This window comes from Strongylocentrotus purpuratus, unplaced genomic scaffold, assembly GCF_000002235.5.
Source record: "Strongylocentrotus purpuratus isolate Spur 01 unplaced genomic scaffold, Spur_5.0 spur5_scaffold_7, whole genome shotgun sequence".
In the NCBI taxonomy this organism is placed as follows: Eukaryota; Metazoa; Echinodermata; class Echinoidea; order Camarodonta; family Strongylocentrotidae; genus Strongylocentrotus; species Strongylocentrotus purpuratus.
Window position 1 is genome coordinate 2,680,259 of NW_022145613.1, and position 112,592 is coordinate 2,792,850.

The 112,592-nt window shown below is 36.5% G+C and overlaps 3 protein-coding genes across 14 annotated transcripts in view; all 3 read right to left on the reverse strand.

Moving 5' to 3' along the window:
• The window catches only part of LOC115919791 (heparan sulfate glucosamine 3-O-sulfotransferase 1-like), a 5,590-nt gene extending 4,971 nt beyond the window's left edge, over positions 1–619 (reverse strand). The window contains exon 1 of the mRNA XM_030973995.1: positions 440–619. The gene's annotated coding sequence lies outside the window, so the exon portion shown is untranslated. The remainder of the gene's footprint in view (positions 1–439) is intronic.
• A 7,825-nt stretch (positions 620–8,444) lies between these two features.
• LOC753465 (heparan sulfate glucosamine 3-O-sulfotransferase 1) lies at positions 8,445–14,171 on the reverse strand. The gene is made up of 2 exons (XM_030973998.1): positions 13,906–14,171; positions 8,445–10,352 (listed from the first exon to the last, which is right to left on the reverse strand). The coding sequence occupies exon 2, from the start codon at positions 10,262–10,264 to the stop codon at positions 9,047–9,049; it is 1,218 nt and encodes a 405-aa protein (XP_030829858.1). The 5' UTR covers positions 10,265–10,352; positions 13,906–14,171; the 3' UTR covers positions 8,445–9,046.
• A 1,921-nt stretch (positions 14,172–16,092) lies between these two features.
• Positions 16,093–87,301, reverse strand: LOC577184. Of its 12 annotated transcripts, XM_011673271.2 has the most exons (77): positions 86,907–87,300; positions 75,042–75,164; positions 71,952–72,683; positions 71,207–71,635; positions 70,285–70,395; positions 69,467–69,604; positions 69,100–69,222; positions 68,532–68,636; positions 68,034–68,153; positions 67,526–67,648; positions 67,205–67,324; positions 66,369–66,569; positions 65,872–66,000; positions 64,263–64,295; positions 63,854–63,910; positions 62,464–62,583; positions 61,530–61,709; positions 60,733–60,903; positions 59,289–59,414; positions 57,951–58,064; positions 57,264–57,415; positions 55,926–56,114; positions 55,416–55,595; positions 54,279–54,753; positions 53,715–53,906; positions 52,928–53,047; positions 52,390–52,595; positions 51,849–51,936; positions 51,145–51,339; positions 50,533–50,640; positions 49,805–50,062; positions 49,300–49,503; positions 48,457–48,638; positions 47,267–47,447; positions 46,470–46,592; positions 45,309–45,437; positions 44,929–45,051; positions 44,526–44,629; positions 44,083–44,227; positions 43,609–43,734; positions 42,989–43,111; positions 42,078–42,200; positions 41,392–41,523; positions 40,789–40,920; positions 40,195–40,314; positions 39,513–39,632; positions 39,109–39,225; positions 38,256–38,501; positions 37,485–37,625; positions 36,760–36,885; positions 36,091–36,219; positions 35,449–35,561; positions 34,685–34,925; positions 34,262–34,390; positions 33,609–33,725; positions 33,210–33,329; positions 32,053–32,175; positions 31,700–31,825; positions 30,999–31,121; positions 30,641–30,766; positions 30,105–30,227; positions 29,584–29,715; positions 29,084–29,215; positions 28,392–28,517; positions 27,558–27,683; positions 26,963–27,090; positions 26,444–26,696; positions 25,789–25,911; positions 25,093–25,220; positions 24,363–24,603; positions 23,424–23,499; positions 22,829–22,869; positions 22,283–22,355; positions 21,606–21,719; positions 20,715–21,192; positions 19,855–20,034; positions 16,093–19,239 (listed from the first exon to the last, which is right to left on the reverse strand). In XM_011673271.2, the coding sequence occupies exons 1-77, from the start codon at positions 86,968–86,970 to the stop codon at positions 19,156–19,158; spliced, it is 12,084 nt and encodes a 4,027-aa protein (XP_011671573.2). In that variant the 5' UTR covers positions 86,971–87,300; the 3' UTR covers positions 16,093–19,155. The 12 variants fall into 12 exon arrangements, with proteins under 12 accessions (XP_011671573.2, XP_011671574.2, XP_030830250.1 ...); XM_011673272.2 differs by lacking the exon at positions 62,464–62,583; XM_030974390.1 differs by lacking the exons at positions 29,584–29,715; positions 30,105–30,227 and having other exon boundaries at positions 86,907–87,301.
• Positions 87,302–112,592: the final 25,291 nt, after the last annotated feature.

The following is a 112,592-nucleotide window of genomic DNA, read 5'->3' on the forward strand; positions in this document are numbered from 1 at the left end:
TTACTTACTTCAAACGTGTATTTTTAGGATCAGGACTATTCATATTTTTGAGAAATGCAAATTTTGGAGCTTAATCTATCTCCTTATTTATTCACCCCGGTAAAATTGATCAATATTGATCTAACCCTAACCCTAACCTAGCATACCCATATATTTGTGTCGAAATGTTGTTCTCGCTCGAGTGGTCTACTGTATATACAAATACGATAACCCTTTACTGAGAAGAAATTTAAAATATTGTGAGGGAGTTCATCCATAACTCAGGTACAATACTGTGCCGGCATGAGCTTTCTAGAAATGTAAGGAATACATACTTTTAAAATGTTAGAAACACATACGCAAACTTTCCAATGAGGCATATCGATGTACGTTGCATGCTTATACATTCATATTAGTCATTACGAATTTATGCTTATAAGTATATCTTCAATCCCCTTACCTGTTGCAATTGCGTAGCTGCTGTTTATGTAGGATTATCTTCTTTGATGAAACGCGTCGAATGAATATTCTCTACAGACTGGATGTTGCATGTGGGTAAGAAATTGAAAACAAACTCTTGTGAATTGGCGTCGCCTGTTCGATTATCCGGGCACCAGCTCCAGTTGTCTCTATCGTTGCTCGAATTGTTGGTGGCGCTCTTCTCTGCTTATTAGGGTGACGTCTGAATTTCTCAAATATCAAATTTGAAGGTTTGTTAAAAGCACATAGCTCCATAGGGTTACGTGTTAGAGCGTAGTTCGAATTAGTGTTAATTTACCACTGAATTTTTGTTTATCTCTAACGTTTTCACCTCCGACATTTTTTTTACCTCTGCCTGGCATCTTTACTCCTGAAATGTTTTGCTTTTGTATCTTTACAGCTGACGTTTTAAATCCGAACTAACAGTTTTGACGCGAATAATAAAGAAAGGTTTGTATTTATATTTTATTTTTCGGGTAAGACCGATGCCCCCCCCCCCCTCCTCCCAACGTTCCAACCCCTTCCACTTCCCTCATAATCACGCTGCGACAGTGCCTGCCAACGCCACTAACCTTTAGTAGTAAGTGTACTACATAATATGTAAAATCTCTCTCTCTCCCCTATCACACCCTTTCTATCTCCTTCTCTCTTTCTCTCTCTCTCTCTCACACACCCTCTCCCTCTTTCTCTCTATCTATCTCTCCCATATCAACCTTTCCCAGTCTCTCTCTCTCTCTCGCTCTCTGTCTCTCTCCTCTTTGTTTCTCCCACTCACACCCTTTCTCTCTCTTTCTCTCTATCTAGTGCTCTCTCTCCCTCTCTCTTTCTTCCCTGTCACCCCTTCCTATTCTATCTCAATCGCTCTCCCTCAACTTATCTCTCCTTTTGCTCTTTTACCAGCCCCCCCCTCTTTTTTGTAGGCCAAGAACAAAGACACTTCCTATAAAGACATACTTTGCTTATGAAATCTTACAACAATCTCATAACACCCCCTATAACAGGATTTCTCAAACTTTTTCTTTGATGGTCCAGATATGATTTCTTTGAAAGCTGTAAGATCAGAAATATAGGATGCCATCACCTGAAGATTCTTATGATCGATCCTATACCTCAACTTAAGTAGAACAATGTACAATATGATTGCTGGAAAGCCGGGCACGACTCAAACATTGCTCAATTTTGTTTCAGACTTAGACAATCTACATATTATTTTTACAGTAATAACACTTGTATACTGAAGATAATGAGGCTTGCTTAAGATATATAACTGATAAAAAAACAAAATTAACAGTTTTGAAAAACAGAACCGCCCAATTTCCTGGAATTTGATGGATTTTTCTTAAAAATTTCAAAAAATGAATGACTCTTACGTGGATTTTTGTTGTATCTGGTTGAATTGTTATGGGCAGACCAACGTCATACGACTTGTCACACAGTACCAGATAATGAACATCAAACTGCAGATTTTGCAAACGACAATTGATACTTCATTAAGAGGAAAAGGGGTAAAACTATACATTTTATCAGCGGCGGTTCCAGGATTTTTTCAAAGGGTGGGGGGGGGGGGGGGTAGACTCTAGCCCTTTTGGATGGGATCCAGAGTCGGAGTACAAAATAATACAGAGAATGTAATTATATATGTACGAATTATTTCATGGGGCCTTTTTTTGCGTTCTAATGGATCCATACAACATGGCAGAGATTGGGGACCTGGCAGTGTCTGAATTTTTGAATTTTTAAAAATTTAGGAAATTCAAAAAAGTCGTCACGAGCGATAGAATCTTGTATTGTTGTTCTTTCGTCCGTAGATTTCCTAGGCACTTGTCGAGGCAACCTATCGGAAATGTAATCCTGTAAGTGTAAATTTAAGTTTCATTTTCTTCCTTTTTTCTTTCTCTCTCTCTCTCTCTCTCTCCCTCTCTCTACCTCCTTTCCTCCACCCTCTATCTTATTCTCTTTTACATTATTCTCTCTTTCTCTGTTTAGGGTTTAAGAGCACTTCTTTCTTCCTTTCTTTTTTTTTGGGGGGGGGGGGGTCCAATTTTTTAGAAAATATTTAACGGCGACTTAGTCTTAGCATTTCCATAATTTTATCGAACGAATTCGTTTTCACTGAGTGACTGCCGTAGCAACAAACAGAGTTGACAAAAGACTTAACGAATATCTTATCATTTCCTCATCGAACATGAGGAACAAGATCAGCTCCATGGACCTCCAAGTTGGCAATGTGTCTGTCTCTCCTACGGTAAGCGCCCGTAACCTTGGGGTCTACTTTGATCAGTCCATGAAAATGGACAGGCATATTTCACAGGTATGTCAGACTGCTTACTTCCAGCTTCATAACATTGCATCCATTAGACCATTGCTTACGAGGATGGCAGCAGAAAGCCTTATCCATTCACTCATTTCCTCTAGACTTGATTTCTGTAACAGTCTTCAAGCTGGCCTTCCTACTGCAACCTTGAACAGACTTCAAGCAGTACAGAATGCAGCAGCACGTTTGCTTACTGGGCTAAGGAAGCATGACCACATCTCTCCTGTCCTGGCTGAGCTACATTGGCTTCCTGTCAAGAGCAGAGTTGAATTCAAGGTCCTGCTGCTCACATTTAAGGCAATTCATGGTCAGACCCCAGGATATGTGTCATCTTTAATCGAGCGGCGTCATCTTCGCCCTGGACTTCACTTATCTGGCCTTACTCTCCAGGTGCACATTACTCATCTCAAGGGATATGGAGACCGGGCATTTTCCTCTATTGCTCCTCGCCTGTGGAATTCCCTCCCATCATCTATTCGTGAAATTGACAATCTGGACCCCTTCAAAGCTTCACTCAAAACTCACATCTTCCTTCAGACATTTAAATGCTAATTTTATTGGAGGAGCTCGCGCCTTTGAATGTTTTTTGAAACAGATATAAGTCTGTTGTCAATTCTGCATGTTGTTATGGCAGGCACCCAGTGAAAACGAATTCGTTTGATAAAATTATGGAAATGCAAGCACTACTTAAACAAACAGAACTTTTCATTCCTCGCTCACTTTTCCTGATTGAGGTGTCTTTATGAAAGGGCAGAACCCCAACTTTCTAGAAATGTGATTTTCTTTTTGAAATTCAGATACCGTCTGCCGAATGAATTTTTGGTTTCCTCTCTTCAAATTCATTTTAATCACTCATGCGTGAAATATGCATCATATGAGTTGCATCAAATGAAAGAGGAGGATATAAGCTTTCCAAATGATGTGTCATTTAGTAATTATAAATGTGACTAAGTTATGATAAAATATCGACAATTCTCGGTTTCGTCTTTTCTGGGACGCACTGTAGTACACCTGATATTGACAAGAAATGGCAATTGGAGTGGGGCGGGAAATGTATCTTTAGTCATGGTACTAGCCAAAGTACAGGAGTTTTGGTATTAATAAATGGTAAGTTAGACATTGAAATTAGTGACACTTGTGCAGACATAAATGGAAGATATGTATTGATTAGATGTAATATACAAGGTCAGAAGATGTTGCTAGGAAATGTTTGTTTTCCTACTGGAAATAACAAAGGGGAGCAAATAAAATGTTTAATGGATTTAAGTGAGTTGTTGTATAGTTAGAAAAAGAGATTTTACTATCAATCAAGAATGTACGTTATAAAGATATCCTTGAACAATTGAAAATTAAGAAACAACAATTAAGAGAATTTTATGACTATATTAATGAAGGTTTGAAAAAACGATCAAGGGCCTCATGGTATGAATGTGGAAAGAAGAATACAGCATTTTTTAAACAGCTCATGGAAAGAAATAGATAGACAAGTGTAATACACAAATTAAACGTAAACGAAAAGATTGTTACTGAGAAAAAAGAAATTGTCGAGGGAATAAAACAGTTTTACAGTCAGTTGTATACAAAAATAGAAGTTGTACAAGATGGATGTTTAGATTTTTACCCTAGTAACTTGCCAAAATTGAACGAGGCCTTAAGGGGTTTAGGTGAAGAAAAGATAGTAGAAATGGAATGTATAGAGATATTAACAAATATGAAATTAAATAAATCACCAGGAAATGATGGCTTAAGTGTAGAGTTTTATCTTAAATTTTGGCCGGTAATTGGAGATCTAGTCCTTGCATCTTTTTATGAAGCTTTTAAACATGGAGAACTTTCAGCCTCTCAGAGACAAGCAGTTATCACCTTGATACATAAAAAAGACAAAGATTCAGACTTTATTAAGAATTACAGACCAATTTCTCTATTAAATGTGGATTATAAAATTGTAACAAAGATACTTTCAAAGAGATTGCAAGAAATTTTACCTAATATTGTAGCTTCTGATCAACTTGGCTATGTTAAGAATACAAACATTGGATAAGCCATAAGAATACATAGTGAAAATGCTTTTTTGATGGCCTTAGATTTTGAAAAAGCATTTGACTCCGTTTCTCAGTTTTTCCTATACAAAGTCTTAACATCATTTGGGTTTGGACCACTGATTGTTTTGTAAATGAGTGAATGTACTTCATACTAATACTGAAAGTTGTGTTATGAATGGATACACATCAACAGTGTGTTTTAAGGTTGAAAGAGGAATTAGACAAGGAGACCCATTTTCTCCATACTTATTTATTTTATGCATTGAAATTTTAGCTCATATGATTAGAAATAATCAATTGGTAAAAGGAATTTGTTTTGGAAATACAGAAATTAAGCAAGTATTGTATGCTGATGATATAACAATCTTCATGAAAGATATGGGTTCAGTTAAGGAAATAGAACATGTTTTAGAAGTTTTTTTTAATAAAATATCAGGAATAAAGTTAAACAAAGAAAAGACATATATTCTGCCCCTAGGCCCACAGGTGTCTAATCATACATTTCCGTTTGGGAAGCTTGTAGATGCTGTTAAATATTAGGTGTTTATTTTTCAGTACATGTAGATATCAAGGAAAAATTAATTATAAGGAAATATTGAGCAAATTAAAAAAACTACTGACGTGGTGGAAACAGCGTGACTTAACTTTAATGGGTAAAATTCAATTGATCAAAGTATATGAATATTCTAAATTGACATATGTAACATCACTAATGCCAGTTCCAGAGTGGGTATCCAAAGAAATGAAAGTAATATGTTTTGATTTCTTGTGGAGAGGTAAAGATAAAATTAAAAGAAGTACAATGATTTTAGACTATCAGCAGGGTGGGCTCAAAATGATGAATTTTAGGTTGTTTGTAAAAGCACAAAGAATAATGTGGATAAAAAGGCTTGTAACAGGAACTCAAGATATCAAATGGAAACAATACTTTAAATATTTAATGAGATCGATAGGAGGTAATTTAATATTTTATTGCAATAATTGGAGAGATACAGTGAAACTCATGTTACCTTCCTTTTATCAGAATCTTCTGAGAGCATGGATAGATATGAAAGAATAAGTTAAAACAGAAGAGAGATACAGAGGGAATTAAATATTGTATAATAATTATTTTATTCAACTAGAAGGTCAAACCTTATTTGAGGAAACTTTGTTTTTAAAAAATATATATCGACTTCATCACATTTGTGATGAAAATTGAGAATTGAAACCTGAAGCTCATTTTATAATGTTAGGTTTGAGCAGAGTGGAAATTGATAAAGTAAACAAAATTTATAAAGTAGCCCCTTATGAATGAAAACAAAATGTTCAACCTTTAAGAAAGTCGATTCACACTGGCTTTAGTTTAGAATTTATTTTTTCAAAAAAAATGTTTAGATTTGAAGATTTAACTGCAAAAATGGTATATAAGAGTCAAATTAAAAAGAATGTAGAAACAAACTCGGCAGGCGGCAATTTAATGTCACTTTATAATATTTCAAGAAAAGAAGTAGAAAAGACATTTGTTCAACCAATGATGTGTACCTTAAGTAGTAAACTGCGAGAATTTCAGTTCAAACTGTTGCATAATATTTTATATACAAATCATCATTTACATAGATTCGGGTTCCATGAAAATGGGTTGTGCTCATTTTGCAAAAAATTTGAAGAAACTTATTAACATGTATTCTTTGAATGTAATAAAATAAAGGAAGTCTGGGGGAAATGTGCAGATAGACTTAATTTACCAATTCTGTAGAAATTATCCTTGAAAGAAATTCATATAGGAATAGATGACACTACTTTAAAAACAGAGCAATTATTGAACCACATTTTGATTTTGATTAAATTTATGATTTTCCACAGTAGAGAGAAGGAAAACCCTCCAAAAGCAAAAGAAATAGAATATAGATTATTGGAACATAGAAATGAAGAGAAAAAACTTTCATTGGAAAGAGACACCCTTTCAATTCATTTAAGGAAATGGGAAGCCTAGGAAAGTTTAGAATGAATGTGTTCTGTTTTTAATTTTCTCAATATACAACTTCCAGACCCTCCTCTCTTCTCTGCCTTTGCTTTATTTTTTCTTCTTTTTTCTTTTTCTTTTGTCTGTTTGTTCGTTCTATGTTGGAGTGTGTTTTGTATACTGTTGTACTTGTTATGGGTTTAAATGTTGTGTGGGGCGGGGGTAGTAGGTGTTTTTTTTTTTAGCTCTTTCTCTTTATATATATATATATATATATATATATATATATATACATATATTTATATATATATATTTTGTCTCCGAAGGAAATTTAAGAGGAAAAAAAAATATTGTGGAAAAGAAATAATTCGAGATTTATAAGCAAACTGGTAGAGAAAATAGTACAACTTTATTTGCGATTTTTCTTTTTTAAATGTTGAAATATAATTTTGTTTGTGTGAACATTTTTCATCTGTAAATGTGTAACTTTAGTTGTAACCTTGTTTGTAAATGTAAAAGTTCATTTGCAAATTTATTTAGACCTATGTGAAAATTATTTTGTTAGTTTGTATACAATGTTATGAATTATGTACAATTTTCTTCATGAGATAAATGAATAAAAACCTATAAAAACAAAAACAATGTCTAAATATTTAATTTCCATTACCTAGCTAAGTTTTTCCCGTTTATTTTAAATTCACTCTTATCATTTAGCCTGCCTGACTTTAAACATATCCGTAATTTTAGTTTTAAAGACATAAATGTCTGTGATGTTTTATATATATAATGTTTTCCCTATGGACGGTTCAATAATTTGTAGTATTATTTGTTACAATTGACCATGATCTTGATTGTAAATATCATATTTTTGTGAAATAAATTAATATCCGCGAAATGTCGATTAATCTTTGTGGTCTATTTTTTTGACAGAAATGATTGATTAACAACTTTTTATTGAAGGGGTATTCATTTGCGAGTTTTGAATTCAGTATCTTACTTGTCTCTCTTGCTCTCTCTCTCTCTCTCTCTCTCCATAGCTCTCCCACTCTTTTTTTTTCTTATTGTCCTTCTCTTCCACTCTCTCTCTCTCTCTCTCTCCCTCTCTCTCTCTCTTTAAGCGGAGACTTTTTTTTTTTTTTGGTAGTCCAAAAAAAAATCGCAAAGACTCAGCCAACCGAAAAGTCGCTCAGTGGGGGGGGGGGGGGGAGGGGGGGGGGAGGGGGGGGGGAGGGGGGGGGGGAGGGGGGGGGGGGGGTAAGCGGAGACTTTTTTTTTTTCTGGTCTCGAAATTTGAAAATTTGACTTTTTTTTTTTGTTGGGGGGGGGTAAGGTCACTTTACGTTAGACGTGGGCATAATTTTTTTTTGGGCATAATTTTTTTTTTTTTTTATTTAAAAAAAAAAAAAAAAAAAAAAAAACCTAAAGGGGGGGGGGGGGGTTTTTTTTTTTTAGTTTGAACCCCCAAACCCCCCCCCCCCTGCGTACGCCCCTGCAGTGATGAATATTCACACAAAATGTACATAACACAACTGTATCAATATTGTGGTAAGATGACATTGTGATACATTTAAGGGTTATGAAATTATGAGCAGTTCTTTAGGGGGTAGTCATTTTGTGTGTTCTATTTACATGTATGTGTAAATGTAGTGTTACCACCTTCAAACAGATTGGCTAATTTAAATCATTTTTCTTTTAGGCAAATTTCAATTAAAAAAAAACACGAAAATGCAAAACAAATAACTGATATATTTTAACTACTTTAGGCGTTTTTGTTAGGGGGGGGGGTAAATTCGCTACTTTTAGTATAGACGGCTTCAAAAACCCATGAAATAAGAATGGATTTAGCTATGACAAACAACCTCTTCAAAATACACTATTACATCATCTTTTAGTGCGCATGTATTATGTGCACAGATGTGCACCAGCTTCTTCTTTTGTTTTAAATCCGCCATTGTGTCCTGTTACAGTGAGACTGCACTACTTGTAGCTACTTGCTCTCTCTATATAGCAAACAATGCATGTTGGTCCCCCATGATCCACTTTTTTCATATGTTAGGTGAGAGCTGATTTGATGAGATAACCACCTGCCACTTACTCCTGGTCAAACTAGTACAGACGGGCTTTAATACCTTATATCGCTCACACAAAGCGAAAGGCGAGTTATAGCAAAATAATAAGATACTAATAATGGTTTACAAGGTGAAACACATATTGTACTTTTTAGTCTTTTCTGAAACCCTACAACTTTCCAATAGTTCCAAATGTTCCAAATTGTAATTGTGTTATTTAGTAAGAATTCGTCCAGCTAAGTTCTCGCTCAAGAACCTTGACAAGTTTCCGATTAAAGGGTCTAAAGTGATCCCTCAGCTTTTCCATTAAGTCATCACTGACCTCTTCGTGCGGCCTCCCCTTGTTACCTGTCATACACATCTCAAAAGGATCTCGAAGGCAGATGAACCCTTTCGTCTCGTTGAAGAAAAATTTATCATCGTCAAAGTAGCGATCAATTCCCAGAAATTCCTCGACTCTTTGGAGACTTGGGAGGGGATCCTGTGTAAACTCCTCCCCGTCCAAGACAAGGATTTGATGTCTAGGATATATGCGGTACCACTGTTTTAGGTATCGAACATATCGACTTGTATCGAGGAGACGATTAGCCGTTTTGAGACTACCATTTGGAAAAAGGACCGACTCACGAAAGGTAGATTTGATCTCATATTGTGGAGTAGAAGAATATTCTTTAACGGGTAACATACCCGTTGTTGCGTTAACAACGAGCATGTGCATATAGTTTGACACTGCACGCTGTATCGGTTCGCGCATGATTATGATAAATTTGATATCAGGCAAAGCCTCTCGAAGTCTCTCTACGATTGGTATCCTGTTGAAATATCCCGCGGTTTTCTCTATTGCGATCTGATCTGGGGTAGAATAAGGCATGACTTTATTGTATTCATCAAATTCTTCTAACTTGTGATGGTTTGCAAATTTTAATTCCCTATCTGGGAAAGTGATAGCCGGGTGGATTTCAAGGTAGGCCTTTAGAGCCGTAGTACCGCTCTTCATGGTTCCTGGAATGATCGCATCGGGTCTGCGTTTCTTGCATCCTCGTGCCCACCGAATATCTTGGCTTAAAAGTATGTTTTCGGGTGGATAGACATTGGTGGCTTTCTTGCAGTAGCATCCATGGTCAATTTGGCCATCCTTACACACGCGTTCCTGTCCAGGTTGAAGGTACATGAGGCTACTGGTTACAGGTGATTTGATCCTGATAGGGGCTGTAGAGACAGCACTGACCGACAAATGCTGCTTAAGAGCACGAATGGCAGTTTCTACATCATGTTCACAAGAGCACTTTGTAGAATTAGCACCAGATGCCATCGTGTAACGCAGTTCCCGTGTAGAGTCAACAGATGTCTGGTACGCTGTGAAAAATCCTAGCATCAGGAGAGCGGTGGTTGCCGCCACTACGACCTCTGATCTTCCTAATAAAGTTCGGGCCATTGTCGAAACAGAAGGATTCAAAAATGTAGAAATGTAACGTCTTTCAGCTATGCGTCTACCTCGACTCTGTCCATTCTGAGAGACTGGGCTGCAGATAGAAGAAATAATATATTAAAGGAGAGTGAGGGGAGACACACAGACGGACAGAAAGACAAAGCGAAGAGACGGTTAACAACTTAAAGATAAAGTTGAGTTCTGGTCATGTGAATTCATTGTGAAAGAAACGGTATGGAATCTATCAGAAAAGATTGATCATCTAGTATATAAGTATTCGTGTGTATTGCAAGGTTCTGGAATCATCAAAATGATAAGAAATTTGGCCAAATTTTTGCAAAGTTACAAGCACTGTACACAGAATGATGTATATGGGACTACACGAGCACATGGCGAAAAAATCCTACCCCCCGATTTTTACGATGTTTCATTTCATATTTAGAATATGAAGGCATTTGAAGAGCCATGCTTTTCAGGGAACATGTTTAATCTGATGTTCTTCCACCCTTGCATAATAACAATGATAACGCTCACAAATTATTTTGTACCTCTTCCCAGTACTCAACCTTCTCTTTAATTACTCATACCCATAGGCGCCGGAAGCGGGGGGGGGGGGGGGGGGGGGGAGGGGGGGGGGGTAGCCCCCAATCGAAAAAAATGGTGGCAAAACGCATCCCCCCCCAAAAAAAAAAAAAAAACCGCCCCCTCCCCCATAAAAAATCAGCAGTAAAGGAATAAAAATGGTTTGTATTTTTTGACCAAAAATAAAATAAAAATTAATAACACCTGAATGGAATTACATAAAAGTTGAATTCCATTCAAAGAAAAGGAAAGAAAAAACTTATTTAATTTCCTAAACATTCCGCATGCCTCTATATTTTCAATGGATGATTTAATAATAACGATAGGCGCATATCGAGGAAATATTGTGGGAGGATGGGGGTGAGAAGACACGAGCCCCTGAACACTGGCGTACTGATGGAGGGGAGGGCAGTTCCCCCAAAATAAAATTCAAACGTGGTTTATTTCTAATTCGATACCAGTGATTTGTTTTGCCTGTAAAATATTCTTTTGTATGCGTTTGTTGGAAAATTACCAATTACAAAATTTACAGTCAAGCAAAACATATGCTTTTTTAGCAGCCTTTGTGTCAGGGGCTTGGGCCCCACACTTTTTTGAAAAAGTATGTTAAAGAGAAAATGAAAGAGAGAAAGAAGTGAGGTATCAAAATATGCTCATCTGACCGTACTTAAATGCGTAATACCCCTAAGCTTAGCTGGGGGCTCCGCCCCCTGGATGCTCATCTGACCGTAATTAAATATCTAAATCCGTTCGGCTTCCGGGGGCTCTGCCCCCTGGATGTCCATCTGAGATTAATTAAATACATAAAACCGTTTGGCTTCCGGGGGCTCTACCCTCTGGACCCCACCAAGGGCCCTAAGCCGGGCCCCTGGATGCTCATCTGACCGTTATTAAATGCCTAAAACCCCTGAGCTTCAAGGGGCTCAACACCCTGGAACTCCTGGCAATGATAGACCTGCCAGTGTCACAAATAGTATCTTAATAAATTATGCTTATCTGACTGTTATGTAACGCCTAAAACCCTTGAGCTTCCGGGGGCTCCGCCCCTGGACCCCACGCCAATTTATGCTTCACTCTACCTGATCGTTAATATTTCACCTTGAAAAAGGTGAGCCCCCTGGAATGTTCGCCCCCCCCCCCCCATCCCAAACTGCTTCCGGCGCGCCTGTTCATACCCCATGTAAATTTGATTTATTTTATGTTTTTCGTACCTCAAGAATGAAAGGTGGACAGGTTGAATTATTAGGGCCTTTGTTGAATACTTTTAGAGATAAGCCTTATTACGTGGCATTCTAAAGAAGCATGAATCGGTTCAAACTAATATTTCACATACATAAGAAATGACAAACTTAGAAAGTAATGAATGATGTAGTTCTTTACTGTAGATATCCAACTTGAAGACAGAAATCGCGGATCGGAACGGTACAAAGAGTGACGGAGAGACGGATTTATAGAAAGATGAGGAGAAATAAGAAGAGAGGGGTGAGGTTTTCAAGAGAGAGAGGGAGGGAGGACATAATGATAAAGGCATACACACACAAAGAATGGATAGATAGTACAGGAGACGACAAAGAGATAAGATATGAGAGGTAAAAGGGAGGACATAAGGAGATCTACATTCGATATGCATTCATGTACATGATAGTGCGAGTGGGTCAGTGCGTGTGGGTCCGTGTGTGAAGGTCCGTACTATCTTGCTTCCTTTATCATCGTTCTTGTTGTTTTGGTTTATTTTGTTATTTAGTGGGGGCAAACCCCGAAAAGGGGTACTTTCAACTTTTATACGAGAACATTAATATGAGATTTCAAGCCGAGGGTGGGGTCACGGGACACGTGTCCCCGACCGCAAAAGCCGTAGTGGAATAGAAACGAGAGAAAAAGAGGGTGCAAGCTAGGTTATGGATTATTATGTGCCCATAATACGCGGGATAAATTGGATTAAAATATGTCTTGTGGGGGTTTAAAATTCGACAGATCATTTTCCTAAAGCTCCCTCGCACAATTTTTCTTCAGACTCTCGTACTCTTTCTTCCCCAATAAGTGATACATTTTTAACTAATAGTGTTTTTTTAATAGTTCAAAGTCATTAAATTAAGTCGTTGCTTTGCTCCCTAATGTAGAAGTTTGTTCTTCAAAAGAAAAAAATGAAAAGAAGAGGGGGAAAAGAAGAGGGGGAGAAGAAGATAATGAAGAAGAAGAAGATAATGAAGAAGAAAGAGAAGAAGAAACTTGTCGGTCAAACTCAAAGAAGTGTTTAAATATTTAAAGACACTATGTCCCTTTAGCAGCCAACATCAAATGCTGTAGAACTTTGCAGGAATTATGAATATGCCATGTATGTCCTATCTGTAAAAATATAAACAGTAGTAGTGTCCTAGTATTCAAATTATGCAAGGAAACCCGTTTACCTTCTATATACTAATTCACTGTCAGAAACTTTTGAGTGATTGACTGACATCGTTTTTTCTTTGATAATAACATACATAAAATGAGCTGTAATAGGTACATGAGCATTTGTCTACATCAATAACCCACTACTTGTAATGGCCCAAATTAAACTGATTGAATCTTTGTGCAGCACAGCCTTTCTAAACGAATCCTTACAGCCCATTTGGTTACGTAATACAAATATAAAAGCAATCACTGCTAGAGCCTGCATGTGTACACCTCTTCTATATAATGGAGTCACTTTCAATACAAAGACGCAAAAATGCATGCAAACTCCAGTGCACAGTGATTTAGCGCACATAGTGTGCATATACATTTGCTACTCTACTCAGTGCAATGGAGTTTTATATCATGGACATGAGAATTGAAGAGGGATATCTATTAATCAATACAGGATGTTTGGTTTGGAATAGATCACGAAAATGCTCTCCTGTAAAGAATATGAACTTAGATATCAAAATGTGATACCAATGGTGTTCAAATGTTAAATATACATACGCAGCTTTTCCAGTGAGGCATGAAGATTTACGTTGATTATATACATTCATCTGTTCATATTAGTCATTAACAACTTCTTGGAATTATTATGCTTATCAGTATATCTTCAATTCCCTTACCTGGTTCAATTGCGTAGCTGCTCTCAATGTAGGATTATCTTCTTAAATAAAACGCGTCGAAAGAATATTCCGTACAGACTAGACATCAAGAATTGAAGGTTTTATAATCGCTCGTTGAAAATGCACTCCTGTTAATTGGCGCTGTTGTCAACTGTTAACTGTTGCTTGAATTATTGGTGGCGCTCTTCTCTGCTTATTAGGGTGACGTCTGAATTTCTTAAATATCAAATTTGAGGGTTTTTGGTCGAAATTTTGTTTAAGACTATCGATGCGGACGCTGCCGTGTTAAAGACACGGAGCTCCATAGGGTTACGTGTTAGAGCGTGGTTCGAATTAGAGTTAATTTACCTCTGACATTTTTACATCTGGCGTATTTTCACCTCAGGCTGGCACAGTTGTTTAACCTCTGCCTGGCATCTTTACAGCCAGGCGCGTACGCAGAGGGGGGGGGGGGGGGGGGGGGGGGGTTAAACCCCCCTTTGGTATTTTTAAGTGTATAAACCCCCCTTAAAAAAGTGTCCTCTTACCCCACCCCCCCCCCCCCCGGTTATTCAGCGGCCGGCTGAGTCGTTGCGATTTTTTGGTGACCCCCCCCCCCAAAAAAAAGTGTCCTCTTACCCCTGGCTCCCCCCCCCCATTGTTCCAGCCCCTTCCACCTCTCGTCAATGGACGACATCATGCACGCGCTACGACTATGCCTACCTACACCATGCAGTAAAGCAGGGGCGGTGATCCGGGGGCGGGGGAGGGGGGACACGTTCCCCTGTAGTTTTTTAGGGGGGACGATCGATTTTGAAAAAGAGCAAACAAAAATGTATAGCAAATACTGACTAAAGAGCGTTTAGACTAATACAAATGCAATTTTTTTTCTCGCTTGGTCGCTTCGCTGATCTCTCGCACAATATCCTTCAAAATGTACAAGTAAATATTGTAGAACGTCTGTATTCCGTTGGTATATTACGTAAGCAAATTCTACAATATTAAGAGTTATAGAAATAGATCAGTGCCTCAAAAATTAATATTCCGCTTGAGTCCTTTAAGGAGTCCCCTAAGTTCGTGTCTGGTTATACATATACTGTCGCCTAAAGGGAAATGGCGTACATCTTTCTAAAAACATTACGTCAATTAAGGTCCTTCATTACATGACTAATTTTCAGCACTTTAATGTTACACTCACATTCTGAAATCCCATCCATACCCAAACTCCCTACTTATTAAAATTGACCTACTAAGCATTTACAACCCTTCGGAATGCACATTAATTACCGCCACAGTAAAAGTGAAGTGTGAAAAAATATATTGCTTGTTTTTATACTATAATTTTGCTAAGGAATGTAATTGTTAATACAACAAAACTTCAAAAACCTGTGAGGGGATAGTCACTTCCGACACCTTTGCCCCTCTCGTTCACCAAGCGCCCTCGTCCCCGCGCATTTCGCCCCCCCCCCCTCCGGTTAAAGAAATCGCCGCCCCTGGGTCCGAGTAAGAGCGTATGAACAACTAGTGATTTTGATTTAAGTCATTTATTTATAGAATATGTATAGCTGCAGGGCCAAACTTACGCCGAATAGAACAGCCCCGTCTGAACATATGGATTATATTCAAATATATTTGCCATTGCTATAATATGTCAAGATTATGGCAAGCAATCGTAAGAAGCTGGGTCAAAGCATAGTCAATGGAGGAGGGAGGGGGAGGGGGAGGGGGAGCGCGATTAAGTAGCAACACTTGTATATTGTGTACATTTGTCCCTTTTTATATTAAAAATGCATGCATTCTCTCTTTCCCCGTGTCCATTTTCTCTGTTTTGCTCTTACTCTCACACACACGCGCACACGCACTCTCTCTCTCACACACACAACCCTCTCTCTCTCTCTCTCCTTCCCTCCCTCCCCCACCCCCTCTCTCTCTCTCTCTCTCTCACACACACACACACACACACCCACACACACACACAAGTCATCCCTCTCTCCCTCTCTTTCCCTCGATCCCTCTTCCCCACCCCTTCTCTCTCTCCCTCCCTCCTCTCCAGATTGATAATTGATAAACAGTACTCCAGTACTATATATGCAGGAAAGTTCTGTTATGATGGACATTCAGGCTATCACATTCACAAAATGATTTACATCCTGCATATTAAAATTATACCATCTGCAGGAGACCAAATATTCATAAGAAACACACAGATTTAATCCCACGTTATTTTATTGATAAATCCGACTTAATTTCATATAAAATCAATGAGGTATTAGTAGGGTAGATTACTACATAGCAATAAAAAAATATCTTGATGTAAAAATAAAAAATGGGTCAAAATACTACTGGTCTGTGCAAAGAGAGTTGACAGATTAATGGAAAAGGTAAAATAACATTGTATTGCCGCTCTTCCACGCAATCAGACCAATGTATATTATGTATAACAATTAAGTATAAAAAAATGACTTTGACCAGAACATGAAAAATATATGTTGCCAAAGCAACTGAAAGCATATCTATGGAATTATGAAGGTACAATACCATTACAAAAAGAATTTTTTTCAATGAAGCAGAAGTCTATTATTATTCATTCAAATTGATATAATACTAAAAAACTATAGCTACATTAGATTTGTATATAATTACATGCATCATTTTTATCACTGAAGAAAAAGTGGTGATAACATTGTTAACAATAATATAATAAATAATATCAATAACAATAACAAAAACATCAACAATGAAAATAATAATAATAACAAGAATAATGAAAATGATATCAACATTTGCAAAAGCAGCAAACAATTTTTGATATATATATATAAATATATGCCCCAAAGAGATTAAATAAAAATTTCTCATATATAAGAGAAAAGTATCAACTATACCATCCAAGTAGCAATGTTGATCTATGTAGAGTGTGTATCATCATTGTCTATAATTTGCATATCCATGGGTATTGGAAGTATTTTTTTTAGAATTCAGATACCTAAAGAATCCCACTACCTTGTTGAATATTAGAACAGTGTATCTTCAAGCAAGGAACGTATCTAGGCTTGAAGCTAATGATGGTAATGCACAACCTCTCAAATCATCCAAGACTGTGAAGGTACTGGGTTTCTAGTGGTATACCCGCCTCCCCTCCTCATCCTCCTCCCCCCCCCCCCCCAAAAAAAAAAATAAAAAAAATAAAAAAAATGGCACAACCGCCATGTAAGGGTAATGAAGTATATTCCACTGTCAAGGGGGCATAACACAGTAATTTTGTTTGCATATCCCAGTCATATCATTAAACTTTCCTTTTAATTGTATTTCAATACCATTTTTAGGCCGTTTTTTGGGTTATTCACATTCAAGGCATTATAATTGATTTGCATAATACAACATTCTCTATCAAGGTGGATATAGTTATTAACATAAACCAGATATCATCAAATCATAAATTTGGTACCAGAATTATAGTGTCACAGAAAAGGTAAATTGTACAACAGACAGTTCCTAAATCTCCATTTTCACATCTCTAGACTATTAAATTCACATGCTTAATTAAGAGACACGTTGGCATATAATACAAGATATTTAAAAAGACCAAATAAAATCCCTATCATCTATAAATAACTTGTTAAAAGTGGACAAGGCATATTTGAGCCTTGCTACTAATCATATACAAATACATTCTTTTATTACATATGACAAATTTGTAGTAAAATTCTTTTTTTACTCGAAAATGAATTAAAATAGTCTAGCAGAAAATTCAAGAACTTGCAAGAGGGTCGTGACCATTTTTAACATGACTATATATCTTTAGTTTGATGATTTAATGAACATTATGCTTCTTTGTTATAATCACACACATGGAGTATCATTTGGTATATTACATAAAAGCATTGTATATTAAATTTAAAAAAGAAGTATATTGGCTTCTCTTGCTACATTCATATTGCATTCACGATGCATACATATCATAAGAACAAAGATGAAGGAAGACATTTTGTAATCGAGTACGGAAGCCAAAGATGACAAATTTAAGGATGTAAAATCTTGTTAATCTCTCTAAAAACATCTGCATATATTATGTTTTAATATGAATGAAATATTGACAGCACAGGAATACCCTGTAAACAAAAATAAAACCTACATATATGTATATATATATACACACACACATACACACACCCTTAATATTCATATACACATTTACACATTTACTCATATACTACACAAGCTACTTCAAAATGTAGTGGATTCAAGATAGGCCTAATAGCAATAATTCAGGCGAAGATATTATTTTTTAAGTGACTGCATCAAGGAAATCCATAGGAAAAGTGAAGGGAGTTAACATTTAGAACAAACAGGAGACAAGTACATTATTAGACTAAGCAAGTTCCTTGGCAGGTAGGGAGGGGTTATAGCCTACTAAATGCTTACATTTTTTTTTAATTCACAAATTTGAAGAGATCTATGCATACTTCAAGAGAGAGAGAGAGAGAGAGAGAGAGAGAGAGAGAGAGACGGGGAGGGGTGAAGAAGGGTAATTTAAAAACTACAATAAAACTGTTTGAGGGAGGTTTATATTCAAAGTTATATGATTTAGACCATTAGGTGATATATGACATCAATTTCAAATTAATTCTTTACATGTTCATTTGCACATTGCAATACAAATACCTCTGCATCATACAATTACAAAAAAATAATAATTTTTTGTTTTGTTTTTTTTTTTTTTTGTTACTGTTAACTGTTTTACTATTACAGTTGAAATATACAAAGGAAATTAAACTAATGCAGTCTTCAAAACAGCTATCATAGCAGCAGTTATTCACCATGACAATAACAATGACACATAAAAAGTACTGATAGAACTTGCTGACACTTTCTGTATAATAGTATTTAAAAAAAATGAAACCACATTTAACATGTAGAGACTCAATAAAGCATATGCTCACTCATTGACCCTGGTCGTAACAGATACAATAAAACACTAATCTTGTGGCACCATAAAAGATAAATAACAACCTACAAGCCAACATTAATCTTCCTTGTAATGCTAATTCCCATGACGATTTCTACTTGGTTCAAAACATTTGGAGTCTAATAATACCCCTAAAGCAGAAAATGTCCTTGGCAAAGGAAAATTTTGTTTATAGTTTGTATGGTAATACTTTGGTATTACATTTCATTTTAACATCATATAAAAATAATATAAATAAAGTATTTGTGGAAGACTTCGGCTGATTCAGCCAGATGGCCACGCAGTCAGAGAGCATGGCTTGTTTAGAAATAATTGTAGGGATCCATAGGGCCTCGAGACTTGTCTCTACCTTTTCCACGGTACGTTTTGAATTCTTCAGTCTCCTCCTGTAATGAAAACATTGAAAGGTTTGAATTATTATAAGGGAGTGTGTTTGCAATGTCAAATGGCACAGTTTGAAGAGAGGTGCTATTACTAAAGATTTCATGACCAAAAAGACACATCTCCATGTGATTTTACAAAACAAGCTTGGTGATGCTGTTGTCTGCTCCCTCAAAAACAAAAGTTAACAGCTTTGGGGGTTCCATAGTGGCCTGATGATCCTATTAGGAACATAATTCATCTAGAACTGACAGCCCAGATGGTTCTAGATATAAAAATGTGCATATATGTAGACAGCTTACCACGAGCCAAGACAGAAAACTATTTAAAGAGTCCATTGGGTGATCAATTCCAATTTTGTTTTTAACCAGTCTAAATCCCATGATATCATGAACAGAAGAAAGGCATCGATCACAGGGCTAACAAATGACTCTGGTCTCTTGGGTCCTACAGTGCAATTATACCACTACAGCATAATCAAAAGCATTTCAATTTTACAGGCATGTCCCTGAAAGTCATTATTTTGGTGGCATTCTTTCCTTCTCCTCTTAAATTAATTTATCATGCATTGTAAACATGCACAGGCATGTCTATAAGTGAAGTAGATAATCTGTACTTACGGAATATGCATTGCTCTCTGTACCATCAGCAACATATGGTCTCTCAAAGCCTGCATTGTGGTATTCAGGATAGAGATTCCTTGGTTGTACAGAAGCACGGGGTATACCACCAGCCATGAAGTTACTTGTGGAAGGAAGTTCTCTGGGGTCGAAAGACGCTTCTGGTCGCTGATCGGCATGCTGGGAGGTGCGATAAAGAGGATGTAAGATATCAATGTAATGTGTGTTACAGTAAAAAGGCAACAATTTTGGGAGTGCTTTCATTAACACACACGTTTTTCATAGTTTCATCATAATCACCATCAAACATTATTATCATTACAGATATTTCAAAAGAGGGACAGTGAGGAACAAGTAAAGGTAATGAGTACACCTCCTCCTTTATCTTGAGACCGTTTTACATAGATGAAATTTATTTTAGAGGTACTATAGTCCCATTTGCAGGCCCACGAAATGAAAAGGTTAAATTCCATCAGCATTTGAAAGATACTAGTTTAGAACTTCCCTCAAAACGAAAGGGTTTGAAAATATCTTTATGTGGAAAAATAACTACCATTAGTTGTAGAATCGACTTTAGGGATTGCAATTCTTTTAGTAAATAGTCTGAATTTCAGACCCTTGTCAGTCAGTCAGTCACTCAATAGTATCTGACAGTGAAGTCCTGAAAGTAAACGGGTTTCCTCACATAATTTGAATACTTGGACACTGCTGATGCTTAAATTTCACAGATAGGACATACGTGACATATGCATACTTCCTGCACAATTCTACAGAATTTGATGTTGGCTGCAAATGGAAAATACACAAGAATGGAGATCATCAAAAACAGAATTCGGGTTAAATTAACTGCAATTGCTCACCATATTCCACATGTTTCTAATGATGCCTGAGAATCTACTATCAATGGTGTCATCATCGTCATCATCCTCCAAGTTAAACATTGGCCTAGCAGGAGGAGCAGAGGGACGCGCTGCACCACCCAACGGTCGAGCTCTGGTGTTCTGGTAGTAGTAGAAGTTGTCCGAGGACTCGCTGGCAAACTCTGCCGGGTCGTTGCGCACCACTGCGCCACGTGATGGCGCCGATGATTGGGCGGGGACGGCGACTGCAGGGGCATAACGACGCCCTCCGTAACCCCAGTTCTCTGCTCCCTCCAAGAGCTCTCGCTTGCGTTGCCGTCGACGACGAGCAGCAAAGACGATGATGCAGCAGAAGCAGAGAACGATGACGAGGAGAACGAAACCAACAACTCCTAAAACGATACCGACAATGACGCCGGTTGAGAGACCAGGAGTTGATTCTAGCTGGCACCTGACTCCTTCATACCCATCCAAGCAACTATCAAGAAGAAAAAACATTTAAACAAAATATTATAAGCAATATGATAATATTTGGCTAGGTTGGAACTTTAATTTAATCATGAACTGAGCAGTCAAGAACATCAAACAAGGTTCCAAAATATCTTCTGAAAATGAGGCATAGATACAAAAATAAGAAACTTAAAAATAGCTGAACCTATTTCTGTTTATGCTGTTTGAGGTCACTAAATCATGTGACTGAACTCATTATTACATGTACTAGCATATCTATTGATTTTAATAATATATGTCAATAGACATAACAATTTCCACAATACTTAATTACCAAAGAAAGGCTGGGTCTGTATGTACAAAATTTAAGCAATGCTACAAAAAAAAAAAAAAAAAACAACTTGTACACTAGTAAATCATTTTTGCATTATATCAACTCACGTGCAGGAGGCAACTCCATTGCTGTCAACTTCGCAAGTGCTGTTGTTTTGGCAATCCAACTCCTCACAGGAAACTGGAATTTCACAAAACGTCCCTGTGTACTGTGCGGGGCATCTAAATGTCAAATAGTGAAATAAAAAATAGTGAGATTAAATGCACCCCTACAGGAATAATAGGCATCTGAATGTTTGCAGTTTCACCAACACAAAATATATTAAATTATCTTCCTATTAAGGCGCTGGCTAGACAGATTTTTCATGTGTTTTCAACAAAATGGGGGAATCTATCACAAAGTCATAAAATTACTGATTTTACTTTGCAACTTCCTCACAACATGTACATAAAAGAATAAAAAAAGAAATTTCCACTTTGTACACTCTGCATTGAAAATTTAGTGACAATTATACATTTGTATTAAATTGTTCTTATTCACGAATGGCACAACATACTGCAACAGAAATGGCCTCAAATTTCCCAGTGAGTTTTGTACTTTCAGCTTTTGTACAATTTGTAATTCAGAGCATTCTGGAGAAAAAAAATGAATATAAAAAGTCACAATAAGGTGATATTAAAGTGCTTTTGATTATGTATTGTAGAGGATGTGGGGGGGGGGGGTGATTCTCAACTAAGTATGCAGTCATCATTAGGCAAAATTAGGATAAGATGATTCTACTTACTCGCAATATGGATCTCCTATTATGTCCACTTGGCATACTCCTTCGTTCTGGCAAGTATAGCCCTCGCAGGCAACTAAAATAGAATATCAAAATATTGATTGCAAACATCAGTTAATCATAATCACTTTGACAAACATGTTTCAAACACAAAAATACTAGATAGAGAGATTCATTAAATAAAGGGTCTATTATTTTCTTACAAAAATGATGTGTGCCTGGCCGATAATTTGATGAAAACTTTCAAATATAATTCCATCAGTACAACTATGATGAAATACCTAACCTAAGTACACCAATGGAAACTGTTGGAAGTCGGTGATCTTTTTTCAGTCACATACTTCTACATAATATCAAGTTAGGACAAAATGTGAGAATTATTCTTATCTTTCTCTCTTTAGCTACATGGTGTATCTATATTGTATTTTGTTTACTTCAAAAGTACTTCAAGAGTATTTCACATATTCAATATCATGTTAACAAGATAGATCTTGAATTTCATTCCGAAACTGGAGCCTCTTGGATGCTCTATATAGGAAACCAACTCACCCTTGTTTTCGCAGACTGGTCCACCAAAGCCAGGCGGACATCTAAGGAGAAAAAAGAGAAATAATCATAACATTAATTATAAATACATTATCGTTAAACAGCAGAGAAATAATTTCACTAAGAAGCAAACATATCACAGATTTATCTCTGATCTCTAACAAAATATTGTTTAAATATGCTGGAAAAAGAGAAAGTGACATCATCAAACTGATTTACCATGCAGATCCTCTTCCTCCATTATTTATATCCTATTTGCCATTTTCTTGAACTTCTGTACAAATTATTAATAGTGCTGCAATAATACAATGACACTGATAGCATTTAATGTCCTTCCTTTAGAAAAGAAGTCTGTATTAAATCATTAACCTAGCAAAGAAAGATATCAGTATCCTTTATATTGCTTACTTCAACCATGGTGACAATATACCAATTTTATGGGATCTCATTACTGAAGGAGAGATGAGGAAGAAGAAATAAAAGAAAAAGAAAAAGAAAAAGGATGAAGAAAAAAAAAGAATATACTGAATGGAGAAAAAGGGGAAGGAGGACAGATGAAACAAAAGAATAAAGAAGTAATATTAGTAATATGACTTACGAACAAGATGTTGTATTTGAAGTGACATCATACAGGCATGCCCCTCCATTTTCACACGGAGATGGCTCACACAGGTCTGGAAAGAAAATTAGAAATAAATATTAAGGAATGTAATTCTTCTGAAAGCATAGCTTGTAAAGAATAGGTTCCTGGGAGTCGTAGACAAATGAGCAGGATAGAATATGTTTACTTTAGAGAGACGTACATAATCTCATGTAAGAGGGTAATAATTTGACAAATAATTGCATACAAGTTCAATCAAATTTGGGACAATTAGAGAAGAAAGAAAATTGAAATAACAACAACAAACAAAACTATCCAAACTAAGAACTCTCTTAAAGGTATTACAAAGTTTTGGAAAATTTTGAAAAATTAATGGGTGGATAGTGATTCTTTACAATTTTGATATATTTGGATGCCCCTGTGGATGTATTGAAAACACCAGAAATTTTAGCCCCTAAAACACTTCAGCTTTCGAGAAAAATTGAATATAAAGATTTACCGGTGCTCCCGGTAAATTAATAATTTTTTTAAATAGCTCCTACGGCCGTACGATGGTAGCTGCGACCATGAAAATCTCAGAGTATGTAGTTGTGGTATATCATTTCCGAACGAGAATAGCTAATCGGTCGATTTTAGTCAATAAACATTTTTTATAGCTTAATTTATATCTTGACCTTGAGAGGGAGCTATTCAACATAAAGTGTTTATTATTTACAATTTCATAACTTTAGAGTCGATTTCGACCGCGAAAATGATCACTGAATATTGTAGGATCGTACATGCTTCCAATATGTTCATTTGAACCAAATTCATGACCCCATACCAAAACTTTGTATTACCTTTAAAGCTCAGCCAACTCTGATTATTATTATTATCAAATAAGTACAAGTACATCGTACCATGCCTATAGCCTAGTAAGAAGGATGGTGTACTTACTCTCATATATAAGTTCTTCTACATAGATGGTATAAACATTCCCTGTCCAGTTACTTGGAGAACCTTGGAATCCATTATCACTAGCGACCTGGGCCCTCATCATGGCTTCCATCTGAGAGGTGCCGTAGATATCGATGATGAAGTCGACGATGATACTTCCTGGGCGGAAGGCTGTGATGTTACATTCGATGAAGGTGTACGGCACATCGACATTCACCCATATATTTATCTGGTACATGAACTGCAACATAGCAAGCAAATATATACAAAACAAATTAGGAATATCATCTCTGTTTGAATAGCAGATATTATGGAGGTAGTATGGAGGTAGTTTATAGTATGAAGGTAGAAGAATACAAGGTATTATAACTTTCTTAGTTTTAACCAGATTTAGCTAAAACTTTGCAAATCTTTTCCTCTTATTGCAGGGTGGGCTTCCCCTTTATAGGCATCAATGAAGCAGTCATACATGTATATCCCAAAGTAAATAGGCAGACTCAAGCTACATCAGAATAGGGCCCTGTTTCATAGAACTTGTTATCAATAACAAAATTCAATAACTGTTATAAGCTACTGAAATCACGGCATTTGATTGGATGAGAGCAAATTTGTCATAGAAATTTAGCATTTGTTATTGATATCAAGTTTTATGAAACAGGGCCAGAAACTACATAAGTACAGAGAGTACAGAGCCTTTTACACATGCCAGGTATTTTCTTTAATCACTCACCACATCACATGTGATGGTAGTCATATTGGTGAATTCAGCTGAGCCTGTGTCTGCTAATTCAGGACGGTAGGTCACTTGATCACCGTTAATGCGATTGTATCGGAAACTTCCAGTCAGTCTTGTAGAATCTGTGAATGAGGCACACAAAAAACACTTTCTTATACTGAATTTACAGCTTGAACCGTGAAAAGATATTTTATTCGAACAAGATCCAATATTAAAATTACAGAGTCAAATAGAATTTGTCTTACTAGCTCAAATCCTAAATCTTGGAAAAGTAATTTTTCTTTCTTCTAAATATAATGCAGGGTTTAACAAAATTAAGGAAATCCAAATAGAAAGTACAATATAGCAAGTGTGATTTCCCAAATAAAACCCTGCACATACATTATCTATAAAGCATGGTTCTTTCATACATGCCAACATTTGAAAATCAGAAATCTGTACAAATTATGCTATTTAAAAAAAAAAGAGGAACAATCCTAACTCTCCTATTCAATACTACAGACAAATTTGTACAGGAAGAGGAACACCTGCATTAAAATGATAATTATCTTCTCCCAAAAAGAGGAATGTTCCTCTTTAATCTGAACAGTTGGCATGTATGTTCTTTACACAAGTTTATATTGTGATTCTACGTTATGTAAATTTCATTTAAAAGCAATTCAATCATGAAAACAAAATGATGTCACGTACACAAACACATTTCCTCGTATAGTCTAGAAGAATTGGCGCAGTAACACTCAAAGCCTGGCTCTAATTCAGTACAACCTTCATTTACTCCTGAACACGATGTTCCTAACATGCACTCCGAAGCATCTATAGAAGAAGAAAACAAATTGATACAATATAATAATTGTCATGAAAAAAGAAACTAAAATGAAATGAGAATAACATTTTTGTTAGTAAAGAAATCTTCTCAATATTTTACATTTCCAATCAAATTAGAAGTACTGTATTTTTAATTGTTCCCTACTGCATATCCCACCAGAATGTATCAAGAGGGTTAAAGAACTTTCAGAACTTTCATGGCAAGGTCCTCAATTACTACACGAAGGGTATAGATACATTTTGTCATGACTACGGTACTTAACAAATATTAATTTTTATAGATCACAGCTTCCTACAACCAAAATTCACGACCGTCTGGTGTTGAATTCAAACTCAAGACAGAATGCATGATTTACGTGCAAGCTACATTTCAGTATGGATCATTGCTGCAAGATTTTAATTAGTATAACCACTAATCTCAATGACTACTAAATCAGTCCTTAGGCTCAATACATTAACTAGCTGGTTCATGTAGGTAATGGGAAGCTTGATCAAATGAGGTTCAGAAGAGTCATCTTACTATCAAAGAAGAGAGATATAAGTTGGACGGTGTTCCCGTTCTCATCAGTCCAAACTAAAGGAGCGCCAGAGAATCCGTTGCTCATGATATCGGATGTAGAATTTGCTACTTCCTCTGTATCCTCCCCATACACGGTGATGACATATGACACGATCGTCTCTGGGTATGTACCCGCAGCAAAGCTGGTGACCTCACAAGAGGACATGGGGTATGGCGTGCTGGCGTTTACCCAACCATTAATCACATTTAGAAACTGAAAACAGAAAAGAGACAATAGAGAAAAAAAATGATCAAAGATAGATCGTAGAGAGCAAAAAAGATATTGGGTTGATGATGTATGAAGAAGTGACATCACAAAGAACTTTCATTTAAAACATCGTCAGACAAGATTTACTTTACGTCCACTAGATTACCATAAGAAAAAAATGTTTTGGTGGTCGGTACACTTAATGTGTTGCCGTAGGACATTTGTAGCTATACTATGATAATGTATTGAAGTTTAAACAGCAAGAATCTTACCGCTGCACAGACTAGGGCTTCCAAGTCCATGTATTCCTCCGACGTTGGATCTGATAGCGAGGCTGTGTACGGTGCGATCCTGCCGTTTACCAGGTTGATGGTGATGGACCCAGTGATGGTGGAGCTAGCTATAGTTCAAACAAACAATAAGGTGTTTACAGGTCATTGGTGGTATCATGAGATGTGCAAGAGTGAGTGAGAGACAGACAGAGAGAGAGAGACAGAGAGAGACAGAGAGACAGAGAGAAAAGACAGATACATGGACAAGGATAATAAGGGGAGGACAGTGAGATCTGAAATTTGAAAGGATGGGGAAGAGTGGTAGAAAAGGAAGATAAAATTGTTTGACAGACTGGAATCAGTTTAGAATGTAAGGTATAATATTCATCATCTGAACAATTCTCACTTTTATTCCTATTGCCAATTCAATTTCTTACAAATTTTTGGCTTCTAGAATGAGTGAAAAATGTGCAGCTCACAGGATAAAAGAGAGACATTTTCAGATAACCAAATATTGAACAAAAGAAACAACAGATAGAAGGATCACATAGAAGAGATATCAAGAGAAAAGATTGTGCAATTGTATCAAACTTACTCAGGCAATAGCCGCTTGTCCTCACGAAGCCTGCAGCACACACACATTGGTAACTTCCATCTGTGTTCACACACTCCTCATTAGCCAAAGTGCACGGATTACTGCCACCGGCACACTCATCAATATCTATATAAGAGAGTATATTAAAGTCATGAGAAATATTGAATTGAATTGAATTGATCTTTATTTCATTCATCATAAAAACATCATAACAAACATAGCGCACAAGTAAAGAGAAACATTTATCAATGTCTGGTGAAAAAAGAAATATGGCCAAGATATTATTAGTGAAAGTTTGTATTAGTTGAAAAAGAAAAATCCATCATTTTAGTCCTAGCTCTAAGATTAACATGAAAGGAAAGAATAATATAACCATATAATATTTCATAATATCACAAAAAGATACAAATTCTGATCATATACATGATCATTACAAGATAAAAGCATTTTTTAATCAAAAAATGCATGGCCCTACTGTCTTTTATAAATGTTAAGGAACACTGCATTTACAAACCTAGCAAAAACAGTTTGATACATGACAATCACGACTTTCAGGAATTTAAATAAATACCTAAATTTAGTGTTGGATATTCATTCTTCATGAAGTAGAATTCCTGTACCCTTTTTGTTATCCAGTTACATAAAAGGGTATGACAGAGAGAGAGAGAGAGAGAGAGAGAGAGAGAGAGAGAGAGAAGGGGTACACATCAAATACAAGACATTTTATCAGTTCAGATTCAAAACGATGTAAAAGCTCATTGTCAATATCAGCGAGTGCCAGGGAGCTGTACACCATGTTAGAATCTAAAGGGGTAACGTTTAACAGAAACTTACCTTGACACAGTGATCCTGGGGGCGAACCCATGTATCCTGTGTTACACGTGCATATGTAGCTGCCGACTGTGTTGTTACACATCGAGTTACTTCCACAATCATTAGCAGTTACACATTCATTGATATCTGTAAGAGAAGATAAAGGGGTTTATGAAGCAAGGAATGGTTAACTAACACAGAAGACTTCACATTTAAAAAAAAATGTAAACAATGTGATATCTGTAAGAGAAGATAAAGGGGTTTATGAAGCAAGGAATGGTTAACTAACACAGAAGACTTCACATTTAAAAAAAAAATGTAAACAATGTGGGGTTTCAGCAATTTTTTTATCTTGTCTTATTGTCTTGCTTTTTACCTGTTATTACAAATTTATTTTGGTTAGTTATTTGAATGTTTATTCACATTTACGAAGATGTAATTTTACTATTTCACTGAATGTAAAAGAATCTCATTCAAGCTTGTACATGTAGTCAAAATAAAGCACTTTGAGACAATCACTGGATTTGTGAAATGTTGTGAGGTGACTCTGTGAAGATCCGAGAAGATTTACAATGATATGTACAAGTAATCAAGAGCACCTAGCTACCCAAAAGTGTCTCAAATCCCATACATAAACTGGCAGTCAAGATTCCAATCGGACAGCAATTTATTCCCTAAGACATGGTTATAATTATCATGACTGATTTTCCTACCTGAGCATGTTCTTTGATCAGCTGCTAGCATATACCCATCTGTACATGAACAGTTGTAGCTACCTGGTGAATTATTACAAGTTCCAACTGACCTGTCGCAGTTATCCGTCATGGCAGTACACTCATCAATATCTGAAGAATGAACAGAAGTATTATTCAATTCAATTGTACAATTTCACTTTATTTGGCATCATAATTTTTGTTACATATCATAAATACATAGTAGGCCAGAACCTCTAAGAAGCAATTTGTGCTTGTACATGAGGCCCCGACCAATAATGTCATAAATAATCCCAACAAATTTACAGTAGAAAGAGAAAGAGAGAGAGGGGGAGGGGGTGAGGGAGAGAAAGAGAGGGGGTGGGGGAGAAAGAGATGGGGTGGGGGAAAGAGAGAGAGGGTGGGGTGGGGGAGAGAGAGAGAGAGAGATTAAGTAAAAGCAAGAGAGAGAGAGTGAGAGAATGAAAGCTCAAACTACAGATGCACGACGTCTTGCTTACCTTGGCAATGGGTATCATTGTACTTGGAGAACCCTCTTGGGCAGGTACAATTAATAAGGCCAGTAGCATTCATACACATCCCACCTCCTGTGCAAGGATCAAGTACAGCATTGCATTCCATTCCAGGAGCGACTATAAGCAGACAATGAGAAATAGGGTTAGAAGGAAATAAAAAATCAGCTATAACAAAACAAAAAACTACCTAAAAACCATGTTTCAACTTACCTTTTCCTTGGGAGATGCTATATTATTACCAGGTAACATTTGATATTTCTGAAGTAGTTACTATGAAGTTATTCCAGCATTCCATCAAGGTATTCTATTTTCAACACATTGATGTGAAGCTACCTTATCATTTGCAACATCTTGATCAGAATTTTTTTTGGGTGGGATTTCAGCAATTTTAATAACATTTGAATGCCAAAAATAGAGTCTTGGCACATCCCCCCGACCAATTTTATTTTCAAATGTTCACACTATATATCAATATATATCAATATATGTGACTGTAATATACACACCATTGCAGGTGAATCCATCAGCATCTAATTCAAAGCCAGGATTGCAGCTGCATCCATAGGACCCGACATTGTTGATACAGTTCTGGGAGCATCGGTCAGTTTGTTGCACACATTCATCAATGTCTGGTGAAAAAAGAAGTATGGCAGAGATATTAGTAGTCAAATTATTTTTTAGTTGAAAAAGAAAAATTCATCATCTCAGTCCTAGGTCTAAGATTAAGAGAATACTTGATACTTTTCCATCTTTCTCAGCGAGTGTTGGATGTCCGCCATACTGCACAGCACTCGCTGTTAAGTTTTGCTTTTTTTGTTTTATGTTGATCATGTAATTCATAATTTTAGACAACATTCCATCCTCCCATAATGAGTATTAATTTTCATACCAATTACGGGAAATTTTTACTAGTTGGCAGCTCTGTTAAAAGTATAACCAGCTGGATACTAATCCTGAGAAAACTGGGGCTGGGTTTATGGAAAATCAGTGTTTTATCAAAGTCAAATCAAATCCAAAGGGTTAAAGTTTAACAGAAACTAACCTTGACACAGTGATCCTGGAGGTGCACCCATGTATCCTGTGTTACACGTGCATATGTAGCTGCCGACTGTGTTGTTACACATCGAGTTACTACCACAATCATTAGCAGTTACACATTCATTGATATCTGTAAGAGAAGATAAAGGGGTCCATGAAGCAAGGAATGGTTAACACAGAAGACTTCACATTTTTTTGCAAAATGTAAACAATGTAGGATTTCAGCAATTTAAAAAACATTTGCGTGCCAAAAATAGAGTCTGGGTCCAACCCGACCCCCCCCCCCCCCACCTACCCCTGACCAATTTTATTTTGAAATGTTCATGCTATATATCAATTATCTGTGATTGTGAAATACTTACCATTGCAGGTGAAACCATCAGCATCTAATTCATAGCCAGGCTTGCAGCTGCATCCGTAGGACCCTACATTGTTGATACAGTTCTGGGAGCATTGATCAGTCTGTTGCACACATTCATCAATGTCTGGTGAAAAAAGAAATATGGCACAGATATTATTAGTGAAAGTTTGTATTAGTTGAAAAAGAAAAATCCATCATTTTAGTCCTAGCTCTAAGATTAACAAGAAAGGAAAGAATAATATAACCATATAATATTTCATAATATCACAAAAAGATACAAATTCTGATCATATACATGATCATTACAAGATATAAGCATTTTTTAATAAAAAAATGCATGGCCCTACTGTCTTTTATAAATGTTAAGGAACACTGCATTTACAAACCTAGCAAAAACAGTTTGATACATGACAATCACGACTTTCAGGAATTTAAATAAATACCTAAATTTAGTGTTGGATATTCATTCTTCATAAAGTAGAATTCCTATACCCTTTTTGTTATCCAGAAACATAAAAGGGTATGACAGAGAGACAGAGAGAGAGAGAGAGAGAGAGAGAAGGCTGGGGTACACATCAAATACAAGACATTTTATCAGTTCAGATTCAAAACGATGTAAAAGCTCATTGTCAATATCAGCGAGTGCCAGGGAGCTGTACACCATGTTAGAATCCAAAGGGTTAAAGTTTAACAGAAACTTACCTTGACACAGTGAGCCTGGAGGTGCACCCATGTACCCCGTGTTACACGTGCATATGTAGCTGCCGACTGTGTTGTTACACATTGAGTTACTACCACAATCATTAGCAGTTACACATTCATTGATATCTGTAAGAGAAGATAAAGGGGTTTATGAAGCAAGGAATGGTTAACACAGAAGACTTCACATTTTTTAAAAAAATGTAAACAATGTGGGATTTCAGCAATTTTAAAAACATTTGAGTGCCAAAATTAGAGTCTGGGTCCGACACTCCCCCCCCCCCCCACCCCCTGACAAATTTCATTTTCAAATGTTCACGCTATATATCAATATTCTGTGATTGTGAAATACTTACCATTGCAGGTGAAACCATCAGCATCTAAGTCATAGCCAGAATTACAGCTGCATCCGTAGGACCCGACATTGTTAATACAGTTCTGGGAGCATTGATCAGTCTGTTGCACACATTCATCAATGTCTGGTGAAAAAAGAAATATTTTCTTTCTCTTTGCAAATCTAACTCAGAGTACATACTGCATATGAATGTATCAAACCCAACATTTAATTTTTCAAGAATTCATTCATGAAAGTTTAAGAACAGCTATCTGATTACTCCATTTTCAAGAAAATATTTTCAAATTTTCTGACTTTCTCTACAAACAAACTTCAAAATTTGCATTCCATATTTATTTTTGGAAAAAATAAATAAATAAATGCTCTTTTTAAAATTCTTATATGTTCTTATATTGTTACATTTAAAAACACAATATGTAAGGATAGAAACTAGAAAATAATAGAAGACAAAACATCACTTTGTGATGTCATAATAGAGTGGCTTAAAAGTTTAACCAGTTAGATACTAATCCTAATAAAACTGAGGCTGGGGTCTATTGAAAATCAGTGTTATATTAAAGTCAAATAAAATCTAAAGGGCATCTACACATTCATCGATATCTGTAAGAGAAGATAAAGGGGTTCATGAAGCAAGGAATGGTTAGCACAGAAGACTTCAGATTTTCTTTCTCTTTTCAAATCCTGCGTATGAATGTATCAAAACCAACATTGTTTTCAAGAATTCATTCATGAAAATTTGAGAGCAGCTATCTGATTACTCCATTTTCAAGAGAATATTTTCAAGTTTTCAACAAATTTTAAAACTTGCATTCTATATTTAATTTGGAAAAAAAATTGCTCTTTTTTCTTTTTCTGATTCTTATATATTTTAAAAGGCTATCACAGACCTGACAAGCTGATGTTCCTGAAGAGAAGAAATTATGAAAATGACTAGAATTACATAACAGAGGAAATGATATAGCAATACTTCACGACTGGTAATGTTCAAAACAACTACCAAAAAAAATACAACCAAATTAAAAAAAAGGTATTTCTTTATAAAGAATGCATAAATTGAATTTCTCATGAGGAAGAAAGGAATGCCATCTAAATATAGTTTTAGTTGATGTTATTCTACGAGGCTGAGTAATGAAAGGATGAGGTGAGATTGAAACCAACCTTGACACATTGGTGAAGTACCAGAGTAACCACTAGCACATGAGCAATTGTAGCTACCAGGTACGTTTATGCAGTCTTCGTTACTTTGACAGGTACTAACCATTTCGCATTCATCATTATCTGTAAAAGCAATTAGGAAAGCAAAGTAATGTTTCCATTGAATACCACATAACATAGATAACTAAATACACATTTTTTGAAATTTTAAAAATTGTGAATGAGGATAAATTATCTTCTTGAAAACTATGTATACATTACCTAGTCTGACTTCAATTAGCACTTTATGTTCCTGTACCAAATATTCCTATATTTTCTATTAGTTATATTACTATGTCACATAAATTTGGGTAAAGCGTTATCAAATTAAATCAAACTAAATCATGTAATGTAGTTACTTACCAGTGCAGGTTATTCCATCACCAGTATAGCCCATGTTACACACACAATTGAAGCTTCCAATGCTGTTTGTACAATTAGAGTCCATGCTACAGATGTTTGCTGAACACTCATCCAAGTCTATACACACACACACACAAGGAGAATAATATAGAATAATATTGTACAGCAACTGATCCCCTGATTCTTGCGATTGATTGCATTGGCCATCACCTACAATTAATCGCAAAAGTCGATCGTACAACAATCGCTAAGCTTTGTGGTACATGGCCCAGTTCGCAATTATATCTTGGTACAAATGACCTTGAACCTGCAGAGATGTTTTGAACATGTAGAGGTCTCTTCCAATAATGATCACTAGCAAAGTGAAGGAGGAGCTTCATTATTAAAGCAAACCCTCCCCATATTTTTTGAAAGAATGCCTTCACGTGTGTACAGTGGAATGTGACATGGTGCAGATACACATTACATAACTTCATTAGCACTTATCCAGTACTTTTCTCAACTGTTTTTAAATACCTAAATGCATATAAGTTAAACCAGAGTGTGTTAAGCACGTTTCTGTAAAGACCTTCAGTGATGTTTCTAGACAGGTTTCACTGTATATCATTTTACACAAACTTATATAAATTATTGTATGATCTGAGCAGACTTACCTGTACATGTGTCGTTGCTGTTATCAGTGAAGGTATATCCTTCAAAGCACTTACAGGAGAAGCTTCCAACAGTGTTGATGCACATTGACATGGTCGGACATATAGTGGTGTTAGCGCATTCATTAGTATCTGCAAACAGAAAGGCAAAAGTGTCATGGTGAAAGCTTCAACAAATATTGACAAAATATGTATAATAATAGTAGACTGGTAAGAAGAGGGAAGAGGAACAAAGAGAAGAAGAGGGAGAGGGGGAGAGAGAGAGAGAGGGAAATTATTATTTATTGTACATATCCCACTTCATCTAAAAATATATCTCTCTAACAGTTCTAGTATAAAGGTATGTCAAGGGCTACAAAGATCACGTCTGGTCTAAAAAAAAAGTTAAGTTTTATCATGGCTGAGATAAAAATGGGTGAAACTTACCAACATCAATTTCTGCCTGGACATAGACCCTGTTATCTGGATCAAGGATGTCATTGTAGGTTCCAGTGAGACCATTATCAAACACCATGGCTAGGTCATTCTCTGTTGCTGTGTTGGTGATAAGAATGTCCACACGAAATATAACCTCAGCGACCATGCCACCTTCTAGCAGTCTCATTGATTGAACAGAAACATCAAGGACATCAGGGAAAGTCGATGAAGCCATGAGAACAGCCATAGTCTGCAAAATAATGCAAAGAAAAAAGGAAATTGAAAATTAATTTTGTAGTGGGAACTTTAACCAATTCTACCTTGTACGGTAACTTAAAAGGAAATAAACAAGACACATTTAAATGATTATTCAGTCAATTAGCCCTTTTGGGTATGTGCAAAAACAGGAATTTCTGTAGAAGGTATCATTTTTAACAGCCCCATGAAAATGCAAACTTTTCTCTTACTCTGCTCCCCCTGCCTTTTCTATTTCAAAGACTGTAGAATGATATAATTAATATGGACTAATAGGGTCCAAAAATGGAACCCTGAGGTACTCTACATTGAATGGGTTTCAAAGAAGAGTTATACCAAACCAGTAGTATACAATTTACAAAATCTTCTGCAGCCCGCGAGGATATCCCTTATTTATACCAGGATACCTGAACATGTGCTAAAAGGATTCATGTCAAATTCAATCAGGAAATCACTAAAATTCTAAGAACCTAAGAAATTATAAACCTCATGGTTTCAGTAAAGTCTCATCAACTCACATCATTAGCAAGTCCTTGACGATTAGTTTCACTGGTCAATTCATCGTAATAGTACTCTACGACCAACCCTTGGATGTCCAGGAATTCTGCTATCAAAAACAGGGTGGTTGCCACTGAAAAAAGAATAAAAAGGATGTTGGACAAATTGATTATGAATACAAAATGAAGGGGAAATATGCATTTATTGAAAAGCATCAAACAGAAATGTACATCAGTAAACAAAGTGTAAGGATTCACACTACTGAAGGATTTACACAATTATGATAAATAAATAAATGATAATATGAATAATTTTTTTTCTTCAGTCACTGCTTATGATGATAGCACACAATATATTGTGACCAGAAAATGCATGTTCAATAAATAGATACATGTATTCAGCAAGTCAGTAGAACCATTCCTGATAATTCCAATCAGATGCCAATCAAAACAAGACGACCCCATACATTGCACATTCTTTGTTGTATCATGTTTTGTTTAATGGCAACAATGAAGGGAAAATGCATTGAAATCCCGCATTGGCATGATAATAGGCAATTTTTTTGCAGTTCTTAAAAAAAAAAAAATATCAATGTAGCCAATTGGAAGAGAAAGCTAAACAATCACACCCCGGCCGTCCTGAGAAATACTGCTAGAACTTACTTGTGCATTGATCACGAACTCGGTAGGTGCTGGACTGACAGGCGCACTCATATCCACCCTCTAGTTCAATGCAGATCTCAAATGCTCGAGAGTTGCACGGGCCGGGAGTCTGTGAGCACTCCAAGACATCTACAACAACAAAGTACATCAATTGTCACAAAGCTAGGCTATAATTACTCATCTACTACTACTACGATGAAAGCGATGAAAGGTGGTATGTCTACATATTATTTAAATAAATTGTGAGAAATGAAAATTAGAACATAATGGTGCCTAGCTATATCAAAGTGCCCCCTTGCTGTACTACATTTAATTTATTTTGCAGAGGTTGAAAAGCTGTCCACCCCCCCCCCCCAGGATGTGAACCCAGGTCCCTGGCTTAGAATGCTGATGCCTTAACCACTAGACCACAGTGGCTGGCAAAATGCCTTTTTAGATCTACATGTACATGTATTCGATGGCACATTTCTGCTATCAATCACTAGTAGAAGTCAAATTACTGACAATGTTGACAATAGATGGTTTACTTTCTTCACAGACTTTCTAGACAAAAAATATTACAACTTTTTAGAACTGAACATCACCTGAAAATTAAGATTATTTTTAGGGGGACTTTGAAATATAGTTATATTGAAAAACATTTATGGCGTTGAACCGTAGAATACAAACCTGTGCACGTTGTCCGGGTCACATGCATGTACCCAGCATTACAGACACAGGTGTAGCTTCCGTTGTTGTTCATGCACACTGAGTTTACATCACAAGCGTCTACTCCCAAAGCACACTCATCCACATCTACAAACAAATAATGATGAAGGGAATATATGTAGATGTAACATAGAATTATCCGGTTGTACACAGACACAAAAAGGTTTCAATATATGATGCTATCTGGTTAAAGCTCTATTTGACTTGAGATGTTTATCTTTCTTGAACGTACACCTATAGGCAGGGGCACATAAAACTGTGTCCTGGACATGCATATTAGAGCTGATTGCTGATTTACTAAATCATAATTTGATTTCACAGAGGCACTGTGCTGTACTGGAATATAGGCTAGGGAGTACGACATAAACAAACGATTGGACGAGTCAAACTAAAAAATTAGATGCATTGATATTGCCTAAATGAAGCCTCATTCAGCCAAAATGCTGTTTTATGTGCCACTTGGTTGATAACTGAACAACAAAATTGAGAATTCTTGAAATTTTCAAGTCCTGTTCTTTTCCTCCTACGTACAATTCTAATGAATGTAAACCTTGCACATTCAGAGTGACAGGTGTACATTACATGCATAGACTAAATTCAACCCTGATAAGTGAATTGAACTGTGTAGAAAGACCGAACCTCTACAACGAAGGCCACTTTCAATCTACCAGTCTGAGAGTACATACCGGCACACTGCCCTGCTGCAGCACGGCCTCCGGTCGCATCAAAATAGCCGTCTATACAGTAGCAGGTGTACGAGCCATCGGTGTCAGTGCAGTTGGAGTTAACGTCACAGTCAATGGTACCACGTTCACACTCATTGATATCTATGGATTGAGAGGAAATAGAAGAGTTGAAAATCCCTGTAATAACTCTTGTCTGATTCTCTTCCTTGATACTTCAAGCTCTCATACAACATCTTCATATCACCAGCATAATCACCTTCATCAAAATCATCATCACCTTTATTATCATCTTAAGCGTCATCCATAATACATCATGCTAAGCAACTTCCTGAAGATGCCCATGCATTCTTGACACAATTAATCATTATCAACATCATCATCACCATCAACATCATCATCCCCATCATCATCATCGCCATCATCATCATCCCAACATCATCATCCTGTTCATCAACATTACAGTTAGCATTATCATCACCATCAACATCACCATCAACATCATCATCCCCATCATCATCATCGCCATCATCATCATCCCAACATCATCATCCTGTTCATCAACATTACAGTTAGCATTATCATCACCATCAACATCATCATCCCCATCATCATCATCGCCATCATCATCATCGCCATCATCATCATCCCAACATCATCATCCTGTTCATCAACATTACAGGTAACATCATCATCACCATCAACATCACCAATCATCACCATTACCATCGCCATAACCATCAGCATCCTGACCAATCAAATTCTTCAACTTACTTGAGCAAGATGTTCCATTTCCCTCATATCCTGCATTGCAGGAGCAATTGTACGAGCCATCTGTGTTGGTGCAGGTGGCTTGAAGGTGGCAGATGGTTGAATCACCCAGGCACTCGTCAACATCCACACAGTCTTCTGTTCCATCACCACGGTAACCGTCAATACAGTCGCAGGTATATGAACCCTCTCGCTCTATGCAGACGCTGTTGGCTACGCAAATGTTGGGGTCATTACACTCCAAGATATCTATGTATGGTGGTGAGGAAAAGATGACATACATATTCAATTTGACTTTAAATCATCCAGTTTTACAAGTTTAAGAACTTGAGTGGAAAATGTCTCTGCCCTCTGCCATATATACAGTGTAAGTAAGAAAATATTAAGAATGATGCCAGTGCTATCTGCCACCACTGTACCTGGCACTATATTCCCTTCATCTTCCCAGACATCCCCTTAAAACCATTATATGAGTGCAACAGGCAGTACTTTTCATCCTTTGTCTACCTCTAAAGACATTTAGCTTGCAAAAATTAGAATATGTACAGCCTTGTTCACACAAACTAAAAGCCATTGTTTAATAAATGGCAAAGGAAGTGAAAATAAGATATTGAAACATGAAACACACAAAGCTTATGTTAATGTTTTTAGGGCATCATCATCAATGTGGATGAGAGTAATACAAACATGTCTGGTAAATGTATATTTTCGCAATAACTCTACAACAATGACAAGGTATTCTACTTCAAACTCACTCATCAAGGCGCTTTAATATAATTATTAAAGAACAATAATTATCCTAATAGCTGTGGATGAATAGGAGGTGTTTGATTCTTGTCTAGGAGTGTGATCTTACCTTGGCAGGTAAAACCGTTACCAGAGAAACCTGCAAGGCAGGTGCAAGTGAATGATCCGGGGGTGTTTGTACAGTTCCCGTTGACATCACATGGCATACCAATGCATTCATCCATATCTGTGAAAGCAAGAGAAAAGTAATCGTAACTGATTTTTATAAAGGCCTTACCAGTCAAAAGGTAACTGACCAAAGCGCTTACATAATCTAATTTTACTCAATTATTTTCTGCTACCATTTCATGAGCATAATGCTGTAACTGCTTATTGTCATTTCTATTTGTAACTTCATTATTTGTCAATTTGTAAAAATAAAAAGACAAATTTCTGAATAGACAATGTATAGTTAATAGTTTAGTTCGATTCCAATATATGAATGAGACTCCAGGCATAGAATTTATTGCTTACCTTTACAACCGCTGACTTGGTCACCAACATAACCAGGCGCACATGAGCAAACGAACGAGCCAACAGTGTCCGTACATACAGAATCCGCCACACAAGGCGACAAGTCACATTCATTATCATCTATAGGAAAGAAGAAACAAGTGGCAGAGAAAGACGAAGATGAAGATAGATGCGGCAGAGGACAGAAGCAAACAGAAAAAAAACCAAGGTACACATGCACAATGTATAAAGAATAGAGAGACAGGATAACAAGTATAAAGAACACAATATGTATTAAATTATGAATACAAATCATAATGCAGGCAAAAAACAAACTTCATAGATATTTCAGAGACCAAACCAACCTAAGATTCGTCTTCATCTCTTCTTCTCCACCCCCCCCCCCCCTCCCTCACTCCGATCCCAGATCTGCCTTGTGACTAAAAATCTTCTTAAAGGTCAATCCCCAGGGAGTGGAAAATGTGCATACATTGTGTTGTGGGTAAGCCTGAATCCGATGACCGGGGTAATAATATGTTCCGCGCCTAGAAACAAAGTATTAGGCGCATTATACATGTGAGCTATTATTATTATTATTATTATTATTAATGAAAAGGTTGGGATGCCAACAATTATCCTCATAGTCTGTATGCAAATTAGTTCAAATGCATTGAAACTAAGCAGCATGGCGGCTTGAACTTACTTGCACAGGTAATTCCATTTCCACTGTATCCTGCATTGCAGATACAGGTGAAGGTGCCAGGTAAGTCATTACAGACAGCGTCAGGTGAACAGTCATTTCCTGTCTCACATTCATTAATATCTGCAAGGAAATGAGAAAAATAATCATAATAATCATAATAATAAAAATAATGAGAATGATAATAATACTACTACTAATAATAATCACAATATTAATGCAAAACGTTTCTAAAGCGCTTATAAAAAATTAAACAATACAAAAACAAGAGATGGGATTGATAGAAGCGAGATAAACACAAAAGCATTAACATCCAATGATTCTCTAAACACAATCACAGCATACACTTTAATATATATCTTAACTTAACCATTATCTTATATATCTTAACTTAACCATTTTTAAATGGAGTGCTTATTAAGAGTCTATCCCACTGTAACTAAATGAGTCCAGACAAAAATGATGGACAGAAATAAATGAGAAATGTTTGACTCGACCCAGGGAGAATTTTTTTGTTTCTTACAGCCAGAAGGGTATCTTACAGCACAGAGTCAAAGCCCTCCTGCTGGCTATATTACCCTGCATTTATTTTCTTACTTGAGCATGTCCTTTCATCCGCTGCCAGCATATACCCCCTTGCACAGGAACAGGTGTATCCACCTTGTGTATTTGTACAGACACCAACTGACGTATCACAGTTATCCGTCATGGCAGCGCACTCATCAATATCTAAAGGAAATAAGATGGGACAGAAAAGAAAGATGAATTAGATGGTAATACCTGGGCATTCACCAAGAGATCTTTCATATTACCATTTGGACAATTAACCAGTTAGTGGGACAATGTGTTATACAGTCTCAGTGGGCACCTCTCCATAGAGGCTTTCTGTTTCTTTCTTCTTTTTTTTTCCTTTCTTTTATGGACAACTCATCGCACTCTGCCTGTCAGATGGAGGTTTTTTTTAGGCTTTTTTTCATTTTTCACGTTCAAAACCATTGAGAGATCTGCAGTGGAAATCCATCATTTGCTCTGGGCTTCATTTCATCAAAGATATAGGGTTAGGTTTAGATTTACAACTGGGTCTGAGGTTAGATTTAAAGCTTAGTTTTAGGGTTATGTAGAGTGGTGGACCAAGGCTTTGAAATAGGGAGTTAATTGATTACGAAGTGTCGTAAAACAACAGAAGTATGATTTAGTTACCTTGGCAGTTGGTAGCACTAGAGGGTTCGAAACCTCTTTGACAGGTACATGTGATGAGCCCGGCAGCATTCATACACGTCCCGCCCCCAGTACAGGGGTCTTCAGCAGGTGTACAGGCCATTCCAGCAGCAACTAGTATGGCAGAATACAAAATACAGGTGTTAGACAATTGTTACACAGAATGTCCAGGTTAATGATTAAAAAAAGATTGCTTTACTATCGATACATATAGGTTAGCATGATACTGTTGTACTTTACACAAAAATAGAATTTTTTTTTCAAATCTGTTTCCTCATCACGTTTTCTCATGCTAATAATCATGATAATAGAGAATAATTATCGAGTGCATAACTCACAGAGATCTTGATGTGATTTACATTTTCTTGCTAACAGGGTTGGATGCAATTGTTAAATCAATAGTAAAATCAAAATTAGTAGGAATAGTAGGCTTTCTAATAAGAGAAAAGGCCAAGCTGGTTTCAAATCACAAACAGCTTGCGGTTGATCACTACGAAGACTGGGCAATCAAGCCATTTTTGTATCGAAAGACCCACAATACCCGGTTGGGTCATTTCATATTTTTTTAAAGTCAGTTTAGAGTCAGTTTGGAGTCAGTCTGGAGTCACTTTGGTATTAGTTTGGATACAGTTTGGTATTGTGTCTAAGGCATACATGTAAGTACTTACTGTTGCAGGTGGCACCATCTGCATCCAATACAAAACCAGGATTACAGGAGCAGATGAAGGATCCCAATAGATTGATGCAATTCTGCATGCAATTATCAATCTGCTCTACACATTCGTCAATGTCTGGTGTGAGAAAGATCACAAAATCCCATTATTTAATCTTCAGATTTTAAGTATCTTTTCACTTTGGAAAACTACACTAGAATAGAATGTTAGATAGATGAAATGGATGAGATCTATTACTATAAACATATATATATTTATTTTATATTGATTGAAGTTATTAATGCATTGGAAACTAAAGTAAAGTGGAGGGATCAACTAAGAAACCTAACCTTGTACACTGTACATTACATGTAGTAGTATTTGGATTCACCTGTGCCTGGGAGGCAAAAAGCGAACTGAATCACTGTAACCCTCGGGTCTCTCCTCCCGGTATCATTGATTGGGGTGTGCAGGTGGACCACTACACCGGGGTTTCCCCTCTTATACATAATGCAGTGGGCTCTTCAGGTGCTAAGGTAGTGACTCTCCTCTACATGGGCCTCCATTTAACATCCTATCTGAGGGCCGGAGTGATTTCAACTTATTAAACATAGCCCGCGTCTATGAAGCAGGTGGGGCAGGTTAACACACAACGCAGGCTACAGTCATCTGCCTGGGTTGGATTTGAACCCACGATCTTTGGTTCGACAGGCAGACGCTTTAGCGACTGAGCCAACTCACCTGCTTAACTGCCTGAAAAATGGCTGCATGTAAAAAAAGGCCCCTGTCCCCCTAGGCATACTAACTTAATTCAGCTGTCATAAAACAAATTTTTTTAGAAGCACTATGCATTTTATGTTTAATACCAAGGTGTGTTTAATAATGCAGTTTGGCACTATATGTGTAAATGAGAGTAAGCAACCTACCAGTGCAAGCGAATCCATCTCCACTGAATCCGTCAAAGCAAGTACAAATGTACGATCCAGGGCTGTTAGTACATGTAGCAGTTGAAGCACAGAAATCAGGACCTGACATGCACTCGTCAACATCTGTCAATCAAAGAAGAATCCATAAATATAGAATTACAATTGTTTGCATGTGGCTGGGACAGCTTCTATTAGACATTGCCGACGTATAAGTACAGATATTTTGTTTTAAAAACAAGAGGAAAGTATTTCATAAATTAAGGATTTCAGACAAGCTAGATTGTTACCAACAATTCTAAGCTCGACTTGGAGACTGATGTATAAAGGCAATCTATAAACTGACTAAAAATCATTGATTTTATGCCCTGGATTGCTAATTCTCCAAGGAAAAAAAAATGGGAGGTAATAAATTGGTACCAAAATTCAAAATTTTTAAAAATTTCCTAATCACCATCTGTCCAAGGAAGCTTTTAATAATTGGGCCTTTCAGATTTCACTTATTGGGCCTTTGCGAAAGAGCACTCCTATATCATGATAATACTGATATATTCCATTTTTGTAAAGCACAAATAAATTTAGCCATTCTGCATTTCAAAAGTGGATATTTCAGCAAAACAAACCTGTGCAAGTGGTTCCATCCCCTTCATAGCCAGCATTACAGGCACACGAGAATGAACCAAGTGAGTTGCTGCAGAGAGCGTTCACATCGCAATTGTTTGATGAAGAATCGGCACATTCGTCAACATCTGAGCAAGAACATGAATATCAGAGATGTAGTTTACACAATTAATATCATTGTAAAGGAGCACAGTAGAAAGAATGTTTCACATATTACACTGTATTTAACAATAACATGATTTCTGGTGTTCCGATCATGATATAGTCAGTATTGGAATTCAGAATCAGAATACATCTGTTTTCGACTCTCCTTCCTTTATGAACAAATCAACTAGAGAATTATACAACAATGTACACAAGGTATTCAATAGTAATAATGATTATGGTCAGATTGATAAAGAAAATTAACTCTCGAGGATACAAAATGCTGAATATTAACCATGACATTCCCAAGTTCCTGGTTATAATTGACTCACCTACGCAGGTGTTACCGTCTCCTGTGTAACCTGTATCACAGCTGCACATGAAACTTCCTGGGACGTTTTGACAGGCAGCTTCCAAGCTACACTGGGATACTCCTTCCAAGCATTCATTACGATCAGTGCAGTTCAGACCAGAACCCTAAGATGGGGTGACATAAACCAAGGATAGGAGTTTATTTTGTACCACAGAGTTATAAAAATGAGAATGGATGAAGGAGAAGAAGGAGAAGTGCAAGAAGAACAAGAAGAAGATTGAGAGGCTGACGGCAGAAGCAGAAACAGTTGAAGATCAGAAAAGAATAAAGGAGGAAAAAAGAAAAAAGAAGACGAGTACATGTAAAATAAAAGTAGAAGAAAAAGATGAAGGAGATGATGACAATGATGAAAAGGGTGGAAAGCGATTACAAATAAAAGTATAAAAGAAAAGAAGAGCCTACCTCATATCCTTCCAAACAAAGGCACACATAGTATCCTTCCTTGTTCTCACAGGAAGCAAAATCAGAACAGTCATTTCGTTCAGGGTTGAAGCACTCATTGTCATCTGTACAAATAAAATAAAAAAGAGGATGATATTTTTCAGCTAATTTTAATCATGATCATAAAATGCCTCAAGGAGAATTTAATAAATGTAGTTGGCAGCACATTTATGAGAGGAACGCCCGGATCTACTTTATGGTACATTTTATATTTATTGCAAACTATTCAGACATTATGTAAACATATCTTAGTTACCAGTATGTTGAATTTTTTTGCCACAAAATTGATAAAACATGAAGCACATCTTGACTAATATACATAAAAAAAGTTATGTTGCTCACACAATCTCTTCAGTCCACTTACCTTTGCATTCTGCTCTGCCATCACCTAGGTAACCACTGCGACATGTGCAGGTGTATGAGCCAATCACATTGCCACAATCAGCGTTTACATCACATGGCGCTGAATCAGTGCACTCATCAACATCTATTGCAGAGCAAAGAGAACAAATATTGAACGGTGGTTACAAACTTAATTCCACTTTCATTGACAATTGTAAGGTGAAGCATCCAGGCAACGTGGTAAATCATTAGGTAAGAAGACTACACCGTCTGGCTGATGTAGTAGAATACGGACCTGTGTCTTTGACAACACAGCTGGAGCAATCGCCCAAGCAAATGTCAGATTGAAGGCACATAGAAGAAGTTACAGACTGAGTTAGTATTTTTAGAGGCATCACTTACCGGTACATGTTCTATTATCTGCTTGTATGACATATCCATCGTTGCATTCGCAGGTATAGGATCCATTGTTGTTAATGCAATTGGCATTCTCATCACAAATATCAGTGGCTCGGTCACATTCGTTAATATCTACAAAGAAAGAAAATAACTTAATATTAATTAATCTGTTGACTACTGAATTTTATAAGTCCCATAGGCTTAACACAGGGACCACCAGGTTCCCGTAAGAAAAGGGTTAACATCTGCTACTCTTCATCTAATAATAATAATAATAATAATAATAGCCTAATAGTCCACTCCAGATTTTATTAAACCGAAACGGAAATTCTTTTTGCCCAATTGATCGTGAGCCCGGCAGCCACTGAGCAGCGCCAGATCAACGTTGTCTAGATGTCTAATGTGTGCCTCGCAGGAAGCAAAGGCTGTGAGCACAGAAATCATAACTTAGCTAGATCCAGGGTAGTATTGGAGCATCTTGCATGGTGGATATGTATGTTATTATGGTGTTCAATATTTGTCATATCAAAGCTAATGTGCTTAGATTAGCAAGTGTGCACTTGTAAAAATATGCACTGGCTGGAATGCTCCCAAGGGAGTGGAGAATGTGCATACATTGTGTGCGGGTAAGCCTGAATCCGATGACCGGGGTAATAATATGATTGTTGGGCCCTCAGGTAGAACAGTATGAATACTGATGAGGCTACCCTGGGTAAACAAGACATATTATTATTATTATTATTATTATTATTATTATTATTATTATCATTATAATCATCAGAGACAAGATTACTGTTCTTCATGGAATTTTATTTATCTACTCACGGAGATTAAAAATAACCCTCAACACATTATAGCGTACCAAAGTGCTAACATCATATGCATATAAACCATATAAACATTTCTGTGTGCAGTGCATGTTACTTAATCACAGCAAGGCTGGGTCAATTTCTCATAGTTCTGATGATTCCATTACCTCACCATATTCACCAAATAAGTACATAATCAACCTTTCCAGATCGCTTTCAAACAGTTCCATCCTTCCCAGATGTAATTGTTTCACCAGAACTCAAACCTTAAATCTTTAAATTTCTTTGTTTCTTTGATACCTGACATCCAAGCTGCCATTCCTGTGTTATTCCCGAATATAACAAAAATACTCACCTTGACAGGCTTTGAGGTCAGGTTGTAAATCGTAGCCAATATTGCAGTCGCAACTAAATGAGCCGACGCTATTAATGCACAGCTGATCACATCCATCGACACTTTCGGCACACTCGTCCAAATCTAATACAAAATGTGGAGATACATTTTTTATTTTACTGCAATATTGTTGGTATACTCTATCCATGTTTATGTTAAATTTGAAAACTATATCTATAAGAACTCAACAAGCATGCATCCTTTGACTCACATAAAATCAAAGCACCTCCTACAAGGGTTTTTTTCACGACCCTGTCAGGTCACTAAGGCACACACAATTAAAATGACTTGTAAGATATGTTAAGCACTAATAACAAACTAAAGTCATTATTTGAACTGCTTAGCATTTTTTTTTAAAGTACTACCCAAACAGAATACTCATTGGGAACCCATTTCATTTTTTGTTATCACTTTTTTTATCTCCAAACATGTCATGCATTTGTGGGGTGTGTGCAATTGTACACAACCTATTGATTTGAAGGCTACATGATATCCAGTAAATGTAATTTCATGTTGATACAAAATCAAATATGAAACAATTTTTTCCAAACACATTCAACTCAAAACATGTACTCCTAGTGGGAAATATACACGTATACCCCTCATTAAATTTTATGTTATTATCAAATCCATTGAACTTATCATTTTGCTCCCATTCCAAGACGTTATATTTCTCAAAACCTGCACTGAGTGCACAAAGGCTTCTATTCATGAATAATGGTAATACTTTCCTACAAAAGTTCAACGGAATGACTTACCCCAGCACTGGAATCCAGTTCCTGTGAGGCTCGGGGGGCAGGCAGCACACGATGCGGAGATGCTGGGAGGGGGTTCATCGATACAGGTCACCCCAGGGTAACAGGGGTCGAGCTCACAGGAATCGAAGTCATCCTGACAGAATGAGCCAGCATAACCCATGGCGCAGGTGCATTGGGCAATCTGAAAGAAGAAGAAGAAAAGAGAAGAGTATGAATTAAGTTCATTCAAATATAGAAAAAGAGGAGGTAAACAAAGAATAAAAAGGGAAAGACATAGAATAATGAAATAAATTTTTAGAATTTCCAGAAAAAAAACTTTTGAGGTATTTCAACAAAGCATAACAGTATACTATTCAAAGGTGCACATTCAGCCTATCTGTCCGATTATAAAAGTTTATACAACACCTACGTGGATCCTTGTCATTTGATTGGAGGATTGTTGGTCACATGATATTCAATAGATGTTATATTGCACGGTCGTGCATTTTTGGTTATTTGCATTATGCATTTTTGGTTATATGCAGACTGCGTACCTCTCAGCCGTGCGCACGCGCATCCCTGCGTGTATCTGACGCAAAGGCAAACTGAAAGTTATCGAGAAGGCTTGATTCCAACTTTAATTTATCTTTAATATAAGGAGTAAAGCATAATTTGTTGATTAACGTTCTATTAGATCTTCTTCAATGTTGTATAAAACAAATAATGAATGTTTTTCATTCGTTCATTATTTGTATACTAATTAATATTCTTAAATAATTAATGCTAAACTTGACATTTAATTGAAATTTCATCTATTTTTATATACACCTGGGGGTGTTTCACAAAGATCCTAAGTTGAACTTATCTCTAAGTTGGACTTAAAAATTATGGAGGGCCATTAGCATCTCTGAAAATATTTTGTAAAAGTGATTTTAAAAGGCATAAAATGTTGAATCAAATCATTCATATTTTCTATTATCAAGGAGATTTCATGTTCTTGATGTGGAATTTATGAAAAGTCTAAAACACTATAATGTTTGCTTTTGAATATATTTCATTTTAAGGCTACAAATGGCTTTCCATAATTTTCAAGTCTAACTTAGAGATAAGTTCAACTTAAGATATTTGTGAAACACACCCCCCTGATTATCCATTACACAACATAAAATACACACCTAGGGTTTTAAAAAAAATAGCAAAAATGTCCTTACCGAAAATTTGTCATTGTTGAGACTGTAGCCTTCCATCATGGAATTGAAATCACAACTTCCACCGTTTTCACAATTACAGACAATGATTAAAAGCTGGAGATAACGAGAGACAGAGCCGTCACTGGCCTGAATTCCTATCAGAACCTGATCAACGTTTTCTGGTGTCCAGGTAAATATACCAGCTGTAAAGAGAGAAAGAGAGAGTAAGAGAGAGGGGGGGGGGGGTGGTAATTTAAAATATCAAATAATAAGCTATGCACATGATTTCCAACTTTTAAATTCTTCACAACAGCCTCCTTCACACATGTTAAACCAATGCAAAGTGCAAAGTGAAATGATAGAAGTTTTGTGCACTTAACCTTACTTTATCTTATCAAAAACCAATATCATTAGCATACCTCTCGAATCCCTGGCAAACTTCAAGTTTCAAGTTTATTGTTTCACATTTCACAAAACAGAATACCCATAAATGACAAAATTAGAACATAATATGAAATATACTCAAAGTATGACGTTATATAATCAAGTCTATGTAAGGACGTCAAAATTAATTATATTAAATGGTAGGTTATACAGGGTGAAATGTGAGGAACCTATTAAAAAGCTTAGCTTGTAGAAACTGGTTGTACAACACACGCTCTGGTATCAATTGCTCAGTGTGTAAGTCTGTAGACTAATTGAATTAATAGCTTCTGCATTCCACAAATCACAATACCCAACATTAACCTTAACCTGTAACATAACCTACACACCAATCGCAATCCAAGTCTAACCCTATCTTTGATAACATATATCCCGGAGCTAACGTTGCAGTAGCGATTGTCGGATTGTTAGGATACTTACAGGTAGAATCAATTTGGGCACTGGATGGGACGTTGCCGTCAAGAGAATACGTGATGACATCATTCGGGTTTCTATCCATAGCTGTAGCCTGGAATGTGTAGGATTGGTTAACAATAAGGTTGAACACGCCGTTCGCATTGATGCCTGGATACGTTGCATCGGGGTTAATCTCTGTCAAGTTGCTCAGAATAGGAGAGTAGTTTTCTGAAAGGTAAACATCATCAATGGATTGATAAGAGGATATGAGTCACTGATGGATTCATTCATGGTCAATCGATTTCATGATTGATTGATTGACTGACCAGTTACTGCTGGAATCAATTTCATATTATCTCCATGAACCTAAACATCACAATAAAAAAATAATCTTTAATATGTGGTACATTAATGACCTTTCTCACTGAATTTCCAGAATCACACGACTAGAACTGCATTCATACATCTCTGCCTGCTCCTGGGCCAGGTACACAAGATAAAACGAACTGGGAATCTATCATTTCATTACCTAGATCAATAACTTGCTGATCCCTGGACATGCCAATCATCATCGTGTTTGTACCAATGGAGACATCTTTGGTAGCCAAGGCATCAAACAGGCAGGAAGTATCCCCACTGCAGTCGACCATTGCTGCAGCCCTCAATGCTGGATCTGCTGTCATATTGAGTTCGCTAAGGAACATCGGTGTGAAACTAATCCCATTGAATGTATTCCAAACATTAGGACTCTGGTATGTGAACAACGAATCAGCACTATCGACGCGCCCTGTCACAAGAGAGTAAAAGAAACAATGGTTAGCTTGGGACTGATTAAGATCTATTTATGTAACCAGGATGAGGGAGCCTATAAACATATAATACTAATAATAATATTTAATTTGTATATAGCGCTTAAATCCACACTGTCGTACTTGTAGCTACTTGCTCCCTCTATATAGAAAACAATGCCTAATCGGTGACAATGATCCTCTTTTTCTTATGTTATTGAGAGTCGAGTTGATGAGATAACCACCTGTCCAGTGACCTTGCAGGGTAGTCTAATCCCTCCTATAAACAAGTACAGATAAGCTTTAATACAAATGTCTCTAAGCACTTTACAAATATACTATTACCCCGGTCATTGGATTCAGTGCTTGCCTGCACACAATGTACTGTTCCACTCTTGCTGCACTTGATACAAAATTGTTACTTGTATGCAAAAGAAGATTCATTTAATATAAATCTATGACTACTTACATGATTGTCCGTAGTTGAATAGGTCGTCTTCAGAGATACTTTCAGGATTTGGCAATATAGTACCGTTAGGGAACGTCACTTCGTTGTTTATATCGCCATCCCACACACCTGTCAAAAACAGCAATTGGTTAGTTTACTTCAAGCATCTCTTTGAAATATTAAAAAGCACTATAAACTACAAAAGCAGAGCCAAATTCCAAAAATATTCCCCCCCCCCCAAAAAAAAAAAAATTGGCAATGGTCCTTCCTCACGATTGAAGGAATATGAAATCATTTAACAAATATCAGTGTATATACAAGACATACGATATATGTTATACACACATTTTTTTCTTCATACCCAAGTCATAAGTTTTCTTCTACGAGAAGAGCGTGAACTCTAAACAAAGCCCTTGTCTTTTATACTTACTTATCATGTAAATATATCATATATACTGGATCTTCTTTAAGGGTAATAATAATAATAATAATATTTAATTTGTATATAGCGCTTTATACAAATGTCTCTGGCATTTAGCCATTTTAACACTTTCATTACAAAGCAGTTGCAGTCTCCTGAACACTGCTGCTATTATCAAGAAAGAAGCATATCTAGGGGACAGCTACACCTACCATACAAGCCTCTTGTTGATCCATCCTTGTAAACCTCCGGTGCCTGGAATATGAAGTCCAACATGCGGAGACTGATACCAACATTGACAGTCACGTCTTCACCGGATGTACTATCTCTAAAAGTGGCTACATATCGAGCTCCAGTCACAGAGTTGTAACGAAGGTTAAACATCGAATCAGAAGAGTTATATTCAGCTGGTGAAAGGGAAGAAGTAAGGACTTCAATATCAATTTCAGGATGAAAATGGCTATTATCTTCAGTTACATTGTTTAAAAGACACTTACCTGTACAGTAACTTAGTTTCATTGATTGAATTAAATCTTTTAGATAGAATTCTCAATGCGCTTTAAAAAAAAAAATTACAAACATGGTTTTAGGACAGAAATAACTTATATAATATTCTGCTCTTGCAAAAAGTTCATGCTCCTAAAAGTGATCCTTTGTTTCTGTTTGCAAGTGTGCACTTATTTGTGTATGTAATTACTTGTTGTAATAATATATCATAACTTCTACTCAGGTCTGTGTGCGTCATTCTCATGTAATGTTTTAAATTTATCCAATCAAATGTTTTTGTGAATTTCTACAAGGATATGATGCTATGCAACAACACTCCGGATGTTGACACAAACAAAATTGTAAAGCCTTTTCAAGACAGATTTGGGACAATCTAGAAGTTCTGGGTTTAAGTATATGATCTACTCACATGTCTGCAGGTCTGCAGGGTCGATGGAACTAGTGCCATTAATCAGGATGGTCATGTCAGTCCTCTCTGCATTCAGATCAAATTCAACCTGAGAGAGAAATCAAATAACCATGAGCAACATGTCAACCAAGAAGCTCTAGTGCCAAACACACTCTCCACCAACAAAATGTACCATGCAAACAAAACACCTAACAGTCTATACAGTTTCTTTTTTTCATCTACTCATTTGTATGAAAAATGGCTCACACCTCAACATCAAGATAACCCAGCTAAATCATTCAAAACTATTTAATTTAATATTACTTCTGGAGGAAATGTGATCACCATGATCGCAATCAAGCCTAGCTTTTTATTTCACATAGTGAACTTATTATGCTTTTGTGATCCATCCAGTGCCATTTTTTCTTGTTATTCACAACAAATCTTCTTCCCAGACATAATCACCAAGACCACAACTGGAAAGAACTTTAAAGGTGACTAATATATAGCCAAGGATCTTGAAACTTAGCCCCTTGACTATCAATAGTTTTGTTCTACATACCGTTGTAGCACCCTGTGAAACTACAAATGCTGTGAAGACAGTTCCAGTGTTCACTTCTGCCCCAGAATTGTCAAAGGCTTTCTCCGTCCGACCCTGGAGCTTGAAGCCAATAGAATCAATCATTATCAGCGTGTACTCTCCCAAGCCATTAAAGATATACTCAAACGTGTCCAGGGTAGTAATATGAGGATCACCTCGGCCCCAAGCTGCAAAAAACAAAGTTACAGAAATCATAACATCTGGGTTTAAAACAAAATACTGTAAAGGATAAACAACACCAACAACAACATTCTCTGGATCTGATAAAATACTTTAAAATATACATTACAAAAGGGCTTACAAATACAAAGACTTGAAGGGAAGGGTAGAAAAGAAAAAAATTAATTCTTAGGTGACATGAAGGATGTTCTTGAACAATTGTGAAGCAGCAACTGTAAAATGTTTAGTTTTTAGGTTATAATATGTAATAATCTTATTTGAGGATAGTCTCAAATTATTGAGGATGGTCAAGAACAGTAGATGATCTTAGTATACATACCTTGTGAAACTGCAACGTAACCATTGCAAGTCCTAGGTGGTCGTTTCTCCTCATACAAATTACAGAAGTAAGCATCTGATGACTGACTACAGCAGTAGTGACGTGGCAAGACATCGTCAACTACAGGGTAAACAGAAGAAATTAAAGGTCATTATAGAAGGGCTAATTAGTAATGTATTTTATCATTAAAGGACTTCAAACCAGAAAAAAAAACTAAATAAATAAATAAATAATAAATAATAAATAATAATAATAAATAATTGAAGTGAAGCCAGTCATCAAAGGAAAAAGGAAAACTGATTTCATAATGGCCTGATTTTTGTTTCTTTACTTAAGTAGAGAATTACATGTATGGTTACTAATAAAAGATGACAAGGTAGACACTAGATACTCTATACATTGTATATCAACGGTTTAACTCTATCCACTTAGCCAATGGATCAAATATGGATTTAATTTAGTATGCTTTGATTGATATTGCCAGCCGTTATATCTTAAATGGAACTCTAGGTGTATGATACAGTGCACATTAAGTCAATACCCTTTCTAATCACATTTGATAACATTTGACTCCGCACAGTAATCAATTCTCAACACATACATGTAAATGAATATATACATGTATGAAAATACTATATAAGTGTGCTTTAGATGTGCCAAGTATTGGGTTCACAGTTCCATTCACTTGCATTTACAAAACCATATTATACTACGGTTGTTACATGTACAAGATCGTAGAAAGGGAGGGCAGGGGCTTGAATACAAGTTGGGGTCAAGGGTTACTTACATATCCATTCTTGATAAAAAGAACTGAAGGGTGATCTACTAACGGTCAGTTTGTTCTGTAAGTGGCTACTTTCCCACATAGAATCATACCCCACTACCAAACTGTCACTGTGGTTGTAGATGCAGCGGGAGCCAGTAAAGTCAAACGAGGGGAAAACCTGCTGCAAGCACTGGTTACTATCCTCTAGGTAGCCTGTAAGGAGGAGCAAAGTTCATCTCATATCAAACAAATTTAAAGTCTGGGTGTATCAAGTTCATACTGGTAACCTAAAATTATCTGAGAAACATTGACATTTACATCAAATATAATGATATAAATGTTAAAACTGAGTTTTAAATAGATAAATAGATAGATGGATAAAAGTTTATTGATAAAGATACAAACATAGCAGCAAAGCCGATTTGCGATGTTTTTGCAATGACAATGTGCTTACAAAAATTATAGAGGCATCGACAATAATAACAAATATACAAATTATAATCATCAATGCTGGAGTTAATACAAAAAGGTTAATTAATTGACAAATACAGCATGCTACGTTTAGAATGTAGTGGATTTACTTACTTGGATAGGGGTCAACTGATGATGTGCCAAATGCGAATTGGTTGATGGGCACGTAGGGAGTGCAAGCTGTGAATCTGAAATCGCTTGCGGCTTGTTGGAGTGTACATGGACAGGGAAGGACACCTCGTGTACTTGGTGACAGAGTAGTGGCATCATCATACCAATCCTGACAGAACTCTGCAGGATTGACAAAATCGTCTGGATTCTGGTCCAACCGAAAGACAAACTGCCCTTTACGGGAAGACCCAACGCTTAGTATATTACCAGCTAGACCATCTGGCCGGAACATCGCGGCGCGGGAGTAGCTTTCTGATGTTTGCAGGTCGAAGAAGCTGGTTGAAGTTCGATATCCGATGACTGGGGTCACAGCAGCATTTAATTGGTCTGCGTCCCACAACATAGAATTTTCTTGGTAGAGCTGTACTACGTAAGTTTTAGAGCCATCTGTTGTCAGCACTGCCTGGAAGGTGTCAGTCTGATGAGGCACAAGTAAAGAATCAATATCCATTAACTCAATATTCTTATTCACACAAATTCTATTGTTGTTTTTTTTACTACATAAAAACTTATGAATCAACAGAAAGCATTTCATACCATTTGCTTACTTGATGCAGAAATATTGCACAACAAAACATACTATGGTACAAACCAGTATCTACATGTATCTTTCCTTTTGGAGCTAGAGCTCAATGAAAATAAAATTAATATGTGACATCATATACCAAGTCTGTTAAGGTAAACTTCATATACATACACATGCGCCACAGAACTATGACAATATGGACAAACACGCACTGTACATATATCTAGTATCATATTCTACCCCAATCTACGCTACAAGTTACAAAAAGAATTTCCAATTCAGTTCCTATTTAGATGTTAACACAATATCTAAAAATAGCATTGAGACAAGATATCTCTGGGAATTTTACACAGACCCTATGACTTTTAATCATTGACCTCTTAAACTTAAAATTATATCACCTCATATTTGTTGTAATTACGATGGTTCTCAAGTTATCATGGTCACAAAAGGTGGGACAGATGAATGGACAGATTATCAAATAGACAGACAAAAAGAAAGCACAACACTTTTGGCACCATGAGTTTGAGAAAAGAAATACGATATGTACTAACCTCAGTAGTAAACTCTTCCGTGCCAAAACGCCTGAGGTCAACCCAGGTGATGACCATGGCCCATTTAGGTTCATAAAGAGACATTGGGGTATTCCCTAAAAGAACAGCATTGTTGACCTGAATGGACACATTGGCAAGAAGCTCTGTTGTAAACTCATCTGTAGCTGTACTCTCGTAGACCTGTGAATAAATGTCACAACAATTGGATTAGCATTAATTAGCATGTGTGTGCTTGTTAACACGGTGCCCAGCAGGAATGCTCAACACAATGGAGTAGAGAATGTGCACTGTGTGTGCCAATAGCAAAAGAATTCAATGAACAGGGTTATAATTTGTATTTCTATTAATTTTACTTTGTCCACTGTCTAACATTAAATTGGTATATCATCCAGAAATCTATGCTTATGTTTTTGCAATATATTTTCTACCTCTACCTCTACCTCTATATAGAGCATTCATCTTATATGCATATAATACAGATAAAAGAAAATCATGTTTTAGGTAACCTACATGGTAATACACGGTGGAGTCTGAGCTGATCGCACGTCGAGCTGAGCTGGTTGAAGTTCGAGCTTCACTGCCGAAAACAGACACAGCCGGCATGGTAGAACTGTTGGCGGTGAAGGCAGATGGATGGGAGAACTCACTCAAGTCCACACTGGGGTCGTTATTAAAAGCAATCACACCACTATTGGTAATCTGTTGGAAATAATATAACAAACATGATCAAAGTCAAACTACTGTAAGGCAAACTGCATTTCAAGCCTGATACAATCTCCAAGCTTGGGCTCCAAGCATGAAAGCAAATGGTTGAATGCTAACTAAATGAATTACCAGTTACTAAAAGCAACTGGTCATAAATACATTCCACTCTGATAAGCATTTAATCAAGGCTTGCAATACCAATGGTTGCTGTGTAACACGGTTGAATCCCGAGGCTCTTTCAGATGTGAATCGTTAAACCACTTTATTAAAGTGTAAATGAATAACAACTGCGTGCAACAAAGGTCCTGTGCATACTCACTGAGCTCTACATTATCAGATACAGAAATGTGAGGTGTAGTACAATCTACGTCTTCACAAAAATACCGCCGCAATTTTGCGCATTATATCTGAACAAGGCTTTAGTCTGTAACCTTAAGTTGTCTAAACTTAAGAGCCATCTAACTTTTGTTGGCTAACAGGTTTACAAAACAAACTGACAGCACAATAAAATATAACCCAATGCAAATGGCCCCTGGCCGGAATACTTCCCATAGAGCGAAGAGTGTGCCCTATCATGTGTGGAATACCACTTGAATCCATTGACTGGGGGTAATAGTAATTACAAAATAAAGAGCTTAGAAACGTAGCATTAAGGAATATACATGTGACTATAATATAACTATTATCATAATGAAAATGTTGTTGAAATCATGGTTTACTGCCCTTCTAAAAACATACGTAAATAACATATTAAACTAAAATGATTGAATTTCAATGTCACATCATGCATTAGAAGGCTTGCATAATAAAGTGCAGGGGGAGGTTTCACAAAGATCCTAAGTTTAACTTATCTCTAAGTTGGACTTAAAAATTATGGAAAGCCATTAGCATCTTTGAAAATATTTTGTAAAAGTTATTTTGAAAGGCATTAATTGTTTATTCAAACCATTCATATTTTCTATCATCAAGGAGATTTCATGTTCTGGATGTGGAATTTATAAAAAGTCTTAAATACTTGAATTTCTGCCTTTGAATATATTTCATTTTAAGACTCCAATAGCTGTCCATAATTTTTAAGTCCAACTTAGAGTTAAGTTCTACTTAGGATCTTTGTGAAACAACCCCCCCCCCCCATGTACTCACATATATGTATTGGAAGAGCTGTTCACCAATAGGAAGTAACTGCATACGCGCAATTGGTCCAGATACAGTGTAGCCATCAATATTGGCAACTCCTGGAGTAGCATCAAATGTAGTATCACCAGCAGCTGTACCATAGCTATAGTAGACTTGTTCTGTTTCAATGGACGATGTGAAGAGGGGACAAGAAAGAGACATCTTATTAAGAAGAGAATAGATTTTGGGGGGAAAATATGCACAAAAACTAAGTACATCAAAATGTTGGGAACTGGGCATCATTTTATGAAAAAGTCTTTTCAGGTTTGCTAACATAGCATTGATACGCATGTATCAAAATTAACATACATGTACATTTCAATGGGAAGTTGGAGAACTTGTAATTACGTGAAACAAGGTTCTCATAGTGACAGTATAATAGCCTAAAATTAAGTATCAAAGTAGTATTAAATGTTGAATGTCTCGAAGAACACACTCTCTTTAAGAATACTTCATTCCAGCTTTTGCCAAGTATCATAGATTTTCCTGCTGCTAATATTTTCATTTATTTTGTTTTTATTTTTACTATGTACTGTCATTTGCATCCACCCTTCTTCTACATAATGCATTTCAAATCTGCCTTTTCTTCTTTGAAGTTCCATTACCGTTTCTATGTTTGAATGTATATATCATATTTGACAAGTTCCAACTTACCTATGCATGTAAAACCATCTCCAAGAAACCCATTATTACATTCACATGTATAAGATCCAGGTGTGTTTATGCATGTTGCATTTTGATGGCAGTCTGATGGACACTCGTCGATGTCTGAAAATCAAGAGAGATTCCAAGAATTTCTAAGACCTGCAGTTCAAGCATTTATTGTAGCATTTTTTGTTTTACATGGAAATTTTGCATTTAATGGCAAAGCATATGTCGCTACTTGTATCACATCATACATCTAGCCTTTAATAATCCACTAAAGAATTTTTCCATTATCTTTACCTTTATCTTACTTATACTATATCATATTCGTTAGAAGTATAATGTTTCAGCTCCTGCCATATACAGGGCTAATGGGTAAAAACATACTTATAATGAAGAAAATTTAACAAATAAATTAAAAAATATATAAATAACATATAACAGATAAAAGAATACATATTTACAGTTGATCTTTAAATTAAGTACTTTATATATAACAAATGCAAGTAGATACAAGGTATACAATATCATACTTCAAATATATTATGCAATAATGACCACAAGGTAACGTTTAAAGTTAGAGAATGGTATGAAAATAATTATATATAATTAGAATAAAATACCATTCTTGGACTTTTCTCCAGATACATGACTGGGATATAATCCTGCTACTGTAATTGATTTCATTCACAAAACTGTCTGGACTTATTTCATCTTTGAAAGTGCTTGGTTTGTTTCAGAAGCATTAATATCAAAATATAACACTTCATTTCCCATAATCAGCACCAATGGTTTTGAAGTTTTTTTATAAACACAAAGGTACTCATAAATGTAGCTTTATCATTATTGCTACGGCATAATGGTCATCCCTGCCAAATTTCAAGATGTTTGAAAACTTTTCAAAAAGAGATGCATTCCCTTTGTCTCAGATTCTGAAATAAAATTCTGGATTTAGCTCATGATGCAATGATAATTATAAACCTTTAGGTCAGTCAGGAACCCCATGACTTTTACAAGCCGATCGCCTGTCTGATCATCAAGATATTTATGATTGGAATTACAAATTTTGAAAACCGTTCGCCTGATGGTTTTCATAACACTACAGTCTATTGGGGAAAACGAGTAGGTAAAACCGGTCACTCAAAGATTTTTTACTTTTTTGAGGCACTTCTTGATCATTTTGAAGTGCAATTTTTTTAGTGCTTCAATATTACACTATATCACAGACACTGATAACACGTAGGGCCGTGTATCTCAGATTTAACATTGTTAAACGATCCCTTTAAGAGACAACAGCCAATGATAACATGCTTTACTTCAATCAATGGATGACCCACTCAGACTGACCTTCGCAAGTTATTCCATCGCCCGTGTAACCTGAGTCACAAATACATGTGAAGCTACCGAGCGGCATGTTGAAACAAGAGGCCAGAGAGTCACATGGGGTAGGAGTCATAAGACACTCATTCGTTTCTGTATTGGAAACAAACAAAAAAAGTTAAAGAGTTAACCCATTGGCTACTGGAACCTGGTTGTCCCTGTGTTAACTCTATGTAAATGAGATAATTCAGTAGTCAACAGGTTAATAAAATACTTACCTCTTAGCACAGATACCCAACAAAGCGATGTCCAATGTAGAATCAACACATTTAATTACAAATCTGATAAAAAGATGCAGGTGGTCAAAAACTAGATATTTCTTAAATTGGTACCAGCATTGTATCAGGTGGTTTTTCAGAACTTCCAGATACCTTCTATTTTCTTCTTGGTAATTCCAGTGTGGAATTAACACATTTAATTACCAACACTCTACAAAGCTGCAGGAGGTTAAAAGTCAAGTTGTTCTTAAATTGGTACCAGCAATGGAAGAGTACTATCAGATGGTTTTTAATTATTACCAAGAAACAAAAATTAATTAATAAAATAATGATGTACACATAGCAGTAGATTTGGTGAGATACCTAGTTGCATAACGTTTAAGGTTGAAATAAGGGGCAGACTCTCTATTCTGAATTTCTGATAGCCTGCATGTCCCTCCCACAGCCAGCATGATTCTATGGAGTTTTCATACATTTGATGTATTTTTTTTGGAGGGGGGGGGGGGGGAGGGGGCGGCTGAATCAAACACATTTCAAGAAAAACAAAATCATCTTATTTATCAAATGCAAATTGAATATAAATTCATCTTTGAATTTCAATTGGGTTTTGGAATGTTCATACTTCATGAAATTTATTAGAGCAATCTATTATGTAGGCCTTTACACTCCTTGACAATTTCATAGCATTAAAAAAAACAGAGGGATATCAATGCTTTTAGCCAGACTACATTTAACATTACACACACACACAAACGGGTGTACATAACCAATTGACAAGTTTCATAGTTTCATCAAGGGGCGACTGAAACTTTCTTGTTTCTATAGAGAAACAGATTGATGAAATGAAATCACACTCATTATACAGTATGGATAGCATGTTCTGAGAGGTTCTTCAAACATAAAAAAGATTCTACCCAGACTTTGGAATACATTTAAGACATTTTGTGTAATGGAATAAATGAAAGATTTGTTCGCCATTGCATGTAAAACATACACATGACCACTCCAGCCAGTTTGAAACTCTCATACTAGTCATAAATCATGTATAGTGATAACATATCATTCACAAAATACACAACTATCTCAATGTTTGTCCAATTTGGTTCAAACTAGCCACATGCTTCTCTGATTGTTCTGCTTTCTCCTCAGCCCTCGAGGTAAAAACTAAACAGCCTCAGCTACACGACACTCACCTTTACACTGGGGATGTGCTGGGAGAAACAGACTGTCACTGCATGTAATATCTTCATTTGCAAGCTCCAACTCGTATCCAGACTCACAGTCGCAGTTTGGGTTTGAGCCATGTGTATACACATTGGAACTACAGGTCAATGCATTGCGATCAAGATCTATGTGACAGTTTCCTGTTTCAAAGTAATTTAAATTTTAAAAAATAACAGACAATACTGATGCAGTTTCAATCCCACACCCCTCCCCCCCCCCCCCAAAAAAAAGAAAAAGACAAAAGACTGGAATAATATTTGCCAATCTAGAAATCATGCATAGCAGTATACAGATCTGTAGGATTTGATTGGTTCAGGGCTTTACAAATTACTTATTTCCCAATGCTTTGCAGCACTGTCAAAAACTCAGAACACCATACATTGTTTTCTCTCATCCAAATATATTGTTGCTTGTTTGTACTTGATGTAATTTCACTTGTACCTCACTATATCTTATGTGATTTTCTTGAACACTCTTTGTATCTTGTGAAAAATTGTGGCAAGTATAAAAAGCATTAATAAAATTATTTATTACTCAACAGAATCCATGAGATTAGTTTGGGGTTAGCATTTCTTGTAATGTAAAATTTACATTTGCATATACACCCCATGTATATTCTTTGGAATTTCTACACAAATCTTGAACTTGAATTACAGAAGTTATGAAAAAGTTCTTGAACACACTGTAATATTTTGAGCATTTGGCAGCTTGTTTTGAAAGTGGAGTCTGCCTTTGTAGAGAAAGAAAGTTTACACAGAACACTTACGTGAGCATATTGGACCAGCAGAGAATGACCCATCGAGGCATGTGATACTGGAATCGCCAGTAATTACGCTGCCGAGAATGCAGTCCAAAACCAGGACTGTCCCATTCAGGTACAGAGATTGAGAAGGAGTGCCTGTTGCTAAGACAACACGGTCATCGAGGGTGGGGAAGTCACAGGCGCCTGTTAATGTGAGGTGATATGGAAGATTAGATCAAACTACATGTATATGAAACAAAAAACAAAAAACAAAAAACTAAAAAGAAATGAAAAAAAGTGAACAATCAATTACTTCTAATTATATGCAAGCAAAATCACAGTAATTACATAATTAACTAATCAAATGTATGTTCATCTGTATATACCATCATTCTTCCTCCAATTGGATTATTAAAAACCATCATCATTTCTAAATCTTTTTCATTGTGTTTTTATAACACAGAGACCTATGTTGCATGTTAAATTGAACTATGTGACATGTAATGTCATGAAAATCCATTGGAAATCAATTTGTGTAATCCAATCAATATGAGAATGTTTGCATTGACTTTTCTATGTTTCTTTACACTAATAAAGAAGCAAGAGCTCAAATAATTGTGATAAGTTCAAACCTAGATCTAGATCATATATTGTTTAAACAAATAATATGTGGGGTTTTCAACCTCTCAAAATCCTTATTAGAAAGAAAAAACTTATCTAAATTATCTATATTTTAACTTTAAATTATAAAATCTAATTATAGATCTAGGCTTACTAATTGAAGTTGAACAAACACTGATCAGATCTGGATCTATTCCTTGGAAACATGCTCAAATCCAACAATAATCGTGAATTTAAAAAAAAAATCAAACACATGCAATAATAAAAATCCAATATGATAAAGGTAAAAATAAAATGCATGCAAAAACCAAGGATGAGGAATGGAACAACTTTATACCAATGCATAATGTAGAACGATCCTCATCTTCTCCATCAGAGCAATCGACGTTGCCATTGCAAGTGAGTGTCTCATTAATACAAGTGTCATCATTGCATTGAAAACATCCAACACCACAAACTGAAAACAAGATGAAAATTAACAAATAATAATAATAAATGAATGCATGCATGTTTAGACCTAGAAAATTTACAATGAAAAACAGTAACACAGTCAGGGAGGGACCCAAGATCACAGTTTAGAACCTGTGAACATTAATAACACAAAAGGAAACGCTTGGGACCGAAGCCGTAGATAATGTACAACAACAAGTACCGGTATAAACACAATTGACAATTATGCATGGACCTACATATCTATTCCTAAAGTAAAGATTTAACATACGCTATAGTAGACAGTCTACGCCATTTCGATCACTGCTTCTCTAGCTGTTACAGCATAGCATTATTAAGGATTTAAGCAATTAAAAATATACGAAGCCGAGCGTGTTTCGTCTGCTGTATTACTAGTACTAACCTCGTTCAAGGCTTATTACTTTGTTTTATGTTTCGAAGAAAAGAATAATTTATTATGCGCGTGATCGGTTGAAACTTTCAACGAATGATGATCATCGAAGCACCCCCTCCCCAGGCACGTAGCCACGGGGGGGGGGGGGGAACACATGCCCCCCAAAATGTCCAAGATCGGTTGAACTTTTTTAGACCCCTCCCCAGGAAGCCGATCGGTTACATGTATGTGCCATCCCCCTCCCCCCAAACATCAAACTCTGGCTATGTGCCTGCCCCTCCCCTCCCTCAATTGCCGGCACAGTATAGAATGAACATGACAAAAAGTGATAATCACAATTAATATATAAACATGCAATGTGCAGGAGGCTGATCATGACTGGGACAGTCAGTGAATGATGTATCAACAAAAAACATAATTTACCCCATGCAAATAGAAGAGCATAAATAAAGAATGACATCGTTTGTTAGGCCTAAAAAAAGATGTATTGCCCTTTGCGACTGACCTCAAAATCTTGAAATCTACGGTCGGATTTTTAATTTTTAATTTTTTTTTACCGTTTTTTAGAAGAAAAAATGTATTGAAAACTGAAAAATATATGCCCAAAGAGGGAATACAAATTTTTTTTAGGGTAAAAAATTAAAAAAAATATTTTCGACCGACCGACCCATTTTGGCACCTACAGGGCAATACAACATATATATTTTTTGTTAGGCCTTATGATAAATGTTCTTCTAGGCCTACAACCCCCCCCCCCCCCCCCCCAAAAAAAAAAGCCCACCCTTCCATAATACAACATGATACCACCACCATCACCATTATCAGACCCATCATCTCATGTAAATTCATGCTAATTCCGTTCTAGCCCATGCAATCGACTTACCGATCGGTGTTGGACCTGTTCCAGATCCCGGCTCACTGGTTTGGGCCTCTCTTGCAACTATAAAGATATAAAAAGGTGACATAACTCACAAGATCAAGTATTAAAACCTGTTGTTTTATCGTTTTTACATTACGGCCTACTGTATATGGTCTTATATACAGCTTCTGAAAAGTCACCCAATTCCTCTTCTGAATTTAGTATGCTCATCATTCACTCTCAAAATACTTGCACTGCAAACATTGTACAAGAGTCTACGCTATAATATAGGTCGCGTTCTGTTCGTTTTGTGTTGGTATTGGTATCGACATATAAAAAGTGCTTTCTACTATATGTAATCATATATAGAATAAAATAAGGGGTAGTCAAATTAAAGAACTAGATAGATATCAGTGTTACATAATATACTTACATCTCAGCCTCGCGTTTGGTTCCTCAAACCAGCCTGGAAAAGGGTAATATAAAGATACATTATTAGATTAATTGTTTTTACCTACATATTTTTAAGATGGGGAATGGTAACAAAATACTGCTTCTCTTCTGTCATTTTTGTTTTGTTTAAAGTTGTTGTGGAATTATCCTTTACATACAAATTTATCCTACAAAATAATGTTTACTCATGCGTCCATTCCTCCCATCCCCTATGATTTCGGTAATGTTTCAGACCTCACAGTCCACACCCCCCCCCCCCTCCCCCCCCCCCCCCCCTTCAAACGTAAAAAAATTCAGGTCCCGCTCTTTGCTTAGCCACTTCTGAATGGCTACAGGCCAGGCCTGTGTCATATTTTGGCAAGATGTATCATACCAGAATAGACTATCATAGATCTTGTTAAAGGCTAAACTATGCAGGTGCTCAAGGATGGAATGGTGGTCTCTTTATGACTTGCTTTAGAATAAAACAGTAATCACTACACTGATGCTACACTGCATAAATTAATGCAAGCCACATCAGACGCTGATATTTATTCGTATGTATGTACAGCAGCGTTAGCGCTGACGGTGTATATCTAATAAGAACTGCTTGATGTTTTCTGCGAATTCTATTGACATTATAGACCTTAGTTTCGACCCATATTTGTGGGCGAACGTCTTTCACTGGCAATTTCTTGTTTGTTTTCTAGTGTTGACATAATAAGTGCCTAACAAGGCGGGCCGTATAGGCTATAAGGAAGCCGCTAGAAAAATGTCATGGATTCCGCGGCATTCATTTAAATATGCAGTGCCTTTGGAAGTATTCTGGACCAGAAATAGATCCAGCTTATTGCCCAGACTCCTATTTGCACATTTCTGAAAACCCACCTTCTGGCTAACAAATTGTGTTTGATTTGATATTGACTATTTCAGTGGTCACTGACGCATTAGTTACCGCCCCCCCCCCCTCTTTCCCCCATGACTTGCGAAAAAAGAGGCAAACGAGAGACACCGCGAGAGAACATGATATTAACTCGGAAGATGCAACCCATCCATGTCCCTGGATTTATAGCCTAGCCTTATTGTTGTATCGCATTTCATTAGATTACCAAATCTTTTCGATGTCCCCCTCCCCCCCCCCCCCCCTGATCCCGTGCTACACCACTGATTCACTTTGAATTTATTTGTCTAGCTCAAATATACATTGAATCAAAATAGAGTGGTACAAAGGACAAGGAGAAAGAACTCGACAGGAGCTTGAGAGATTATTTACAATGAGGTCCTTTTTAGAGTATCAGTATTGAACATGTTAAATATTTGCATTATTTCCATATGTTTAATATTTACCGGGATATTTAATAACATTGTGGATATCTGTTGAAACAAAGGAATTCTCAAGAACATTCAAAAATTAAAACAATAAAACATCAAATCTATATCGCAGAGAAAGAGAAAACTAGTCTATACAGTATATGCAAGCCATATCGCATCACTTGCTTCTATTCTCTGAGTCCAAGGTGACAATATTAAGTATCCCTTAAGTTCTCTTTTGAAATGAGCTAAATTGATCGTTTTAAAATAAACCATTTGTAATAGAGTTTATATCTCACCGCCGTAGCAATCATCTTCGTCGGATCCATCGTAGCAATCAACATTATGATCACAGACTTTCATGGCTTCGATTTCTTGGCCGTCGTCGCACTGAAAAATTGCGGCGGGATACTTCTCTTCCATATTATCTGAATGTAAAAAAAAGTTATAATACAGTTGAGGGTTTTTTAAAGATTGCAGAAAAGGATAATGATGATCATCATCATCATAATAATATTAAAGATAATAATAATAATAATAATAACAATGATAGAAATGATAATAATTATAGTAATATATATATAACAATAATAATAAGAAGAAGTAGAAGAAATATACAAAAAATAAATGTATTGGATGCTTTGATAGCGTGACATAAACGTTACATAGAAAATACAAAACTTTTGAATAGAGCCTAAGAACGTTCGGTCATATTTGGGCAGTTTATATACAATTTTAATACCATAATCCAATTTATCTCATTAAAATGCTATTATATCAACAAAGAATGAATTACTCATTGCAGGTGTCACCCCTTGTGACCATGACTTCACATCATCAGCGTGGAAGAGGGTAAGAGACGCTGGTGTTGATTGGACGGTTGTAGACATGATTGTGGTCATGGAAAGTGTCCCCCTCTCTGCTAGGTTGGATAATGATGAGGGTGTGGTAACCAGTACAGTATCTGGAGCTTCGGTGGTGGGAATTTTCCGGTTACCTTTGTATGGGGAAAAGTGACGTACAGCGAAATTCATATATATATATATATATATATATATTGTAATCGTTTTGAATTGACAATGAAGTTAGCGTATAGGCCTACCTACCTTATGGAAAAAGAAAAAACAACCAAAAAAAAAAAAAAAAACGAACGAAACAGGCATGACAGGTGTAGATTTTTGGACTAAGAATATAGTTTACCATTTACGAAGCTTGATTGAAATATCTTAACAGTTTAGTTAATGGGTGGTAGATTTGTTACAATGTAGTTGCGGATCTTTCCAACGCACAAATGACTTTGAGACTAATCTGAAGCAGTGGCATTTATTCTTTTTTCATATTAAGTGACACATTGCTTGGAGTTAAGGACACGGTTTAGTGAATAATTATTGTGACCACCCCCCCCCCTCCTCCCTTTGTAGCATCACTGATTTACAGAACACTATCATCATCATACACATTCGAACCGTCAACATAAAAATGCCTTTGTCTTCGTTACTTGGATCGTGCATGTGAAATATATTGAACTATGCAATAATTATAACGTACTTTATTTAATACTACCTCGTCAAGTTTTATTCTACTGAATGGGGTTAGCCAAAACTACACTATCCGCATAGGGATCAATAATACCTGTGCAGTCATCTTCGTCTGAGAAATCTCCACAATCATCCTTCTTGTCACATACGGAGCTGATAAAGATGTAGTTACCGTTCTCACAAAGCCAAAACTCTGGAAGAGTGCCCTTTGCATCTGGAAAATTAACAAAATGATTATGTTCAATTGAATATTACTGCATAGTGCTGCATAGAAACATGTGTTGCATGTTCTCCAAGTTTATTCTGTGAATTGCATACCAAAAAATGAATTGTAATTATCATACGCTATACAAATTTAAACGTAATTATCATCGGTATAAGTTTAGTCATGTTATTTATTTTTGTACCCACGTACCTGGCATTTCTTGAACAATCATATTCTGTTCCCTATCCGGGAGGTCTGCCGGTGTTCGAGGAGTCGCCCATGCCATTCCTGGCTTGGTCTTGTTTGCTTTGGTAATAGGAAGTTTGCCATGCGCTAGGGAGAGCAAGGTAATGTAAGAACAATTTGAAAAATAGATTAGCATTCATACAAAAACGGAAAGCCCATGTATTGGTTAATAGAACTTGGTACTTCTATGAAAATATGATTTTTTAATTGTACATAATTCTTTATGAAAAGCTAAACGAGAATTGGTATTATACTGTCTATTTTGTATGTCATACGAGAGGTCACTGGTTCAATCCAGGGTCAGTGATTATACCCTTGGACAAGGTGTTTTGGTCATATTTGTCACTCTCGACCCAGATTTATTTAATAAAGGGGAGCCCGATAACGCTGGAGTATCACAGGGCCCTTAGGAAGGGATGTATTAATACTGAGGTTGTTTCACCGGGTAAATAAGGCCATTTTGTTTACTTACAATCACATTCGTCTTCGTCAGAGAAATCGAGACAGTCCCACTTCTTATCGCACACAGCTCTCATCGGAACGACAGCGCTACCATCCAGACATTGGAAAAACTCCATCACCTCATCGTCCTCTGAGGGGGCATATCGATAAAAACGTGAACAGAATTCAAGAGAGGGGGTGGTGGGTAGGGTAAGGAGATAGAGAGGGAACGAGTGAATACCAAGTATTCGATGTGATTATTGATATGGCTTTGTTTGCTAGTTAAACATTGTACAAATTTGGTAACATTTATTTGTTTGTTTTGTGTCTTTTTCCTTCCCACTTTTTTTACAATAGCCACATTAATCTATTGAATTCCTTCAATTCTTTATTTGAAGATTTTTTTTTCGATGATCATATTGTTCGCATTAATCTTGTTATTTGCTTACACGAAACACGTAGAAAGCATTTTAGCAGCTTGTAATTATAAAAGAGATATCAATTTTAGATGAAAAAATGATAAGCGTACCATTTAGAACCTCGATGGTAGGTGAACTTTCAAACTTTGGCTTCGTCGATGACAGTTTTGTAACGGTGTCCATGGTGGTCGTAGCTTCAGTCACGTGTTTATTGCCTGAAATTCAGCAAAGTAATATGGATTGATGGTAGATAATAACACAGGAAGCAATGTAACAATAACGATACTAAATAACAGCATGGAACCATATACAATTTGAGATTATATCCTGCAGTGCCTTTTCATTATTCAAAAGAGATATTCCAAGCGTCTATGCACATCTAGCGCTACACCCTACCTGCCAATGATCGGCATAGGTACATGGCTGTAGAGACTTGCATAGCATCACTTCAAACCCTACTTAAAATATTTCACATTGTCAGCAATCCAACTTTCAGGTTCTTTTCTAATAAGGCCCTGTTCTCCATAGAAAAGTTACTTCATTAAGTTTGAAAATCCAAACTGATATCACCCCCCCCCCCCCCACCCGCCGATATGTCACAAAATAATGTTTGTTCATGAATGGTTGAATAACAGCTTTCATCGAAAGAAAAAAAAATACAATTGATTATAGTCTCACCATCGCAGTTGAATTCGTCAGAGTAGTCAAGACAGTCAGCTCGCTTATCACACACGGCCGTAATTGGGATGATATCGCCTCCTTCTTCACATCGAAAAGTGGTCGGTGCCTCAGTTCGACTCTCTGTGAGATACAAACAAATTAGTTGTAAATCGATTATTTATTTTACTTGACGGTAATAAAAAGTGGAGGAATAAGAAGAAACCAAAACAGGGACTACTAACGTAAGTAGAACGGATGCCGGAACAGCAAAATAAATTACAGAACGATATCATGGGATAGAGAAGAAAACATGTAGAAAGGAAGAAAGTCACTGTTAATAGTTGTTTTCTCAAAATGCCATGAAAAAGAAATTGATTTTGCTTACGTTCCATTTCAACCACGGCCGATAATCGTGAATCGTCCAATGGGATAAGTATGTCATCACGTGATCCCTTCGGCGCAACTTCGTTCCAATTCAATGATGGTCGATGAATCTGTTTCGTGAGGTTTTCCTTCTCGTCAGCTGTAATGAAACAAACATTTTTCGTTTTTGAATTTTGAGATTCACATAGTCTTCTTAATATCGGTTTTCACGTTGTTATCTTGCATTAAAAAGAACAAAAATTATTCGACAGATTGAAAGATTTGAAATATCTAAGCATTACCGTTTTATTTACAATACAGAAACAGAGAGTTGACATGAACTAGAAAATACCCTCATAAAATGGCAATTATTTTTATCTCCTTACTATACATTCGGATGCTGCCAGCCTGGCCAAAACTTTTTGTAGAACAAGTTGCTATGGTATACTGCTATTTTGTTAGTACTAGGACAGTAGTAATTTATACTTTCAATAAAGTAATTAAGCTAAGGCCATGGGGGGGGGGGGGGGCTCTCTATCATCCTTTGATCAGATGGTGGCATGGTTTTTGTTTACGTTACAATATATGCAGGCATTCTGTGGATTGCAATATATCGTTCGTCTTCATAATATTGTTTACAATAATTTTCACCTATTTTGAGTGACTTTGTTCGTCCGTCTTCTTGAGATTAATTTGCAAATGTTGTCAGTGCGGGTAAAGTAACGGTAGAGTAACGGTTATATTCACACATTTCAGATAAAAGATAAACTGCATATTTGTCAGGTGTTGTTCAGTAAATTAATCATGATAATGGCATCGATCAAAAAGATTATGATTTACCATTACAAGAATCCTCATCCGAATAATCTGGGCAATCAGCTTTCTTGTCGCAAAGGGATGTAATGTCGATAAGTGTCCCGTCGGTGCATCGAAAGAATCCAGATAGTTTTTCTGTAAGATAATATAAAAATGTCCATTGTTAAACTTAAAGGGGAAGTCCACCCTGAGAATAAGTTTGCTTTAATACAAGGAGGAAAAATGAGAAGAACAGATCATTGAAAGTTTGAGAAATATCGGACAATAAATAAGAAAGTTGTGGATTTTTTTAAATTCAATTACTTTTCATGAAATACTTCAAATCTGTGAGTCGAACTGGCAACGTGGTCTCTAAATATAATATCCCCCCTCAAATATTATTTTCATGGTTTCGTACACAACACTGTGGTACGCTATGCATAATATTTACAATAAAAAAATCGATCTATTGATTCCAGTCTAAAGTCTAACGGGACCACCCAAATCGACCTTGTCAGTTCTGAAAACGAAAAGTGCATTTACAAACAGAGAAAGCGGGAGAAAACAAAACCTACTTGTCTTGTTGGTGGGAACAATAGAAGTGAAATTAACCACACCTGCACATCTTTTCTTTGCTAATAGGATGACGCCCGAATCATGATAATTTCACACGGATTGTTTGAATAGGATATTCATACTGCAAGTTTAAATATATTGACGTCAAAACAAACAATGAACATCAATTCAATTGCATGAACTATTTGAACATCACTGCACAGAAGTGATAATGCTGGCTAATGTGAGAGATATACAGAAGAGTAGAAAGTACAAGAAAGAGAGAGAAAGAGAGAGAAAGAGAGAGAAAGAGAGAGAAAGAGAGAGAAGAGAGAGAAAGAGAGAGACACAATGACGAAATCAAATTTTTCGTCAATGTGAATTTTGTAAGATAGAAATGAAGTTTCCGAACCTTCAAGTGTCTCGGCTGGCGCAGCTTCTGAAATTTTCTCAGTCGAAACTTTCAATTCATATTCAGTCGAACTTCGCACCGTTGTTACTTCGTCGGTCGTCATGGAAATGACAGCGACTACGTCATCAGACGTCGTCGTCGTCTCAGCTTCCTTCGGTTTCGTGGTCACCTTCGGCGACAGATCCCCTTCTAGTTCTTCGTGGTCTTCCTTAGGTGCACCACTAAGAGTACTCGGGGTTGTCTGAGGTTGATGTGGCATAGCACCAATGTTGTTGGCAGAACTTGGACCATCTGTGACAGGAATGGGCCGCGCGATAACATGGATTGCATTGTCGTCGTCGTCCACAACGTCAGCATCATTCTCTTCAGGCGGCGAAACGTATCCGGCGGGAAGAACGAAAGCGTGTTGTGATGGTGTTGATGTCGAGTCTTTGAACGGATGCAATAAAGAAATAAAATGATTAATACGAAATGTTCATAAGCATCATATTCTTAAAGCTCTTTACAATAAGGAAAATATGTAAATATTAGATTGAGTTTAATTCAATTAATTAATCCATCGTTATCATTTGATGATTAAGAAGTAGACTATAGCTGTTTATCAGAGTATAAGCCGTTTTTTAGTTAACATTTTATTTTAAAGTATACTGCTCAATACAGTTTAAGTCAGCATTTAAACACGCTATAACTTCAAAAGAAGGACAAAAAACAGATAGAGAGAGAGAGAGCGAAAGAGAGAATCTACCTATTACAGCTTCATCCCTAGTAGGGAATTCTGCATTGTCTCCCCCGATCACTGATTCCTTGGTTCTTGAAGTACGATCTATACTCAAGTCACCCTGCAACACGCCACTGTCCGTGGTATCTGCAATTGTAACATGATCTGAAGCGGCTGAAGCGGCTGGAACGACTGTCGAAGCTTCCGTCTCCTCCACTCCTTCCGTAATCAATTCTGAGTGAACAGCGACCGTCGTCCTTGACTTCGACGCTGCTTTGGTCGCCAGAACTTCACCGTCGGGTTGATGCGTCGCTGGTGACACCGTTAAGATCTCAGCCTGCTTTGTTGTCCATCCCGACGATGAAATCGAAGGTGATTCAGTAAGGATTTCAGCTGCAGATGTCGTGGCGGACAATAAATAATTCGAATCGACTTCCGTTAGGGTCTCTGAGGATGTCGTTGTTTGTAAGTTCGTATCGACTTTGGTTAACGTTTCATCGCTCGCCGTTGTCCCAAATTTTGCTCTCACATCTGTTTCTGTTACATATTCTTTCGAGTCTGACGTTGCTTTCGTTATATATATTGGTATTTCTGTTAACAAATCTTCAGGTGCTGCAGCAGTGGAAACAGATGATGATTTTCTATGATTTATATCTGATATTTCATCTTGTAATTGTCTTAATCTGTCATTGTCAATAGCGTGTAGGGCATCGACATTTAATGACACTTGTTCAGCTCCTTTTAGTGATGACTGAGTTTCTGTTTCAAAATAAATAAATCACGTTAGAATTGATATCTCACTGTGAATAAATTAATATTTATTCAAACATATTAATGTACCATTTATAGTTCAAACAGAATGCGAGAAAGTAAGCGAAAGAGCGGGGATACGAATAAGGGGGTTTCATATAAAAACAACACTTGCAAGAGAGAGAGGGGTTACAGAGAGAGGGGGCAGAGAGAGAGAGAGAGAGAGAGAGAAAGAGAGAGAGAGAGAGAGAGAGAGCGCGTTAAAATAGGAAGGAGAGGAAAGAGATTGAGAGTAGACATAAAAGAAAAGGTAAAGATAAGAGAAATAGCTGGAAAACGAGCAAGGGAGACGAGAAAATACAGATAAGTGAGCATACAACATGAAAAACACAAATGACACGAGTGATATATATTCGTCCTTGTTTTCACGAATTTATAAAGATTATTCCAACATTGGCGCTTGTTTTCTTTGCTTCTTATGTAAGAAATATATCAATATGCTATATGCTTCAAATTCTTTCTTTCTACAATCTAGAGCACAGCATGTGAACAGCTTCTTCCTGTAGAATGAAACCTAAAGAATGAATCGGGGGGCTATTCAATAACTTCTTTCTCTGTTTAATCTGTCAACCGGCCTTGGGCATCAAAGATAAATCTTGGGCGTAGGCCCTTCTTCACTATTATTTTCTTCGCGGGATTACAGATTATTCAAGGCTTTAGCGAAGCGCTATGGAGGAGTAAGACCGACTTGTATTAAATTGCGTGTGTGTTACATAAGGCTTTATATATAGTTCAGTTCGAGAAGAAAAAAAATCAAGAAATAGTCGCCACTAGCGGGGATAGGGGTAGACGGTCGAATCCCCCTCCCAATAATTCGAGTGGGGGCAAAATTATTCTTATGTACAACTAATATGTTTTGTAGTGTCACATAAGCTTTAAGTGTTCTTATATATTTTTCCTAAATCTATTTTCCCCTCAGTCGCTATAAATACTTTAAAAAAAAAAATTTTTATCACGTGATAAGCCTTGTTGACCATGGACGTCCGAAGTGTGGAAGGGCGGAAGACGGTTCTCCTTAATGAAGGAGATGAGACAAAATCTAATTCACCGCCCCTCTCAAGCTGCAAGCTTGGGCTTTACTAAATCGTATGTAGATCATAATGTTTACGTAAACTGTTATTAGCCTGAGTGTTTATAAGTACATGTATACTGTGTGTCTCTTGATAATGTTCTGTAGATTTCACATATGCAATATTTTCGCTCGGTCTCTGCGCTCCCTCTAAAATAAACCCTTATTCTCTATAAACCTCTATTCTCTTACGCATGCTATGTCTGCTAAGAATATTTCGTTTGGATACTTCAAGTTGTCTGTACGTAACTAAAACGTGAGCATCTAGAAAGCTTAACTCTAACGGTACAAAATCCAAACGGTCCCTTTTCAGGCCTCAGAGGGTTTTCAAATGAATGCGCTTTGGAAACTTCAGGAATTAGGCTATGCATGAGAGCGGAAAATAGAAATGTGTTTGTTCCCAATGAAACAAAAATTAGAATATGATTTCTAATCAGGGGTCAAACGAATGGGATTTGGGTGGAAGAAGAAGAAGAAGAAGAATGCGAACGGAAACAAGGCATCGGCGAAAAGTCGTCAATGCAATTATAAAATTTGACAAATATAACATCGGAAACTCTTTGAAATGAGTAGCTGGGATAACTAATGAGCGTTACATAATGGTAATAATAATAATAATAGTGAACATTAATGCGCCAAGTCTGTCGAAATTGACACTCCTGGCGCAGTTGTGACAAATTGTATAGTTATGGGCATATACGTCTATTAAGTAATTCAAGAAAGAAAGCCAAATACACATACGTTTAAGTTTAACATACTTCAGGACCTAATTTTACAAAGATAAAACTACATCATTTTTAACATAAAAGCAAGGTTACATATGCATGAATCTTAGTTCCTTATTGCTACGATTTGGAGACAATAAGTACAAAATATAAGGCTTATGATTGAGAAAACGCACATCAACTAATCCTTTTCTTCCAATAGTACCCGCATACAGGATGTATCAATACATCTTCTCTCTCTCTCTCTCTCTGTCTCTCCCTCTCTCTTGTTCTTTTGTTTTCTCTCTCTCTCTTTCTTTTTATTCATTGTCTTCCCTCTGGTCTTCATGCAACCTCCCTGGGCCACACAAGGCAAATTTCAATAGCCTCGTGCCTCACCTATTGAAATGTGCGTACATGACAATGAAATATTACGTCATCCGAATGAGATGATATTTGATTTCTTGAAAGTCTTTGCGATCGTATTCAATGAAAATAAATTTGTTTTGCTCTCAATGAAAAACCTTCACTTACTTTGACTGGATAAATGAGTTGCTGTGTGTATTGCCGAAATCCCTTGTCGTGCTTCTTGTAGAAGTGTTGTCGTTGACGATCTTGCTGTATCCGACGACGGTGAAGGCTTGTCAGCTGCCCCAACTTTGGATCAGAACAAAAAAAAATGGATTCGTTAAAGAAAAGATTGGTTAACTATGAAAAATACACACAATTCATTATCCTTATCATTTATTTTAGTTTATTCCTTAGTTTCCTTCGAAATACTGTCACGTGACGAATAGTTAAAGTGTACCAATCACATAAACATGTTTTTTCTCAATATTTAAAGGTTCAATGTGACTAAACCGTATTTAAAATATGAGCTTCAAATATACTTCGACAAAGAGATATTGCAATTTAAATACATTCTACGTGTAAGTGAACAGTATAAACAAGCTATGCAGCTATGCAATTTGCATTTTATTGAAGCGTGATCATGCGTTAGACGGTCACTTGAGAATTAAATCATTCATATCGAAGAATGTCACCAAGACGTATGCAGTAAGATGACAATTCAAAGATGGTTCATAGGCGTAACAACTTATCGAGTAGTAGACTATGGTATAACGTATACCCAGTGAAAGTGATAGGCATGGATGAGAAAGTGTTGATGAAGTTTCGGTGATTATAAGCTAGATGGAAAATATCGTGACAATGATAGTTCCTTGCAAACTTTTTTCTATGCATTATTTTTTGAACGAAAGTTTCCATTGACGACTAAAAACCCTTGTCAGATAAATGCCCGACATATAAAAAAGTAATATATGCAAAGCCAATCCCATCCAATGAGATGTCATTGTGCAAAGGAGGTGAATTAAAATGGTTAGTTACCAGGGGTTTGATGATGAAACATGCAGGGATCTAAATAAATAAATAAACCGTTTTTTTGTTTAGGCGAGGTTAAACGTGGGTAAAATGTGGGTAATTTCACGGGGTTGTTTGATTTACAGTTCACGGGCAATATCATTTATTGTGAAGGGTGGTTATTAATGCACGATCTCAAACATGCTGTACGTGCATCGATCAAAACATGAAGAAGTCTCGCCTTTCTTTATTTACTTCCAGTACATACTCCAATTCTTTCCTTAAAACATAGCAGATTCAGCGCACTTTCATTTTTTTGGCAGAAAATGTGCGGCTAAAGCCCGCCGACACTTTACGACTGACTACGATGTGATTTTGGAAGAATTTGTAATAACATTTGATACGAACAATCAAGCATTTCAAGAGTTAAAAGGCTGAGGATCTATATAGTTACATATTTAATAAATAAAAAAATCAGAGGATTTTATTCTTCCCTGGAGGAAAAGAAGCTAATCGGCTCAGTATTGATTTTCTCATGATTTGAAGCCAATTCGATACTTATTCTGAATAGAAAGAGTCAAATCCACGAAAATTTCTATTTTTAGTCTTCTTAGTAATTTAAAACCTAAATCAGGAAGATGTTTTAGTTTTCTATATTTGATTGTTGTAAAGCGCATAGAGAATTTATTTTTATGCGCTATATAAAATGACTTTATTATTATTACTATTATAATTGGCATTTCTCTGAAAATCGGATGGCTGGAGGATCGTACAGTGTGCAGTGGGCTTCAGGTTAAGACCGTGCGATATAAGATGTGCACTTAAAATTCAAGACCATAAATGACGACGGTCTTGTCATCATTGATATCATAGGAATTATAAAAAAAAATCATGTCATGTCTTCCCTACAAATCACAAATCAATATCAACATGTTGCGCCTATATCTACTTCAACATTTCCTATGGGGCTTGTTACATTTCAAGGGATTTGGTTTAACAAATAAGATGTGAAAACTCACATTGTTAGTCTTTATTTTGTGTGGCTTTCCTAAATGTACTGAGCTGGGTGGGAAGCGGACGATAAAAAACAGAATTATTGTGCAAAGCCTTCGCACTCTCGGTGAACATATACCTGTCCTTGCTGATAAATGCGAAAGTAAAAGCTTTGCTCTTGTGTAATCGCAGCTTTGTGAAGCTCGTCAAATCAATGGATTTAAGGCGCGGTCGTACTCAGTTTACAAAAGATGCTTTGTTACATCGAATTCCTTCTTTTTGTGTCCACCCCCATACAGTCAACAGGCACTGCTAATACGTTCTGGACAGGAACGGATGGGACACATAAAGTGCCTTAGGTATCTAGTTTGAGGTTGTTTTGTATATGGGATGCGTCATTGGTTCTGATACAAAACCCCCCTTTCCCTCAAACAAAAGGAAGAGGGTAGTACCACATTATAATAACCGCACTGTAAGGATAATCAGTGTCACAGTACAGGCGAAAGACTGATATTTACAGAGGTGGCATTGCCCGTACATCTGTATGTCTTAATTGTGTACTTTAAAAGTTCAAATGTAACTGACATGATAGACACATAAAACATTTACTGCCGCTCTTTTCTGAATTATCCATGATTTATAATTGCATTTGCATAGCCAATTCAATATGTATAGGCCCTGTAGTTTTGTTTGTCTGCTTGTTTCTTGTTATTTTTTAAGTGGACCATTTTTCAAATGATATAAATCGAAATATTCGTGAAGCTTTTTATAAATTCTAGCGTCGCTAGTGTATCCATGATAAATGCAAGAAAAAGGCGCAATACATGTAATACACTATCAATTCAAAAGGAATGTATTAAAGCAACGGTTTGAGAGAGACGATGGTGTTCTGATAAAGATAAACAAACATTTCACGAGCTGTCTCATTATTACAAGAAATGTCCTTTGAGAATGATTTGCTCCATAAATGCCCTCGAAACTAGACAAAGCTGATAGGTCAGTAAGTATCTAACTCATTAACAAAAAGGTTGTTATCTGTTCATACATGTAGCGGTCGTGCTTATCACCAGAGCGCCCCCACCACCCCTTCAACAGGCCCTAAGTCCGGTCGATTTTACTCCATCTACCCCATGTACCAACATATGTCAGTCACTAACAAATAGTATGACTGGACATTATAAATCACACAAAACTGACATAATTTCTGTTGCGATGGGTTGACAGACGCCGCGAAAAATTAAATTAAATTTCTCCTCGAACTCGAAGCCACATGGAACAAATTTTTCCAAAAGGAAGAGTTATGGTTGTACATGTACATTACAAAACAATAGGAAACTGACTTGGCCATCTTATGAAGAAGAAAAAGCTAATAACAATTACACCAAGGTTTAGTGTAAAACAAAGATGTTTTAATGTATAGAAAAAAACATTTAAAAATTTTGATCTTAATAAGTTTGAAAATGTTTATTCATTTCACTTCAAATTTACATGAAGCGATTTTGCGCATTATAATTTTCTTGGGTCACAAGGTTTCAGGTGATCATTTCATTAATAAGTTATCAATTGTAAAATAAACAAAATTGTAATGTTTTCTCAATAGTAGCAAGAAAATAGCGACACGATTATGTAAACACTCATCTTGACCGCCTTCACCGTGTTGTACTTATAACTGTGTCGTGAAACGACTATTGTTTTACAATAAAATTATGTTAGAGGAGCTTACTAGATATCTGTGATATATTATATTGTGCCTTCTCATGCTTATTTCCTAGCTAACGCGCATTTCTCTTTCCTTATCTTCTTCTCAACCCCACATGCAGCTCATCATTTTGTATTATTTTCTGTACCCTCGACCTGTCACTTCTTTTTGTCACTGTCTACTCTTTGTATTATGACCGTGTTCTTCTATCTTTGTTGTGTAAAGCATTGTCTTGTCCCTTTCTCGTCTCTGTTGGTATCCCCCTTTTCTTTCCCCTATTTTGTAGTTCCTTTTGTAGTTACGGATTAGTTAATTTAATAACTCATTATTCCTAAGTATCATTTGAGGTGTTCACACTTGTACAAACATTGCTTATTAGTGGACCCCTCTGTATCCAACATTTTTTCTTACATTTGTTTTAAATGCTCATAATCGATTTGTAATGTTTTGTTGGAAACATGAATAAATTTGAAATTGAAATTGAATAGCTATTATCTGCCAGGCAATTTTTAAAGTTTTAAAATTCGTATGTAACACAAAGAACTTGCATAATCATTTTTATGTCTTCTAAAACTGAAGATGGCCAACGGAAGTGCTTACATATTCCCGTCGATCGCCAACCAACCAGGGCACCGTTGCATAAAACTTACCATTGATGGTAACTTTGCCATCAGTGGTAACTACCATGGTAACAGGGCTCAACAGCCAATCAAGGTTTCCATGGTAGTTACCATTGATGGCAAAGTTACCATTATGCAACGGGGCCAAGTACGTAGAATGTGCATATAATCATAATTTCTTATAAACAAAAAGATCTAATTCAAGATGTAAATGTTGATTGGTCTACAAGAAATGAAATAAGTGGTGAAATCTGGTCCGATGAAAGTGGTTCGATTGATTTGGCGCCCTAGCTGTCGTGCTAAGTGTGTTGTGAGGTACATTGGACATCCTTAAGCTCTTAGCAATGAATCGGCGTTATTGCCTTTCGACAACGGCCGACACGCTGGGTAAATATACACAATGACTGAGTGGAGTACCACACCCAATCTCAAATCCCAATCAAAGACAGCTTTGAATCCCATCGTCCTCCTTTGGTATTGTGGTTTATCGCTTTATAGCCTGTAATGTTACTGTGAAATATAATAGTGTCCATTTTCCGATTCCCATAAATCGCCTTCTTTTATTTCACCTATTCTACTCTCAAGGATGATTTTTGTATTCTTGTGGGAGAAACTATGTAAACAAATCTCTTATCCTTGTTTGTATAAGACAAATACCGTGGTCAGAAGATTAGAAATGGTGATATTTTCTAGAAAAATCTGTTTACCATTTATGTTCATGAAAAATGTGAAAGTGATAATGAACATCTCATTATTTGTATAAGTAAATAATGCTACATTTCAAGAACAAAATGACAAGATGGAATGTCATGTGCGATAGTACAAGATTTGTCGGGCTCGGCTATATTACGATTCCTTTCTGTACGACCATTCGTTGTTACACAGATTTCTATACTGAACGTCAAAGGAGCGGAGGAGGAAAATCAAGAGGAACAAAGATAAAGAGGTGAAGATTAAAGAAAGTCCGGAGGAAGACAGGAAAACGAAAGAAAGATATTGAATACAAAGAATCACGAGATAAATCAACACAGTAAAGAGATATTAATTGAAAACATCAACTGCAAAGAAACGGGATGCCAACACATGCGGCCCTTTTGTCTCAAAAGTCCTAACATTACAATTTATTCCATAAAAATAGTCAAAGATAAATTGAATACCTTATTTGATCGATGAAAACAATAACAATGAGTAAAAGTACTTCTTCACGAGGTGAAATAGTTATTTTCATCTAGTGGGTCATATTTCCTTCTTTTTTCTTTTGTTCTTGTTTTTTCTGAGGATCAAACTAAAGCTCTCATCATCTGTAGAATTTTTCTTTACATATTGGATAATAGTCTGATTGCGGCAGACAGAATATTGATATCACTTACAACTATAATTAACGTTGATGATTATGATGATGATGATGATGGTGATGAAGAAGATGTAGTTATCAACATAACACAAGTTATTGCTGAACAGTGAAATTATTTGCGAAATAACTTCAAAAACATCTCATGGGACCATTCTACAGTACATACATGTGTCCTTCTGTAAACACGGGCATTCTGTACGTGTTTGTGATAGTCTATTGTTGCAGGTTAATGCAAACCCTTTTAAACATCATGTTGATTCATCCCTGTACAATGTAAAGATGTCGGAGTACCACTTCTCTAGACTGTAATCATGTAAATAGTATTATCCAATAACAGAGAATTGACATAGAAAACATGGACTGAATACCAACAAATCTGTTTCATTTACTAGAATCGACGAATTTCACTTTGAACTTGTCTCTCTCTCTCATCAATGGTGATGTAAATTGATAACTATATTTGAATGAAAATATTAAAAAGTCTCTAAACTGGAGAATTAACTGAACAGCTATTGAAATATGATAATAATAAGAGTAACCCATCTTCTACCACACAGCCTCCCTTCTCTCTCTGTATGTTTCGGGTCCACCCATGTACATGTGTATACACATAATGCTATCGCATAAACCCCTGCATAAAAGGAGTGACCAGTGGGGATCATGCTTTACCTTTTTCATCCATATGCCTTTGCCTAAAGTAATAATAGTGATCTGGATTTATATAGCGCTTAATACGTAACACCGTCTCTAAGCGATTTACAGATATTATTACCCTGGTCATATCGGATTCATTCACACACAATGTGCACCATCTCCACTCCATGGGGAGTATTCTAACCATATGGTCACCAAGAGAACATAGAGAACTTTTAAAATTAAAATCCAGTTGCATTTATTTAAAATGAAGATTAGTACACTCCCCACACCAACTTGTTGCTTATATATGGTTATAGTTTGCAATGATTTGTAGGAACAGATAGGGTTGTTCAAAAACTTTGGTATTCATTTTTCCAAAAATGAGACAGATGAAAGCATACAATCACGGAGCCTCACAATTATTGAGCCTATTATTGCAAACGTAAAAAGAAACAATGATGCTTAAACGTGAAAAATTCGGTTCCAATTAGCCTCTGAATTTATGCAATTAAATGCATCTAAGTCTAAAGAAAATTAGGCTTGTAATGACTGTGGACCTGAAATCTAAGTAGACAAATGGGTTCCAGCTTTACACCAGACCTTTAGACCCCCTACCCCATACATGTAGATGTACATCGATGTGGTTTTTAAGCCTTTAGACAATTCGTCTGACTGTGATGAATATAACACTACACTTAACGTCTTTCCCCGCCATCTACTATTGTCTTCTATGTTTGTGAACGATAAACATTGCACTCTTTACTTCCAATAACTCTGGAGGAAGCCTGCCCATGAAGTCCAGAATATGGCTTGTTTCGGCCTATTGCCGAGGTTAGTACGTATGGAAACCTGCGTCAATTCTACTCAATTTGAATCCAATCATTTGTTATGTTGGTAACGTTGTCAAGCGAGCTAAACAACATGATTTCTGGGAATAAGAAGTGGGCACTTAAAAGGTAGACGGTTTTGAGTATATTAATGGTACTCTTTTATTGAAAAAGTGTATTATTCGTGTAAATTTCGTGAGTCAAAAAGAAATTGTTTACTGACACGTGCAACATATTTAATTACTTAAACAAAGTTAAAATTGTTAAAAAAATAAAGACAGATACAGATAGTTTGCTGTCATCCAGAAAATTCGCAAACTTAAGAAGAGTGCCTTTCATTGTCAGTCATGTGCATAGTGCATATCGATGTCATATTTGCTTCAGACAAAGTCATGGTAATTGCTCTCTTTTCACACATTCATTATCCCACTATACACCTTTTTTTTTAAACCTCGCTATTCTTTCTCTCTCTCTCTCTATTCTTTCTCTCTCTCTCTCTCTCTCTCTCTCTCTCACACACACAAACACTCCCTTTACCTCTCTCTCTCTCTCTCTCTCTCTCTCTATATATATATATCTATATCGTTTCCATATGGTTATATACTTTAAGCTATAATGTTCAGTGAGAGGATGAAATGGATTCGAAATGTTGTTATGTAGACTGTTCCAAAAACAGAAAGAAAAAAAAAGACGGCATCTAGTATATATCCCTCAAATTACTGTCCATAGAGAATCAATATTCTATCCATCTCAAATGTATAATTGCCTTTTTATCATTATTATTCTCATTATTGTTAGTAGTAGAAGTAGTATTATTAGTAGTACAGTCAAACCTGTCTATAGCGACCGCCCAAGGAAAAACAGAAAGTGGCCCTTATAGACAGGTGGTCTTTGTAGACAGGTGGTCACTAAAGCAGGTTTGACTGTAGTAGTACTACTACTACGACTACTAACATTGTACAATGTATATAATTGTTACTGCTTGATGTTATGTTCTTGGAAATGCAATTAAGTGAATAGATAATAAGAAATATTAAAGTTTCAAATATATGACGTGCGTTTCCAACCGGGAAAATAAGAACAAACATCTTGCATTCACATGTCAATCCAGAAGCAGATAGCGATACATTTAATGACGTCAATAGATGAGTGCACTTCTGCATTCTTTTGTACGATTATACCACACCCAAATTCATTTCTCCGGGTAAGAATTCAGAAAGTTCCTGAATTGGCGGGTGAATTTGTATCATGTCGATACAAAAGATTCTATTCATTATTGTTTCCGATGAAATTAATTTACACGTAACAGCGTGTAACACTTTACGAGATGACGACTAAAGTTTCTAGGATGAGTGGTAAAATTCGAATAATTATTACATGACTTCACATTTTAGGATGTACTTAGATTGGCATACATTGCTAGCTAGATTTCACTCGTATAAGATTTATTAAAACAATTATCTTAACTTTGAAATTTAATATTAGTCTTTGGTTCATTTAGGTGACCGCTAGTCTTAGGCATAATGGTATGAATATATAGTCATATACAGGAAAGTAATGTATAAATGCATGTACATTCGACATTCCAAGCACGAAGTATGCTAATTTTTTAAGTCATTATTTACCGGTTCTTCTACTTATTCATTCGTTTCAAACGTTTCATTTTCCCCTCAATCAATATGGCCACAGTTACCGGTACGTTATTAAAAGTGTTTCTGTGTATTTACCCATTGGGATGTTCGTTTGGTTGGCAAGCGCATGTGAAATGCAGGGTAGAATTTCCTGTAATTAGTATCTATCAATTCCAATTAGTTTGATTTTTTAATTTTTTTTTATTGATGAATCTTTTCTGTTTTCTGCGGTTAACTTGAGACTAGGGTACTGTTTTCGATATTCATTAGAGTCTTTATAAGCGGATTTTCAGGTAATTTCTTTAAGATTTATTACTGAGTATCGCTAGATACGTAAGATAATCCATACCGACTAGGGCTAGGAATATACAGATTGCGAAATGTACCAGCAGCACCAAGTGTTAAAACGGTCGCTGTACATTCTCCTTCTTGAAGAACAGGCATTTCCTTCTCTTTATCTGCTTCGAAAACGCATAGAAAAGCCGCCAGAGTGTGATAATGTTACATCACTTAATGCAGATAAGGGTCTAATAAAACTTTATTACGGATTATGGTAACAATCTACTGGTACATGTACCACCAAAAGAGAACAAAGGAAAATAATTTTAATGTGCTTTATCAAGCGGGCATATAATTTTAATAATACATTCTCAGAATTGGAACCTATTCTGTGATCCTTATTTTTGGTAATGCTCATGGGACCATCTACCCTTACTTTACGAAAGAAAGCCATCCATTGTTAAATTAAATCATCCGCAAAGCGTACCAGTTAAATACCAAAATTCATCCAAATAATAATCAATGATATGGAACGCCTTCATTTTATTTACAAGTCGGTAGTTATGCAAGTCATGAGAGTGGAGTGATGACGTGTCAAATCCAATTATTGAAACTTGAAAACCCACATAATTTTGGCCACTTTCATTCAAAATCAAGCAAGTCTTAGCAAAATTGTTCGGTTAATTGTATAAAAGGAATCATGCGCATTTTCTTGTACTTATGTAATGCATTTTTTATTCATTTATTTATTTATTTCTAATGTTATGTCAGGGTAGCCCATTCACCAATAAGTAGTGGTCTTAATTTCATTGGGCCCAGAATGATTATGAACATATTTACAGTACATCAAAAAGCATAACGTACATAGAGAAAGATATAACACAGCAATAATAGACGTAGCAGAAACGAATACTCGTTCGCAAAATAATCATGTATCAGTTACCTGTTCAAATGCAATGCTAATACAAATATTGATTAAAGTCGAAATTATTTTTAAATAAATCAGGTTTTAATATTACAGAATATGCCCGTACTGTATGTTCGACTGAGCTAATTACAACTTTGTTAAAACAATCTCTTAAATGAATTGACAGAGGAAGCCGTTCTCGTCGAATTATCTAGCTTATTCCATTCATATATAGAAGAAACAATTTAGCTACACTTATAGCAGTATTAAATCTGGGCTCACGTAAAAATCCACTGCCTATTTGCCTTGTATGATGCTCATGTACATCATTAGGATTGATTAAGCCTACCTGAAGGTAAGAAGGTGATCAGTTATTACCTTTACCTTTACCACAAATACTGGAAGAATGCTGAGACAGCAGTCGAGCTTCCAGGTCTATCTTCTTGGACGCATTTATAATATTCCGCTTTACAGATATATCATCATAACGCGACTACATGTAAATTGTCATCCATGTAAGACTTGTGAACAAATCAGCTGACGGTGTGTCATATGTCTTGTTCAATGTTATTTTTGCAGCTTAGTTATATGGGAATGAAATATATATTCGACCAAACAGAGCAGTAACCAGAGCAGAGCAGTAACCAGAGCAGAGAAGTAACCAGAGCAGTTATTAGACCAATCAACCGAGCAGTAATCAAATCTCTTTCTACACTCATTTTGTCAGACTAGTTCAAACTATTTGGATATTTCACCATGTTGAGAAATTTTAATCGGGTAATTAACTAAATACATTCGTGACTCCCTATGTACTTCCAATTTATTGGCTTCCAATAATGATGTTAATTACATTATATTAACTTTTGATTTACATTACTGGTGAACTCGTTAAACTCACTCCTCATCTTAAATAGGCATTTAAAATGTATAAGTATTGCCATCTGAAATAATTAATTTTGTTAAAGTACGAATTTTGCGCAACAATAAGTTATTCAGCCCACCTCTCTTGTATCCTTTCACCATATTATTATATGGGAATGAAACCAAACAGAACAGTAAGAAGAGCAGAGTTGTAATCAGAACAGTAATTAGACTAATCAACAGAGCAGTAATCAAATCGCTTTCTACACTCATTTTGTCAGACTTTATTCAAACAATTCGGATATTTCACCATGTTGAGAAATTTTAATCGGGTAATTAACCAGTTAACTAGATAAATTCCTGACTCCTTATGCACTTAAATTCTTCTTGGCTTCTAATAATAATGTTAATTACATGATATTAACGTTGTATTTGCATAACTGGTGAACTCGTTAAACTCACTCCTCATCTTAAATAGGCATTTAAAATGTATAAGTATTGCCATCTGAAATTATTTATTTTTTAAAAGTACGTATTTTGCGCAACAATAGGTTATTCATCATTCATGTTTCAGGGCTCAAGAGAACACAAAGGAGAAGAATGTAAACAAGAACAGATACAGAGAAATCGGGAAAAGAATGATAGAATGAAGGAGAGGAGAGTATATACCCAAGGGGACCTACATCGTTTACATACAGATCCAGAGAAGGCAGTGACGAGGGAGGAAAAAGGGAACAAGCAAGAAGAAGAGGAAATAAGATAAAAGAAAAGTACGATTGGAATGAGAATAATGAGCATAAGACAGAAAAAGGGGGGAGAAGATGATGATGATGCTAATGAAAGTTAAAAAGAGGGCGAGGATGGGCGAAATAATTAGGAATAACAATCATTTGAAGTATGGGGTTTCAGTGAGACGAAGAGTATTAACCCAAAACGGGGTTAGAAGGAGCAGATAGGGATACAGAAAAAGAATAAAATTAATTCAGAACAAGGGGCACCGGCAAAACATAATGTTTGATAGTAACGATTGGGTGGGGTGCTGGTTTTATTGTCCATGTAATACTGGTTACTGAAAGACGAAAAATCGATAGTCTGTTTAGCGGTGTAACAGCAATCTTGAAAAGTCAATAAAACGTTGGCTTGTGATTGTAAAAAAAAAGGGATATAGATTGGAATAAGAAACTTCAAAACAATTTGCTGATGAAAAGTTGTACGAATCAAGTTTAAACTTACTTTGCAAGATTAAGAAGAGAATGCCACTCAGAATAGAGAGCTTTGATATTCCATATATCCCCATGTTGATCACGCTTGCAGCCTCACGGGAGAGCACTTCTTAACTTAGCGTTGCATGTGAATGGTGACAGATCCTTTGCGTCCGTCTGATGTAACCCAGATACCAGTTTGTTGTATATCCTTCCAATATGATCATGAAATAATTCCTAGCGTCAAAAAAGTTATTATCCTGCCTACGTTTCTTCTTAGATTGCCATTGCAGGCTAGTAAAAAAACGTCATTTGAGTAGAAAGTGATCTCTTCTGGCGGCAAAGGTATATGAAAGCCAGCTTGGGCAAGCGCGTGTTCGTGAAGAAGTCCCAGTTAACTCTGTCAAGTCGCGAGAGAGTGGTTTGCGTTCACGCTGACATGACCGACGAGCATGCGCACAAAATTACCGAGTCTAGATCTACACCGTTGGGACGGGACAATAGGCTAAGTTATGTTTGCGAAAGGGATACAGAATCCAAGATACAATAAGAATGGCATAAATAGTGATCGTTAAGGCGTAACGTGTGAGATCGTGTATCTTTGTTTGTGTTCTTATTTGATTTTTACAAACGCGTATCAGATATAATTTACGTCCGGGACGAACCTGTATATCTCCATCCAAAGAAGACCTGGGCTCCGATTAGAGTCTGTCTGTAGGCGGATACAGAGAGCTCATCGTACTTTCACACATAGACCAACTTACGTCACGACGAAATAAGGGATGGGCTAAACTTACTTTTTTTTCTGGAATTTGAGAGTATTAGATTCCAATTAGATTTAAACGTATTTAGTTAAGGAAGCGAATTACAGATCATGTCCTATATAGATGAGTACAAAGAAAAGTTCTCGAGGGAAATGGGTTCAGTAGTTTCATGAAAAAAGGCGGGAGCCTCCCGCTAAGTGCAATATCAAAAATGGTAGCTGTTTTATATAAAAAATGCTCTCAGTAACATGTGAAAGATAAACAGTGTATATCCCGAAAAAGATGATTAAATTATATTATTCTCTCATTTTGCCACACATTGACTATTGTATCATATTGCGTTCTAAAATAGTAATAGATCGATTACAAAGATTTCAAAATAAGGTTATAAGAATGATATTTAATCTGTCTAATAAGACAACGGTTAGACCATTTTATTGAGTTAAAGTGGCAAACAAGAAAGAATAAAGTATCAATTTTGCATTAAGGTTTTTAAAATATTTAATAGGCATACACCCGAATATCTTGATCGTTTGTTATTAATAAGGCCAATAATTTATACACCTGGTATGCAAAAAGTAGTAAATTAGTTGTTCCCCAGGTATTTACCGAATATCGTAAACGCAGGTTTTTTTTTTTTATACCAAGGTTCATATCTTTTCAACAAACTCCCTCTAAATATTCAATTAAGTAGTTCATTGCCTCTAATAAAAATTTGTTGCCGATCTTTATCTCACACTCTTTAGAAGTCCAAACATGCAAAATGTTGATAAATGTTTTTAATATTTGTTTTTAATAAATAAATTGGCTGTATGCCCTTGTTATTGTTGTTGTTATTTATTTAATTTTGTAATGTATTCGTTTAGAGTATCCATTAAAAAAAGTATTATACTATAACGTAGTTCTGTGTTAAATTTGTGATTTTTTGATCAAATGTGATGTCATTTTATGTACCTGCATAATGTAGGGCTTCCTTGGAAAGCAGGTCATTAAATTAATGTTTTGGCTTGAATGGAACTAACCTACTGAAATAAAACTTAATAAATAAATAAATAAAAGTAACTGGATCTTTCTTGCAGAAACGTGGATAAAAGATTCCTGCCTACAAACTAACGGGCCACTTTCAAAGGAAAATATGCTTTTGTAATGACAAATGCTTTTCGCTACAACTCGTCTGATAATACGAGCAGTACACAGTACTTACCTTTACAAGGAGGCAAGCGAAAGGAAATGGAGCAAAATTTCCTGAAATATTAATAAAAACTACTCGACTGGGAATGTGTGGCACTAATCTGACATATAACATCATAAAGAACTGTACATGAACAAATTCGCTTATTATTTTCGTGAGCCGGTATTCATCAGAAAAGCGTCAAACTGCAGGTTTTAGGACTGTAAAATGTTACTATTTTTCACAAATTTAAGCTGCTATCATACATTGTAAGCGAATTTCTTGACACAATTCCAATGATATTGGCGGCTTCGAACCTCGGACAACAGCAGCACACCAGTAGATTATATTGTGCAACCATAGAAAACGGCAGCTGCTTGGAATAATAAGTTGCCAGTTGGGTCTCCAGCTCTTAAAATTCCTTGGTTGGACACACTCTTTTTCACATTCTTTGCTGTGGCTTGCCTAACAAAGCAACATACGCCGTAAACCAACTTATACATACTTATATTTACACATACAGCGACGGTTCTGAGCAATAGCTTTAAGGACGCCCTCTGATGAAAGCAAATACATTACGTTTAAAAACCGACACTTTAGTCCAGGCGAAATAGTGCTTGACCCACCACTAATTGCAATATAATTTGTTCCACTGCATTTCAGTAACCTCACCTACACATATTAAAAGTCCCAAGACTCGGTAGACAATGGCAAGCGTGGTTTAATGTGTTGGCAATGGACGTTCTGAAAAGAAAAGAAAAAAGAAAACACAGGTTTACTTAGGTTTACAGGCGAATTACTTGATATTTAAATTTATTTATCGGTAAATGTATAAATGATTGAAACTTTGCTTTTCTCTTTAATTAAATTTTTTAATTTTTATTTCATTTCCAGGAACAGAAAGGAGTATAACAATTACAAAAATACAACAACAAAAAACGAATTACAATAATCAATACAATAACAGAAAAAAGCCACGAACTAATGCCTAGGGATAACCAAAAGAAACCGAGTTTTTGCAGGAGGCTCTCCTCATTATTAATGTAATACATTACTACATACAAATATACATTGATATACATAATTACATATGAAATATACATGAAAATAATTCGATACCCAAAAGATGAAAGAGACAAATCTTTAGATTTTGAATAAAAAACAATAATATGTTGTTCAGTTCATGAGAGTGAGCCGATTTAAAGATGAAAGAAGAACAAAGAATCACTTATATTTTGCAAAGAAAAGCCTGATTCTTTTTTCATGCGATTGCATTGTGAAAAAAAGGTGTGGAATGGATCAGAAAAAGTTTATCATGTAGCATGTAAGTACTGGTGAGTACTGCAAGAGTCATCAAAAAATCATAATACATTTGGCCCAGTCTTGGTAGAGTAACAAGCACTGTACACATAAAGATGTATATGGGACTACACAAATGGTGTCGGGGCTACTTACCTTGATTTCCTTATCTTTCTATGCTCATTACTCAGCCAGTATAAATTTTCTACCAAAATTGTTTGGCAAATGACATTTATTTGTATTCGTGAACATTCAGTGTAAGTTTCATTTGATTCTGCGAGAATTCTTTTTTTTTTAACCAGAACTCAAGTTTATCTTTAATTTGCATTGCAATTGATTGGTTGATACCCTTTCAAATAAATTAAAAATTCAAACCATTCCATCATTAGTAGATGAAGATAAGGGCGAAATGCGCACAGTACTTCCTGAAATGAAGAAAAGCGAAAAGAACAGAAATCAATTGATATATTGCACCACAGTAATATTACATGGCATAAGGTATCGACATAATTTATAGGGTGCGTTTAATCGACACTTTTTCACCCTAGAATCACGGTTTTCAAAGACGTTTAGTTTAAAACGCAATTCGCTCAAGCGATTTTTTCGTCGGTCGTAAAAATAAACGTGTTTGAAAACACAAACATGAAACGCTGAAAAAGATGCGTTTTGTATCATGATTCTGCAGAATCACAGTCGCTAAAATTCGATTGAACGAACGTAGTCTCAATCATGATTCTATCGTGGCCTGTTCCGGTTTGGGCAAAAACCGCGCGCCTGCTTTTCATGCAATTTGCGTTCACTATACCATGCTCTTTATCGAGGCCAGTTCCGTTATGTTATTCCTTGTTTTCCTTCTATCATTTTCTCTTTCTGTCTTTCCTTATGTTATTCTTTGTTTCTTCCTTCTATTCTTATGTTTTTCTTTGTTTTTTTCCTTCTATCACCTTTTCTTATGTAATTCTTTGTTTTAAGCATTCTATCGACTTTCTCTTTCTTATATTATTCTTTGTTTCTTCCTTCTATCACCTTCTCATTCTTTGTTTTATTATTGCGATCTTTGCTCAAAACTGCAGTCGACAGTCAACCGTAAACAATTCCAGACAGCGCGCGCCAAGGTTGACCTATACTTTCTAGGTCAAACTGCGGAATGTGATGGCCAGGCGCTTACACAGGGAGGGGGGGGGGTTCCCCTTTTGGTATTTTTTTGTGTGTAAACCCCACCATAACCCCCCTAAACCCCCCTCCCTTTTGGATTTTTTTTTTAAAATATTCCCATGGCTGACCTAAAAAAAGCTGACCTTACCACCACCCCCCCCCAACGGAGCAAAATGTCAAATTTTCAAATTTCGAGACCAAAAAAAAAAGGAAAAAAAAAAGTGTCCTAACCCTATGGTGACGGCAGTGGGTGGGCTCGAAATGAGCTACAATCAGCGTTGATGAAAAATCGCTTGAACGCAAACCGCAGTGACCTTATTTTTAGTAACGGCGTTTTGATTTGTGACTTCCCCGCCGGGGATCCCCGATTTGTTCACTCTGTAGAAGGTGTAACCACATACCCTGGTGTAACACAAAGAAAAGTAAATAGAGTGGCACGCAATCGCTCTAATTAGTTGACGTCAACTAGTAAGTCCATGACCGACATAAAAGCAAGAACAATGCCAAAAGACACATTTTGTTCACCGAACCCCACCAACAAATGAAATAGAAAAAGAAATTCTTTCATTATGACATCACACAATTCATAAGGGCTTTCATCGAAAGGGTGCGGTGCGGTGCGGTGCGGTGCGGCGCGGTGAGTTCAACGAACCCATTCGATAAAAACCAGTGAAATAAACATAATGATGAATCATTAATGCGTTGGGCAAATTTGCTAAATGATTCGTGGTGTTCAAATGTACAATAATTTCAGATACAAAAATCATTCTATTTCATCCTCACTTGACACCCCCCCCCCCCCTCTCTCTCTCTCTCTCTCTCCTCTCTCTCTCTCTCTCTCTCTCTCTCTCTTCCACGTGGTAAAATCGTATTCATTCGTTATATATTTAACTTTCTATTCCCCTTACTTCTTCACTTTTACACCTTTCTCACTCCCTGCTTTATTAATATTTAATCGGCTAGGTATGGCTTTAATTCTGCCTTGGAGTAAACAAGAACAACGTCCTCGTGGTCACAAAGCGCACTTTGTAGAATAAAAAAATTGTTTGTTTCATGTTTCTACTTGAATTGTTCATTATATTTCCAATAACGTCTTTAGGATCACGTCCTCAGTGAAGAAATGATATAGACCCGTGCCAAATATGAAAATATGAGAAAACCTTACTTTTCCTTATTTATCTTTATTACGTTCGTGTGGTTCTTTTTTTTAATATTCCTTGTATAGAAAAATAAATTCGTGGTATTTACTTGGTATAGAAGAATAAATTAATCAGAACGTATTTTCATCATTATTGTTTTCATCGTTATTACTATGCTCACTTGATGATCATAACATTCAAAGGTAATTCAAATGTTATGGTCCTATCTCCAGGATCTCTACGTGTCATACAAAAAGTCTTATCTAATTTTATTGAGCAAAGTCCTTGTCTTTATTTTCAATAGTTTCCATGAATCCTTGAGCATTTTTTAAAACGTTCACTCTAAAAAAATCAAGTGCTAATTTTAGCACCTCAAGATTTGGAGGCAGCACCTGTAAGGGCACAAATAGGGACTGCCCAAATTGTGCTAAAGTAGCACTTGTACACGTGCTATAATTCAACACCAGTCCAAGTGCTACTTTAAACACTTTAAAGATGAAGTTGAGTTCTGGTCATGCGATTGCATTGTGAAAGAAACGGTGTGGAATTGACTAAAAAGGTTGATCATCTAGCATATAAGAATTTGTGTGTATTGCAAGGTTCTAGAATCATCAAAATGATAAGAAATTTGGCCAAGTCTTGGTAAAGTTACAAACACTGTACACAGAAAGATGTATATGGGACTACACGAACACGTGGTGTAAAAATCCTACCCCCGAGTTTTACGATGTTACTGAAATATTTCGATTATAAAGGCATTTGAAGAGCCATGTTTTTCAGGGAACATGTCTTATCTGATGATCTTCCACACTTGCATAATAAGAATTATTACGCTCACAAATTATTTTTCACCTCTTCCCAGAACTCAACCTTCTCTTTAAGTGTAAGCCTTTTTACACTTCTGGTGCTATTAGACGCATGCAGCTCGCAAAAAACCACACTTCTAGTGCATCAAATAACCGCTTTTAGAGCCCCCAAACGGCACTACTATAGTGCTAACACTTTTGCACCCAATACAGTGCTTAAAAACTCACATAAACAGCATGCACAAAATCACTCCTGTAGTGCTGAAAACCCAACCTTCTGTTAAACAGCCCTACCATTATTTTTAGCCTACTTTAAGCACCTAAAACATACCCCTCAAGACGCCACATGTCACACTCATGGTAACGAATGGTTAGTCACATATATGAGTTAAAAAGACTCACTTCTTTATTGACAAAAAACATTGTAAAATCACAACATCCCTTCAAAAAGTAATACATGTATTTCTATCCAAGGGTAAAAACACAAAACTGTTAAGTGCATACTGATAAAACATTAAATCTCTACTCAGCTGCTCATCACTGGAAAGTCACCATAATGGATAAAATAATTGATCAAACATCATAAGCTAATACAAAAACACTGCAGGATTCCAGCAGTCTGTGTCTGGTTACAAAGCATTCTCACATTAGGTTTACCTCACAGCATACATTGTGACATGTGTTATATATCAGAAGGTTCAATAAAGCCTGAAAAGGAACAAATAATTGTCAAGGCCCAGTAAATAATAATGCTGGTTACATTATGTCTGCACAAGTAATTTAGTAAAGCCCTCATACCAAGAAAAACAAAATACATATTATTATGTTAGTCTGAAGTTTTTACTACATTGAGATTGCACATTTCTATATCAATAAGCGAGTTCACGGTTGCAGTCTGAGCATGAGCAGATCAAGGTCATTGCAGAACAAATTGTGAAATACACGTAGACGAAATACTGGACACGTGCTCATGAAAGTTATGTAATCGTTATTCATTCTTGCACATTCAGTGCAATCCATGATACACAGGTGGAAGTATTCTTTCAAAGGGGAAAACAAAGGCTATGTTCTATAGCACCTTCATCGCTGTAGGAATGATTATTTCACAATGTACAAAGTGGGACCTCTTCATGTTTTGAAGATCTGTGGATATTCGGGGTCATTGCAGTAATGTGCTAACCGTGAACTGGTCTATTACATGCAGTGGTAGTCTTGCTGCCATGTTGGAAATGGTATCATCATGCACAAGCAGAATTATTAGGCAATGAAAAGAATAACTTTTCAGATCCCCGCTCTTTTATTTCTCATTTGAATTTTTAATAACTTGAATTTCTTTTGTGTGAAGCACTGCCTTAGCACCTGGAATATGCACACACATTCAAACCACTTTCTTTGTACATAGCACACAATCTCCTTCCACCTTACATTCTCCAAAAAGATGAATACCTTCTCATATCCCCGCTCTTCTATAGCCGACATGATGACGGACAAAGAAAGAGGACAAAATATACAGTTCCTCAGGTAGACAAAGGAACATCCCTTCACTGCTATTATGTAAAAATGAGTAAAACAGGTGAATATGCATGTGACACCTGTTTTACACATTTTTACATAATAGCAGTGAAGGGATGTGCCTTTATCTACCTGAGGAACTGTATATTTTGTCCTTTTTCTTTGTCCGTCATGTTCATAGTGCGAGTGGCGACCTGTCTCGTTTGAATTTTAAATTACTTTGCATTTCTTTTGTGTGAAGCACTGCCTTAGCACCTGGAACGCTGGTGCGCCTGTGCATGGAGCGACAGCACTACCGGTGTTTCTTCAAGTGCTAAAACAGGCAGGGTCACACTTCGGGTTCAATTTCTCGAATAGCACGTGTTTCCAGCACTCATTTTTCTGCTCGCCATCGCTTCCCAAACGCTGCATGCACGCCAAAGGCTACATTTGGCACGTGAGGTGCAAATTTGTACCCAGCACCCGTGATTTAGCACCTCATTGCTTAGAGTGTATTGTTGAGTATTTAAAATGTATTAGAATTTAACTTTTGTGCAATGACACTATGCTCCTCTCCATATGAAACAAGGAAGCATAACTATTAAGGCTATGCGCTACGGTTCACGAATCCTGGTCAGCGAGACAGAAGCGACAATACACAGCGCCCTCCTGTTCAATGAATGCGTTCATAATGACTGATCTTTGTGCATGTCTTTTATGTCATCAATTGAATCGAGAAGAGCGCTTCACAATCACCCATTGTCCCCATTTTGAGCCAACGCCCAAGAGTTATTGGGTGTTTTGTCGCGGTCTTACGTAATATCTCCTTGGCTTTTAGGTTGTTCATATGAAACGAAAATATCAGACTTTCCCACCTTACTCGTCTGGAAAGAAAGAGAATGTTATATGTACTTAAAACCACTGGCGTACTGATGGAGGGGGGGGGGGGGGGGGCTTTAGGGGGTAGTTGACCCCTAAATTAAATCCAAACGTGGTTTGTTTCCAATTCGATACCAGTGATTTACAAATGTTGCTGAAATGACATGATTTTCCGGTTCTTTTTCTCACTTTTGCCCATTATACCAGAGGCAAAAGTCCCGATGGGAGGGGGGGGGGGGGAGCACTCTGCCCCCACTTTTTCAGGTACCCCCACAACATTTTTATATAGGACAAGTGCCCCTTTTCTTCTCTAATAACTGTCCCTTTCCTCTCTTTTCATTTCCAATGAGTACGTCTTTGATAATTTTTGCCCTTTTTTTACTATGACTCGTGCCTCTTTTCCATTCTAATAAGTATGCCTTTTCCTTCGTAATAAAAACTCCCTTCCCTTTCTCTTAAATGCCACTTTTCACCTCTGATTAAAGCCCCTATTAAAGTCCGATAGGTGCCCTTTTCTTTCAACAGATGCCCCATTTCCATTCTCACAAGTGCCTTTTCATCTCTGTTGAGTGTCTCTTTTCAGGTACAAGAAGTGCTATTTTCACCTTTGATAATTACCCTTTTTACTTTGACACAGGGCACCTTTTCTGTTTTGTAAACTGTCCTTTTCTTTCCCTAATGATTAGTGCCTACTTTTCCTTTCTCCATAAAATGGATCCCTCATCCAAGAAGATTTAAAGCCCCCTTTTCTTTAATTTTCCCTAGCACTCGCTCGCTACGCTAGCTCGCCTTTATAGATGTTATAATTATGTTACTTGTAAAAGAACTTTTTAGTCTATCTTTATTAGATTGTGCTTAGTACTCATTAGGGCTTGTTTTTCGTCTTCTTTTTTAAGATGTAATTTTTTGCACTGGTATCTCACGATTCTTAAAAATTTTGCTCGCTAGCTCCGCTCGCTCGAAACATCAAACCCAACTGCAAAGTATGTTGCTTAATTAAGCAGTATCTTGTACCACGTAAGACAGAAACAAATATTGATGTTATCCCTGGTAGTATAATAACAATCATGACGATGTAGGGGTATATACCAATGTCTACACATGGTGTATGTTTTTTTTTTTTAATGTTTCCCTTTGTAGGTGCCCCTTCCTACCAGAAGGCTTGCGTTTTTAATACTAGATTTACATTGTTAGAAGTTGTGGGAATAATAAACTTTTTATTTATTGTGTCGCAGGTAGGCTCCCTACTCTCAATGAAGATAGAGCCCCCCCCCCCTTAACCAAATGGCTAAATTGAAGGTAAACTTGAGCCTCGTAAGTCCACACATGGGCAATTCCAGCGAAACCGACATGACATGCACAACACTTTTGCTAAAAGTGGAGAACTTTATGAGCTCTTTTGTTAAGTACTAAACATATTTTACGAGTTGTTGCGAATTTTAGGATATTTTTAATAGGACTCTTTTCCCCGACTGGTGTTAATCTGTCACCTAAAATGTCACACCGTTGATGGCGTTATCCCTACCCGATACCATGCCCTTTCTGTTAATGTATGAGTACAGTAGAATTATTCAGTTAGCCAAATGAATAGTGAGGGGAATTTTTTTTTTGGCACAAGTACATGCATGTAATATATAGTTACTCACAACACAAAAAAAATATATTAGTAGACCAGCCGAGAATGTTAAAACTCTTGTAAAACCATATTAAGGAATGATATATTTTACGAATGTTTTTTTTCTTCAAACAAATGAAGGACCTTTCAACCGATGCAAAAATCTAATTATGAGTTTGAAGTATCGAAAACTAATTTAGTTTGATAGTACGCATATATGGGGGTTATAATAACTACGTACATTTCAACAACACACTATAAATCCGCCCAATGAAACACTTTTTTTCTTAATTAACAAATACAATAGATGCTTTCATGCCTCATACAGATAAAATAATCAAATAATCATTATGTGATGGAAAGGTCATTTTATGTTATCCTAATGAATTGATGTCTCATTGCAGTCATGATGCGCATTTTGAATGGGAAACACATTGTAAATGTTCCACAAATGGCAATTATTACTCATATTCAATCTCTCTCTCTCTCTCTCTCTCTCCCTCTCTCTCTCTCTCTCCCTCCCCCTGTCTTTCCCTCTGTCTCTCTCTCTCTCTCTCTTTTGTTTTATTTTCTGTTTTAGCCCTTCCCCAACGCCACCCACTTTTACCTGCTGCCTCTTTCCTCTTCTAATCAACTTAGTGCATAACTTGATATTTATATTTTCAAATATAATTCCCATTATGCTGACAGTATTTGTACATATCTTGTTGTTAACACCTGTTAGTCTAACGTTTTGAAAACTGTTCATTACACAATTCTAATTGGTTGGATAATCATTCTCGTGAAAAGTTCACAAAGAACTTGCTAATAAGAAGTCAACTAGAGCAATATTCCCTGTTATGATATTAATTTGTTATGTATTATAATGTTATGGGATCAAAGCTCTATTTATTTAAAGGTGCACAATGCGTGATGGTTACAGTCATAAGTGATTCCACATGAAAAACTTAACTTCGTACATGGTCGATCATGAATGGAAATCAGAGATAATGGTTCATGAGATCTGGATTCACGGATTATTACCAAGAAGACGAATCATAAAAGAAGAGTTTGTTTACCAACTGGGTGTGGAAAAGGCCAAACATTTCTTTCCTTTAACCCAGATTGCTAAATTAAATAGAAAGTCTCTGGTAAATAATGTGTGCAAGTCTATTTATACATTTTGGAAGTCAGATGAAATATGAAGTGTTTTTCTTTGGTACATAAATTCACATTGATTTGGGCTTTGCAAGGTATACACACAGGAACGAGATGTGAAGAGAGTCCTTTTATTTTGTCCCTTTTATTTCCAAAGACAAGTCTTATTTTAACATAACTCACAGTTGATGCATGGCATTTGATGATGAAACAAAATCATTAAGTTATTATTATATTTGTGATTTGATCAAATAAAAAAGGCATTTTTTTTCTAGTTTTCTCAGCTACCACATGGTGTTATCGGAATCCTCAATTTGTGAACAATATTGCTTCCCTAAACCTTCACAAAATCTGTCATGAACTTAAAAAAATTGAGAAAATGTTCATATGAACTGTACATTTTGTTAAAGTCTAGTTTTTACGATCTGCTCTCTATACGGTGCCTAAATAAAAAAAAGTATACCCAACGTTGGTAGATCATGATTTAAGAAATCTATTTCATGGGAAAGGGTTACCTATTTTGGGTACAGTGATACCCTCTCCATAATTATTCTGAGACGAATGACTGAGCATCAAGGTTTCTAAAAAGTTCAATTCGATTCAATTCAAATCATTTATTTCCACATTCCAACATCAATTAAAACAAAATGTAAAAAACAGAAAATGGGCAATAAAAACATGATAAAACTATGACATTTCAATCAATCGATTAAAGGTAATAAAAAGTTTTGGTATGGGGTCATGCATTTGGTTCAAATGAACATATTGGAAGCATATACGATCCTACAATATTCAGTGTTCGTTGTCGCGGTCGAAATCGACTCTAAAGTTATGAAATTGTAAATAATAAACACTTTATGTTGAATAGCTCCCTCTCAAGGTCAAGATATTAATTAAGCTATAAAACAATGTGTATTGACTAAAATTGACTGATAAGCTATTCTCGTTCGGAAATTATATACAACTACATACTCTGAGATTTTCATGGTCGCAGCTACCATTGTACGGCCGTAGGAGCTATTTGAAATTTATCAAAATTTACCGGGAGCACCGCACCGGTAAATCTTTATATTCAATTTTCTCGAAAGCACAAGTGTTTTAGGGGCTAAAATTTCTGGTGTTTTTAAAACATCCACAGGGGCATCCAAATATATTAAAATTGTAAAGAATCACTACCACCCATTTTTCAAAATTTCCCAAAACTTTGTAATACCTTTAAGAAGATAAAAAAACATAACCAGTATAGCATTCAATGAAAAACGAGGTGAAGAAAGGGAAAAATTAGACCGTATAATACATAATTCAGTAATGGAAGACTACATAAAAAAAACATAGTGGATAATTGGAAAATGGTTTGTGGCTTATTTGTTAGAGTGTATCACCTAAAAAGTGACGTCACAATCTCCTTGGATCCAAGTTTGAGCTGATGCTCCGAATTATAGTCGGGCATATTCACATGCTACCTTAATAGGGGGAGGGGGTTGATGTTCTGTTTGCATTTAAAAAAAGAAAGAGAGAAATTGAGGGGAAATGTACAAATGAAAGGTATCATGATCAAATCTCAGGAATTTTAAAGACTTTTAAAGAATTTTAAATCAGATGCTTTTCATGAAAGTGGGACGTTTTTTTTTTTCGTTCTTACACTTTATGGAAGGGCATTCAATGATTGACTGACAGTGTATACTGTGTTTTGTTATTTTCAAAAAGCTTGTATGGAATTATGACAAGAGAATATTACATTTTAGAATACAGGGTGGCCCAAAAGAAAAAGGTGTATATGTATACCGTCACATGGCAATCACATGGCAGATAAATTCATGTAAGGAAAAATGCCTTTATTCGTGAAGTTGACGGTGGTTAAGTTGGAGTTGTCAACTAACATGTCAACTAATCGCAACCAGCTGAACCACAATGCGTATAAAAAGAGTATACCCAACTTCGGTATCTTATGATTAGAAAATGTTTAACTTAGGGCGAACGTAACTTTTCGAACCCGTATTCTTCACACAGAAATCTTCGCTTGCCGAGCATGCCCTGTAAATAGTCAGAGTAAAAAAAAATGTCTTTCTAGCACATGCAACTAAACATTATCAGTAGGAAATAGTGTAAGCATTACAAAACATTTCTTCAAAAATGACAAAATTGATGGGGATTGGGTGTCAATCTGTCAGACGGCCCCCGAAAATTGGGGTATTGCCTCCCCCCTCAAAAAAAAGCCCCATGGACCAAATGTTTTAAAAACAAAGGGCTTGGTTGTACATTACAACAAAACAATATAAAACTGACAGAATTATCCCCCTTTGAGGCGTAACACTCTCCTGAAAAGAAACCATTAAAGTACCAAGATTTTCTGCCCCAAAAAGGTTTAGATTTACAGATTTTTTTTTTTTTTAATTTGATTTACGTTCTGACCTTAATAATTGAATAGCGTTTAGCTCAATTCAATTCAATTTAAATTTACATGATACAAGCTTGACTATTACAATTTTTTGAAATGCAATTGAAGGGGGGGGGGGGCTCGAGCCCCCGAGCCCAGCCGTTCCGCAGGCCCTGACATGAAGGCTTCTAAATAGGCATATATTTCGCCCGACTGTAACTTGGGAATTTCTTATTTTCCAACAAACGCATTAAAAAGGTATGACTTACACAAAAATTGAGAAAACATAACAGAAAATCATGTCATTTCAGAAACATTTGTAAATCACTGGTATCTAATAAAAAACGGCCCCCCCTTTCAGTACGCCAGTGTTCAGGGGCTCATGTCCTCTCACCCCTATAACAAAAAACACACACGCTTTCCCATCCTCTCACAATATTTCCAAGATATGCGCGTATCGCTAATATAAAAACCTCCATTGATAAATATAGGTGGCATGCGGAATGGTTAGGAAATTATTCCGTTAACTTTCCTTTTCTTTCAATGTGATTTAATTCAGGTTTTTATTATCGTTATGTTTGTTGGGGTTAAAAATACAAACCATTTTTACTCCTTTAATGCTTTTCTTTCTTTTTTTTTGGAGGGGGGGGGGCGTTTTTTTTTTTTTTTTTTTTGGGGGGGGGGGGGCAAAAATGCGATTTGCCCCCCCCCCTGCCACCCCACTTCCGGCGCCTATGCGTTTTGCTTTCTGAAAGTATCTACAAAGTAATTACATCATTATTTAAACTCCCATTGACCATCTTTACCTGTTTTGCACGAAATAATATATGGAGGATTATGCAAGTTATTTGTGTAATTAGCACACGAATGGTGAATGCCAGCATGGCAGTGACGTAGGCCAGATACCTAACAAGCTCCTCTATAATATCTTATTAATATATTAATACTGAAAGCTCAAGAGTTAACACCAAAGTTAGGGAGGCTCTTGGCCTATTTGCTCTGTAAAAAGAAAGTCGAGGTATACAAAAACGTACTGTTATTTACTTTTGGGTGGAGTACATGTCTTATCCAAATGGATTTTCATTAAAAAAATGCATAATTTTATTTGTTTTCTAGACAATAAATATAATTTTAACAATATAAATTGAGGCTATTTGCCCTTGATAAGCCAGAGTGACGTGGTCTAGACGGAGTAACACGGTTCAATATCACGTTTGCATGCCAGATTTGTAAACACAAGTTAAGAGATACCATAAGTAAGAACAATGTCTTTGGGTGGAGTCAAAGTCTAAAGTAAATAGGATTCAGACAGTGCACATTTTTTTTTACTGTAAGAAACGTGCTGAACAGTGATGAAGCATATAGATAATGAAAAATGAATCGCTCTTCCAACAAAATCTCTGTTATATTCAAGATCTGTGACGCCTTACCCATTCAGACACCGTTCAAATACTATTAGACAGTTGACCTCAGTGGCGTACACATGATTTTTTCAAGGGGGGGGGGGGGGTTAACATTTTTAAATCGGGCAGAAAATTTCGCTACAACTCAGCCAGCCGCTGAATAAGCGGGGAGGGGTAAGGTCAGCTTTTTTGGTCACCCATTACCACAATTTTTTTTTTGTAGGGGGGGGGGGTTCCTCCAAAACACACACTTAAAAAAAGTTAAGGGGGGTTCAACCCCCCCCCCCCCCCCCCCCCACTGCGTACGCGCCTGGTTGACCTATTATGTAGGTGTCGTGGTCGAGTGGATACACAAGGACTGTCGACCACAAGGTCCGCGGTCCGAGTCCCGACGCGGCACTAATGTCCTTTGGCAAGACATTGATCTACATTTGCCACACTCCACCCACGTGAAGTAAATGGGGACCTGGAAGGAATTTATTCCTTGAAACGCAGCGCGCGTGACAGCTGCACTGCTAAAGCCAGGGTAATTATGTTGCATTATTGTAGAGCGCTTAGAGACTTCTGATAAAGTAAGTGTTAGACGCTATATAAGCAAATATAATTATTTTCTGGGATACGTGTACTTTCAACAAAATATACCTGTATGATAGATAGATTATTATCTGCAGCTAATTAAAACAATATTATAGTTTGTTCTCGATATGAGTATATTATAAACATAGTTTGCATGGTCATACTGTTATTTACTCATTGTAATGAACAAAAGTATACAGCTTGGAGACAAGAATAGTCAGGTATCATGAATGACAATATGTACTCAAATAATAACATTTCAATTTTCTTCTGAATAAATGAGCACTTACAGACCTTTTAATCACAGAATCGAGAGAATTCCAGAACTTAGGACCTGTATATTAAGGTATTTTAAGCAAAGCGTGTTCTCGTTCTAGGAAGGTGATAGGAAAACGCCTATCGGGTAGGATAGTCGTGGACTCGATTAAGTTAGTTTTAATAGAAGTAGAAAAATGAGAGAAACAAGTCAGTGAAAGTTTGAGCAAATTCCGATTAAAAATAAGGAAGTTAGGATTTTTGAAGTTGTGATCAATCAAACACAAATTGGCAACTCTATGACGTATCATGCGAGCTCAACTTCCATTTGCTCAGTACTAAAAAAATCTAAAATTTTCATTTTCCCTCAAGAAAAATTTCAACCATACATGCACCCTAAATATAATAATTGCAAATATGTTTCTATACTCCCCCTGCAAGGAACAAATATATATTCCGTCATCAATAACGAAGAAAACATGATTTTATGGAATATTATGCACAAAGCAAATGAAGGAGAGCTCGTATAATAAGTCACAGAGTTGCCAATTTGTATTTGATTGATCACAACTTCAATAATTCATAACTTTCTTATTTTCATTCAGAATTTGCTCAAACTTTCACTCACCTGATTTTCTTATTATTCTGCCTCTATCGAAACAAACTTATTTTTGGGGTGGACTTTCCCTTTAAACAAATAAGATAGCGCCTGGGGCAATTCGTTGTTATTCAGCTGAAACATGAGGCAGCCTAATTGTAAATTAAAAATATCTCGAACTATCAGTACTTTAGTATTAAAGAAAAGAGGGCTCGAGTGAGTACGAATAGATACATTGCAAATTGTTCGTATTGCTCTTTTTTGAACAACCAGGATTTTGTCCAGTTGAAGTTTCAATGAACTACCCAGGCAAGAATACCATATTTCAAGTAGGGCAACATTAAAGTGGAGTACAACATTTGCAATACATATGGTGGGAACACAGGTTTCAGTTTTGTATATCACACCAGCATTTCTTGATAGTAATGAACACAAATAATTTGTATGTATATTATGCATATTTCTTTAGAAAGAAAAGAAAGAAAAAAATCTGTTTTGGTATTAATTTGTAGCCTACAAATTTATCTTCACAACTATGTCCGACTACAGTTAACATCTTTAGTATATATATTAACATTTAAGTATATAAAAATGGATTTTGTCCCGATTTAATTTCTTGAGAAAGTAACATATCAAAGCTTACACCTAAAGGTATTCAACAAAGGCTCTAATTCAACCTGTCCACCTATCATTCTTGAGTTATGGACATTTGAGACTACTGTGGGTTGACTTTTCGATCGGATTTTATGTCTTTCATTAACCCTAGTCATTTGATTGTTCTCCGCATTTATGCGTTTACATATGACATTGCGTTATTATTCCCTCTGTTTCATCTTTCATCTGTCCCGTAGTGGGGCACCACTTTAGATTTTACAACCAGCTTCCTCCATTCCTCGCGGTTCTCAGCTTTCCGCCGTATGATGTTCTAGTCAAGGCTATTCTTTGATGTTGTCTTCCCATCGTTGCTTCTGTCTGCCTCTTCGTCTTCCTCCCTGTACTGTTCCCTGTAGGATAGTCTTGGCTACTCCAGATGATCGTGTGATGTGCCCGTACCACTTCAGTTTGCGTCTTTTTACTGAAATCAGGAGGTCTTCATACGGCCCCAATGGCGTTTTCAATTCTGGTTTTCACTACCTCATTGGTTATGTGATCTCTATACGAGAAACCGAAGAGTTTGCGGAAACATCTCATCTCCAGAGCCTGTATCCTTCTTCCAATGTCTGCTGTTATGGTCCACGTTTCACATGCATCCAAAAATATGGATATGACCAGAGAGCGCATCAGTCTGATCTTGGAGCTGATGGTGATGTTTTTGTTGGTCCAGATGACTTTTAGTTTGGTCACTGCAGCTTTGGTCTGGGCTATCCTGGAGAGTACTTCAAGCTTGGATCCCTCAACCGATAATATAGCTCCCAGATATTTAAAGCTACGGACTGTCTCCAGTTTCTTGTTATTTATGGTAATGTCGGTGATGATGCCATTGGTGTTATTTGTCATCAACCGGGTCTTTTCTGCAATGATCTGCATGCAATATGACGTGGAGGTCTTTTCAAGGTGATTTACCAAGTTGACTAGCTCTTGCTCTTGTCCAGCTAGGCTGTCAATGTCGTCAGAAACACGCAAGTTTGTAATTATCCTGCCTCAGGTGCTGACTGTTCCTTCATGGCGTCATCCATTATTCTCTCTAAAAAGAGGTTGAAGAGAGTGGGGGAGAGTAGACATCTTTGGCGTACTCCGATTGTGGTTCGGAACCATTCTCCTATGTTGTTGTCAATGAAGAATGCGCTGATCGCCTTGTCGTAGAGGCATTCTATGGTTCGATTCACTTTCTGACCTTAATAATTGAAAAACGTTTAGCTCAATTCAATTCAATTTAAATTTACATTATACAAGCTTGAGTATTACAATTTTTTGAAATGCAATTTGGTATCGAATGATCATTTTATGAATAAGTCGTTAAATTTTGACGTTTGTTTTGCTTTCTCAAAAGTAGCTAAAAAGTGATTATATAATTATGTAAACACTCCCATTTCGGACCATCTTAACCTGTTTTGCACGAAATAATATCATTGTTATTATGCAAGTGTGGAAGATTATCAAATACAAAACGTTCCCTGAAAAGCATGGCTCGATCTTCAAATGCTTTCATATTCTGAATATGGCATGAAACAAAATAAAAATCGGGACGGATTTTTATGCCACATATTCGTGTAGCCCCATATACACCTTCATGTTTACAGTGCTTGTAACTTTACCAAGACTGGGCCAACTTTATTATCATTTTGAGGATTCTAGAACCTTACATTACACATCAATTACTTATAAACTAGATGATCAACCTTTTCTGATCGACTCTACACTGTTTCTTTCACAATGCAATCGCATGACCAGAACTCAACCTTATCTTTAAATCCATCGACCTGTTGATTTCCTTCATAAAGATATTCATTATAGATCAAGTTCTATAACATGGGTTTGTTTAATAATACGCTTGATCATTCGGATGATCTCACATGCATTGCATTAATCATCACAATACTATCGGAAACACTCTGATAAACTATATTATTCATGTTGTGGGTAATTGGATGCTGTTATACAAAAATGAGTTGATTACATGGTCTAAAAACTGTGTGAAAATATTTCCAACTATTGTTAGAATGATTTAGCATATAAAGGAAGAGAGAATTTGAACATTTTGATGACAATAGACTATTGTGGTACTAAAGTAAATGTAGTGTCACATGGCAATAACATGTCAGGTAATTCATCAATACCAGGCTTAATAATTTAAAAGAAAACGGAATTTGAACCCCGGACTATGTACTTTCTCTTGCTCTCTCTCTCTCTCTCTCTCTCTCTCTCTCTCTTGCTCTCTCTTGCTCTCTCTCTCTCTCTCTCTCTCTCTTTCTCTCTTGTCCTTGCCTTCCTTTTCTTTCTTTTTTTCTATCTTGCCGCGAAGAATGTAATATGCATTTGTATACCTCGACCATCGAGATAGTAATCAGTAATATCGATGAAATGATTTTCTTCTCCTCACTTTTCTTCTCCTTCTCCTCCTACTCCTTATTCTTTTACTTCTTCTTCTTCTTCTTGGTAATCTCATAATTATCACTAATACTTCTACCACTATCATTATTATTTTTAATATTATTACTATCGTTATTATTATTATTATTATTATTATTACCACTTTTATCATTATCATTACTGCTACTAATGTTATTTTTGTTAAAGCATACAGTAGAGATCACGACTCCTTCTAACCAATTACAGGTGATGGGAATGTTTCCGAATCATGTTGGATAATTTCTGTTAGTTGTAAGGCATTCTTCTACAATAATCAAGAAACAATTGGCTTCCTTTGAAGAACGAAATAAAGAGCTTATTGAAACTTTGGACACTAAGATTGCCATAGACTAAATTTACTTCAACGTTGAATGACATTAAAGAGAAGGTTGAATTCTGGGAAGAGGTGAAAACTGATTTGTGAGCGTTTTCATTGTTACTTTGCAAGTGTGGAAGAATATCATGTACAAAATGTTCCCTGAAAAGCATGGCTCGATCTTCAAATGCTTTCATATTCTGAATATGGCATGAAACAAAATAAAAATCGGGACGGATTTTTATGCCACATATTCGTGTAGCCCCATATACACCTTTATGTTTACAGTGCTTGTAACTTTACCAAGACTGGGCCAACTTTATTATCATTTTGAGGATTCTAGAACCTTACATTACACATCAATTACTTATAAACTAGATGATCAACCTTTTCTGATCGACTCCACACCGTTTCTTTCACAATGCAATCGCATGACCAGAACTCAACCTTATCTTTAAATCCATCGACCTGTTGATTTCCTTCATAAAGATATTCATTGTATATAGATCAAGTTCTATAACATGGGTTTGTTTAATAATACGCTTGATCATTCGGATGATCTCACATGCATTGCATTAATCATCACAATACTATCGGAAACACTCTGATAAACTATATTAATCATGTTGTGGGTTGGATGCTGTTATACAAAAATGAGTTGATTACATGGTCTAAAAACTGTGTGAAAATATTTCCAACTATTGTTAGAATGATTTAGCATATAAAGGAAGAGAGAATTTGAACATTTTGATGACAATAGACTATGGCTTGGTGTAAAAATGTCAGAGGAAAAAATGTCAGAGGTGAAATGTCAGAGGTAAAAATGTCAGAGGTAAAAATGTCAGAGGAAAAAATGTCAGAGGTAAAAATGTCAGAGGAAAAAATGTCAGAGGTAAAAATGTCAGAGGTAAAAATGTCAGAGGAAAAAATGTCAGAGGTAAAAATGTCAGAGGAAAAAATGTCAGAGGTAAAAATGTCAGAGGAAAAAATGTCAGAGGTAAAAATGTCAGAGGTAAAAATGTCAGAGGTAAAAATGTCAGAGGTATAAATGTTAGAGGTATAAAATAAAAACAAAAGCATGTGACAAGCTTGTTATGAAAGTAGGGTCCATGCTGAAACAGAGCAGAAAGCCATGTTATCAGTGCTAACCGCACCATCACATTCCCGAAGTGTGCACGTTGCAATAAAATATTGTCGATTACTATTGCGGTATAAAATAGTCTGGGAAAAATCAATAAGCAGCTTTGTTACTCCGATACAAAGCAGAAAGCCGCCCACGTAACTGGGAAAAGGTGAACAATAATATGTGAGCATTTGTTATCATTCTTTACTCAGCCACAATACATTTTCTACAAAAAAAATTGTTTGACACATGTCATTTATTTGTAATCATGAACATATGGGCCCAAATTCACAAAGGAGGTTTGTCGTCAAACCAAGGTTTATGTGCCTCATAATTATGACGCGTCAAAACGTAGGTATTTTGTTTGCCTTGGTATTTTATTATCGTACATGGCGTTAACTATGGCGTTAACACTGGCGTAAACTTCAGTGTTAAACTAGATATTTATTTTAAAAACTAACTTTATTTTCATTATTGCAAAGTTGAAACTTTGATTCGACAAGGTTATCAAAATTCAATGCTTGGAAACATTCGAAGTAATGATTGTTATAAATTACAAAACGCTTAAATACAGCCCCGGCATAGCACATGAAGAGCTCTCCGAACGCTGCTGTGATGTGTGAGATCACAGTATAGGCATGATTTGCACAAGCAGACGATGTCCCATGACATCTCACACATGTTTTCATCTTCTCTTGAGTTCTTTCTCTTACTTTACTACCGTTAGGCTAAATGTATAATTTATTGCCTCACTCTAAACCCCGCGCATGGTTTTTGATGACAAATGCAGCGATACAAAAATAAAGGAAACTGTCGCTTGTAAACAAAATCAGATGCCATTGTATATTCAGCTGCACACACCGCGTTATGTTTGGCGTTTCAAGAGGGAACAAATGCCATCCTTAATATCATTCCGGGGGTTTTCAATTTGAAAGTCTGGTTTCTTTGATTGTTAATTAACCCCTCTCCTGTGTATTTACAAGCAAAAGATTTTAGTTATCAGAATCGGGTCATATCCCCTTTGGAATGGTTTGACATGCTATTACATTTATATACACTAAACTCATTACAATTTTTCTGGCGAATCTCTCGTATATCCCAGCTGCTATGGAGGTGGTTGTATTTTTATTTTTATAAATCACCCGATGTGTAGTTGACCTAAAACTTGTACGATGGCCATCTGTAAGCTTACCAGTTTCTAGTGATACATTAGTTGGCATATTTGTGATTTTCTTTGAATTTCACCTTTAATTAACCAGGATGTAAACCAAGGAAATCAGACAGCATTCGTAGACCTTGACCGTCTCTGTTGCAGATATTCATCAATTTGTCTCAAACATCAGATCTTTTGAAACGTGAACGCTTCCGCGCTTCGCGTGGCATGGGCGGAAATGAATTCAGACAAGGATTAAGAGTAATAATTTATTGAAGCGTCAGAGCTTTCGCGCTTCGCGTGGGAGGGGCGGGGGAAATGAATTTAGACAAGGATTAAGAGTCGAGAACGGTACAACGTTTGTCTTTGAAACTCTGTCTTTGAAAGTCTGTCGCCCAAAATGGTGCTCTAAACCTTTTGGGTTGCTAACTCAAATACACTTACATACATTATTAAACCCAAGATTATGATAATCCCCTTTAAACAATAATGCTACATGTCAGGGAGCATCTACATTTATATTAAAGTTTTCACTGTATATTCTTTCTTAGGACAAAATTATTATTTGCTGAACTTTATCCAGCATTTACAGTTGTTATTTGTCACCAAGTTATAGTCTAAATTAATTAATATATTAACTCTGACTCTCGAGCTTAATACCCCTGCACTACAGTCTAATATGTTACAGTCATTTTGAGTTTTGCTAATTTGCTTATTTACGCGCATATACAAGTACAAAGCATTGATGCAGATAGTCATTGCTTACATAACTGTATTACCTTCGTGCAATCTTCACTGAGCTCACACTAACTTCAATCAAGTTAATAATTTGACATTTTATAATTATATATGAATCAATATTTCAACTAACCTATATGTGCCTCCATAAGTGACTTAAAAGAAATCCCCATAGGCATAATCCAGGATGCTCTGGATAGTGTGGTCCTCAAAAATAATCTTCAGTCATGGTGCTTTTCTCATCACTTTAGCTGGCCAGTAGATGGCGTTATCACAATTTAGAACTCAACGTCTCAGTACTTTTACTGTACATGTCAAATATAGTTTTTAATTTTGACTTCAAGGGCAAACGATTGCCCTACATGTCAGTGGTGTAATGAGCAAAAATGTTAGGGGGGGGGGGGGGGGCTGACAAAAAAAAATCCGCATCACCCCACTCTTACATGCCGGCCCCGCTGGACGTTTTTCAAAGTGGGGTCTAGGGGCAAAGCCCCGGCGGGGGTCAAGGGGTAGAGCCCCCGAAGTTCAAGGGGTATGGGCATCAGTGGCGGATCCAGGAATTTCTTACCGGGGGAGGGGGCACAACATGGCATGGGGTGTAATATATGTAAAACGATGAAGCGACAGCCCCCTACCCCCCCCCACACTCAGTGTTATTTAGGGTACGCTTATGCGTGTTCCCAGCGACCCCCCCCCCCCCTTTCTCAGCAAAAGTCCGGTTTGTAAAGTCAATACGGGTAGACCTTTTTCTTTTGTTACGAGCCTGAGATTTTTGAACAAGCATGGTATCCCTCCGTTCACGGAGTGGGGCGGGGGAGGGGGGGGGGGCGGGGAGCGGAGCGACCAAGCGGGGGTGGGCCTGGGAGGGGGTCTCACCTCCTCCCAGAGTAGGAAGCATTTGCAATTTTAGAACCACATTAGACGCATTTTCAGACACTTCCTGGATTTATATGACGTAAAATTGCTTTCCCCTACCCCCTCCAAGAGTAGGGATCTTTTGCAATTTGAGAACCATATTTGGCGCATTATTGTCCACCGGCACTTCCCGGGAAAAATCATGGGGCCTTCTGATTGGTTAGAAGCTAGAGACAAGTGATATGTCACGTCCACGAATTTTTTTCAGTGGGGGGAGGGGGGAGGGGTGTAGAAGCCACCGATTACCAACAAAACTAGCCACCAATTAATTACCGACAAATATATTATTGCCAATGTCCAAATGTCTACAAATTTAACCCTACAAACCCGGGCCAGTAACTAAGTTATTTTTCAGTTCTTCCCCTTCTTAAATTATTAGAGAAAGAAGACGATCCGTTGTAACGTTCTCGACTCTTAAAGTGGCACGTTCCCGCCAGTGTAGTTATCGCTGCTCTAGTCATCGCCATCTTGGTTCCGAAGATCGACTTCTAATTTGCATACAGCTGTCAATCAAAGTACGCGCGGCCTGGCCTGCCTTCGCCAAGCCAGCTGATCGCTGACGATCGCGACGTCACGAAAGTGGGCGGAAACAGCAGCCGAATCTTAGAGCCGAACTGCGATTGCATTACTTCGGCACGTGTATGCGATAATCGGTATTGTCCGGGCATTCGGAACATGCCATCTGCGTAAGAGCCGTATTCTGTTGGTGTCAATAGGCAGCTAGCACCGTCCGCCAGCGGGTACGTATTTTGAACGCCCTCTGGAATACGGGGAACATGCCTCTTTAATTCTTGTTTCGCTCCTCCCGCGCGAAGCACAGAAGCTATGACATTTCATTTAATCATTAGGGAAAGAAGACGATTCATTGTACCGTTCTCGGCTTTAATCCTTGTCTGAATTCAGTTTCCCCCTCCCGCGTAAAACGCACTTTTTTTTTACTGTAAGAAACGTGCTGAACAGTGATGAAGCATATAGATAATGAAAAATGAATCGCTCTTCCAACAAAATCTCTATTATATTGAAGATCTGTGACGCCGTATGGGATACCCATTCAGACACCGTTCAAATACTATTAGACAGTTGACCTATTATGTAGAGTTGTCGTGGTCAAGTGGATACTTGTTTCACATGTCTATCATAGGCAATGACGAGCTTGCAACCCATTTTGATCAAATTACGGTGGGCGAACTTTCAAAATTCAATGGGACATGAGGGTTCCAATAAAAGAGCTAGTGATAACGTACGTCAGGGTGGATGTGCTTTTCGTTTAAACAAAAAATGAATTTTTAACGATTTTGGGGGGTAAAATTCCATAGGCTAACATGTTAGGCTGCTGACTCTGACGATAGGGGGCGTTGTGAAATGAGACAAAACGGAGCTATATGGTAATTGAAGCATTACTCACTAGTTGAGTTGAAGCGATTTACTCACAACATTAGGTTAAATAACTCACTTATTTAAAATACTCATTTGCCATGTCACTATAATGTCAAATTAACAAAACTCATTCCTGTGCGTTATTAAACTCAATTTGATGAGTTAATGCATTTAGTTAAGTGTGTCACTATAGTGTCAACATTTATTTGCCTATTTGAGTAAGATTACCCAAATATTTTTATTGTGTGCAGGGATACATGAACCGACACTCACAACTAACTACAAAAAACAAGGAAAGGGGAAGGGGATATTATCTGCAGCTTATTAAAACAATATTACAATATAGTTTGTTCTCGATATG

Excerpts from the sequence above, each read along its gene's own strand:
- LOC753465 (XM_030973998.1), bottom strand. The coding sequence starts at position 10,264 with ATGGCCCGAACTTTATTAGGAAGATCAGAGGTCGTAGTGGCGGCAACC.
- LOC577184 (XM_011673271.2), bottom strand. The coding sequence starts at position 86,970 with ATGGGGATATATGGAATATCAAAGCTCTCTATTCTGAGTGGCATTCTC. Across the intron at positions 51,340-51,848 it reads CCCTGCAGACCTGCAGACAT|CTGAATATAACTCTTCTGAT; the intron begins GTGAGTAGATCA and ends CCCTTTCACCAG. Across the intron at positions 45,052-45,308 it reads AGATAATAGAACATGTACCG|ATGTTGATGAGTGCACTGAT; the intron begins GTAAGTGATGCC and ends GCTCTGCAATAG.